Here is a 144,179-nt window from a genome sequence, read left to right on the forward strand (position 1 = left end):
ATGGCCCTCTTCCCAAGTCTCATTCTGGGGGAACTGCCCAGTTTCCCTCTCATTCCCCTTGTGGCTGCAGTGATGGGTGACTAAGCCTAGAAGCCCCTGACTGAAATTAACTTACTGAATCAAAATCCCTAGGGATGCAGTCAAGGACTCTTCATTTTTACAAGTTCTCAGAACACCAATGTTTGAAAACCACTGGCTGAACATCCATATATGAAATGATTCCTGAACTCCATTATTAGCCCAGAGGAGCCTCACACCTTTTAAGGATTATAAAAACTGGAGGAGTGTTCTAGAGCCTAACCATGGGCAGAGAGCTTCTTGAAACCTGAGTAGTTACCGGCTTCCCCCAATTTTATACTCAAATCCCCAGTAAGCATGCTGAGTAGAATGCCATTTGCTGGGGATTTTCCTACTTTTTTTTTTTTTAAATTAGTGACTTTCTTAAGATTTCTCCTTAAGTTTTCACAGCTTACATTTTGCCCCTTTGACTACAGATGACTCTCTTGGTTGTGTCTTGGCACTTTTTGTTCCCTTTGCACCCAGCACATCTTCTGTATTTTGGATTTCTATATATTCATTGATTTGGTGTGGCTCGAACAGTTCAAAGTTGAAAGATCTCTTGAAAGAAACCTCTGTGTTTGAGGCTCCTGCTCCATCCCTCGTGCCTGTACAGTGTTGTCACGTGGCTGGGGCCCAGAAAATGCCTGCTAATTGACTGAGTGACCTTAGGCTTGCTCTCCATTTTGACCAATGCCTTCATATCTTTAGGAAAATCTGCTCCTGCCGGCAGTTCCCTGTGAACATCCAGCGATCATTCCAGAAATGGCCGCTTCTCAGGTGGTTCCTCTAGAAGTTAATGCTAACACGCACTACCTGCCTACTTGACATCTCCTCTTAGCTGTCTGGCGGACATCTCTAACTTCACATACCTCTCTCCATTCTCATTCTTCACCATCTTGTGCAATGGCCACCCCATGCTTCCAGATGTTCAGGTCCAAAACTCTGGAGTCCCCTTTCTTTCCACTCTTCCTCTTGCATCCCATATCCCGTCTTCAGTAATTCCGTTCATGCTATCTTCAAAATAGATCCAGAGTATGACTGCATCTCAGCACCTGCACTGCCCCCTCCCTGCACTTAGCCACCATCCTCTGTCTCCTGCAGTGTTCTCCCCCTGTAATGGTCTCCTTGGTTCCCTCCTCATCCTCCTCTAGTTTACTTTCAATACAGCAGCCAGGGTAACCTCTGGAGAGTTAAGTTAGATTATGTGACTCTGCTGCTAAAACCCCTATAATTCCTTCTCCTTCCATTTCGCCAAGAATAAAAGCCCAAATCCATAACTGGGCCCTCTCATATCTCTGTGACCTCATTTGTGACTCCCATCTTGCTCAGTCAGCTTCAGGGACATTGCGTGTCCCAGTCATGCCAGGCACCCCCCACCCCTCCCCAGGAGGTGGCCATTCTCTCTGAAAGGGCCCCACAGAGAACCACCCCCTGCTTCATCCTCATCTTTGCTCAAGTGCCATCTTCACAGTGATTCCACACCCGCTCCGGCCACTGAATTTAAAACTCTACCATCTCATGCCACACATAATCTTTTTGCCCAGCTCTAATTTTCTTGTAGCGTTTACCACACTTTCTCACAAGGTATATGTTACTTGTTGATAGTGCTTACTGGTCATATATTTTCCCAACCAGAATGGAACCTAGGCAGAGGCTTTGGTCTGTTCACTTCACTGATGTTTTCCCAGTGCCTAGACTGTCTAGTAAACTGTTAAGGAAGGAAGAAGAGAGGGAAGGAAGGAAAGAAAGATAAGAGGGGGGAAGGGAGAAAGAAGGAAGGACTCCCATTTTGTTGGAAGCCCTCAATATTACAACCAAAGTTATTACGGCGAAAGCAACATAAATCCACGCTGAGTGGAGAGAAGAGCACCACGTTTGTGAGAACCAGTGAAGGAGGCATTTCTCACATGTCAATTGTTTCTGACTGAACTCTGTATGAGTGGTCTGCAGCACCTGCTCAGACTGATTAAATGGCTTCCTGTCTAATCAACTCTGCATCAGTTATCATCTCTGGTGCTCACCCGTCAGCCATATCGAATGGTGAATGGCTCCCTCTGGCTCCTGGTCAGGCTTTCACAGGTGGGGGGTTTGTGAGATAAAGTTCTGAGGAGGATGGAAGAAGACCCGCATCTAAGTAGAGGTGGACAGAATCTCCCTGTTGGTAGCCAAAGGTCCCCTCTGTAAGTGTCCCTTGGAAACCAAGGCTTTTGTGGGGATTCCTACTTAGGCGAGCCTGAAGTGAAGCTTTTATCCCTTGCACCTCATCTAGGAGCTACTGCTGCCTGTGGTGAGGAGGCAGATCCAAGAAAGATGTGGATAGGTTGAAAGCTATTTCTGCATCAGTAGTATCCTCCGCATTAGCATTTGACAGCAGCACCGGGTGTTATTGGGGGTGGATCTGAGGTCATATCAATTCCGTGGTTCCCTACACATGTGGTCCTTAGGGCGTTCCCACAGGGTGCATTGGAGGTGAGCTCATCCTCATCTAGCCACTCAGGAACTCACCCTTCTGGGTGTGGACCCAGTATACCTGTGTTGTGCTGGTTGAGGTCCTGGTGGGTTGGGTCATCGAATGGTTTCTCTGTGCTTCCCAAAGGCCAGGACTACATGTGGCTGGTCCTTCGGGGTAAGAGTGATTGTGGTGGTTTTAAAATGTGCTCCCCAGTTCTTTGAAATATCTTGCATGGAGAGGTTGGGGTCTACGTCCCTTCTTCGGTCTGGGTGGGTTCTGTGATTACCGTGTTCCAAGAGAGGAAGGGGAAGCGATGTGAGGTACGTGACTTCCAAGGTTAGGTCATTGATTGACATGTAGCTCCTGTGCTGTTTGTGGAAACCCTCTCCCAGAGTCCTGATCCACCAGGTACAGAGTCTGATGATTGGAGACCATCACACTGGAGAGGCCCCAGGGAGGTGCTCCAAGGGAAAGTCCCATCTGACTAAACTCAACCTTAAGTCCTCCTACCCAGCCACCAGGCCCATGAGTAATGGAGCCCCTTTGAGAGGGGATCCTTCAGGCACTGTGGAGCCACGGTGCCCTTTCCACATTTCTGACCTATAGAAGCTTTGAGCATAGACAGATGGGTATCGTTTTATGCCTCTGAGTTTTGGGATACTTTCACATCAGCACATAACTGGACCAACGGGATATGGGGAAATACCAGTTTTGGAGTCAGTTGTAGGTCAGTTCGAATGTCAGCTCCTACTTGGCTAGCTTGGTGACATGGGACAGGGTCTGATAAATCTTTCAAGTAGGGAAGCTATCATGTGTGTTTCAGGTTGATGTAAAGGGTCAATGAGGTAGTAGATGTACAAGGCTTAATCATGTTTTAGGGATCTGAAAAAATCTTAGTCTCCCTTGTCTTCCCTTTCCTTCTACCACAGAAAAAAAGAAAATAGTAGCCTGGCTGTGGCCATGCTGGAACCGTGAGTATGGCTGGTGTCTCTTGTGATCTCAGGGTGGGCTACTCTGTATTTGAGCTGTATTTGAATTCTTGCAGTGCCTGCCCCCACCCGCTGCCTCCTCTGCTCCTTTAGGCAGGCTGTCTATAAGCTTAGAGCTTAATAACAGGTCTGGCCCACGATAGTTGCTCCATAAATGTTGTCAAATAAATGTGTTAAGATATGTATGCAAGCAGAGATCTGAACCTGCAAGTGTGGCTTCATAATGGGTTAGGGGTATACAGAGAACTCTATTTCTAAGAATTAAACCTGATTTTTAAAAAGTTAGCTGTTAAAGAGATCCAGATTCTGGCATTTAACTGCCAAGGGTAAAATCCTGGCTCTATTCCTTATTGGCTGTGTGACCTTAGGCAAGGTACATAACCTCTCTGTGCCCACATTTCTCCACCTACAAAAGGGGAGAAAAATAATGGCACGTAAGGAAGGCAGAAAATGTGTATCACAGTGCCTAGCTTGTGATAACCTTTAGTGTCGTTTCTCCAAGTATGGTGTATGGGACCAGGAACATTCATGTCACCTATGAATTTGGTATCTCTGCAGGACTCTCAGGCCACACCCCAGGCCAATCAGATCAGAATCTGCATTTTACCAAGATCCATAGGTGATGCATATGCCTGTTAAAACTTGAGAAAGACCACTCTCATAAACTTTGGCGATAATTATGGTGTAGAGGAGAATTGTCTTGTGTTTGGAAAAACTTCTTTTAAAAATTTTGTGCAGCCCCAACATGCAAGGGTTTATAAAATGGGATGGCCTTGGGATTAGGCCCAATGACAGACAGTGCTGGGGGCCGCCATACACCTGTGGACAGCAGCCTCCTCTTCTCCTCCCGCTATGCTCTGTCCCCAGAATTTCCTCTCTTCTTACCTGTAGGCTAATGCACGCCTTGCCAGGGGGCTCCTACTTTTTTCCTGGACTTGAGCATTCTCGGGGGCTCAAGTACAGCTTATTGTCCAGTGCTCACTCTGGGTAAAGCGAAACAGTGTTATCTGCGGTATCCCATGCCATGGAAATCAGCTTGACATTTGTCAAAGGCTTCCTCTTTTGTTATGTGTGTAAGTGCACCTGTAATTTTATCTCAGATGAAGGCAACATTAACAAAATGTATTCCTTTGTGTAAAGCCTTAGACAGCCTTTCAGTTAACACCCTCCACCACTCTTATGCAAAAATAACCATTGTGGCCTATTTGTGGCCTGGTTTTGTTAGTAATAGATACCTCTCTAACTCCGTGCATCACTGTGGAGATGGTTACTCAAAATGGTTTTTGGAATGAAGATAATCATTACTTTTAAAATTACTGCAATCTGACTTCTCATTAAAATTTCATTAATGCCTTTCCCGAGTGTGTCAAATGGGATATTTTAAAAAGCGTATTGCTCTATTATATTTCCATTAATACTGTCCACTATTTTAATAGCCCTGGAAGGTTTTAATACCTTTGTGCACTTAATGCAAGAAAAAAGCCTTGGAGAATGACTGAACTAAAGTAAACATCCTGACGCCGTGTTCGGCACAGCCTTGTCCCATTCCCGCAGCTCTCTAGGACAACCTCTGTAGAACTCAGCAATAAAAGTGACAATTCTCTTGGGGGGAGCCTGGGTGGCTCAGTTGGTTAATCATCTGCCTCCAGCTCAGGTCATGATCCAGCGAGCCCCAAGTCAGGCTCCCTGGGCAGCGGGGGGTCTGCTTCTCCTTCTGTCCTACTCCACATGCTCTAATAAATAAAATATGGGGGAAAAAAAATAAGAGTAGCCATTCTGGGACACTATCAGGAAATCGGTGGGTTCTGCTTTAGGAGTCTTTGCTGTGTTGTCATTTGACTGATAAGAGCCACCCAGGGCTGGGAATGCCTGTGTTTTCGATGGTGCGCTGGCGACAGCTCCGGTCTCCTCCTCCTGCCTAGGCTGTGGCCACCACTCAGCTCTCTGGACCATGTGACCAGGTCGGGGGGCATCTTCTACTCCTGCTTGGAGGAGGGGCTCCAGTGCCTCCCCGCTCCACCTTGCCCCCTCTGCCTTCAATGGCCATAGCCTCCTAAGACACTGCAGATGCCAGAGATGAAATGGTTTGGAACAAAAAAGGAAAGGAAGAAGCCACTGCCTCACCACCTCACCCAGGCGCCTGCCTTCGTGCTGCCTCCTCTTCCTGCTATGGTTTAATGATTCAGTTGTGGGCAAAGAAAGCTGCATGTTTTTATGTCCCCAAAGGGAGTCATTCACATTTGCAAAGCCTCCTTCCCAGCCTGCAGGAGTCCTAAGGTTTTCTGGACCAAATGATCTCTCCCAGTACAGATGTTATTGTTTTAATATAATGAAAAATGCAGTGACATCAAGGGCTCACAATAGCCCCCATCATTCATCCTTCCAAGCCATGCAAGTGTATTTAGTAAACGGATAGAGTAATCAGGGAGCACAAGGCAGGCTGATCTATTATTCAGGTTATTACAGAATCAGCAATGTTTACTTTCTTATTATAGTTTTCCAATTAGTGGGAGAGCAATGACAATAACCCAGCTTGGGGTCTCCAGGGAGATTCCTGAAATTTAACATGCAACTTAAAGGGATAGAAGAAGTTATCAGGGCTGGGACACAGGCTAATCTTCCCTTTTCACCAAGGGATTAGGCAGAGAGTTATAGATTTGCAGTTTTCATCAGAGGAGCTGCTGGAACTTTCATCATGGCATCTGAATGATGCCAGTGGCTCCTTCCATCTCTGATGGAGCAGGTCACTGGATCCTTTGTGTGCAGGATCTAGGATTATTAGGGTTTTTTGGAGTTGGCAGCTGTGTGGTCAGCTCTTTCCGGTTCTGAGCACAATGAAACTTCCCTCCACTCCTGGCTCTGTGCTCCCGTGTCCCTTGGCCACGAGTGTGGTTGAGGATGCCATACTTCGCTGGGCATTTCTCCTGCTCCAGCCAGACTGGCCACTTGCACTGCCTGTGCCCATGGCCTTTCCTGGAATGCTCTCCTCCCTTCTCATGGGCCACCATTCTTGGCTGGCTTTTTCAGCCCTGAGGACAGCATTCCCTGCCCATTTCCTTCCTCTTAGGGCTCGACTGGTCTGTAAATAAGCCCTTGTTTCTTAAAAAATATATATACTACGCTAAGATCTAAGAGCAGTTCATTTTAGAAAATGGTGGTAATAAAGAGTATAATGTAAACTAGCATATAATCCCACTGCCCCTCAAGGTAATCACGTTTAGCTCTTTAGCAATGGTTTTTATACGTACATATTCAGTTACTTTTGTCACTTGACCGTATGCCAGGAGCTTGTTCTCACATCATTAACCATTTTCTAACAGCATCATTTTAAAGGGCAGAATGGTATTTTATTATACAGGGATCTCGTTATTGTTTTAAAATCAATTCCTTATTTTGGGGCCATTTAAGTGACTTCGAAAATTTCTCTCGTGCAAACTGGGCAATGATGAATGTCTTTGTGCACATCTGTTATTATTGCCTCCAGATAAATTCCTAGAAGTGGAATTGCTGATTTAAAGTGCCTGCCTATTTGAAGGGTTTGACCGATGTTGACATTTTATTCTCCATAATTATTGCGCCAACTTCTGTCAGCCCAGCAAGCAGCTGTGTTGTTAACAACTCTTTCCTTGTTTCAGCGGGGCAAATGGGTGAGTTCCTGAAGGGTAGGAGACCTCTTTCCTCATTTTGTCTCTATACCAAATATGGGAGACTGTCTCTTATCCATGTCCAGCTAATCAAGGCTGGATCCAGTGGGTAGCTCGCACTCAGCGTTGTGCAAAGTGCAAAGTCAGAGCTGGTGTCTATTTATAATTCTGATTATTTTTCTTCATGGATTTTTTTTTTTGGCATCAATTTTTAAAAATACTGCATTAAAGTATTTATTCGTTATTGATTTGGGGGCACCTTCTTAAATTTGGCACCTGAAGTAAACATCTCATGGTCCTCACCCTATTCCTTGTCCTGTGCCAGCTAGAGAGGTCTTCTCTAACCCACTGCTACCTGCCTTGCAGGGCCTGGTCCCTGTGGTCCAGCCTGGGCTGACCAGCTGCTGGGCACTCGGGCTCAGCCGTGTCTCTCTGGTTCTCTTCCCACAACAATAAATGCATCCCAGTCCTTGCTGATGCTTGGGAGGACAACGGTGGCTCTGAGGTTGGGGTGAACCTTTGCCCACGTGTTGCTTTTGCTGGGGGTCAGTTGCTGGAGGAGGAGGAATAAGAGATTCAGGGCAAGAGAATGGGGCTGGGGGGCAATGAGTCTCAGAACTTTGCGTCAACAGAGATTTAATTCTGGCCAGATCCTCCCCCCTCTTCCCGCTTTCTAAACCCCATGGGTTTCCTGCCTCGTGGTCTTAACAATTTAATGGTCATAATAATAGACCCGTTATCAGACCCTTAGTGGATGCTCAGGAGAACACAGCCAGGAGGAGATAGAGTCCTACTTAAACTCATGCCACCCAGCCATAGCAAAGTAGTCACAGACTACTTTGGCTCTGCGTTCAGCCCTACTGCATTCAAAATCTAATTTGGCTGTTTTCAAACTGGGTGACTGGGCCCGTTACTTCAGCCTCCTTAAGGAAGCCTGGGTTTCTTCAGCTGTGACATGGGACTGACAGGAATGCCCATTTTATAGCGAGTGCTCTGCTACCTCGTGCTTTGTATGTAGAAAGTGGGAAGCCCAGTGCTCAGCATGTGTCAAGTGAAGCTTCCGTGTTTGTGTGGCAGAGAGAGTAGCTTTTCCTGCAGAAGCTGTTCTGTCCTTCTCATGTGGCACCCAGAGCTCCCGGTTTTTCTGGGCATGTGGCCATACAAGCAAGGACTCTTCTTCCCAGTGTCCACGAGTCAGTGTGGTGACCCTGGGTCCCACCCCTCAGAGAATCACAGGCTCAGTCCCAGCACTGAGGGGGCTCAGAAATCATCTCGTTCATTACATAGTTTGTGAGCCGAGGCCCAGCAGCATGGCTGTTCCTCGGGGGGCTTGTCTGAAATGCTGAAACTGAGACACTCCCCAGCCCTATGGAATCAGAGCCTGGGTGTTTACAAGATTGTCCAGGTGATTCCCAGGGACCCTAATGTTTGAGAAGCGTGCATCTGGTCTGATTCTCAAATCTGGCTCTCTTTCTCCAGGTCACCGTGTTCCACATCTCTGCTCTTACCCCCTTACCCCCTTTGAGTGTTAACGGTGGGTACTTTTCCCCTCTCCTTTCTCGCTGATGCCCCTTTTCCCCATCGGGGAGAGACATAGGACAACATGATGTCATATTCTTGAAAAGCTACTCGCCTTCTAATCTAGGCTCTCAAGATCCTCCTTCTTGGTGTCCCGTTCAGGACTCCCCCTGTCCATCAGGCTCGACTCTGACTTATATAGGAACGGTGAGAGCTCATGTGGCGCCCATACTCAAGCCAGATTCTGCGGTGATTGCAGTATTCCCAGATCTGTGTGAGTAGGGAGCATATCCCTGATCGGCCCCAGAAGGGGTTAATGTCGACATGGGTGGTGGATCTGGGGCTAGGCATGGAGAGGGAGCACAGTGAACCAAAGAGCTAGGATGGTTGAATTGTACCAAGGTCACACATGCCAATCCTCAAATCTGCTGACAGGGACCCAGTGTCAGAAAGGCCAGGAGGGGAGTCATGTGGAATTCTCTTTGCAGCATTTGCTAAAGTCACATTGCTCTTTGCTTTCTGTATTTCTCTGGACTTACCTTTTGGACTTACCTTTTACCTTGAAATTCAGCATTATCAAAAGTAGCAAACGCTAATTGAGCTCCTACTAGATGGTGGGCTACGTGCGAGGGCTAAAGAAGTGGTGGTCCATGCCTTGCTGTTAACGAGGGCTGGAGACAGAGATATCTGTGAATGACCAGAAAGGAAGAGCAGCGGGATGGAGCTGTGATGCGCTGCAGCGGTGACAGGAGAGGAGTCCGGCGTGGGGGAGGAGCACACGCCTGGGCTCTCCACCAAAAGGCCATCAGTCTTACTTCCTCCCAGCTACAGTTGCCCTCATTTTGTGATTCCCCCATATTGGGTGATCATGGGCATCAAGGGAATTAGATCTTATGTAACTTTGACAACCTAAAGAGGTTAATGAAGAAAGGGAGGAGTATAACTTTTTCAGAAACGTCACTGGTGGAAGTAATCATATTCCATTTTCATCTGTTTCTCTGTTAACATCCATCTCCTTCCACTGTAATATAAGGCCCTTGACAACAGGGATTCTGCCGTCTTGTTCACCCTGTTCAGGGCTGTTTTCCAACACTCTGGGAACAGTGTCAGGCACGTGGCAGATACATGTCAGGCATGTGGCATGCGGCAGAAAAATGCAGACTCGCCATGGCAGGCAACTCATTTCAGTGCAGCAAAGAGTTATGTTACTTTTTCTCTTGTGTGCCAGACCCTGTGTCAGGCCCTGGGGTACTACGGTGAACAGACAAATCCAGGAAGAGACACAAGAAGGTACTGGCAGAGTAATGAGTGTTATGTGGCTGGAGGATTTAAAGCAGTGTGAGCCTGGAGGGTGCCTGGGTGGCTCAGTCGATCAAGGGTCTTGGTTTCGGCTCAGGTCATGATCTCAGGGTCGTGAGATCAAACTCCGTGCTGGGTGGGGAGTCTGAGAATCTCCATCTCCCTCTGTCCCTCTCCCCCATATGCTCTCTCTCTAAAATAAATCTTGAAACAAACAAACCTGTGTGAGCTGTATGTTAAAACAGAGACGTCAAGTGTAACCCCCCCCCACCCCCCTGAGGGGACAAGAAGGAGTGAGAATTATTCAGATAAATGTGGCTGGGGTGGGGTGCAGGAGGGAGAGCATTCCAGACAGAGGCAAGAGTATGAGGACCCTGAAGATAGAGTATGTCATACACGTCCAAGGACCCGAAGGTTGTGGGGGAACAGAGCCAGGGAAGGCGGATGAGTGGGGCTGGTGGAGAGAGCTGGATGGGCGCGGGTCAGGCGGACAGAGCGGGCAGACAGAAGGGAGCGTAGACTGGGGACCTGCACTGGGAAGGATTCAGGTGGGGGTGAGGTGACCGTGGGTGGAGGCACACAGGTGAATGGCAGTGTGCATTTTCCCCATGGGCACTGGCCTGAAGCCCACTGCTGAATGACTTCTGTGGACCCCACTTGAAGCCAGAAGAACATTGGCAGTAGAGTGCCCCAGACTCTGACAGCACCCCTGGGAGGGACATCCAGGGCAGAAATGGGGGTGGGGGGGGTTGCTCTGAAGCTGAGCTCTGGAAGTCGAATTGGCATTACAATATGGCCTCTCAGGAGAGTGCTGCATTTTTTCCTCTCTCGTTTTATTGACATGTGCTTTTAATTTCTGTTAAAATAACAGGATAGAAATGTCTGAGGCCTTTCCTGGGGGAACTCTAAGCCCTGAATTTAGCTCCATTAATAGGGCTATCAAGACTTCCCTTCCCTCAGGCTCGCCCAACTGGTCTTTCTCCAGAAATATTTTGAGCATAGCAGGATTGGCTGTCTCCACTCAACTCAGGAAGCATTTCTTGAGCAGGAACTATGTCAAAGTGCTAGGCATGGAGGGAGACCCAGAAATGAATGGGACGGTCTTGGCTCACTCCGAAGACACACCCGTGAGGGGAGAGGTGTGTAAACAACTCAGCTGTGGTGCAAGGAGGGATGAAGTGGGCCCTCGAATGGGGCTTAAGTAAAGCATTCACGGAGAGTAGGGGATCTGGGAGCAGGGAGGCATCACTGAGAGGTGACTGTCATCTGGAAGTTTAGACACTTGATAGGAGAGAAGGGAAGCTCGAGGGGAGGGAGCAGCATAAGCAAAGGCCTGGAGGAGTAAGATCATCCCAGGTATTGATGGGTAGCTCGTGGTGGGACACAGCCTGAAAGGTAGCAGAGACCCATTGTGATGGCTATACATGCCACACTCGAGAGTTAGAGTCGCCTCAGAACAGTGGGATGCCAGGACAGGCACTAAAGGAGCGACGTGGTCTGATAGGCGCTGGGTAAAGATCATCTTTCTGGTAGCGTAAAGGGCAGACTGGAGACACCAGCAGCTGGACACACAGGGAACGGGGTAGGGGGCGGATGATAGTATTAGGATCCAGAGAAGAACCTGGAAAGAAGTGGTGGGCCTGGGAAGGAAACATCAAATGCGAGCTGTAAGCCAGCAGTATTTATCAACCCCATCTGAAATGAAGTTCATGGATAGCATAACCAACCGACCCTTGTAACTTCAGAAAGTATCATGCACTAAGCGTAATATAAAGATGAAACAGCAAGGAAGTTATTTACAGTCAATCAACATGCATTTCCACATAAACTAGTCAGATCCTTTCACCCATACTAAGATCACTGTGAAGGTGCCACCTTGCAAATCTAACATGATATCCCGTGGGGTGTCTTAGGTGGGGATTTGCATACCTTGAGTGATACCGCCATTTGTGATAGAATTTTTTTGAGATGTGGGACCAGACTTGGGGAGCCCAGTGGGGTAAGAGAAGGATCAAGAGGATGATCCTCAATCCTTGATCCTTGGAGAAGCCCGCAGAGGAAAAGGGAAGGGTTTTAAGATGCCTCTAGGGCTTCTAGTCCAGGCAGCGGAGAGGAAGAGTGCTGCCTTTCCCAGGGCAGGGAACTCAAGAAGAACGCAACGTTTGCTGGGGATGCCCCCCACGGCAGGTAGAGGCAGGTCCGTGCTGACCTGGGTAAACTGTGTTTGAAGTGTCTAGAGGAGCTCCGTGTATGGTGTTTAGGAATTTCCTGGAAATCATGAACATCCATGGCGTCAAATGTGGCAGAGAGTTTGGGTACAACAAAGTTGGAAAGAGGCGAATGTATTTGGCAGGAAAGTGGTAGCTTGTGACTTGGAAGCCGAGAACTGTAGTTGTGAGGGATGACATTGGAACGCAGAAAGGAAGACATCGGAAGTTAATGAAGTAGAAGTGACAGATTTTAAGAGTCTGGATCCTTGGAAAGAGTGGGGAGTGGGAAAGGAGCGCGCGAACAGAATGTGCGTTCTCACGCTACTGCGCAGGCGCACATATTGGTGGGGAGCCAAGCTAGGGATAGAAAATGACAATTCATGTGACTTAATTTCTATTTAGAACTTGTTGAATTAATTTAAAAAAAAAAAAAGGAATTTTTTTTTCCTTAAGAAATTTAAAAGGCATCTAGCCCAGTGTTCTTGGCCCACAGCATTGATGCTTTATTATTGTCGGTTAAATCTAGTCATTGGTTGGTCTTGCAGTTAAATGGAGCTAACCTAGTTAAAGGATTCAGTGGCAATTTAATTATTGTTTTCCAGTGACTAGGCCAAAGGGTCTCTTGGTGGCTGAGGAGGCCTCTCTTGGGCTAAAGGCTTCTGAAGGAGGCAGTGGACAGATGATAGAAATCATTTTTCCATTTGAATATGGACAAAGAAAAATATGTATGGTTTTGTTTTTTTGTTTGTTTGTTTAAGAAAATGGTCCATCACAGAGTACAAGCATTGAAATCCATGTGGGGCTGGGCCCTGAAATTAGAATACTTGTAGGCTCAGGTTGAGAACTCATCCCCCACCCCCACAACACAGTCCCCCAGTCCCCCTCTCCAAGCCCACACAGGCAAGGGGGATGTGTGTGGGGATGGGGTGGGGGGTGGGTGGGCGGTGGATTCGTCTGATTCCATTTTACATCTTTGACCTGCTGAGCTTATATTACCTTGCCTTTCTCCCGTTCAGCCAATTGGTTTGTACAACTGAATCAAGCTGACATTTTGATAGTAAGCTCCAAGATGGGGCAAGTTTTCAAATTTGGTGTCTTTTCCCATAATATGGTTTTCATTGATTCGGAGAGTTACTCTCTTACAATTCCCAGGCAGGGGCAGGGACAGAGCCATTCTTCCCCGAGAGCAGGTGTGGAGAACACTCTCTTTGTACAAAGATGGCTTAGATTTCTTCCCAGCTTCCTCTCCTGCAGCAGCTCAGGAAGCATAAAGGGGTTGGGGGGATGGGACTTGTGTCGAAGGTAACTAATTTCAAAGCAACCAAACAAAATAGATCCTTCAGAATGATTTTATTTTCTGTGGAGACATAGTTGTAGGCACAAAATCTCCTCCTTTTCTTTAACCTGCGTCTGTAGCCTTTTGCATTACCTCGTCACTAGCAGAAAATAGGATTTCTCACCTACAGATGGTGAAGAGAGAAGAGGCTAGCCTGAACATTAGGTAGAAATTACTTGTCAAGTTTGATCAATTCAGAGAAAATCCAAATCCCCTTTGAAAAGGCACAGTTGATATTCCGAGATTAGTGGGGATGTCCTTATAGATCCATTGTTTGGCTAAATTGTCTGCATATGCAGCGTGTTTGCTAAATGAATGATACATTTGCATCTAAATGGTCCATAAATAATTTGATTCTGCTCCAGACAGGGTAATAAACAAGCCCCCTCCCACCGTTGGACTTGTGAGTTGTGTGTGAGTGTGGACTCCTCTCTCATTGCTTTGACTGTGCTATTATTTGACAAGGCACTGGGGAAAGGAGTACATGAATCTATTAACGAGAACCAATCTCCATTATGAGCTGAGGTCTGAGTGAGCTGGCAGAGAAATCTTTCATAATGCACCGCTTTTGGCCTCCAGCTCTCTGGGCAGAAATTTTTAAAAGGAAATCAGAGATCCGGGTTGCTGCCACTATAGAAATCCTGCTTTGTGTGTTGGGGACAGGGGGAGGCATTAATTAGCATCTGCATGCTGCTTTTTATGAAAGCATTAAGTATCGATGTCTCCCATCCAGCACGTTGGTATTTATGGTGCACATGTGGGGCCCGAGATCTGCATATGAGTTGGTACTCCCAAGGATTTTAGCTGCTGAGTGGACACGGTATTAGAGTCACGCAGAGCTTTCCTTCTATGTCCAAGCTGATGACTTCCAGCTCTTAATTTGGAAGGCAGGGAGCTGACAATGGCATTGACAGTTGCCAGTTTCCATCTGCAGTTATGTCATGACTGTTATGTCAAAACTGTGACTTTTTATGGTCTCCTTTCATGAGATTTGTGATGTTCTGTTCTTTTAAAGGCTCCAAGGGGATGGTATACCTTGATTTAAGAAAGCTCAATATATTCAATCTCACTTCACGTGAAAGAAATATAGAAGCGTGGTTATTCACTTTGCAAAAAGATTCACAATGGGATTCTTTCAGTAATAAATATTATATGTGGCACTTAGAATGTGATTTCGTTCATTGTTTCAGGAATAGATCTATTGGCAAAATGCAGTCTACTTAAAGGGTTTTGGTGCTTCTTAGGGCAGATTATTAACCCCTTGATCCCCAGGGCTCCACCAGCATGGGAACAGTCCAGAATTCAGAAGACCATTCCAGTGCTGCTGCGTAACACCAGTTTTGTTCCTGAAGCTCTGTCCTTCTTTACTGTGGCATCTTTGGCTGATTTGCTTAGTGCAGACACCAGTCCCCTTTCAGGTTGCCTTCTTGACCAAATCTGAGTCTGAAAGCTAAGACCTCTCCTTTGTAGCTTTCCGGGCATTTAGGGCTCTTTGTATAGTTTAGGGATTTGATCTTTAAGCAGGCATGGAGGAAGGGACATCTGACTCTTGCAGGGGGAGGAGGAATCATTTTCCCTCTACCTGTCTGAGTTCTTAGCCGAGACCCTTGGAATAAAAGATGAACAAGAGAAAAGCAGTTCATTAATTTGTACACCTCATGTTTCTCTGGGAGATACTCAGGAGGTATGAGTAAGCTGAAGAGGTGGCTTTAGAATTTAGGGTTAAATACCATCTTCATAGGGAAAGGAAAGGAGGGACTTAGGCCTCTTAGGAAAAGGGAATGACTTCTCATAAAGATGAACAGGCTTTTAGAAAAGGAATAGGGAGGAGGTACAGTCAGTGGTATAGTCAGTAAAAGTCCAACCCTTGGTTTTGGCTCAGGTCGTGATGTCAGGGTCATCAGATTGAGTGTTGCCTCTGGCTCTGCCCTTAGCTGGAAATCTGCTTACGACTCTAACCCTGAACCCTCTTGCCCTCCCCTGTCCACGTTCTCTCTCTCTCTCTCTAAACTAATACATAAATCTTTAAAAAGTAGTATGGAGTTATTATAGTTTGTGATGAAGTTTGTCTGAGTGCGGTGTTAAATTGAAGTCTCCTCTCCATGGTAAGAGTCAGTCTTCTCCCATTGTTGAAGCTCTCGGGGAGGACATTTACGACAACAGAGTTCATTTTGGAGGACCTGTAAGGGAGTTCAGAGAAAGCCTCTCCCTGCATTTCATGTTTTTTAACCACCCACAGCTCAAAATATCAGTATACCAGGGTGATATTTTAGGGTGGCATGTCCTCAGCTCCTATAGGCTTGTTCTGCTCCTCTTCCCTCTTCTAGGGCAGCTGTGACAGAATTTCTGAGTCTAGTATTTGGTCCCTAGCATCAAGGTGTCAAGCAGCAGAAGGCTACACCAGTGGTATTTCTGCTAGAAGAATTCTGTACTGTAGCCAAGAGTTTTCTCTGGCTCTGTTTCTGACTGTGTGACTCCCTCTGAACCTTCTGTGAATTTCCTGCTTATTCTTCCTGCTTAAACTAGCTAAACTAGATTCTACTGTCTGCAACTTGGCTGATATACCCTCCCCGTTCCTGTGTGTCCTGCATGGTTCACACTCAAGGCTGCTGTGTACAGCTGTTGAGATTGTACACTGCACAACTATGAAGGACACCATTCAAATAGGTTCCTTACAAATTGCTGTCTTCTTGAAAGCCTCTTGGCTATCACTCAGCTCTGCTGCTCCTACTACCTTGTTTGGTTCTCACTCCTCAATCTGTACATGAACCATCCATGTGTGAAGGGAGAATGTTCTACAAAGATTACAACTCTTTCAGCCCACATGACCTTCTCTAAGAGATTACAGCTCTTTTAGGATGTACTTTCTTCTCTACAGACCCTTAGAAGAAAGTTGTCCAGGGGCTGGGCATATTAATCATGTTTTTATTTTTTGCAGTTTAGGATGATTTGATATCTTGAGGTCTTGAGCACCTGGGGAGGTGAATGCCCCTCCCAAAGTCAGCTAATTCCTAGAGATAGCAAACAACTAGCCAATGAGCATTCCCTCAGCATTCAAACCAACCAATCCTGAATCCACATCCCATCCCTATTTCTTTTATCAGGCTTTTCAAGTCTGAGACTATCTCCCTGTCCCAAATCACCCCAGTACGAAATACCAGATAAATTCTAGAGACCGATTTCCTAGAGCTCACTGAAATGATTGAAACTACGCAATCTTAAACCTGCTCAGATGTTTACTTTGCCACATCTATTCCTTCCTATAAAAAACCCACATTCAAAACTCTTGCTCATGCTTTTCCATGACTCCTGTGTTCCAGTCAGCCCTGGGGCTACCTTGTATGGCCCTGCATGGCATGCATGGTGTGTCTCCTTCTCTTGGAAATTATAAGCAGTACATTTTTCTTTCAAAGGCAGTTGTCTCCAAGCCTGTCATTTCACTACACGTGATTAAAACAAATCCTGGTACCTCTTTAAAAATTGGGAAGGGAGGTATTTAAGCAGTATTACATGTTGTCATATTCCAAAGCCTTTATGAGGAACTGGATTTCCCACAAGAGAACCTTTGTATCTTGACTGGTTTCTGCCTCAGGGAAGTTACTTGCAGAATTATCCATCATCGTATTTCCCCTTATTGTTAGGATGAAGCTTAATCTCAGTGTTAGGGACAGGCCACTGACCATCAGATTCAAAGTCCCCTTCATCACTTATTTCAGGGGACTCAGTAGCTCTCATAGGAGCAAGGCTGCCTGAGCCCTTCTAGAATCTTCTGGTTCTTCTAAAATCTTGGAGATGAATACATAAAAATTCTAACAGCACTCTAACTTCATCTTTACATTTGAGAGAAAGCGCTCACTATGCCTATATAGTCTGTAGTTATTCTACCAAATCCTTAAACAGTTATGGAATTTCAGAGCGATAAAGAACTCCCAGAAGTCACCTAGTCTGGGTATTTCCTCTTACTCTTTTCCTTATTCAGTGCTTTATCCAACTCTCCTCCCCTTGAATAAATTCCTTCCACCATTTCTAACTGATCATCCACTGCGTCTGTTTGAGTGTTCATTGTGTATTCTAGTTTAGAAGTTGACAAACTACAGTCCATGGGACAAAATCATTCTGCTGTGCGTGTTTTTGTAAATAAAGCTTTATTGGAACACAGCCACATTTATTTAGGTACTGTCTGCAGCTGCTTTCACATCACAATGACAGAGTTGAATAATTGTAATATAGGGTATACGGTCTGCAAAACCTGGAATATTTATCATCTGGCTCTTTATATAAAGAGTTTGCCAGCCATTTTTCTGATGGATGAAAGAGGTTTGCAGTCTTGGATATTATCTGTAAGTTCTTCAAGGACAATTTCAAGTTCCTCTTTTTCTGTGAAGCATCCCGCCCCCCCCCCAAGGTTTTATTTATTTATTTGAGAGAGAGAGAGAGCAAGCGAGAGAGAAAGAGAGAGAGCGAGCACATACGACTCATGGGAGGGGCAGAGGGAGAAGGAGAGACTCCCAAGCAAGCTCTGTACTGAGTGCAGAGCCTGATGCAGGCCTCGAGATCATGACCTGAGCCGAAACTGAGAATTGGATGCTTAACGAACAGAGCCACCCAAGCACCATTTTTTTTTTTTTTTGGAAGTTTTTTTTGTTTGCTTGTTTGTTTTTTTTTAACTTGACAGAGAAAGACACAGCGAGAGAGAGAACACAAGCAGGGGGAGTAGGAGAGGGAGAAGCAGGCTTCCTGCTGAGCCGGGAGCCCGATGTGGGGCTCAATGCCAGGCCTCTGAGATCATGACCCAAGCCGAAGGTAGCCGCCTAACAACTGAGCCACCCAGCCAGTCCCCAAACACCACTTCCTGAAACATTTTTAATCATATTGGTTGCTGTCAAGCTCCTCCTCAAACCACATTGTAAAGTTTTAATCATCTGATTGACTCTTCATTATATAAGGCTCTGTGTTGCTGTTGGCAGACAACTGTTCATGAATATTTCATGTTTTTACAAGTTGAGGCATGAACAGCCAATTTGCTCCAGAACTCTTTTTAGGAATGTCAATAGAAGCTTGGAGGCACTAACTCCTCCTAGAGCAAATTTATTTACATTCCTGGATAGTGAAGAGGGATGCATTCCCTTCTCAGAGCGATTTGCTTACATTCGAGGCTAATAACAATAATCTCTCTCTCCAGAAGGGAGAACAGGCAGGTTTGCTGGCAACCCCGTATAAGATTAGAGTCTCCTAATCTCAGGGTGTTATATAATGTACCCCCAACTTAGCAGGCAACACCTGACCCTCACCATAGCATCCTGTTAGGATTAGGGCTCAAGGAACCTGGACCAAAATGTTCTTATTGCTGCAAATAATAAACTGTCTAAGCCCATTTGGGCTCATTGCCTCCTTATGGCCGAATCTATGGAGGGCTGCACACCAGCCCCACCGCCGCTCTTCCTGCCCAGCTGCCTGGGAGCTGCAGGGCTGCTGCATCGTTGTTTGATGCAAGCATAAGTGCATTTGTTTTGTTGCTTCAAGTGCACTGAGAAGTTCCTCAAGGGCAAGGCCCACATCTTCTCTTCCCTTGGTATCCTCCAGCAAGCCCTGCATACAGTAGGCATTCAACAGGATTTTGTTGTTCAAGCTAAAGATACCTCTACTTTGCATCCTGAAACACTCTTCTTAGTGGGACCCAAAGACTGGGAACTATTTCTAAATTGCCATGGCTTCTCTCTGCTCGGGGGTGTCTGAGACTTGGGGATCTGAATCCAACTGGTCTTGTTAAGAAGCAGATTCCAGTTTCCCTCCACCAAAGTGCCCCTAGAGAGCAAACCACCATGGATGCGGCAGCAGGGTCTTAGAAGCACAGCCTGCGGCCCTGCGGCCGGAGAGAGTTTTTCACATCCCTGGCTGCTCAGATTAGGGGCAAAGTTGTAAGGCGGGGGGAACCCTCCCTCCCTGAGGGCCTGCTCTGGATAGTAACCTGTACTCTCAGTAAAATGAAGGTCCTTAATGGACTCTTTCCCTCCTAGGTTTGCCAGATTTAGCAAATAAAAATACAGGACACCCAGTTAAATTCACATTTCAGATAAACAATGAATACTTTTTTAGTATAAGTATGTATATTACGTATTGTAGGTATTGCAAAAGATATACTAAATTTTTTTTGTTGCTGCTGTTTATCTGAAATTCAAATTTAACTGGGTGTCCTCTGCTTTGTTACACAGCCCCGTTCACTGCTGTCTCCCCACTGGAGCCCATTCTGCAACTGAGCCTCCTCCTCCAGGCATGACTCCTACTCTAAACCTGTCCCACGATAAGGGTTTTTCCAATTCTCCTTGTCTATAGAAGCAAAGCTGGGTGTTTAGGGAAAGCTCGAGCCTTTGAGGAGAATTTCCTTGAGTTTTGCCTGGCAGTCTAGACCTCTGTCGTTGTATGCCGAAAGCAGGACCATGAGGTGGCAAACTGAGTTTGCCTTTTGAAGGATCTAGAAGCATTTTGATGTTTTGGGGGAGCTTGATTTCCTGTTTGAGTGTTTCATTATTTTTAAAGATTTTACTTATTGGTTTGTTAGAGGAAGATCACAAGCGGTGGGGGAAGTCGCTGGCAGAGGGAGAAGCAGGCTCCACACTGAGCAGGGATCCTGATGTGGGACTAAATCCCAGGAGCTTTGGATCATGATCTGAGACAAAGGCAGATGCTTTACCAACTGAGCCACACAGGCGCCTCTGTTCTATTTTTTTTTTTTTTTTTATCTATAATTCTCAGAATTGTCTGGTAGGTCCAGTGTAAAAACTCAAAAATTGTCTATCTCCTGTGTATTAAAGAAAGTGGTCCCGGAGCCCAGGCGAAGGAGAGAATGGAAGAGGTAGTTGTCTCCCACGTGGTTGGTAATCCATGCCCCTGGTTTAGATCCTTAATAGACGTGTTTCCCATTGGCCCCTCTGCAGAGGGTATCTTGTCTTCCTCCAGGCTAATAAGAAAGCAGTTCAGTGATTTCCTTTTCTCTCACCCTGTAGGCAGGGCTTACATGGAGCTTAGGTCTGAGCTGCCTCAGAAAGTGTGCTGATAATTCTACATTCCCCAAGGAGGGCCTTGAGACGGTGACCCTGCTCAGGCATCCTGTCGAGATTTGCAGGATAAATAAATGCCTCCCTGGGGATTTGCTAGGTAACTCCCTGTCAGCGCTGGGGGCAGAGATTTAAATATGAATTATCATTCCAACTTGGCAGGGACTTAGAGATGAGCCCCTTCTGTGCTCCTGGGAAGATTTACACAGTCCTTTCTCGAGGGCACCAAGCTGCAGGGGTTGTCGCTGGGTGACACATGGTACTGGGAATTGTCCTGGGCTGGCCTCCCTCAGCTAGCCCTGGGTCACGGGTCATGGCTGATGAGCTCTGGCATCCTGCCCACACAAACTTCTCTGCCCACACAGACACTTCTCCTGCTCCTCGGTCCGTCGGCCCTCCATGTCGGTCCCCACAGCCCTCCGTGTCTGTCCCTGAATGATGCAAGAATAGTCCCTTCTACTATTTGCTTATAGGGAACCCCTACTGAATTCCCTTCTTAGATCCTTTCTGATCTCTATTTAAGTGGTTACTGCTTCTCCATCAGAATGAAATGTCAGCCACTTCCCCGTCACCTCTTTTCTTGCCTTCCTCGCTCTTATGGAAGGACCAGCTCTTTTCCTCGGGAATCTTTATCGTCTCCTTGGTTTCCTGTGGTTTTGTCGCCAGTGAGCTCAGCTCTGGATCTGAAAATTTAATGGTCAGCCAGATCCTTAGCAAAATTCCAGAGACGAGAGTGTTAAAAATCAGAATCCTGGGTCTCACTCTGGACCTCTTTAATCAGAGATCTTTGGCTCTGGGGCCCCAAAATTAAGCTCTGATATTTCTTAAGCACGCTTAAGTCTGGGAATGAAAACCCCAGATCCCAGAGTGGGGCCGGGGCAGGGCTTCCCTCTCTGGTCACACTCAGGCAGGTCAGCTTCTCCCTCCTTTCAGTGGAGTCTCCTTCTAGCACTAAACAACCTTCGTGCATGGCTTTGAAGGTCTTTGGAGGGAAGTGGCAGCTACCTGGAACAGCCCGGGATGCAGAATTGTCCCAAGAGAGGCCAGGGCCTGAGAAGTCACCTGGCTCATGAATATTCATGCCAGCCATGTGGTCAGTGTGATCACTCAGATCAATTCAAGGCCATGTCTGTAAAGCTTTGTGAGAGCGTATAACAGGTTCTGGGAATAAGGAGGTAGGAAGAAGATAGAGGTTAACGTGAATTGACAGGCAATAGGATTAGCACTCTTGCTCAATCCCAATCTTGCGAGTAACTAACAGTGGCCTGAAATTAAAGAATTAAACCATGAAGGCTCCCTTGACAACTGATCTGATAGGTCCAGAAGTAAATTTCAGGGACACTGTTGTCAGGCAGAAGGAGGGGAGAGCCGAGATAAGAGGTCCAGGAAGGAAGGAAGGAAAGAAGGAAGGGGAGCAAATGCCTCTCCCTTTCTTTGCAATCCAGTGAGAGCGGCTTTGGTCCCCCTGGGGCTGAACCACGCACTGAGCTAGAGTTGCCAAGGCTTTTATTCACCTCTATAGCACTCTCTTCCTTACATCCAATTACGACTTTAAAATAGAGGCAAAAATGAAAAGGGGAGGAAGATAATGAAACATAAGTCAAATATGGCAGCTGGCGAATTTCTGATAATTGCTTTCCCTTGTAGCATTTTATTTCTGTTCCCGCATGTTGTACCGTAGCCTGTAGGGAGACAATAAAAAAACAAAAAACAAAAAACAAAAAGCAAAAAACACTACCACCACCAAAAAACAACTCCAAAGTGTTCAGGAAAACAATATCAATTGCACTTTAATAACACTCTTCATGGGAGACAGAATAGAGGTAAAGTAGCATTCTACGTTTGCTTTTTGCTGTCTTTAACATCGTAAGAAAGCCTAGAAAAGTATATATACATCAATTCAGGGTAAATAAAATGATTCTCAGTTTCCTTTCTCTTTCTTATGTCAATACCCTAAAAAAAGGTTAAAAAAAAAAGGAGGTGTTTACAGTACTCAAGGTAAAATATTTTCATACAATACTGGAAAAGACAAACTCGAACTCATGTAGGTAACCCACGTGATAGCCTGATCGATGCTTATCTACAATAGATCTCTTGGATCTCTTTTTGGTGAGGTTTTTCTTGGGTGGCCATTCCCCAGGTTAGCCCAACAGAGAACTCACTAGTTCTTGATGGAAATTTTCAGAACAAATCATTTGAAGGTCTAACAATCTACTGGGAGATGCTATTTTCAATGTCATTTGTAGCTAAACTTTCAATCGAAGTGTAGTTTTGTGATGTCCAGTCCACAGTCCCTTCTCCTTCCACCAGAAATTAGATCTAAGTGGAAGCTTCAGCAAGCCTCACTCCTTCCATCCCTCACAATGAAACCACTGGGGTCAGAGTAACTGATTTTGCTGTTGACCTTGAGATTCTGCCTACTTCCAAACACAGCCCAGAGTTTCCTGTGACTTTTACCCTAGTGGGAACCATGCCCTTCATTTAGAAAGAGTATTGGTGAGACTCAGCTATAGATTATGAACAGGATCCTTTGTTGGGTTACAGTGGAGTGAAGGAGCCAGAGTAGCAAAATGAGGTACTGGGCTCTGTTCTTTACATGATGTTCCTTGACTCATTACCTTTTCTGTACCTCAGCTTTGTGCAGTGTAAGGGTCCTACTTCAGTGGTAACACATTTTCTGTGATGCTTGACACCACTGTTCATGGTGCCCTTTCCAGATGTGGGATACTTCCAGTCACTAATTTCCAAGTTAAATATTTTTTTTCTTCTTTCCAAAGTGAAATATTTCTTTAGATGGGGTTTTGGTCTACATGTAGAGATAAGAAAGTTGACCTATGAGAACAAGTAACAGTATCATCCACTCCTGTAGAACTTGATTTTACTTTCTGGACTGGGATGGCCAATAGGTTGGTTTTGTAGAACTGTGACTTTTGCATGAAAGTCATCAGATAGAACTTCTTGCACTAACTGCAATTGAGCTGGGTACGGGGTAGGGCAAGGAATGCCCTTGAAGCTGCCTAGAGTCCCCAGACTCCTTTCTACAGAACAGACTGTGATTTCCCTATAATTTGCTGTTCCACTAGCTTGGCTGTAGTCTGTGTCTCTGTCAGTGTGGCCAACAGAATTTTACTTCTCCTCCCAAAGTCCTCTGTCCTCTACACTCTGTGTGTAAAAGAGATGTCTTGGTAAACATTTAACAGCTAGTTCTCCAAAGAGGAAAAGCCCTGGTTTATCATGTTTGCCTATTTCCAGGAGTGTAAACACTACCACCACAGCCAGTTTTAAGCTTTTGCTATGACATCATCCAATATGGAGTCCACGGGGCATCACTGTGCGGTGTTTGCCATACAGTTATGGTAACTGTAAGTAGTCTCAAGAGCACAGAAAATAAGGGAACAGTGAGACAATTAGGAAGTGAGGAGTTTTGAATAGTTGTTACCCTTGTTTTCATTATAACTAATTGTACATTTATATAACTTAATTTTTAGTGATGGCTGTGCTTAGTCAGCTTGTAGAATTCCTAAAAGGTTTGGCAACTGGTATACAAACCAGCTGTAGCCCAGCAGCCTGGTCTTGGGCTGAGAGAAGAGTGGGGAAACAGGAGAAACAAAAGGGCACAGTTAGCTCCAAAAGGCCTCTATGCCATTCAGGGTCCACAAATTCATAGAAATAGCACAAGGTGGTATCAGTCAGGAGCCTGGGACTGCGGGTTAGACATGTGGGTTCCAGACCCACCTCTACTCTTTGCTGGCGGTGTGACCTTAAACAAGGTCCAAACTCTCTCAGCTCAAATTTCTCACTGGTATAATAAAAGTACCTGTTTCATAAGGTTATGGGGATGAAATGAGAATAATATATTCAAAGCATTCAACCTACTGTGTTTGTTACACATTAAACTTTCAATAAACGGGAGCCACGAGTACTGTTACTATTATTAACCTGGCCCATTTCTAAAATGTCCAAAGTAGCCATGGAGAGTGATGGGATCTATTTCAGATGCAGGTTCATGCCAAGACCATTCAAGACAACCTTCTTTGTGTGGGCCGACCTCCATCTCAGCAACGACTGTTTATGTAGACACAGCCTCCAAGGAGAACTGTCCACACCTCCTGAAAAGAATCATTCTCACAGATGCCTGGAATTTAAGCACTGGTGACTCACCCTCTCTTGCTCTAAGTGGGGCTCTCGTCCTAGGCCTACTTTTAAAATCCAGATACCCCTCAGAGGGTGAGTCATTAAGTCAGCACCTGGGTATGAATGAGGTCATGAGATCCCAGAGCTCTTCACCAATAGACTCCAGACTCTGGGAAATCTAAGAATGAGGATCCTGGAGCCTGAGGGCATGGAAGACTCCACAGCCATTACCCGCTCCCACCACCCCACCCTCTGCTTCTAGGTCGACCAGTTCTTCCAGCAGAGCTGCCTTTAAGAGCAAATGCGCTCCAGTCTCTCTCTCTCTCCCTGATCCCTCAGGTATCCCAGAACAAAGACCAGGTTGACCCTTGGGACCATTAGTCCACTGAGGAGGTGGGAGGGAACACTGCTGAATATTTGGGGTCAGTCTTCCTTTTCCAAGAACACCAAATTTGTAGTCATTTGGTCAGGTTCTAATCGTGGCCCTAACCACTTGGTGTGTGACCTTGGGAAGGTCATTTCGTGTCTCTGAATCTCTGTTTTTTCTAGTAAATTGAGGATGCTGCCAAGGATTTACTTAACCCGAGATTGGAATGTGGGAGCCATTGTTAGCGGTAAAGCTCACCACAACACACTGTTGGTGCTGTTTTTTCTTCTCTCGTCATTGTTTTTGGTTTGCTCTTTTTTCTTTAATTCCTCACGTGTGGCTACGGAGAGGGAGGCCTTCTGGGGAACATCATAGATGGATGAAAAGGAAACATTCCTACCCTTTATTCTAAACATTCCTAAGTACCCAAAATACAAGTTCCTGTCTGGGGTCCCCCATTCATAATCCAGTCTTCTGTGCAATAATAACCTGAAGTTATTCCCAGTTTGGCTCAGGTAACAGCACAAGAAGAAGGCAGAGGTGGTGTCTGCAGGAATTCTAAGGCCCTGTGGACTGTAATTATATTCTCATTGAGGTTTTGTCTGTTGGTTTGTCTGGGGCATCTGTGATGCTACAGAAATGTTTCAGAGTTGCTGAGTATCAGGAACCAGGGGTGGAACTGTGGCTTCTTGAAGTATGACTTACAGGCAAGGAGATCTGAGGTTTTGGGGAAGGGCCTGTGGGTAAAGGAAGGAACCAAGTGAGCCCGTCTCTCCTGTGCTGGCCAGCCAGCCTCAGCTTGTTCCTGGGCGTCTGTGTGGTTCAAGGGCAGAGCTGGTACCCTGGTAGGATGTTCTGACAGAGTGAGCAGATTCCAGCTCCTTCCTTGCGACCGTGACCTGATGTTGGCCTCAGGCAGTGATACGATGTTTATGGGCCCCCTTGGGGCTCTAACCTGACCAAAGTTTGGCCCCACGATTTGGCCTCAGCGATTGCTGTGTGACTAGAAGGGGCTGGTTTAGGGAATCTTCTACTGACTGCCACCACCCTTCTGGTGCTTGGGGTGTGGATTGGCAGCAGAAGTGACTGGAGGATGATCTAATATGGGGGGGGTGTTGTGTTTCGGGATCAATTATTTTTAGTGGGGAAAAGACTGCTGATGGTGAACCAGGGCAAGTTGCCTGAAACTAAGTACTCACTTGGAGGGCTGCCCAGACGCAGCCGAGATAGCTGGGGTGAGGGAACGGGCCAGAGAGCCACATCTGCGTGGCAGAAGGCTCACTCAATTCTGCTGAGTGTTGTGTGGGGTTTGGTGCCATGCTCTTCAACGACCAAAGCGTAGCCAAAGAAAACACAAACATTAGGAGGGAGAAGAGGGTATACCGGGAAGGCTGAACAGTGTTCACCTTTAAACAGAAGAGACAAAGTCCACTTAAACATGCTTACTCTCTTCAAATACACGAGAGAAACTTCTACAAGAAGGTGTTGAATTGTTCTGACAAGCAAACATGAGGAAGCAGTCTATGTAGAGGCAAGATGGATTTTTGTCACCTTTCCATTCGCACTGCAACAGGAAGCTGGCAATAGCTGACCAGGGACAATGTTTGTGTGCTGTAAGAGAAAGAAAGAGGACCTCCTCTCCCCTGCCCCATGTTTATGAGTCACCTCTGACCTCCAGAGGTCAGAGGTCCTGGCACACCCTCCCCATTCCTTGGGTCTGATGCCGAGTTATGATTCTGCTTTACAGGATATCAAGAGTAAAGTGGGTTTCTTCGCGTGTTACGGAAGAGTTCCACCCCAGTGAAAGGATTGATGGATTTTACAATTTGATAATAAAACCTCCGAGGAGAGAATGCCCTCCCAGAGGTGGGAGATTAATTTATCTTTCTTCTCAGCGGCTTCTCATCCCCTGCATCTTGCCTGTTCTTTTCTCCTACTTGCTCAACAGAGGGCAAAGAGGTTTTCAGGAGAGCACCATAAACATGAGGGCTTTGACCCAGTGCAGGGAAGGACAGCCCAAGCTGATGGCAAGCCTCTGGCAGCCTGCCAACAGAGGTCCCCCTGGCAGCCTCATGATGGGATGTCCCCGGCAGTCTGGTGCCCTGGCCTTCAGAGGAGACCCCGTCTCCTCACATCCAGGCAGCTTAGCTCTGACCCTAAGGTTCCTGGGAAGGTGTCAGAGTTGTGTCTGGCTGGTCTGAAACCATAACTCTGAGCTGGCCAGGTCGCCCTCCCCAACCTGCTGTCCTCACACCTCAGAGGTAGCTCGGTTGGAAATAGACGAAGAGAGAAGGAAGAAAGGATTCAGACGCTAAACCTCCTCTCAACCCCAACAGTCCTCTTCGTGGTCTCAGTGCCTTTTGCTTATGTGGGAAGCAGTGGAGAAGGGCACTGGGGGTGCGGGAACTCACCATTCTGATCGCATCGGGTTACAAATGCTCTGTGAAGCTATACGGACAAATCAGGACGGGCCTCACACCAAGATCATGAATCACAGGCTGTTTACCTACTCTAATGCCCACGGAGGACAAATACTAAATACCACAAAGTACCTGAGACAAAAAAAGAAAGGAAGGAAGGAAGGCGGGAAGGAGGGAGAAGAATAAAAAGAAGCCTGGGGTCTCGGCCTCCGGAGATTCCCAGGGACACAGGTAGAGCGTCTGGGGGCAGGTGGCTGTGCCTGAACGTCCAGTGGCCTCCGGCTTCACGTCTCGGCTTCTGACGGGCAGACCTCCGCAGCCGTGATGGCGATCCCGATGGCCAGGCTGCCGTTGTCGGTGAAGAGCTGGGCCAGCGAGGTGTTGAGGACGAGGCAGTCCCCGTCAGTGATCACTGAGTCCACGCACTCGAGAACAGACCGGGGGGTGGCCTCCCATTTCAGACGCCGATGGTTTCTGTTGAGCTCCAGGCGATAGGTGAAGCAGTCGGCCTGGGTGGGGGTCCCGATCAGCATCATGGTGGCAAAGAACTGGGGGTGCCCTGCATGCCTCTCCTGCTTCCTAAGCACCAGCAGAAAGTGGTGGCCCAGGCAGGAGTGCATGATGATCCAGTCGGCTGGTGCGGGCAGGTGCATGTCTGTGGCCAGGAAGACGATCTCCGCTCCCTGGAGGATGTCGACCCTGTGCATCTGCCGTAGATGGGGCACCACCACCTCCAGGTGGCCTTCCCACTGGCAGGAGAACAGGGGGCACATGCAGGGCGTCACCTGGGCAGCGTGCAGCCCTGCCTCCTGGTGGTGGAGGTGGTGCGGGCGAGCGTGGTGGCGGAGGTGATGGTGGGGACGGTGATGGCGGTGGTGGTGGGTGAGGTGGTGGGGGGGGAAGCTGCCTTGCTCTGGCGCGCTCTGAGCGATGGCACGGCAGCTGGACACATACTGTGGGAGAGAGAGCAGAGGGTCAGCGGCTGAGGCCAGTCTCTTGGCATCGCCGAGGCTCCCCAGGTATGCCAAGGGTTAAAAACAGACGTCCCAGGGCAGGTAGAGAAAGCTTGCTTGCTTTCCCTCCCTCTCACCCTGCCTCCCTCCCTCCCTCCCTGCCTCCCCCCTTCCTCCCGCCCCCCTCCCCCCCCACCCTTCCTTCCTCCCCCCTCCCTTCCTTCCTTCTATAGAAAGGGGAAGGCAAAGGGAGAGGGAGAAAGTGAATCTTCAGCACCCTCCGTGCTGAATGTAGAGGCTGACTGGGGCTCAGTCTCACGACCCTGAGATCACGGCCTGAGTAGAGATCAAGAGTCCGATGCGTAGTCAACTGAGCCCCCCAGGTGCCCAGAGAAAGCTTTATTTCTTAAAAAAGGAGGGGACTGCCAGAGTGGTTTCCAAAGCGACGGCACCATTTCATGCTCTTGTCAGCCATGTAAGAGGACTCCAGTTTCTCTACGTCCTTGCCAACACTCGTGATTATCTGATTTGACAAGTGCTTTTATGAGACACAATTAATTGTTTTGAGTGTTTTTCCAGATTTAGATACTGAGACATTGTAAAATCTTCTCCATGATATTTCATTTTGGTATAGAATCTAGATTTTTTTTCCAATTAAAAAAAATAGAAGTTCCTATAGAAGATTCCTCCTGAAAAAAAGAGATTTTCCAAATATAATAGTATATTAAAAAAAAAATTGAGGTAGGTGCCCAGGGAGCGGATTCTGAACATTCAGTCCAAGAAAATACAATATTTATGTCTTGGTGATTCTTTAACAAGATATGGAAACAAATAGGCAATGTCCCCCTCAACATACATTATGATGGTCACTAGTCATAAAGAACAATGACAAAAAAAAAAGCAAAAAAAATATATATTTTTTGTTTTTGATACTGTTAATATTTTTGCACAGGCATTGGGGGTCAGGGGAATTTCTGCCTCCCTTTCTTGTCATTGTTATTATTTTTATTTTTTACATTTTTTACAAGATTTTATTTATTTATTTGACAGACAGAGATCACAAGTAGACAGAGAGACAGGCAGAGAGAGAGGGGAGAAGCAGGCTTCCCGCTGAGCAGAGAGCCCGATGAGGGGCTCGATCCCAGGACCCTGGGATCATGGCCTGAGCTGAAGGCAGAGGCTTTAACCCACTGGGGTGCCACCCAGGCACCCCATCATTGTTATTATTTTTAGAACAAAATTTCGGTAAGTGCCTGTTTGTCCTTCCCTTGCAGCCGGGGGCTGTGCTGTCTTGGGTGCCCTTCTCCCAGGCCCTGAGGTGCAGAGCTGATTAGGTGCAACAGGGCTGCCGTTCCCAGGGAGGGAGCCTCACTCTGATTCCTGGGACTTCACCTCACCACCACATTCTGCCCTGTTTCAAGCTCACAGCCCCAGAGCAGCTTCCTGGGGGCTCAATGCAAGGAGCCCTCCACCCTCAGACTCTCTTGACCTGCTCCTCATGGCGGTGTGTCCACAAATGCCCTCATAAACATGAGGAGCTGAGAGGGCTCCTTCGGATTGGGCATCAGTAGACATTTATGGAATACCTTCTATGGCCAGACCAGAGGGTGCTAGAGGTACAGCTGTGAGCAAAACAAACCATGTTTCTGGCTGGGGGGGGCACAGACATTAGGGTGCATATCATTAACTGTGATTTTCGTGAGGGTCCTCCTTGTGACTCGAGGACTACGATTCATAGATTTCAGCTGAAGAAACAGGTTCCCGTAGTAACAGTCCCAAAGTCCCAAGGCTCATAAGTGAAAGACTGGCATCCATTTGCACACCTCCTGACTCGGCACACAGCAGCTCTGTTCCCACTTCCCCTCCCTGTGGTTATCCCTGCCTCCAGCCCCTGTTCCCTTCTGCTCTAGCGCTCCACGCACTTTTCAGAAGAATGACAGGTACCTTTGGGCCCTTGCCTCCTCCCCTCATTTCCTTCCCTCTCCAGCATGTAGAGGGTGAGGGTGAAGGCCTGCCCGGGTTTATAGCTGCCTGGGCTCCAGGGATGGCTGATGGTGGAGACCTGGCTAGCTTCTCCTTCTTTAGGGCATCAGGGGCTCCCCCCGTCCATGGCAGTCACACACCCACACGGTACACCAGGCTGGTCCCCGTGGGGCCGAGGTGATCTGGAGGTAGGTGGGGGTCAAGCTAGTTCTGCTCCTGGAGTGGTCAGCTCCAGCTCTGCTTCCATGCTCTGCCCCAGGGAATGCAGCAGACCTGGACTGGGAGCTCCTGGGGCCCTTTCGGGAGTTCTCTCCCAGTTTCTGGACAGAAGCTAATGGGCAGCCTGCTGTCACCCATCCTGCATGTCTACCAGGGCCATGGAGGATGAGGCTGTGTTCTAGAATCCTGCTAGTGATGAATCTGACTTACCTTTAGGGTTAAATATAGGAAAGGAACTAACTAGGTTATAGCCACTACTAAGAATTAGGCAACAAAAATTTGGTGTTTTTTAAATTAATTGTTTCATTTAGTTTTTAATTTCTTAAAAAAAAAAATTAAATCTGGCTTAGTTCCTACCTGCCTGCTGGTGGCATGTACCATTTAATCGGTGAGTGAGGAGGAGTTCCTCCCATCCCTTGGGGTTGTACAAAGCCCAGGGCTGACATACTCTGTCAGCCAGGGGCCAGCCCCTGCCCAGATCCTTCTACCAGACTCAGGCTTGGCAGCTAGGCTCAAGGTGGCCTGGTCTCAGCCTCTCATGGAAAGCCCCAAGCTCTGTCCCCTCTTCCAGCCTTTAAAAAGTTCCTCTTTCTCACTTTGTCTTTACAACAATCACTAGAGAAACATACTACATTTGTCTTAGCAATGAAGAAACACAGAGGTTATATCACTTGCCCAAAGTCTAGGGCTCATAAGGCGAGCAGCCAGGAATACAGCCCATATCAGTCAAAGGTGACACAGATCACAGACTGGAAAGATCACAGGCTGGATGTCAGCCGACTTTGGTCTCTTTGGCTGTTTACTTGTCCAGCAGGCCTGATTAAGTCAGTTTCCCTATCAACAAAATATTTCTCTCCAAGGGTGGTTTGGGGATCAAATGAAATAATGCCTGTGACACAGCTTTAATAAGGACATCAAGGATTACATCAAGATGGCATTTCCATTTAGATGTGGTTTGGGGTGATTACTCTGGTGGCCTTCTGCCTTGGTCCGTGCCTGCCTCTGTCTGCCCTGGTCCACTGATCCTTGCACTTGGGGAGCACTCTGGGCTGAGCCCAGGCCAACATAAGGGCTCAGAGACCCCAGCATCAGCTTGCCCTGAGGTCTCCTGTCACAAGCCCGACCCATGACAACAGACCATCCGGAAATTCCTCTCTCACAAATGGGTCTCTGAGCTCATTATTCTCTATAAGCCCTTCTCCTCATCTGTTTTCCATTTCCTGTATCCTGCTCTGTACAGCTAATATCAGATACATGAACTCAGAGTAGGGAGAAGGTAAGGAAGAAAGACCCTGGTGTCCCTTTCTTCCCTCCTTCCAAACTCCTGCCAGCACCTCCTAATGGCCAAAGCCAATCAGAGACCTACCAGAAGGGAGCCCAGAGATGCACTCAACAAGGACCGGCTGCCTTTGGAAAGGGTGCTGGGTGAGATGCACAGGTGAAGAGGGAAGGCCCACCTGTACGAGAATGTCTCTGTTCCCTCCTCTGTGGTATTTGCTGATCTGACCAGGCTGGGCCTCCTGGGCTGAAATTTGATGAGGCTGATAGAGGGGGGAGACGGTTGTGTGCCTACAATTCATTTAAGCATTTGGTAAAAGTGTACACAGCCCCTAATATGCACAAGGGGCTGAGAATTCCTGACAGAGTAAGACCCATGCTCCTGCCCCGGTAGCTCACTCTGAGTTTGTGTAATATGGAATGCAAAGCTGCAGGACACGGGGTTCGGGTGGGGGTGGGGCTCTGAGTACAAAGTAGGGGAGGTAGCTGTTCCAGTCAGGGAGAAATGACATTTACAGTGGTCAAGGTGTAGAGTGGATGCCCTAACAAAATGGGTCAAAAGTTGGCTGATGAGGCAAACAGCAGAGATGACATGTCCCAAGTGGCTGGGTAGATGGGGGCTGGTAGAGATGGAGCAGAGGCGGCCCGAGTGCTGGAGAGCAGTTGAGAAACCAAGATGGCACCAGTGCTCAGGAGAAGGCATTAGGGGGGCCTGGGAGACACAGCTTCATGCCTCAGAGCTCTCCTGTGCACTCAGGATGGGGCCAGTGGCAAAACCCCATAGTTCTCCAACCAGTGAACGGCAATGGCCGTTCCACATGGACTCTCTGTTACTTCCTTTTGGCCTCATCTTCCACTAGCCTATTTTCATTTTTTAATTGCTGCAGGGAGACAAAGCTGGGGGCATCATCCAAAGCGACTGAAGTGAATGACCGTGCAAATAGAGCACGACATTATAAACTCAGCGAGCCCGGGCACTTGCTGTGCCCTAAGAAGGCCCTGAGAATAAACACTGCCTTAATTCTTCACTTTGTCCTGCTCCATTTTCTGATGTAAAATATGTTTCATTGAAACGATCCTTGGGTGACTGAGGTCACAGGGCTCCTGGCAGGGAGAAAAGGATTCTTTTAATTGGCAAAATGCTAATCGTTTTGGAAAATGAATTCTAATCTTCCCATCTAATACAGTGGATGTGTGAGTAATTACTTTTCTTCACTAAACTGTTAATGCAACATTAGTGATTACACTAATTAAAACTAATGAACTCTTACAGACTGATAAACTCCTCAGTCAGTCAGCAGACGCCTTCCTCCCATTGGCTGTATTTAACTTCCCGTTTGGAAGAGAGATCTTGAATTAACCTTTAGAATAATGTACAAAATTGGGTTTAGAAGTGTTAGGCTTTATGGACTGGGTATAATTCTTTCCCCAAGCATTAGTGAGGCCATTTCCACTGAGGGTGTAATTGAATTTAAAAAACGCCTGCCTTAATTTGATCAGCCACACTTCCATGGTTGGTAATGGCTATCCCTCCAAATCCTGGCCTCCAAAGAGGAAAGCTGCCCCTGGAAAATCGCGTGACCCTGTCCCTAGCATCTGCTCTCTCTGAGCAGCAAGGCTTGCTATGGTGTTTCAGCTGAAGGAGGGTTTGTACCCAGTTTCAAATGACAGGCGTTTGCTCTGTGTTTGCTTGTGCCCTCATTTGTGAGAATACCTTAACCAGGGACTCTGGTGCTTAAGCAAAGGGGCAGAGGCAGTGAGGTTATCCCTAGAGGTGCATTTCACACATAGGAAGAGCAGATGGGGGAGGGCGTAACATTTCCAGGCAGGTATCAGAGTTTGGGGATAAGATCAAGACCCAAATCAAGTCCAGAATCAGGTCTGCTAAGATGAGGGAATGATTATAACTACTCCCAGGTCCCACTCTGTAGTGCTTACAAATTTTCATTGTTGCCGGGAAGGACGGTCTAGGTGGAAGGCTGAGTGTTGCCTATTCCATTTTCCTGGGACGCCCTGGCTCTTTACCTCTTTTCCTCAAAACCTAGACTGACTGTACACGTGCCCACAAAACACAGAAGGACTCTGGAATGCCTTCCAAACTGTTAAAAAAAAAAACAAAACACAAGTTCAGCTGAGATAGAAAACAACGGTGGGGCTTTTGTCACCTGGGTGGGGACATCTTCATTAGCAAATGTGTGTCATGATCCGTTTCCCCCTGACTTAGTTACACTTGGTCCACAGATGGATGGGATCTTCCTAGGGACAGCATGATAATGTCTGTAATCTTCTCTGAAGTCCTTCAGAGGAGGGAATGTGATATGAATGTATACCTTTTTTAACCTGCACTCCAGGGGCTGTCAGTTCCCTAATCAGGAATTCACACTTTGAGGGGATCATCCAGCATTTTATCAGGAAGGCTACACTCCAGAGATAATGACTCCAACTGCCTCAATTAGTATCCATATTTCTGATCTACACCAGATGCTGCTAATTAACATTTCGCAGAGGTTTTCATTGGCAAAATTAGTAGTGAGTTAATCAGAATAATAAATGCTAGAAATGGACTCGCCTTGATGAAATTTGTGGCTTTCAAGCCATGAAGATGGGTTTAAATGCTCCAGAGGGATTCTTTACTTTAGGAATGGGCCTGGAAGTTTATTCCCTAAATATTCCTGTATTTGGCTGCCAAACCTCAAAGACTGTCTCTGAGAGATTATAGTTACTTGCCTCTGTTATACCACTGCATACACAGTTTCTTCCTTTCTTCCTTCCTTCCTTCCTTCCTTTCTTTCTTTCTTTCTTTTTAATATTCTACTTATTTATTTGACAGAGAGATCACAAGTAGGCAGAGAGGCAGGCAGAGAGAGGGGAAGCAGGCTTCCTGCCGAGCAGAGAGCCTGATGCAGGGCTCGATCCCAGGACTCTGGGATCATGACCTGAGCCGCAGGCAGAGGTTTTAACCCACTGGGCCACCCAGGCGCCCCGCAGTTTCTTGACTGATGATCAACATTATGTTTAAGTTGAGCAAGGAGATATCAGTTATCAAGTGCACAAAAGCCTCAGGTCTTGGGATATGTATGACATTCACCAGTTAGAAAAGAGGAACGTGACAATTTTGGTGGACAAAACTGTTTAAAACCAAGGTCCAAGGGCAGAGAGCAACGAGAGGGGTCCATATGGATGTCTACACAGATACCATTGCTATGACTTCAAAAACCTCTTGACCAGCCTGGTCATCGTATAAATACAGTACAGTATCACTCTGTGAGGGGCTGGGAAGGGCTATGGGGGTGACATTTTGAACACAAAAGATATGACTCAGTCCTTGAGCTCTCAGGGACCTTTTTTAGTTCCTAGATCCTGGCTTTTGGCTGCCCAGGGTCCGGTGATTTGCAGCTAAATAGTTTCCTGCCTTTTGAGAGCCTTCAGGGTGGGGACTTACTGTTCACATGTCCTCGCTGCTAACACGGCACCTGACATGCAACAGGTCTGGCTACATATTTGTCATGCCCATTGGTGCCTTAGTGATAGCTTCACATTGAGGAGCGTGCTGGTACTTGTCCTTTATGTCCTTTGTATGGGTCAGCCACCGTCCCAACAGGTGCTGTCTGTGGGAGACCCATCAGCCTCTGTGAGATGGATGCCATCATTCTCCCTGCCCAGTGAATTCAAGCAGCAGCGAAGACTTCCTGAAGCTCACACTGAAAATCACTAGCTCGTGGCCTTCTCTCTTCAACTCGGTTGCACGCCATTGAGGGCAAGGCGCTGTGATTAGTTTCCCCCACACCTAGTCCAGCAATGGGCAAATCTGGCACTTTGCCATGTGTGGCATCTAGTAGACTCTCAATAAAATCTTGTTGCTGGAGTGAATGAATGCATGCGTGACTTATAAATGGAACCTTGTTCTGGACCCTATCCATGGGAAAGCTGTTTGTTTTCAATTGGAGGCTTTGTCCTCTACTTTCTATTCTCAGGTCCTACAGAAATGCCTGGGGTGAGTGTGGGTGTTTGTGTCCATGTGCATCCACAGCTGTGGGCATGTCAGAAAGGTCTCCTGGGGGCTCCTTGCCTAGAACCCAACAGCGATGGGACATAGAGTGTGCACTGGGCTCTGGCTAGGAGGAGGGCAATGAGGTGTGCTTAGCTGTCATCATAGGAAGTAAAATGAAAGCGTCGAACATACTTTTCATGTCAGAGAGGTACTTTATTTGCATTTACTCTTTACGAAGATTACTCTGAACTTCAGGCATTCTTTTTATCGACAGCAGATTGCTTTTTACACGTTGTTTGGAGGGGCAGTCTGCTGGATCAGCCCAGGAAATCTGCCTATCTGCTAGACAGATCTAGACCCACTTTTCCCTCCCATGCCTCGGTGGGACTGCTGACTTAACAAAAGGCTGAATGCACCCATACTTCCTTATTAGTTATTTTCTGCTTGCAGTCACCAGGAAGTAACTTCAGTCCAGCCAAAGCTTGTTGGCCCTCCTCCAGCTGTACCCCTCCTCATGAGATGAGATACTAATGGGTTGTGCCTACCCAGAGCCTCTGAACTGGGCCTTGTAACCCACACTCCAGACATCTGGGATCCTGGAATTCTCTACCCAATAGCTCTAGGTCAGCTTCCTATGGCTAAGTTATTCCTGGGATCCAACATCCAGAAGGTGGACCGTTAAACTTGAGATGTGGCCAATGGGTGATTTTTGGGGGGATATTTTGGGAGGATATACACAGACCTTGGATGTGTGGCCAGTGGGCCTCCCATGCCTTTGCCTGAGACCTCTCACAGTGCAGGATTAAGCCTCATTAGGAAGAAAGTGAGACAGGTCATTGGCTGGGCACTGTGGCCATGCAGATAGCTATGAAGGAACAATTATTACAGTGGGAGGGTGGAACATGTTTGAAGAGTCTCTTACCCTGATTTTTACTTGTAAGTATCTGGACTTGTCAGGATGTGGACCTCCGTTTGCACTTTTGCCTTGATCCCTGCAAATGTTAGGGGCGGGACTGCGGTCCAAAAACAGAGTCTTCATTGATTCTTGGACTCTGCCTTTCATCTGCGAGATTTTGGGCCTGCTAATGAGTGTTACGAGTCATGTAGATGAAAGACTTTTTTCTTAAAAGCAACTTTTTGTGTCATCAGATTTTTCTATCTGCAACTGGTGAGTGAAACCTGGTGCTCATGTGAGCAGTTTAAAGGTGAAAAATAAATGAATCGGAGCCCTGGTGCTGTGAGCATGTCCACTGGATGTCTCTAAGACAGAGGGAGGGATGTGAGGGGACTGTGCCTAGCCTACTGGGAGCACCGCTTCTGGTGGTATGGACAAGCGCAGGTTGGGGTGGCGGGGCTGCTCATGCACGCTAGGAGCCCTGCGAGGAGTCCACGCCATCACCCCGGAGAGCGTGCAGGTGGTTACAATTGGCTACATTTACAAATGGAAACTTCAAAGCTGTGAGGGGGCAGAGGCATGTCCTGGGTGAGACATTCTGACCACCAGACTGCTCCAAGGCCATATGCCATCCATGTTTTTTGTTTTTTTAAGACATCATGACCAGGAACTGCAAATTCTGCCCTCTCTGCCAGAGCTCTGTACCTTCCCCATCCCCGACCCCTAGAGTAGCCTTTGGTACCTAGCCTGTGACTGCTGGGACCGTGGAATTTCTAGTATCTTTAGGGATCCCGGGAGGCGATGCCAGGAGGTGTTCCTTCATGGGTGTCTCTGATCCTGGCTGTATCTTTGAACTCTTTATTTGCTGATTCAGAATCGAATGTAGTAGAAGCATTCCTGAGTTCTCTCTGACTAGAATTTCAAAGTGGACCAGGGCTTAGGGTCAGGCCTCACTTACTGTATATAATATTAGGCCCGTCCTCTAGGACTTTACAGTCTGTCCATCCTGGCTCCCAGTCTCCAAGTTTTCCACACTGATGAATTCATGCTCGCACTCTGCCCTCCTCCTTCATGGCCAGGCTCTGAGAGAAACCACTTGGACCCCCTGTTAGGATCCTGGTTTCCTGCCTGAGGACTTGCCTCTTTCCTGGATGATTAAGACTGGGGATGGCTTCACTGTCAGCAAACACTGTGTCTGCACACAGGCACGGATGTGGCCTCTAGTCCATCCAGAATGGTTATCAACTCACATCCCGATACTAACACGAGAAAGGCCCAAATCTACAGCAGAGGACGAGGTCATTTCACACAAAGGACCATCTTTCAACAGCAAGCTAAATTCCCAAATAATTTTCTTCAGCAAATTAAGCCTTCCTATAAGCTTGTCCTTAAAATAGAAACTGTGTCATTCGATGAAGCATAGATGGAAAGAGAGGGCTACAGAGTAGTAGACAGAAAACCTATTTGAAGTCACACAAACTTGGAAATGAATCCTGGCTTTGCTACTAAAAACTGTGAGACTGTGGATTCATTAATTAACCTGTCGAAGTTTTCATTTCTTTATAAAGTGGGAATTATTTTATTAGGGTGGAAGCGAGGACTGAATGAGATATAAAGCACGTCGTGTGGTACCTAGCCCAGAGTAAGAAGATATTATTACCATTATTGTTGTGTTCACTACTACTGTCTTTCTTGTTGACCAGCTAGTTGATTGAGAAGTAGGCTAAGGCAATTCACCCAATATAATTTCTAGGCTCATACTGGAATTAGATGAAATCATAAAAACACCAAAGCCTTTCCAAATCTCCCTTAAAGCTCCCTGACAAGTCTCACTCAAGACCAATGTTTTCGCTAGCAAAGGCTTTTTTATGGACTGGTTCCATCTCATCCCTGGCCAATGGAGAGTGGTTGCAATGTACAGAGTGGTTTAATATAGGTAAAGAGCCTAGCTTAGGGCTCAGAACATAGTTAGTACTCAGTAAGTGATGGCTATCACCTTCATCATCGTTCATTTTCAGCATCCTTCCCCAGCATTTTGGCCAGCGTGGTGCGGCTAGAAAGTTTAGGCAATCCTCTGAGCAGATCAGGTCATTGGCCCACCCACGTTCCCCACCTGCACACCCCTTTTTCCTCTTTGAGGCCCCTCAGCCATGGTGGCGAGCCTGGAGAGCATTGGGTAGGTAGTACCTTCCCTTGAGACCAGCTGCTCTGCTTAGGAACTACCTCGTACTTTCTATACCTTTAATGCATGTTTCCTGAGAGAAGTTTGCTCTGTGTGTCTGTCTGCTTCCCTAGAGCCTCTGATCTATACTGTCCACGGCAGTGGTTTTCATAATGATTTGAACCATCATTGTCAATAACTTTTTAGCAGCCCTGCTTTGTGGAAGCAGAAACAACAAACAAACAAACAAAAACGGGAGGTATGGTCACATCAGGATGACTTCAATGAAACAGATCAGCAACACTAAGTGTGGGCAAGGAGGTGGAGTGACTGAAACTCTCATACACTGCTCTTCGGAGTGCACATTGATACAATCACTTTGGGAAATTTTCTTTTTTGGCAGTATCTGTGGAAGCTACATATTCGCCAGCCCCCTTGACTCAGCAGTTCCACTCCTGGGCATACAGTTGTTGGGAAGCAAATCTCATTGATCTCTTGCAATTTTTTGCACATCTTGCAAGCATGGCCCTCAAATGTCCTTTATTCCAGACCATGTTTTCAAGGATGTTTTTGTAATGAACAGCCTTGAATAGAGAGAGAGTTTCTCTGGAGCAAAGGAAAGGTTTGCTTATAGCCTTGGGACACAGACACCATATCTTCCTTTGGAGTGAAGGGCAGGCACACTTACTGTACATTAGAAGAGGTTTGGGTCTCTAAGCTTTTGTAATGCAACCTACTGTGGGTGCAGACATCATCTGCCCTCTCTACACTACCCTGTGGGAATTGGGTTTCAAGGAACTTGAGCCAAAAGGCAAATACCCTAGTGGTTCTATTGCTGGGGCTAAGAAACTGCCCTGCATCTCTGACCCAAGAGTCTTGTGTCTTCCACCAACATCTGTGAAACTGGGACAGGCTGCTTTGTGAGCCTACAAGTGGAATAAAACCTCAGACCCTTAATGGCAATATTCAACACTTGACAGAAATGAGCATTATGTGGGGAAAAAAAACATACACATGAATATTTATAGAAGGATCAATTTGTAATAGCTCCAAATCTAAAAACCACTCAAATGTCCTTTAAATGGATACATTGTGGTAAATTCCCACAATGCAATGCTACACAGCTGTAACAAGAGAATGAACCCTCCTACACACAGCAATGTGCTCAACTTCAAAAATGTGTTGAATAAAGAAAAGCTAGACACAGAGGAGTATATACTTACTAATTCTATTTCTGTGAAGTTCAAAAACTTGTGAAACTGATCTATGCTGACAGAGACTTTGTGGGGGGAGGCATATTGACTGGGAATGGACCTGAGGGACACTTTGGGGGCTGGACATATTTTAAGTCTTGATCTAGGTAATGGTTTTATGGACACACACACACAGACATGTGTAAGTCCATAGAGATACTGTTACACTCTATGTTCCTGCCAGCTCTATATGAACAAAGGAAAGAAGGGGAGTGGCATATGTGGCCACTGTCTCTAGGTCACTATTAAATGAGCACATTGTGCAAAGATCTGGTTGCCTGTGATGCTAATACCTAGGGGACTGGAGTTTGGGGAGGAGGATCACAGCAGGGACAAACTCTGGTTACATAAGAGTCCTGTGGGCTGACACTCCCAGGAAGATGCGGGGCCTGGAACCAGGTGGAAAGGCAGTAGAGGGAGGGAATTCCCAGTCATGTGTGGAGTGGGGTAGCCAGCCCATTTATTCTAGGGGTGGCAGTCACTCTCTGAGATGAGATTAGCACCTGAGGACTGAAACTAATACCAGTGCATGTCAGCAGGTTAGAGGAGGCTGACTGTAACTTTGGGCTGAGTGCCTGGCTGAATAAAAGCTCCCTCCTTCTCTGCAGGGGGGACCCCCCTCGCCGCAGTCGAGGATGGAGGACCAGTACCACCATGGGAAGTGGCCGGCTCCAAGTAAATCCCTATAAGCGAAGAAGGGGCAGGTGTTTTATTGACTCTAAAGCTCTCCCAGTAGCTGGGCACATATTTAATAAAACATCTTAGGCTTCGGGGGAAAGCCTAGGAAGGCAGAAGGGAAAAGAGCTGCCCTCCTGGGCTTGGGAGGTTAGCGGTCTGGCCAGTCCCTAATAACTCATTCATCCAATATTCATCTTTGAGTTATTACAGTCACCGTGTGTCTCTAAGGAACAGCGTTTATTAGTGTCCGCTAAGATAATTAGCCCAATGTACTTCAAGGCAATTGAAATTGTTCCCATAAGTGCATTTCCTTCCAGAATTCCCCATGGCTACCTTTCAGTGTTGGGCCCATTTTGTTCACATATCCCCCGTGCCCCAGCGGAGGGTGCTCACTTTCTACTGGTGTTCCAGGCCCTCCAGCCGGCCCAAGGGGAAGCAGATTGGGTCCCCATCTGCAGGCCAGGATTGCTGCAGTATGCACCAACCACGCCTGCTGCTTGGCTTCTAGGATCACCCCAAGGGCTCGGCTTGCTTCCTGTCTGTCTGCTTTTCCCCATGCCCTGGGGAATGTTTAGAAGGAAAGGCGTATGTAAAGCTCAGAGTAATCCAAAGCACCTGGTTTTGTGTCTTGCACTCGCATAAATCCCATAATGTCCCCTGTATTATATCACAAGCTGCAAAACTCCTCTTACTGCTGGACAGAAAGCGGGTCAGCCAGGCGCGCCGCAAATCCGGCAGTGTGCCCATGAGTGCCACGGACATCTGGGGCAAGTGCAGACTCTGGGTCAGCTGGCCTGGGCTGGGGCTGAGGCTCTGCATTCCTCACCAACCTCCCCACGGTCTGAGCTGCGGGGTCACGAACTGCACTTGGAGGAGGAGGAGGAGGAGCTTGTCCTCCTCCTGCCGACTCACAGCCTGCCCTACAGCCCTTCTGCCCGCAGACAGAGGATTCTTAGAGATCTCAGACATTCCTCTTCACTCTCTGGTTCTTTAACAACCACCGGTCCTTCAGGTTCAAAAGTACCTCTGTAACACAGGCAGTAGGGCTGCCTGATTCACAAGGCACCCCGGAATTTGTCAGTCCTCAGAGCCCCCATGGCCAGACAGAACTTGGAACATAAACTTGACTTCACAGGAGGGGCAGGAGGGAAGCATGACTCTGAGGGAATTTTTTTAAGCACAGAATGGCAAGTTGCTTTAGCTTCTGAATTCTTTTCAAAGTGTTGAAATTCACTCTTTCAGAAAGCTTAGCTTTAATTAATAAATTCTTCATTGTTTTAAAAGATTTTATTTATTTATTTGACAGACAGAGATCATAGTAGGCAGAGAGGCAGGCAGAGAGAGAGGGGGACACAGGCTCCCCGCTGAGCAGAGAGCCCGATGCGATGCGGAGCTCCATCCCAGAACCCTGGGATCATGACCTGAGCAGAGGCTTTAACCCACTGAGCCACCCAGACGCCCCAATAAATTCTTCATTTTTATGACTGCCTGCAATTTGCTATTTAGTTGAATTGGATTTTCATGTTCAGAAATTAGAAGCAGCTTCCTTCTCTTGGTGGTTTTTCTTTTCTTTTTTTCTTTTTTTTTTTTTTTTAAGATTTATTTATGTGTTTCAAAGAGAGAGAGAGAGCCTCAGCATGCAAGTGAGAGTGTGTGTGTTGGGCGGGGGGCAGGCTCCCTGCCAAGCACAGAGCCCAGCGCAGGGCTCAATCCCAGGACTGTGAGATCATGACCTGAGCCAAACCCACTGACCCCCAGGCGCCCCCTCCTCTCCATTTTCAGTAGTACCGCATAAACAAACAGCACTTTCCTCAACGGCATCCAATGATTTCCACACTGCTCTGCTGCTCTATAATGAATTCATTCATTCATTTGTCCACTCATTCATTCATTTAACAAATGTATGTTGAGCAGTTACTAGGTATGGGGCACAAACTGGTGGACGAAGCAAACATGGTCCCTATTGTCACAAAGCGGGGTTTTCTGATGAGGGTGGCAGAGGCGGTCAGAGGTCAGGGAGGGGTTTCTAGGAGAATGGTCAGGGCGGCATCCTGCCCCGTTTCGTGCAGAGGGTTGAATGCAAGTTGCCCCGTCTTTTTTCATTTTCTCTTCTCTTAATGCTGAACCTAATGGGAGGAGAGGGAAGGTAAGAGAGAAAAGAAGGACGTGTTGGATGGGAGGCAACAAAGGAGCTAATGGACTTTAAGGGTCTGGAAAGTGATTGATTTCTGTATGAACTACCTGTAAAGGAAGGGGAGTTTGGAAGGATATTATTATCTTCCTCCCCATGCTTTCCCCCACTCCACCACTGCCAAAAAATTCTTCCATGAAACCAATATTGGAGAATATTTCAGAAGGAAGATAAATTGCTAATGGCACTGAAGCCTTCCTCCATAAAACGCAGAAATGACAAGTCCTCAGTCCTAGCCCTTCTAACGTACCAGCCTCATGTCCAGGAGCCAGAACGAACGGAAGTCTCTTCAGTTTCTCCCCATTACTAGACTTGGGCATTTGCATTGCATTTGATCTTGGCCAAGCACTTAACAGTAATTGCCTGGCTCATCTTTCCATGTCTTGATGAAACCTACATCTCCGTGTGTTGGCTAAGAAAGGGAGGAGAGACATAGATTCTGGGCAGTGGCAGGGCAGGGCAAAGCCAGCTCGCAGAGAATTGAGATGTGGTCTCTGTCCTTCCACTCCCTACAAAACCAAGAGCAACTCTTTTCACTTTTCCAGGCCTTCGTTTTTATAACTATAAAATGAGAGTGATGAAATCGGCCTCCCTTCCTCGAGGATACGAGGAATATGTTAAAATGTGTTATAAATAGTGAAATTCATTTGGAAGGAGGTTCTGTATGGACACAAATCATGGCAGGGTGTGCCCAACACACAGTTGATCTAGGTGACACCTGCCGAGGGCCCATGCTAAATGCATTACACGCCTCCTCTCATTTAATCCTCCTCTGGGCTCTGGGAGGTGGAGACTGTCATCACTAGCAGTCTGCAAATGAAGAAACAAGAAACAAGAGCACAGAAAGGCTAAGGGGCTTTCCTAAGACCTCGAGGTTCATAGTAGCGGAACTCGGTTTTGAGCGTCAGGAGTCTGGCTTTCGACCGTGGGGGCTGAGCCCCCCAGAGCTGAACCCACAGAGCTGAGCCCTCCAGAGCTGAGCCCCCCAGAGCATCCCACCCCTCTCTGTGTCTGCAGCCAACGCTCACTTAAGTGCCTGTGGATTATCTGCAGCTCATATTTCTTTTCATTCCAAGCTGACTTTTCCAGCCATATAGTTCAGCTCATTAGTTGGCAAGGGAGCTCAGGGACTTAGAACTAATCCTAATATTAAGTAAAGAGCAAAGCATAATTAGGAAGATAAATCTTCTGGGGGAAAAAATGTATGTAACAGATTCAAAGTCAAGCATGGGTGATTTTTCCCATCTTCTAGATGATCTACATCGCTGTTCTCTTTTTGTAGCAGATAACTAAGGGAGGATGGTAGATTTAAAAAAAATAACACACGCACACAACACTTTTTTTTTTCTGATTAGAAGGGCAAGTATTCTCATCACACAGATTTTTAGAAAATTCTGCATAGTATGAAGAAGAGAACAGAAAACTCAGAATGCCACCGTCCTGACAAATGTCACTATTAACATTTTGGTGGGACCTTTTTTCAAGGCCTTTTAAACATCAATAACTTAACACTACATGCAAATTCTTATAAGCTGGTTTTTTTTTTTTTTTTTCCATTTAATGTCTTATGGAACAATACATGTAAAAAATGTTGATAAACACCACCCTTTTAAGTGGCTCCATCTGGCCCTAGAGAACTCACAAACTCATAGGGATGTGACCTAACTGGTTTTGTTTCGATCTGGCTAAGAGAGACCCATTTGCTGCATATATCCCCTCATTTACTAGTTTGTTCATTCAGCAAATCTGCCAGATATTGGGCTAACAAGAAAAATAAGATTCCGTTCAGATCCTTGAAGAGTTCATTGGCTTGTGTCAGAGACTCTGCATCCGTGTTTTTCACTGGCCCAATTTCATTATCTTCGGCTGTCCCCTCCCCCTTGTCTACACAGTCCAAGAAGTAGCTTCATGGCTGCAAGTGGTCAGGCCTTATTTGCTGCCCCTCCCCCACTCCCAATCCCTTCCCCTTTTTTGCCTCTGGGTTTAACAGTAGCATAAAACTAATTTATAGCTCTTGCCAGGAAGAGGACAAATTTTCATCTCAGCCCGTCATGCGAAAAGCACTAGTACAAATGAATAATTGTTGACCCATGCTACCTATTAGAGATTGTGCTGGGGTCACCTCATTTGTTGTTTTAACACAAGAAATTAAGGGCCCTGGTGAGGGTTTCCACGGGGACTGAATTGGTAATGAGATCAAACATCGTCTTTGTGGGTGACCTCGCCTGGCGCCATGTTCATGGCAGACGGAGGGAGAGGGCCCCACTCCCATGACTATTCCCCTATCCCATGATAAGGGCAGATTCTGCTGTGTCCACTTCTGATTGTAGGTTCAGAGCCATTTTCTCTCAAAGTCTCTAACAATTAGCATATGCCTGTGGAGCACTTAGAATATACTGGATGCTGTGTGATGTTTTGAGGAGTCGTGGCCATTGACATTGTTGTTTTGGCCATCAGGGAGCTCACCAGCGCCTGTCATATGTGAAGCCCTATGTTTCTGCAGTGTGAAAGTTCATGGAGTGAAGCAGGCTGTGCTCTCTTCAGTATCGAATGGCTTGAGCTGTAGGAAAAGCCTTGTGCCGGCGGAGACTCCAGAAATGGGCCAGAAACAGTAGATGAGGGCTGGGTGGTGGCAGGATGAGGGGAGAGCACTGCTGGAGGAAGGGGAACCACTTGAGCAGACAGGAGCTGGGCTTACCTGACTGGTGAGGCCTCAGCCCAGGACCAAGAACCGAGGCTGGGTGGGAACAGGACACCCTGATTACTGAGAGCTTTGAAAACAGGACCGGGTGCTGGGGACAGGAGTGGTGGGAGAGGGCTTCCCAACACTTCTGATCTGTTCCATATCCTGGATCTATGACCATGACACAAAGGCTCTGTTCAATGCTTCCTAATATGAGTGACTAAAAATTATGACAAATTGTCATCATTGTTACATGGGTGTGTATAGAGCCTTTCACACAGCAGGGGCTCCACAGGTATTTAATAACATGTTACATTATTCATTCTTCCGCCATCTTTCCAGGCAAGAACTATTGCCTTGAACCATCACTAGCATTTTAAAAAGCATTTTCATATCTAGTGTTTCAGGTAATCCTGAATATAGGTAAGGTCACCCAGCCGCCCAGTTGATAACATTTGCTGTGGGTGTTCCCTACATTCCAGGCATTGGTCTTGGCCAGTAGATGAAAACATTAAGGAGCAGTGAGGCTGAGTGTTGGTAGAGATGGTGCCTATCCGTGCTGACTCTGGGAGATACAGGTAGCAGGAGAGGAAAATGCTTTGTCTAGGGACTGGGATATTATGCAGAAGAATCCACCAGAAAAGTAGTACAAAGAGTAAGAAAATTCAATAAAGTGTCAGGGCAACAGGAGTATAGTTTTTTCTAGCCATTGGGTCCCAAACTGATGATGATAGGGTCCTAGGATTAGGTAGGGTGAGGCAGGGAAAGAGCTATTGAATTAATCCTTCTTTTGGACCTTGGAGTGTAGCCCCTGGGCAAAAAGAACAGGGAGAAAGCTTCTGGATCATTATGATCATTCTCAACAAATGTATTCACACACTAGCCAGGGAAGCCATGTTTGCTGTTACTAGGAGCCACAGTTCATGTTTTGCAATAGGCCGGGGGGAGATGCTGAGGGATAATGCAATATTCTAAATCAGAGATCAGAGGCCTTGATGAAACTCATGAAAGCACCCGGGTACTTTAAGTTCTGCATTCAGCACGGGGTCATCCCAAAGAACAACTTGAGCCATTATTAAAGGCCAATGTGAAAATATGAGATCAGAATCAGCACAGAGAAGAAGTTTGTAGAAATTATAAAACTGAATTTTGCTTTAGTCTATATGAATATATGTATACTTTCTCTAAAAAAAAAAAATGAATGAACAAAAGTACTCCCAGGAAAGATAGAAAATCTAAACACATCAGTTGCTAAGAAGTAAGAGACAGTTGGCGCTCCTCTCCTATAGCTCTTCCAAGATGCAACCACCAGTCCAGATGGTTTCAGAGGGGTTCTTTACCAAATAAATGATATCTACTTAAATAATAAAATTTAATGAGAAGAGAAAGCTATAGGTTAATCTAACTTATGAATATCATTGTAAAATTCTAAACAAAATGGTAGCAAATGGAGTACAGCAGCAACATATGGAAAGATTTATATCCCTTGTCTAGAAAGGGTTCATATCAGAAATCTAAGAATGTTTCAGTATTTAGAAAGCTATTAATAAGATTCACCATTTAAATAGATCAAAAAGATCTTCCTTGGTGTCGAAAAATATTTGATAAAGTGAAAAGTGAGAGAAAATATCCATCTGGTAAGGGACTTATATCCAGAATATATAAAGAGCTCATACAACTCATCAACAAAAAGACAAGTAACCCAATTTAAAAATGGATTAAAGGAGTGATGAATCACTATATTGTACACCTGAAACTACTATTACCCAGAATGTTAACGAAGCAGAATTTAAATGAAAACTTAAAAAAAAAAAAAAAAAAGGGACAGGATTTGAGAATGTATTTCTCAAAAGAAGCTATGTAAATGGCCAATAAGCCCATTAAAAAATGCTCTGTATCACTAGTTCTGAGGGAAATGCAATTCAAAGCCCCAGTAAGAAACCACCCCCTCCCCACAGGATGGCTAAAATTAAAAAAAAAAAAGACAGATAACAAGTGTTGGTGAGAGTCTGGAGAAATTTGAACCCTCATACACTGCTGGCGGAGATATAAAATGGTACAATGGCTCTGGATAACATTCCAGCAGGTCCTCAGAAGGTTCAAACATAGAGTTGTCATATAATCCGCTCCACGTACATACCCTAGAGAAGTAAAAACTGATGTTCACCCAAAAAATGCTTATAGCAGTATTACTTATCATAGCCAAAACCTGAAAAAAAGCAAATGCCTATCAAATGACAAATGAATAAACAAACTATATATATCCACTCAAGGAATATTGCTTGGCAACAAAAGGAATGAAGTATTAATACACATTATAACATAGATAAACCTTGAAAACATTATCCTAAGTGAAAGATTTCGTTCCCAAAAGACACAACTTGTGTGATTCCATATTTATGAAATATCCAGAACAGGCAAAGTCCTATAAAGTAGATTCCGGCTGCCAGCGGCTGGGGGGAGGAGAGAATGGGGTTGGTTTTGGAGGAGTATGGGTTTATTTTGGGGGTGATGAGAACTTTCTAAAATTATTTAGTGGTAAAATTTTTGTGCAACTTTGTGAAGGTACAAAAACCAATGGAATTATATACATTAGAAGGCATTTGAATTATCTTTCAATAAGACTTACTAACAAGAGGACAAGATAGAAACTTTCTGAACAAGTAGGCAGGCATTATTTATAATGGGTAAACTTTGGAAGTATCACCAAAATCAAGAACAAATCAAGAACGCTCATTGTACTGCTATTATTTAAGATTCCACAGGAAGTAGCCAATGCAATTTGATAGGAGAAAGCAATAAGAGGTGAAAGATTTGGAAAAGAAGAGGCATAACTGGAAAATTATTATAAATATTAAAGAACTCAGTAAAACCTAGGTTTAATAAATATAAGTTAATAATTATGTTCAAACACAAACTAGTTATACGCATTAAAAACAATGCCTAGGAATAAATTTTACTGGAAATATTCACAAGCTATAAGAAAAAAAAAAGTTTAAAATTTTACCAAAGAACACAAAGAATTGAATAAGTAAAAAGTACAATCTGTTCACGAAATAAGGCGGTTCAATATTATAAATATGTCGACATGCCAGAAATTTAACAAGATCATCACAAATATGCCCATAGGTCAAAGAACACAACCAAGCAAGTTGATTTAAAAAGTTTATGTTAAAAAAAAAAAACAAACCCATGCAAGTATAGTTAGGATATTGCTGAAAAGTGAGTAGTAGTTAAAGAGACTAGTCGACCAACTTATAAAACACAGAATGGGTTACAGTATTTAAAACAGTACGATTCTGCCTCATGAAAAAGCAAGCAGACCAATGGAACAGCACAGAGTCTAAAAGTAAATTTAAATAGGTATGGGTCTTTTTAGTACTTTTAGTGGATCAGAAAGCATTGCATCTCATTAGAAGATTCTCCAGCCATTCTAATAAGTTTTAAAATCTGCATCTCCGTTTATCCATAGAAGTGAACTGAGAGGGAGCTTATGGACTTGGAGAAGACTGTGTGTAGAGAAATTAGGACATAGCCGTGACCTGCTTAGAGCAATGACCGGAAGCCAGATGGCAGCGAGAATTCTTAGTTAGGTGTCATTATGGAGAGATGACAATAGCTAGAAAGAATGCCCACCAGGTCCAACCACTTGACAGTGCACAGGACCTGCATGTATCAGCTCACAAGAGCTAATTATGAAACTTTCAGGAATTTTGTGAGCTGATTGTTGAATATAGCCATTGTTAAAATTATGTAAATTGACAATTAGATAAATTATATTAAGAACAAAGGTAATAAATACCCCAAACTCATCACGTCCTAATTATTTTACTATTACATATATTCTTGAGGTTATTTACATATCTATAAATCTGTATTTGTATCTGTATGGTGGAAGTACTAAATAATGGTAAGCATCTCCTCCCAACTTCAAGAGCAATGTGATGTTGGTAGCTTGACATTATTAGCTATGGGGAGAGCATTTACACCATGGAAATTGACAAATGCTGGGAATCAGGGCTTAATTTCTTGTTTTGTTTTGTTTTGTTTTTACTATCTAGAGTAGACTGAAAAAGCAATGGAGAAAATGCTAGTAAGGCAATTAAAAGTGTGTTGTGTGTGGGCATCTGAGTAGCTTGATGGTTAAGCATCTGCCCTTGGCTGGGGTCCTGGGATTGGGCCCCAGGAAGGGCTCCCTGCTCAGCAGGGTGCCTGCTTCTCCCTCTCCCTGCCCTCTCCTCAAGCTCTTTCATGCGCACGCGCTCTCTCTCTCTCCTCTCAAATAAAATTAAAAAAAAAAAAAAAAAAAAGTGTGTCGTTTGGGTAGCTGTTACTTTGTGTTAGATAGCACACAGTATTGATGGAATATTCTTTTAGTATTCGACAGTTATTACCCTGTTCAGCCAAGATGTTATTCACATCATCCATGAGTGAGTGATATTCTGACATTTACCTCTGTTGTTTCATTTGTATCTTGTTAACATAAAAGAAAGTATCAACCAACATTCATATGGAAATCACACACATTCATCAGTGATGTGTTGTTGTAATCTGATTCTGTTAAATAATGGCTGAATTACAACTATAGGTTGCCTAGGGGTATAAGAATTCAGCAAAAACCAGTGAAGGCATTCTGCGGGGGCTGTGTGGAATTCAAAATGAAAGACGTTGCATATTTTATTATTATTTGAACAAACTATAGAAATGATCCCTGAAAGTATAGTCTTTATTATTACTCTAAAATCGTGTCACACATCCTTTATGTCAGTAAAATCTAAAATAAACCTATGGATGTCTATGTAAGCATACCTTCTCGCTTCCCACCCCCACCCACCAGAGCTGATTGTCAAACATCTACCAGAATATCACTTCATTGGGCCCTCCAAACTTGGACACAACTCTGGGCAAAAACAGGGAATCTTCAAGTTGGCTAAGATAAACTTCCCACTCTGGATGGAATGGGAACCTAAAATATGTACTAAATTCAGTTACAGTTAATGCATACCTCAAATTATTAATGTTTAAGATTTATACCCATTTCTCGTCTGAAGCCAGAGTGCCTTGTTTCTGGCTTCGGTGGGAAATGAGTGGGCATCCAACCCAGTTGTAACAATATTGATGGTTCCTTCCTGGTCCTGACTCATAAAAGAAGTCGATGAGGGTCAATGAGTCCTGAAGTGGACATAAATCCAGAGGAGGCCCTGTATGACCTTTGACCTTTCAGCAGTTGTTGCCTTAAGGTAATTGACTGAGCTGCTAGGAGTTAAGGCAGGGAATGAGCTTGTTGGAGGCTCCACAGAACCAAGACCTTTAAATGGACTCCATCGTTTTCATTCCACGCTTAAGGCTACATTGGAAATTCATAGACTGTGGTTTGGAAATACTGTAAGTACTGGACATGTTTTTTGCGTGTGTAGATCTGGGAAATGAGTATCTCTGGACGTGGTGACAAATACTCTGGGTAAATGGTATGTGCCCACTGGACGTGGAGAGCTGGGCTTCGCGTACAGAGGTCTGGGCATGGCTCCGGACCACGGGTAGGGTCAGCAGCTTCCTGACTGCAAGGGGACACTCAGCTTGGAGTGTCAGTGATTCGGTCCATGTTCCCCTGGCCTGGCAGAGTCAGGAAATATAGGGCTAAAAAGAGCCCAAAGTGCTTACACCAGAAGGTCCTACCTTTGTTCTGACCTTGTAAAGTGTTTATGATATGTTATTTTTAAAAAACCAGGTAAGACTGTATAGGCATATCACTATTTAATTCTCTTCTTATAGAAAAATACAATCAAATATATTACATTAAAAATGGTGCTGGAAGTACAAATACCAGATTTTTTTTTTTTTAAGATTTTATTTATTTGAGAGAGAGTGCACACCAAGTGCAGGGAAGGGCAGAGAGAGAGAGAAGCAGGCTCCCCACTGAGTGGGGAACCCAGGACCCTGGGCTCATGCCCTGAGCCAAAGGCTGAATGAACTGAGCCACCCGGGTGCCCCAAATTACCGAAATGTTAATTGTGGCTCTCTCTGGGTGGGAGTACAGGCAGGGTTTTTATTAGTGGTTTTCTATATATACTGTTTTTTTTTTTCTTTTAAGATTTATTTGTTTTTTTATTTGAGAGAAAGGGAGAGAATGTGCCCACACATGAGCTTGAGTGGGAGGGGTAGAGAGACAGAATCCCAAGCCGACTCCCTGCTGAGCGTGCATGACCTGAGCTGAAACCAAAAATTCGACGCTCAACCCACTGAGCCACCCAGCCGCCCCTATATGTACTGGTTTTGTAATTAGAAAAATGTTATTTTTAAAAAACATGCTGGGGGACAGGGAGAGAGTAGGAAGGAGAGGAAACAGAGCATAAACAAAACCTCAAACCCTTTTATTTAGAACTTCTGTCCATAGTGTAAGCTCAGAGCTGCCGCTGGTTCCCTCCTTGAGATCGTCCGGACCCAGGGCACCCAAACTCCTAAGCCAGGGAGGGGGCCGTGGCCAGGGGAGCAGAGCAGCCTTCAGCTTAGCCCACAGTGGCCACTATTTTGTTCTGGACTTTCCCAGCAAACGGAGCTCTGCGCCTTCCCCTAGGAGATGCCAGGGTCCTCCACCTGCTCAGCTCAGCCTGCACCTCCCGGTGAAGGTGGGGGACATACAGGCCCAGTCCTGTCTCATGTGCATCAGGGTTGCTCTATAATGGCTAGTCAGCTGAATGGATGGATGAACTGCTTGGCACCAGAGTGAGCCTTTGCACGGCGCCTGGGTGAGGAATGGTTTGCACCAGGAGCTCACATATATCTCGACTCTTGCGTGCATTATCGAGCTGATGTAGTGCTGCCACAAACCACTCTGGATACTTGAAATCTGGGAGGCATTTTTCAAACGCTGCTACCAGCAGCTGGTGTTTAGTGGCTTAGACGTGGGGTATTGATGTGTCCTGGAATCAGAGCAAATCGCCTTCTGGAAATAGAAAAATGCACAGACACCGGCCAACGAAGGACTGGGCCAACCAAGAGCTGGAATTTTAGCCGGGCAGGTGCCTGGAGCTGGTTGAATTCAACAGCTTTAAGTTTGAAGTCAGAGGCAACCCACTTAGAGAAATACTATGTTGCTACACTCTGCCACTGTTGGGAGTCTAAAATTGATACTCTGTGAGAATGATACTTTGGAACAAATTCTCCTGCTAAAATTTGTTTGTGAGTTATTTATTGACTCAGTTGCAGGCAGCTCTGGAGGCAAGAGGCCACAAATTTCCTCAGGGACCACTGGTTCATTGTCTCCATGGAACTTTTAGTTAAAACGAGGGTCCACACATTCGGGACCTAAAAGGGCCTGGGACAGAGTTTCCAGATATCAGGCACAGAGTCAGAAAGAAAGACAATACACAGCTTGCATGCCCGTATCCTTCTGGTTGGCTTCCATGAGAACACGGCCAAGGAACTATTCTCTTCTTCCCAAGAGAAATAAATAGGGAAGAAGCTAATATCATAGGTTTGGGGGACCTAGGTTTGAGTCCCAGGGCAGCCGCTCATATGCTGTGCCATCTGGGGAAAGTTACTCAACCTCTCTGAGCTTCACCTGTAAAATTAGGACAATGATAGACTTTCTGTCATAGGGTAATTTCAAGAATTAAAAGGGAGAGTCATATACCTTGGTACATTTCTGGTACAGAGTAGTGACTGCTCAGTGCTGTGATAGTGATGACGATGATTTTCTGAACCTAGTGAAGCAGGACCAGTGGGAGAGGATGAAGGACGCTAGCAGCTGGTGCTCTGGCCACTGCGGCAGCATTGGATGTTTCTCTCTCTCTCTCTCTTTTTTTTTTTTTTTTTAGTCTTTTTAATTTTTTTTTAGAGATTTTACTTGAGAGAGAGCAAATGAGAGAGAGAGAGAGCATGAGAATGGGGAGCATCAGAGGGAGAAGCAGACTCCTCACTGAGCAGGGAGCCTGATGTAGGACTCGATTCCAGAATTCCAGGATCATTACCTGAGCCAAAGACAGTTACTTAACCAACTGAGCCACCCAGGTGTCCATAGATGGACATTTCTTAAGGGAAATGGATTTTTTCAGCCTAATTAGATTTTAAAAACTGGCAACCAGGCTTTGTTGATAGGAAAAATAGATATTTTGGAAAAGTACCTTTCATGTCCTCTAAGTGAAACCTTAAGGCTGATGTTTTCTTTGCGTGTCAGGAAACCACTTCTGCATCTTAGGGTTGTGAGGTTCTGGTGTGGGACAGGAGATGACTGCTTTTGTTGTCTCCTGATCCAGTTTTTCTTTCCAGGAGTTCCCAAGCCTGTCCTCTCTGGGAGCTGGCTGCTTTGGGGCTTCACGTCTGCTCCCCACGTGTATCAACCTCTATTGACCTAGGGCTCAGAAGTCGCTGTGGAGAAAGTCTTCCAAAGGGAAGGTGGTTCTGCCTCTGGGAAACCAGAGAAGGTGTAGCCTGGTCCTGCTGGGAGAGTCTTCAGGGCCTGAGCACTACACCACACTGGAACCCTGTGGAAAGGTACTCCATGGGTTTTCAGGGTCCTTAGCTATCGACTGGGGAGGGAGGGACATATCACCCAGGCATGGGGGCTGAGGACGTATCAGTGAATAGAGCTAGACTATCCCCATGTGCTCTTTTTTGGCCAAAGCCACTCATCCAAAGGACACCTCCCAGCACCCATGGAGGTGGAAAGAAAGTACGTCACCTTTGAACAAACATAGGGATTTCTGAGAAAGAGCTGTCAGTGGATCCCCAAGCTGGCTGATGCAGAAACTTGGCCCGAGAGTTGATAATGCTACTTTTCATAGGCTGTTCACTCACTTGATGTTTTTGTCCTCCCCAACCCCCAGAGAAAGGACAGACAAGCCCTGTGCGCCCATTTTATGGATGAGGAAACAGAGTCAGAGAGGGTCTAACTGGCCTAAGGCCCCCCCCACTAAGGCATGATGGGGCAGTGGGCAGGACGGAGCTCCGTTCCTAGTTGATATTTTCTTCCCCATCTGAAAGAAGTTCCGAGTGCCTGCTAAAGAGCTCTCCCCAAGGGCTCGTGGCACTTTACTAAGCGTTCCATTAATCCTGACAGGCGCTCTGGAGCAGCGGGTGGCTAACACTATAATGATTATAATGATTGTTATCATGACACAGGATCACTAGGGGCCCATGGCACGCCTTCCTTAATGTCATGCTTCTTTGTGACACACATGGGTGTGTATATACAAACACACACACACACACACATATATACACACACACCTGCACCAAAGAGCAACGTTGTGAGGCAACTGAGTGCTAAGAACATGGTCTGAGGTCCCAGGACTAGAAAGCAGTTATGCCCTAGGATTTTCTGAGGCTCAAGTGACACAAAAGCCTTTGCAGGTGACACACAAACACACAGGGTGTGAACACAATTAGAGCAAGTCTGGGGTGTCTTCACAGGCTGAAGCGCAGGCAGCAAATGAAGGTGCTGAGCCTCTCCTGGGCTGGAAAGGTGAGGCTACTGTCTGTTCTCAGGAGCAGAAGCAAGCTTGTGGGCGGAGGCCCCCTCATGCCTTCTAGGCTCCGGCAGGGGCTGCTGGGGAGGGAGAACAGTCCCTGGCCTTTGTATGAGCACTGTCCATGCTAAAGCCGGTAGGCTGGTCCCAGATGGAGTCTGTGAGCCTGCCCGAGGACCAGGTCCTCGCACACTGCCGGCCTCAGCTCCACATGGTGATACTGTCCTGCAGCTGAGGAGGGGAGAGGTCGAGTGTGGGGTCCCCTGGTATAGGAAGGAAGAAAAAACCCCAGACCTGGGGCCAGGGAATGCAGATGTTTTCGTCTGCATGTTTTCATTCCCTCCAAATTCATATGTTGAAATCGCAATGCCCGACATGATATTAAGAGGTGGCGTGTTTGGGAGGTGTTTAAGTCGTGAGAGCGGAGCCATCAGGTGTGGGATTACTGCCTTATTCAAGAGTCTCTGAAGAGCTCCCCGGCCCCTTCTGCCATGTGCCATGAAGACATTCGATCACACTGGCACCCTGACTTGGCCTCCAGCCTCCAGATCTAGGAGTAATAAATTCCTGCTGCTTATGACATGCCCAGTCTGTGGTACTTTGTCATCAAAGTCTGAATTGACAATGGCATGGAGAACATCGTTCCTGTGGTCTTGCTTCTGAGACCCCCTCCAGCCAGCGCTGTAACAACAAGCCTTTCTACTCAGCCTGACAAGTCATTCCTTCTCCCATTTGCTTTTCTTTCTTGGTTAGTTCAGGCAGCTGTGACAGAATGCAGGAAACTGGCGGCTTAAACAATTTGTTTCTCACAGTTCTGGGATAGTCCAAGGTCCCTTCCCACAGACTGGGGATCAAGATTCAAGATCAAGGTGCAGCTGGACTGGTGTCTGGTGAGAGCCCTCCTCCTGGTTTGCAGATGGCCATCTTCTTGTTGTATCCTCACACGGCAGAGGGGGCGCTAGATTCCCGCTTCTTGTGAGGACAGGAATCCCATCGTGGGGGCTCCGCCCTGACAGCCTCATCGAAATGTAATTACCCGCCAAAGATTACAACTCCGGATTTCACCCCACTGGAGGTTAGGTTTCAGTGTGTAAGTCTCGGGGGTTGGGTACAACCACGCAGTCCGTAACACACATCCATCCATGCAGGAAATGTTTTAGGAGCATAGTCCCCAAGACACTGAGAATTCAGTCGGAGTAGGGCCCCTGGGTGGCTCAGGGGGTTAAGTGTCTGACTTGATTTTGGCCCAGGTTGTGAGAGCTGGCCCGACATTGGGCTCTGTGCTGAGTATGGAGCCTGCTCAAGATTCTTAAGATTCTCTCTCTCCTTTTCCCTCTCCTCTCTCTGCAAATGCCCGGGTGCACGCTTACTGGCTCACTCACTCTCTCTGAAAACAACAGAAAGAATTCAGAGGGAGAAACTGACAAGTTGTTAAGCAATTATGTACACAGCAGAGGTGCCCTGGCCTGGGGGAAGTGCTGGGGGCCAGAGGATTTTAACGGGAAAACCAACATCCTCTCCGGGCATCGGGGAAGGCTTACGGGAGGAAATGGCCTCTGGGAAGAGAAGGAGCAGGAAGTGGGCAAGCAGGAAGAAACAGGGGAGCAGACTTGCTGGTGTGGGGAAAAGCGCTTAAAAGGTAGTGCTCTAGTCTGTGGGCTTCCTTCTCTCTCACCTACCCAGATCTCGGCTCGCCCCACAGCACCAGGCTGCTCAGATTGCTCTAGACAACTGGAGGAAGTTTCACGTTTATTTGTTCATAAAGATCTAGCAGAAGTGGGTGCTTGCTGGGGAGCAGTCACATTGAGGGATTTCATCTTTTTGAATATGATAGTTGATTGTAGGTGTCAACTCAGCTAGTCCCAAGTACTCAGATATTTGGTCAAACACCAGTCCAGATATTGCTGGGAAAGTATTTTTGGGGGTGGGGCAGTTAAGATGAACATTTATTTATTTATTTGAGAGAGAGGGGAGGGGGAGAGAGAGAATCTTAAGCAGGTTCCATGCTCATTGTGCAGCTGGACACCGGGCTCAATCTCAAAATCCTGAGGTCATGACCCGAACTGAAATCGAGTCTGATGCTTAACTAACTGAGCCACCCAGGCGCCTCTGCGTAAGATTAACATTTAAATCTTAAACCTTGAGTAGAGAATTAGACCCAGAATTAAACCTTGAGTAGAGCAGATTACACTTGATAACATGGGTGGGCCTCATCCAGTCAGTTGAAGGCCTTAAATGAGAGCAGACTGACCTCCTTGTGAAGAGGAGGGAATTCTGCCTGCAGACTGTCTTCATATTCCAACTACAGCATCAACTCTTTCCTGGGTCTCAGCCTTCCACCTGCCTTGCAGACTTTGGACTTGACAGGTCTCACGGTCACATGAACAAATTGCTTATAATAAATCTCTCTCTTTCTCTTTTGGTATATAGATACTATTGGTTCTGTTCTCCAGAGAACTCTGACTAACCCACTGGTCAAGCCCTGGCACCTTTGGGTTGCCTGATTCATTTCAAAGCATTCCATTTTATCCACCAGGAAAGACTAGCCTTTCCGGCTTTTCCCACTGATTACAAGTATTGACACTATGATCTCAAAGGATGTAGAAGAAACACCCCTGAATTCCATTCTTGCCCCAGTCTGTAGTGAGACTTAGACAAGTTGATTAACTTCCTAGGCGTCTTTTCTGCATTTGTCACATGGCCCACAGAGACTGCTATGGTGACATGGCCATATGGGGGATGCTTATAATAAAAATGACAACAGATACTATTTACACAACATTTTCCAAAAATCAAAAGTCACATTAAGCATGTTACAAGCATCATCTCACAGCAAAGCCATGTGTTAGGAATTATCATCAATCCTACTCTAGAGATAAAAAAACTGAGGCACGGAGCAGCTCAGCTCACAGAACCTTCCTGCCCAGGTTCTTAGGAAGCTGAGGCAGCCTTTCTGCTTCCCCGCTCTGCTAGGCCTGGGTTGAGATCAGAAGGAGCCCAAGCTGGAGCTCCATCCCATGTGTGTTTCTGTTCTGTGAGGCAACACTGTACCACTGCCGGGGGCCCTCCCCTCCTTTCACAAACCCACAAGGACTGGTGCCCTGCAGTCCGTCAGACTGGAGGCCAGGCTTCTGCAGGCCTCTTGGCGTCAGGATCCTGAGGGCTAGACTGAATAAACACGGCACAGCCGGCTTGAGCCGGTGCCACCCGTTACTGCCCCAGCTGGAGAAGAAGAAACGCATCTTTAGCCTCTTATTCTCACTGACCTGGGGACTGGAAAACTCTGCAGATGCATCTATCTTTACAAGTCTCATTAGGCATTAGAACCTTGAGTTCTAAAAGCCGAGAGGGCTAATGGTCATCTGAGTGTCAATATCAACACAGCCCTCATGGTCATCTGAGTGTCAATATCAACACAGCCCTCACGACATTTGCTCCAGGCGGGGCCTCAAGGGGGCGCTCCGATCACCTTCACCTGCCTGGCCTCCAAGGCCGTGAAGGCCCATGGGACCGCTCTGATGTCACTTGGGTTCAGCAGGGGGCTCAGACAATCCAGCGTGACTGGAAGAGAGCCCTCAGGGAACATCTGTGGTCACCACACGTGCCTCTGGGTCGCAGCCATAAACAATAATGACAGCAACGACTGCAGTAATAATACTATTTTGAGAGCTTATTACCAACCAAGTAGTTATTACCCCAAGTCAGGTAATATTATTTCATTGAAAGCAGGTGATCCTACATCATAATTAGGAATTTGCACTAGACCGACCAAATCCCCTCTCTGCGAATTGCTAGCTGGTGCCTCAGTTTCCTCATAGGCAAATAGGAATAAGAAGACCACAAGCCTATTAGTGTTACTTAGGATTAAATGAGTCATTTGTATAAGATACTTAGGATAGCATCTGGATCACTGTAAGCACTTTAATAAATATCATGTGTATTCATACTTTATACATAGTTTTATATTTATATGTGTTTTTCACTCCTCCCAAGTATCTCACGAGTCGGGCAGCATTGCTACTCCCATTTTACAGATGAGACTGTGAAGTGAGGTCTGCCTGAGCCCTGAGACCTTGCGGTCACATGCTGGGCCCGGTGGCCGCCTCCTGCACGTGTGTGGGGAGGACCGCCTGTTTGTTACCCACCCCCGCATCCCCAGGCCACCCACGTGTCCCTAACGTGCCAGTGCCTCATCCTGCAAGTGTCTGTGACTCGGCCCCAAGGGGCAGCCATTGCCACATGATGACCAGAAATTGGGGGAAAATACCCAGATTCCTCCTTCTTAAGGGGAGAACTCTGAGGTGTGTCCCACATCTCCCACTGGGTTCCCAGGGCAACTGTGTCCCAGGTGCCCACAGTGGTAGCGAGCTCACACACGCATCTCACGTGGCTGTCTTCCATTTGTGTCTTATGGTCTCACTCCCCTACTGGCATTTCCTCAGTTTACCTGCCAGATAAGCCACCTGTGTTCATGTCCTTGTCTCAGAGTTTGCTACTGGAGAGCCCAAACTAAGATGCATATACAGACATCCATGTATTTGTTGTGTTTATATATGTGGTTGTGTTAAGTGATGATGCTTTAAGTGGTAAATAAAGATGGTATTTTCCTAGGGCTGCTGTGACAAATTTAAACCACCATAAACTCGATATTCTTTCATTGTTCTAGAGGTCAGAAATCTGAGATTTGAAGCATTGGGCCGAAATCTGGGTGTCAGGAGGGCGTGTGTCTGTCCAGAGGCTCTGGGGGAGAATCCTTCCTCGCCTGTCCTGGCTTCTGGGGGCCACCCGTGTCTCTCAGGTTCGGTCTTCAAAGCCAGCATGCTCAGTTCTCTCCCCACTCTGCCTTCATATGACTTCTCCTCTGTGCGCCTGTGCCAAATCTCTCCCTGCCTTTGTCTTATGAAGATACGTGCCATTGCAGTTAGGGCCAGGTAATGCAGGAAAACCTCTCCACCTTAAGATCCTTAACTCAATCACATGGGCAGAGACTTTGCCATATAAGGCAGCATTCACAGAATCTGGGGATTAGGACGTGGACATCTCTGGGGTCCACTATTAGTCTACCATAATGAAATAGTAATTCATGCAAAGGAACTTTACTCTTAGCCCCTGTTAGATGCTGGAAGGCTGGGGACACAGGGATGAATAAAGCAGTCTTTGTCCCCTAGGTGCTCATTTGTTGAGGAGAGATGGACAAGAAACCATACCTTTACAAGGTACTAACTAGCTGCTGAACCAGTCATGAAGAGGGCACTGAGAGATCAAAAAAGAAGGGCACATATCTGAGCCTGTGCAAGGCGTGGAGGGCTTTCTGGAGGAAGTGCCCCTTGAGTCAAACCTGAAGACTGGTGCTAGCAGAACAGAAACTGCAGTGACCACTCAGCATCCAGTGTCCCTGTCTTCCCCCAGAAGTGGGCCTGAGTTTTATTGGGGGTCATAATGGGCTTGGCCAGGTGGTACATTTTTCCTGCCTGCCATATAGATGGGGGTGGCCATAGAAATGTATGTGGAGGCTATTGGTTGGACTTTCTGGAAAGCTCCTGAAGGGAAAGCAGGCTCAGTGAGTGTGCCCTTAACCCTTGTCCTTTCTCCTCCTTATGGCCAGGAGGATGATGGTCCAGATGGCCAGGGACAGCTGTTGACCATTTGCAACACGGAGAAAGGAAGCAAGAGAGGCCAGTGTAGACAGGCCAAGAGCCCAGGGCCCTAATGGCCTGTGTGGTCACCAACCCCCATAGGGCTGCCTATCTGCCTCTAGCCTGCTTTCATGTAGCAACACAGAAAATCCCACGTGAGCCACTGTTTTGTTGTTGTTATTTGCTGTGGAACTTGATTTCTAGCAGATACAGGATGGGAAGAGCATGTGAGGAAGAAAGGAAGGGCAGTAGGCCCCAGTTCACAGAGGCAGGAGGATGTGGGTACATCCGAGGGCCACCCAGCATCAGGCATGGCTGGACTGTGGGTGTTTGCAGGGAGCAGGGGTCATTGAGGAAGAATCAGATCACCAAGGGCCTCTATAAGAAATCAGAAATCCTAAATTAAAAAAAAATAGCAAAGAGGAAGTCAGACTTTGGAAGGGAGGACTGAGGAAAATTAGAAAAGAGACGTTCTCAGAAGTTGGTATTCAGAAGAAAGCGATTTCTTAGGGAGCCACACAATTAGCTGTTTTGTGTTCAGGGGTAAAATAGGCCTTTGGTTCAGTCAGCAGAGCCCTTGAACCTGCCCCTCTGACCTGCTTGGCTGTGCCGGTACACGGGGCAAAGAATCCGCAGTGCCTGTGCCAGGCACGGCCTCCTCCCGAGGATGGATAGACCAAGCCAGCATGGGACGTGCCCAAAGCCAAAGGGTGGTCAAGAGGCTCCGTTTGTAGGGGCAGAGGGTCTAGTTTTCCAGGCGACTGACCCCTCCCTCCGGCCTTTCCTCCTTTCCTCCTGGAACTCTCCACCAGCTCTGCTGCCCCACCTCTGTGGTCGCCTCTCTGCTTTGTAAATATGGACGGGTGCCATCATGGATTGAATTGTGTCCCTGAAAAAGATATTGAAATACTAACTCCCAGTACCTGTGAAGGGGATCTTATTTGGAAACAGGCTTCTAGCAGGTGATCAAGCTAAGTGAGGTCATGAAGGGGCGCCCTAGTCCAGTAGGACTGCTGTCCTTATAAAGAGGGGAATTTTGGACCCAGAGACAGACCTATTAAGGGAGAAAGATGGTGTGAAGACACAGGGAGAACTCCATCAACAAGCCAAGGAACTCCCAAGCCCCCAGAAACTAGGAGAGAGGCACGGGACATTTTCCCTCTCGGCCCTGAGGAGAAACCAACCCTGTAGCCATTTTGATCTGGGACGTCTAGCCTCCAGAACTGTGTGACAACAGATTTCTGAGGCTCAAGCTGCCCACTTTGTTGCACTTTGTAATGGCGGCCCCAGGAAGCAAGCACAGGTTAGCCTAAGCACAGTGGGTCACATTGAAGTGGTTTCTTGTCTCTCCATCTAAAAGGTCAGTTTCTCTGGGGGGAGGGGGGGTAGGCACACTATATTGCCCCAGGACCTAGTACATATATAGTAGGCCACCAAAAAAAGGTTGGTACCATAAGAATAATTAGACTGCAGAGTGCAAATTTAACTGTCATCCTCATTTACTGTAACGTAGATGCAAATTATGAGCAATTGTTATTTAAATGACTCTGTGGCCCTCCTGTCTCACCACCTAGTGATGGCCTATTGGTTTGCTAATCCATGAGGGCGGGGCAGAGAGAGCCCCCATTCCCCAGTGAGATACCCCAAGGTTCTTTCTCCTGCACCAAATGGATTTTCCTTGTCTCTCCGCACCACCCTCCAGGAAGTGGGGTTGAGGGCCTGGGGACCAGCCAGGAGTGATTTATGGGGCCCTCAGCAGCGGTTACAGGGAATTCATCATCCCTGCGTGTTCCTGGCTCAGACTATAGGCCTTGGCTCTTGGGGCGCGTGTTCCACGCTGTAAGTGACTAGTGGGACCCAGGGCGTCTCAGAGAAAGAAGTCCGGCTCCCAGAGCTAACAGTCCTATGAGCGGTGGCCCTCTCTGAGGACACTGGGGCCTCGGACCTGTAACTAGCCCACTCTCACGACCTGGGGGCAATGAGCAGGCAAACTGCAGTCTTTCAGGGATGTGATCTGGGGACTTGTTCTTGGGCTCCAAGATAACTTTCTTAGAGGTTAATGTATTTCCCATTAATTCATGATTTTTTAAAAAGTGTAGCAGGCAGCATATTGGATCATGTGAAAACACTGCGCTAAAAGGAATTACCTCATAGTCAAATAAACTGCATTTGAATTGGAATCTTTTTTTGCTGGAAGCTTCTGCTCTGGATTATCTCTCAAGAGGGTTCAGTGCTATCAGAAAGTGGGCTTCAATTTTCATTACCCAAGACCCGTATGAGAACTGGGACAAAAGGCAAAAATAGCATTAATATTAATAATGACTGCCCCTGGACAGTGGATTATGGGTGATTTAAAGTTTTCAGGGTTTTCATTCCCAAATTTTGAAAATGAACATGTATTTTTAATGCACAGAAAAATCATACTTTTAAAAGAGTCAGAATCTGCAGCACAAGTGACAAATATTTTTAGTGTGAGTCGGGTGTGCAGCAGCTCTGGAAGATAGACACTCATCCTCACTCTAGAAGAGATTTTAAAGTGGGAACTGGTTTTAAAGCTGCTGTGTTCCCACCCTCCACCTCCTGCCCCCATCGTCTCCAGCCCCAGCCTTAACTATTACCTGTGTGCGGTTCTATTTATTATTTCTTTTATTAAAGAACAGATGAAGACTAGAGGTCATGGCTCTCCGCGGCAGTCTACACTTGGGTCACCCTGGAGAGAGGCGAGCAGTAGGAATTCTCTTATTACCCCTCTGGATGTCAGCTCCTTAGGCTGGTCCCTTCTGCTATCGATTAAAGCTCTTAGTTTTTATTTATTTATTTATTTATCTATCTATTTATTTATTTATTTGACAGACAGAGATCACAAGCAGGCAGAGCGAGAGAGAAAGGGAAGCAGGCTCCCTGCCGAGCAGAGAGCCCGACGTGGGACTCGATCCCAGGACCCTGAGATCATGACCTGAGCCGAAGGCAGCGGCTTAACCCACTGAGCCACCCAGTCGCCCCAAAGCTCTTAGTTCTTATTTGAACCTCAGCAGAAGGTGGGAACCTTATTCCGTGATAGTCCTGGATCCACTTGCATAATAACAGAGCTGTAACTCATATTTGCATGATGCTTCCAACCACAGGTTCTTAGCTCCAACTGCCTGAATGAATTGGTCCAGGAGATTTTACTGCCGGCCTTCCCCCACAGAGCACCACTTCATTGGTCTGGGGTGGGGTTCCGCTCCCGCTCCGAGGGTCTTGTCCAAGCTCCCTTCGTGATGCTAATATGCCGCCAGAGCTGAGAACCACTGCTTCCGACTTATCTTTTACAGCTCTTGTCCACCGTTTCAGCCCATGCTTAGGGCTGCTGTTGGGTGAGGCGAGTCTGCCCTAGTTTCCCTGGCAAGTCTTTTTATAGGCACTACTTTAGAAACCTTAAATCTCATTCTACCTCTGGAGTTTCTCCAGTTTTCTCTCTCTCTCTCTCTCTCTCTCTCTCTCTCTTTTCTGTGAAAGCTACAATTGATATGCCTTCCAGCTTTAAAATTCTTCAATTATCTGAATGTAAACTCTCAACTCTCGAGAGCCTGGTCTATTCTGTGATTTCCCAAGCCCCGGAAACATTTTGGTCTCGAAACTGCAGTGATCCAGAAACAACAGAAAGCCTTTCCAGCCTCTCTCCACCCAGAAATTGTCCCACCTTCCTTTTTAGGCAGAGGCCAAAAGACGTGAATGCCTCCTGGGCAAGCAAGTAGCTGTGAAATTGTCCATCTGGTGCCTTCATCCTATTACAGACCCTACGGTGCAGTGAGTGGGGTGAATCCCATCCAAAGGAGGGTCTGTCCCACCGAAGGCCTGACCTTGGGCAAATAGCTTGCTGGTTTTGAGCTTCAGTATTCTTCCCCATTGCATCACTGGGATGATGTTTTATGGGTCCACAGAGCAGAGCTTGCAAAGTTCAAAGATAGACTTTCTTCCATTTGATCTTTACACAACCTAACTTATGGCAAATCTTTACATCCTGTTTTACGAACCAGGCAGAAAAGGGGTTTAAGTGACTTGTTCAAAATCATACAAATGGCAACTGACAGAACTTGGTTTTGGAGTCAGTTCTTCTTGGCTCCAAACCCTTTGCTTGTCTCCCTAGGCCGTATTAAGTTCCCTAAAAGTGTCAATAAGTGTCCCCTGGGTCAAAAGGTTATGAGTAGGACTGAAGGCGGTGAGGCCTGGCACTGGTCATTTTGTCAATAATCTGTTGGATGATTAAACACAGAGTCACCCCAGCAAACCCCCCTCCCAGCAGTGTCTTACCATATTCCTCCTCCTTTCTCTGTCATGTAAATTTTGACAGTTTTTGTTTTATTTAGTTTTGTTTTTGTATTTTGTAATGTAAGCACCTGACTTAAGCTTTGAGGGCCTAAGCATCCACTTCAAAGACGCCTGTTTCAGATACCCTCTCCCCTAGATCCCCCCCAAAACAGCTGGGTAAAGAGCCAGGCCACCTCCCCCTCTGAGGTCTCTTCGTTTTAGAAATCTTAGGCTCAGGTTGTGATCTCAGGGTCCTGGGATCGAGCCCCGCATCAGGCTCCCTGCTCTGTGGGGAGCCTGCTTCCCCTCTCTCTCTACTGGTGATCTCTCTCTGTCAAAAAAATAAATAAAATCTTAAAAAAAAAAAGAAATCTTGGTTGATGTTGATGACTGACCCTTTGGGCCACTTGTTGTTTCTCTTCCCTTGCTTTCAATTCTTGCTTTTATGTTTTAAAATCACCAATAAAGAGTGAAGTCCTCAACTTCGATAAAAGCAGAGCCCAGGCCATTGGCCTGGCGGGTGTCTCTCTCTCTCACTCACTGTCCCGGCTCCTCCCTCCCTCCCTCTACATGGGACCTGCTGTGTGGTCACTGTGCCCGCCTGGAGTAATTTCCAGGCCCTCTAAGTGATAACCCTTTAGTTTCTCAGTTTCCTGATGGTTATAGCTGCAGGCATCTTGCAGTCATGGTAAGCCTGCAAAGACCTGCCAGATCCCAGCATTGGTTGTTGTAAGCCTGAGATGGGCCCATAGCACTCTCCCATACTCTGAAAATCAGAGGGTCTGGGCCTGCCCTCATCCAATCAAAGCAGAATCTCTGGGAGAGGGACCCAGGCTCAGCATTTTCGGCTTTTTTTTTTTTTTTTTAAAATCTTCCCAAATGAGCTTCTCATGCAAGCAGAGTTAAGACCCACTCGGCTCTGCCCGACCATGCCACACACAACCTAAAGAAAGAACCTAAAGAAACCTAAAGAAAGAACCTAAAGAAACCTAAAGAAAGAACCTAAAGAAACCTAAAGAACCTAAAGAAAGTTCTGTGATGGGATTGGAAGACCCAGACTTAAGTTCACTGACTAGAGATAGGAATGTATTTTTTCTGAGCCTTGAATTCTTCCTTCATTAAGAAACAAACATAGAGGGGCACCTGGGTGACTGGGTTGGTTAAGCGTCTGCCTTTGGCTCAGATCATGGGATCGAGTCCTGCATCAGGCTCCCTGCTCTGTGGGGAGCCTGCTTCTCCCTTTCCCTCTGCCTGATGCTTGGCATATTTGCGCTCTGTATCCCTCTCTGTCTCTGTCAAATAAATAAAAAAGGAAAAAAAAATTAAAATTTTTTTTAAATAAATAAAAAAGAAAGAAAGAAAAAGAAACAAACGTAGAAAAAACAGGTTGACCTGCACTGGGTCAGGGCTGGGCTGAGAAGCAAGGAAGAGAGCTACCGTGTTCACGCTGGTGAACGCCGGCGCGTCGTACAGACGTAAGGAGCTATGACGCCATGATAGGCGCCTAATAAATACTTATTGATTTTCATGGGCTCTTACTCACCCATCTTTTCTTCACCCTTAAATATGAAGCCGGGGGAAATAAAGAAGAAATATAATTGCACCACACACTTCAGGCCTCCCCCCTCCCCGCATCTCAGGTTAATAGGCCTCTTCAGCTGTCCTCTAAGTGCTAATAATTCCTGGGCGTTTTGATGGTAGCACTTTCTCCCAGAGATGAATTGACCCCAGCTAAGAGCCCAGCTCCTTCCCAGATCTCATTACAATCAGCCTTGATGGCAGACATGCTTCAGAATGTAACAAAATTAGAGCTTTTAAATCATTATCTCGACTCTGGGAGCATCACACTAATAAACGGGAATGAAGAGGCTAGAGGGAAGGCAGGGAAGGGACTACGGCCTCCACACCAGAGTTTCCTTCCCTGTCCACTTCTCACCACAACACGTGGCAAGGGAAACCCCTTGTCACCCAAGCTGGAGTCAGAAAGCCCGGATCTGTCATGAACTGTCTTGGTGAGCGGGAGGTGACACAGAAGGCAGCCCTTTCTGTGGCTGCCTCTGCTCTCCCCGGCTTCCCAGTTGTCTTGTCCATTGTTCCTTCCACAGACATGAGTATGCACCTGTCATGGGTAAGGCCCTGCCAGATGGGGGGCGCTGCAGAGCGGAAGGGGGGTAAGGCCCTTCCTTCCACAGACATGAGTATGCACCTGTCATGGGTAAGGCCCTGCCGGATGGGGGGCGCTGCAGAGCGGAAGCCTGGTCATCTCTGTGTTTCTCACCACCTAGCCCCCTCCACAGTGCAAGCCCTGGTAATTTCTGGATATTGTGACACCTCTCACGGGTCTCCCATCCAACCCTTCCTCAACGCGGTCCCGGCTGCCAGCACACTGAAGGTATCTCTCCTACTCACTCCCCCATGGGGGAGCTCCCGAGAGTTGAGGGCAGGGACCTTCTCCTTCCCCCATATCACACCTGCTGCAGCCACACACAACCTCTGGGCCTTTGTCATTATCTCTTTTTGGCTGCAGGATGGCCTTTCTTCCTCCCTCCTTGCTACCTGGATTCATGCTCTAAGAGTTGTTCTTCTTCCAGAGGCTCATGCACTCATAGATGAAGCCCAGGAACCTCAGCTCTCAGGGGTCCCTGCCTTCCTCCCTCTGGCCCTCAGTACCCTACCCCTGCAGCTTTGTTTCTTGGTTTCTACTATTTCTCATTAACTTCTGCCCAGAAAGTGTTTTCCCTTGAGCCTTGAAGGGTTCATCCTAGGAACATTCTTTTCCTTCAGATTCTAGGTCGCATGTCCCTTTCTTTTAGAGAAGGCTTTCCTAGATGACCCAGTCCACAGAAGCTTGTTTTAAGTCTCTGTAATATTAAATACTTTATTTTGGGTTTTTGTCTTCCTCCCTGGACTAGACTGAGATCAACCCCATGAGATCGGGGACCTGTTTATCTCATTCACAAATGCATCCCCAGTGCTTAGCCTATAGTAGGTGCTAAATAAATAAGTATTTGAGTGAACGAAGAGGAGGATGGATGGATGGACGGATGCGTGGATGGGTGGATGGGTGGATGGATGGATCAGTTGACTTCTGGGAAAGCCCTCCTAGACTGTCCAAGCTATGTTACTACAGGCAGTCTGCCCTTTCTCCTCTCACCCACCTTAGGCCCATGTTGTCGCCTTTACTACACATTCATGAACGGTAGCACCATCACAACTCCTAACACTGTTGGCATCCTTAAGCACATTTCTTCAAACTGGACATGGATTTGCCCCCTTTGTGTCTATAATCCCACAGGAGAGGAAGGCACACTCAGAAGGACCTTTGCCCTCTATGTGAGTTGTAAGTGCCCCGACGGGAAGAGAGGAAGTACTGTGGGACTGTAGACCACGAGCTGCCAGCTTCCCACACTCCTGGGGTCATAGGCACCCTCAGGCCTGCTGTGACCTCAGGGTCCCTAGAACTATTTCTGGGAGACATACAAGTGCACTGGGATGAGCTCAGGGTACAAGGTTGGTCCACAGAGTGTCTTCTCAATCCCAGCTCTTCCCCCCTCCCCACCCATGGCTAATAGTACTTCAGTTTCGTTCATGGCTTGTCTGAGCCAGTCACTCTGTTCTGTTTTCCCAACCCTTTTTGGCAGTTCTGGGTGGCCTTGTGACCCTGTTCTGGTCAGTGAAATGGACGGGGCATCCTTTGGAGGTGGGGGCTCTGAGAAAACTTTTGTTTTCCCTTCCGGGCACAGTGTCATCCTTTCCCCTGGTATTCTTGAATACAGTCAAGATGGCCAGAGCCACAGTGAGCATCTTGTGACTACACCGTTGATGCCCCCAGGGAAAGAGCAAGAAGATCTTCCTCAGAGAGGCTAGTGTTAGTATTTGGAGCACCTGAGCTAATGCTAGAAGCTCTCTGGTCCTAGTCTTTGTTCTGTGTGAAGAATAAACCTCTGTTTGTTCAAGCCACTGGTGCTGGATCCTTCCGTTATTTGCAACGGATCTTATTCCTTACAGATGGGGAACTATACAAACAGGGCCAGTCCAGGCCCGGAGCTCGTCCAGAGGCCACAGAGTTCAGAGAGGGACTGAGAAAGTTCCAGACAGCACAGAATAAAGTGAGGAACTGGATTCCTCCCTACCTTCACACAGGCAGCTTGTTCCTAGGACAGACGCTTCAGCCCCAGAGGTTTCAGGAGACACCTGAGCTCCTGGCCGCATCAGGCTCTGGTTGAAAAGGATCACCAGGGGGCGCCTGGGTGGCTCAGTTGGTTAAGCCAATTGTCTTCTGCTCAGGTCATGATCCCAGAGTGCTGGGGTCAAGTCCCACATCGGGTTACTGGCTATGCGGGGAGTCTCCTTCTCCCTCTGACCTTCCCCCTCTCATGCTCTCTCTCACTCTCAAATAAATAAATAAAATCCTAAAAAAAAAAAAAAAAAAGGGTCATCAGGGCAGCCTCATGTCCATCTCTATGAAACCAAAGTAACATTCTGCGCCTAGTTCACTGCTGCCTCTATCAAGAAGGCTTTCCATTGCATGAGAAGGAACAGGAAGATTAGTCCCTCCCTCCTTCCTCTGTGCTCCCATAAGTCTTTGCAGCTCCCCTACTCACAGTAGGCTTCATGAGCATCCTACGTGCACAGCTGCATTGGGCCCCCAGCTAGAAGGACCCCCAGGCTTGATTTAATGTACCGCTATCACTACCGGGAAATTCTTAATTTTTTAACCAAGGCCTTGTATTTTCACATTGCATCAAAACCCTACAAATTAGGTAACTGTAAGGGTCTATTTAGCCAGAGTGATTTAATCTCAGTTAAACAGTGATTTTGTTGTTTATGCAGTAAAACTTAAACTGACCCTGTACACCCCCCTCCCCCCCCCAGGAACTTACGTAGAAGCAAGTCTGGGAAACTAGTAAAATATGGCCGACCAGCCAGCCCCTGATAACAGAGCCCAGATACAAGGGCGGGTCAGGTCAGGTGGAGATAACAAAGCCTGGATGCAGGGATGAGTCAGGCCAGGTGGAGACATCCAATCTGTGGAGCGTGTCTACTGTCTCCCTAGCTACCAAGGAGTGAGGGCCTTGCCTTGGGTGCCTTTCGGGTGCCAATTCTGACCAAGGTGATAGGCTAGTTCAAATAGCTACTATGGGGTGAATTGTAATTCAACTGGCCACCCGTGTGTGACCTAGCATGACTGTGCAGCTTTCTCTGAGTGTTGCAATCTCATTGGCCCCCTGTGTGTGGCCAGGCTCAACCACATGGCCTTTGCTCTATAAAAGTTAGTCTGTGAGGCTGGGAGTTGCTCGCTCTCTCTCTGTAAGAGGCAGCCCCGAATGGTCGGTTTGATTCTCTACACTTGGCATGAAATAAAGCTTTGCTTGACCTTCGCTTTTTATCAGTCTCGCTCCTTTGACCACGGACCTAACAGTAACCAGTCCTCCACTTAGGAATTTTGTGAAGTTGGGCCATGACGTGGCTCCTCTGAGCCTGTTTCCTCACCTGCAAAATGAGAATAATGAAAACCGCTTTGCAGGGTTGTCAGACTCTGAGGTCTGAATGAGACATCATGAGCAAAGCAGCCCCACGGAGCCCGGCCAGCCAAAGTGCCCTATGCAGCTTCCTTCTCTCGAGTACATATTTCTGCCTGACTCATAATGATGACGTTGACCACACGTTCAGCTGCACGGCTGAAGTTCACAGTCCCAACGCCTCATCTAGAAAAGGACTAGTTAAGCTCTTTGAGGGCCAAGAGCCTCTTTATTTCCTCCCATGTGCCTGGGACAGTCTCTTCCTTCACAGGCACCCAGAAAGGTCTGATGAACATATGAATACTATTCTTGAGGCTCCTAGAACTCTGTCAAAGCCCACTTCTCGTTTTGAGGTTGATTTAGAGAACAGCATAATTTAACAGCGATATAAGGAAAGCATATTCAGTGTTTTGGAGACTTGAAAATGGCCATTCCAGCTTACATAATGAAAAAAAAAGTCAAAATCTCCTCTGCACCCACGCTGAGCTTCCAGTGCGGAATGAGATAAGAGCAGGGCATTACCATAGGAATCAGAGGTAGCCAGGACCAAGGCTCTTTCGGGGCCAAGGTGAGGTCCCCCGTGAGAGCAATAAAGGTCTTTTTCAATAAGCCGGTCTCCGCAGCAGCCGAGTGCTCCAGTTCCCCTCAGGATTGAATTCTGTCACATCGTCATGCCTGATCGTGAAGCAGAAACCTGCTTACCAGGCAGAAACCTCGACACCTAGACTGGTTTAAGAGAAACCAGTCCACGCGAACGAGTGATATTGACAGACTACTTAGAAGGGAGCAGAGTTTTGGCTAGAGCTAACTCATCTTGTTGTTTTTCTAAGAAAAGCTACCTTAAAAAAAATCCATAGGTCTCGAAGTTTCAAGCGTTTTAGTAAGCAGCAGCTCCCATAGCTAATTCGGTAGTCATTCACACAGCTGACCGAATAAAGGACCACCACTGACCGAGCACAGACTCCTTCCACCTCTCCCTCGGAGCCTCGAGGTAGATGTGCTGATCTTACCCACTGTGGATTAAGTCAGTTGAGGTTTAAGAGGATAAGTAACTCACTCAAGGGCATTGAGCTGGCCCGCCCAAGGTGACTGACTCCAGAAACTGCTCGTGTGTAAAGTGCATTAATCTCAGGTGTGCAGCTTCGTGGATTTTCAGTGTGTGTGACCCAGTCTCTGCCACTCAGATCAAGACACAGAACGCTGCCAGCATCCTGGGAGTGTCTCTCGAGCCCCCTTCTCAGTCAGTCCCCCTGCCCCGCCGCCACCTCCAGGTGACCCTTCTTCTGACTCCTGTCTCCAGCAAGTAGTTTGAGGCAAATCAGCCTTGCTTGCAGCTCTTCCTGCATTTTTTCTTCAGAGAAGACCAAGAGGTGCTTCTTTCTCTCAGGTCAGCCAATAGATCATACATATGTGTGTGCGTACACACATGCGCATGTATGTATATATGTATGCACAGACATATGTAAAGGTTTTTTTGTTCAAGAGGTAAATTTTGTTTTTTTAAGATTTTATTTATTTATTAGAGAAAGAGATCACAAGTAGGCAGAGAGGCAGGCAGAGAGAGAGGGGGAGGCAGGCTCCCTGCCCAGCAGAGAGCCCGATGCTGAAGCCTGAGCCAAAGATAGAGGATTAACCCACTCAGCCACCCAGGCACCCCTATGTAAAGGTTTATGAAGTGAAGATTTTCCCTTCACTGTCAGGCATTCTAAGGCAACCAAATTCAATCCCAAGGGAATTTCCTAAGGGAAACTAGAGCATGCCGTTGATTCTAGCTTGTTGAAAAAGACCTATGGGTGTAGCAATTTCCTTGTGTTTTTAGAGGCTTTTTGTTTAGGACATGAGAACCATATCTCATGGTGAGGACACCTTCCTTCTCCTCGTGGTGAGGACATCCTTCCTCCTGTCTCAGGGGCAGCCCCACCCTCAACATTAGCGCGATTGAGGACTAATAATAATAGAGGCTCACAGACCATTCATCTAGATGTTTCAGAGTTATATACCAAGCCACGAGACCATTAAATAAAATACATCCTTTCTTCCTATCTTAATGAATAAACATCTTCACAGCACATCAGATAGCCGTAAATTTAGAGGACTCAAATTCCTCAGAGTTCCGGAACATGGAAATGGAGAGAGAGTCAGCCATGGGCAGCCCACCTCCCTTTTCTTCTGGTCTCTGGCTCTGTCCCACATCTGATGAACATACGTGGCCACCCTGGCCTGTTCACCTAGATTCTGCCATAGTACCCATAGAAAGGAAGCTTTGACCACCTTCCAGGCCTGGGGCATGTATGCCGGTGGCATGGTGTATGCTTGGGGGGCTAGATCTACAGAAGACAAGCTCTGGATACCCAGAGAAAGGCCTGGAAGGGAGGTGTGAGGTCCAGGTAGGAACATACACTTGGGGCTACAGATTCCTCTCCCCACATAGTGGGCCACAGCCTGAGGAGGGCCAGGTAAGGCCCACAGAGCATGGATTTAGGATCCCCTCTTGTCCAGTCCAAGGGCGATTCCACAGAACAGAGATCACTTGTCCCAGCCAAGAGATAATCCTCTTCATTTTCAGAGTCACTCTGAAGAGTGGTTAAAGCCCTCTTCAATGAGTGCTTGTCAGGCAATGAGCCATGTGTGGAGATGGATGGAACTTGCTCTCAGCTCTCCAGGACCTCAAGTCTAGTGGGAGAGCCCATCAGTTAAGAGTTTCATGTCATGATAGAAACATACATTTTCAAGGAAAGACTTCTGGAAGGAGATGACATCTGAGCAGTCTTGAACAATAAGAAGGTACTAACAAGACAAAGAAGCAGGGAGAGAGAACAGCATGAGTTAAAAATGGTCTATACAGAGAGCATGGAAGGGTTTCAGGGGTGACCTGAGTAGTGTGGGGAGAGACCATCGTGCACTCTACTGGGAGTGTGGACCTTACCTCCACGCCCTGGGGGAGCAGTGGAGACTTAGAGCAGAAGTGAGATAAGGACACACTGACATTTGTAGAAATGTGACTTTGTCACACAAATGGAGACAATGAAATTGAGTAGAAGATAATCCAGGTGGAAATTAATGAAGATCTGCTTATTCATTGATTCGACAGATGCCTACTAAGCCCTACATGCCAGGCATTGTTGGATATCAGGGGTATTGCTGGGGGTCAGGGCAGAAAAAGACCCTATTCTCAAGGGATTTGCATCCTGATGAAAAGGCAAGGGCACCGTAGATACGTAAAGAAATAAATACTACACATTATTTCAACAGATGTTAAATGCGATGGATAATGATAATAGGATAGAGATGATGGAGTAGAGTTGATGGAGTAGAGTTTTTTTAAATCCAGAATATATTTATTTAATGAGGGCCTACGTGGGTGGGAGCACTACAGTAGAGAGACTCCACAGACACTGTCCCTGTGATTACAGCATTGATGTCTCATGGGAGCACCAGACGTCGTTCAAATATTCCATCCCTGGAGCTCGTACTTTGAAGACAGAGCATGGGTCTCTGAGAGTATGGAACCGAGGAACCGCCCACCCTGAGTGGTCTGGAAGGGCTTGCTCTGGGTGGGTGGAGGAGCATCCCAAAGGCCCAGGGGTGGCAGGGAGCAAGGTGAGCACTGAGGCTGAACCAGCCTCGAGTGCCTGGAGGGGTAGGGGGAGAGAGGCTTGGAGGGAAGCCACCCAGGCAAGCAAGGAGCCTGCCGTGCCCAGTTCTGTTCAGGAACTTTGACTTTCCTTCCTTCCTTTCTTCCTTTCTTCATCAGTTTTACTCTTTCTAACTGTACAATTCCATGGCATTAATTACACTCATAACATTGTATGACCACCACCACTGTCTCTTTCCAGAACTTTTTTATCACCCCAAACAGAAATTGTGACCATTAGGCAAGAATAATTCCCTACTGCCCCTTCCCCTCAGCCCCTGGTAACTTTGAATCTACCTTTTATCTCTATAAAATTGCCTATTTGAGGTATTTTGTGTAAGTGGAATCATATAGTATTATCAATATAACAATGATATTTATGATTTCACTTAGCATCATATTTTCAAGGTTCATCCATGTTGTGGATGTGTGAAAGAATTTTATTCCTTTTTATAGCTGCTTAATATTCCATGGTATAGTGTAGACCATAGTTTGCTTATCCATTAGTCTACCGATGGACTCTTGAGTGGTTTCTACCTTTCCACTATCGCAAAGAATGCTGCTCTGAACGTTGGTATACCAATATATGTTCAAGCCCATTTCCAATTCTTTGTGGTATATATTCCAAAGTAGAATTGTGGGGTCACAGGGTAATTCTATGTTAAATGTTTTGAGGAACCTTCATCAGGCACCTCTTGTTTTTTAAAGGAGCTGCCCCATTTCATACTCTCACTGAGAGCATATGAGTTTTCCAGTTCCTCGAATCCTTGGCCAGCACTTACGACTTTCCAATGACTTTGCCTTTATCCTAAGAGTGTCACATCTAAATCATCCCTCAGAACCTTCTCTGACCTCAAGTCTGTCAGGCAATCTGGGGAGTCCTCACCTGTGGTGGGACTTTGATGAGGGTGTGTTCCAGTTGAAATACTTCCGGGGAACACTGTTCAGCATCTCTATTACCAACATCAGCTAGAAGGCAGGGATGGGGATGGGAGGAGACCACCCCCCTTGTCTCTCTGCCTGCTTCTCTGCCTACTTGTGATCTCTATCAAATAAATAAATAAAATCTTAAAAAAAAAAAAAAAAGAATTGGGAAACTGGGGAAGAATTTGGGGCCTGTCCCATGAAGTATCCATTAAGTAGGTCTTGTGAGGGTCCTTTTAATCTCTCTATTATAGGGCTGCTTCCCATAACAGCCCCCCAACAAATAAATATATCTTCATAGTCGGAGCCGAATAAATAGACACATGAATGAGGGGACTACTCCATCTTCTCTTCCCCCTCACCTATTACCTGTACCCCTTCTGAAGACCTGACAAGGGTTCTACTCCCTCAGGAGCCCTCAGGCTCTTGTCTAGTGGACCCCACCAACCATCCTGGGTCTACTTTGGTCTTTTCTGGTCTTCTCTGGTACCGAACCAGTGCTTGCTTTGACAGTTGTTCTACATGGTACTCACAGCTCTGCAAGAAATTTGAAAAATGTAGGCAAGTTGCCCTGAGTCCTTTTTAGAACAAGGCAGGGCTAAGTACTCTCATAAAAGGATGAGGAAGGCGGTCATTTATCCAAATACTGCTCTCCAGCCACATTGTGGTTTAAAGATGGCAGAGCATTGTGCTCTCTCTCATTGGAGCCTCATCATAAGCCACTGAGGTTGGCAGGATGAGGACTATTTGCAGGGGGACCGATTCAGAGAGGAGAGGTGACCCACTGAAGGACAGAGCGGAAGTGTCTGACTCCGTGACCAGTGCCTGCTCACCTTTCCGCAGCACAGTCATGACTCACCCCTGCCTTGCTGTCCCCCACACCTGCTCTGGGCCCTGAGGAAGAACTCAGCCAGGTTTTTAATAATCAATCAGGTTTTCCTGAGGCGTTTGCACAGACTTTTGGCTAGTCTTCTCAGAAGCTGTTCTTGCAAAATGCTTTCTTATTTTTCACCCAATCAGAACTGAGGTCAAAAAAAAAAAAAAAAAAGCCCCTCCATTCTCTTTTTTTCTGCACCAGCCAGCCTAGCAGAGCCTATTTCATTCCCGAAATTCACATTGGAAACTGCCTTCTGTTCCCATTAGTTTGGGTTGTAGCAGTCATTACATTCTAAACAATTAATCCCCGAATGCCAATTTCTTACTAGAATTATCCTGGACTCAACAACTGGTTTTCTTAGCAGCAAGGCTGAAGCAATTATTCCTGGCTTTTGTAACTAAACATGCTGTGCTTGGCACTTTACAATGTTTTCATCATCATTGAGTTATCAACATTTATCTCTATCAGGGGAAAGAAAAGGCTGTCCAATTGTGAAGGCCCACAACCACACCGCCCTGTTTACTGACATCAGCAGACTCCCTGGGCTTCCTCCCCTTTGCTTGGAGAAGAGGGAGGAAGTCCCCCAGGCACCAAGCCCTACCTGTTCTCCCACCGGGACTAAGAAGATAGACTTCCAAGAGGAAGAAGCAGCGGAGGGGGTCTCAGGCCCCAGAGTAGGGCTAGCTGGGAGCTCGGGGCCTGTGTTTGCTAGACAGTGTCTTTGTCCTTATAGGGGCTCAGTGTCTTGGGGCACAAAACCTTCCTTCTGAAGCTGGGACCCAGAGTCAGCAGGAATGTGCGAATCTGAAGGAGTCTGTGGGATTTCTCCTTCCAGCAGGGAAGACAGGGCTGCTCTGATTGGGAGATAGGACTAATGGGCCGCTCACCTCACCCAGGACTGGACAAGGCCAGCTTCCCTTTTGTGCATTTCCCCAAACTTAGGACTTCCTGAGAAGTGGCTTGGCAGGAGACACAGGAGCTGTTCCGGGACCAGACTCCTAAGTCCATGACCCTGGCTTCACCCTTAATGGCTGTGTGGCTGTGAGCACATTGCTTACCCTCTCTGTGCCTCATTCCTCACCTATAGAGAGCTCTATTTCACAGGGTTATTTTGAAGGTTGAGTTAATATTTATAATTAGAATAGTGTGCCTAGCATGTAGTAAGTGCTTTATAAGGATATATTTAGAACAAAGAAGAACTTTCCTTTCGATTAACAATTGAACGGATTTTTAATGTTCTTTTGTCCCCTTTAGGTCCAGGAGCCCGCAAGAGAGCCTATAAGGACAGTAAGCTTAATCCCCCATCCCCTAAACCACAAAGCCCCCTGATTCATTTGAATGCATCCACAGACAAATCTCAAACCCCTGTTCTTTTCAAAGTCAACCTGCAGTACCCCTGGGGTCGTGATTAGCCCCAACTCTCCAAAAGTGGAATCTAAAACATTTGCCAACAGCATGTAGAGAACTAATCTTCAGATGGTCAACTCCTAACCAGTTAAAGTTGGAGCAGCAGTAACGTGGTGGTTGGACGCCAGAACCCGCCGGCTTCCTTTCTCCATTTGCGGCGTCACCGGCAGGACCTAGGGATGGGCTATGTGCCCCCCTTGCTTTTGGTAATGATGACACCACCATCAGTGGCAATACTAGGAGATAACACCTGTATGGCGTTCACTCCGTGCCAAGCACTGTGCCAAGCTCTTTACCACATCAGCTCACTTAGTCTTGTAGGTATCTAGGTATCTAGTATCATTCCCATGTTACAGGTAGGAAAACTGAGGTGTAAGATAAGCCAAGTTACAAGTCCAAAGTCACAGGGCCAATGGCTGCTGAACCCAGACAGTGTGGCTCCAGAGTCCATCACTTAGCACCACACTACGTTTTCCTGTATCATTGACCTCGGCCATGAGCGCAGATCCAGTCCAAGCTCAGAAAATCAACCCTATCCTCAGGCAGGAAGGGTCTGGTGGGGGTTGGGACCAAGTCTCACTGTTTGTCTAGCTCTAGCTGTATAACCTGACCACCCTCTTCATACTGAGTTCATAGCTTAGAGCAGGCTTCTGGACAAGGGCTCTGTTTTTTGAGCCTCTATCTCGATAACCCTCTCTGTTCTCTGGCTTCCCAGCCTTGTTCTTACAGTCCCGAGCCTCCTGTTTATTCATTAGACCTACATTTACTAAGCACCTACTATGTTTCATTCATTTACGCTCAGGCTGAGGACATGGCACCTTCACGGGGCTCATGGTCTGATAGGGACCTGGATATGCAGATGACCGCATGGAGTGAACGAGTCCGAGGGCTGCAGTTAAAACCAGCGTGGGATCCGTGAGGTAGATGAGGCAGGTCTGATTATCCCCGGGGAAAGAGATTGGCAGGGAGGGCTTCACCCAGCAGGTTGCACAGGCTCCTTCCTGCCGCCACGCGCCTCTGATGCTGGCCAGCTGCTGGGAATTCTTGCTGGCTGTCTCTTTGCAGACATCTCCGCCTGCCTGTCTGGACGTGCCCAGGTGACCTCAGAGAGTCAGAAAGAATTGCATTTGTCACCTCTATTTTCTAATTGGTTAGTGGAAATGGTGCAGGCATCTGCGGTCCTAACACCTGCTTCAGGCAGGGGGAATGGAGGCCTCTAGTGCCCCCTAGACTCATCCCGTGTGTCTGGAGTTGTGCCCTGGCCTTCGTAACAGCAGCCCAGTCCATCCCTGGTATTCCCAGTATCGTGTGGAACGCACATTGTCCTGGTGTTCCTTCTAGAATCCTCTAGATCTGGATCCTTTAGATCCCTTTGAGAGAGCTGAGGTGTACGAGGGGATCCGTCTTACCAATTAAGACTCACCTGGTAACTTTGGAGAAGTTAATTCCGTCACTCCCCATCTTTAAAATTTTCCCTTCCCTGCATGACAAGGATTTCTTCCTTTCATCATCCCAAAGTCTTTCTCATCCCCAGAGAGGCCCTTTTAACCCACTAATCAAGTATGGCAGAAGCATTTCCTGGAGACTTTCTTATTTAGCGAGGAAAGACAAATGAAAAGAAAAAACAGGGAAGGAGAAAGGCAGAAAGGAAGGGAGGAAAGGAAGAGAGGAAGGAAGGAAAGAAAGCAGGCAGGAAAAAGAAGTCAGTGTTTATGAGGACACTACTATGTGCTTGGCGCTGGTCTAGATGCATTTCCATGTATTTGCCACATTTAGTCCTCTCTTTGCTTCACACTGCATGCCTTCTTATAGACAAGGAAAATGAAGCTCAGAGTGGTTAAGGCACTTGCCAAGGGTCACACAGGAACTTTGAAGCTAAATCTGAAACCACGTCTGAGTCCAGAGGCCATGACCCTTCCAGTATATTGAGAGGTGTTTAAAATACGTCCATGGAGTTTCCCTTTGCTACCAAATCGCTGTCGCTTACTATAAATGGGTTAGGCTCCTACAGCGGACCCACTTGCATTCACCATTCGACTTCCCTTGCCACTGTGCCATTTGGTGTAAATTGCCTCTAACCTCTTCAGAAAAGAGGCAGCCTGGAGTTAGGGTCAACAATAGAGACCCATCTCTGCACACCAAGGTCACCTTGCACGGAGGCACAGAGTAAGTGTCACCTTCTCACCTGACAGATGGAGAAGCCAAGGTTAAATGACTTGCTCAAGACCCAGCGGGAACTGAGCCAGACTGCAGAGAAAAGCTCAGCCTCTTGGTTCTGAGAAAAGCTCCTCAGCCAAGTATTTTCAAGAAGTGGGTGGAAGTGCCTGGGAGCTCGCCTTCTCGCCTCTAATTTCTCTCAGATTCTTGGAGAGCCGCATGTATCTGGCACTTGCTTCAGTAAGCACGCTGAGAAGGGTCCAACTGGCATTTATTTAATTACCATAAACAGATGTATCACTTTGGCTTCAATGAGGCTGGTTCTTATTGTGCTCATCAGCCTGCCTGTTTATGGGGAGGCCGGGCCAGGCATGGCAGGCGGCAAGGGGTCCTAAGGTGCCACTATGTGCCCCACTGTCTTCCATCCCATCCCCATGGGGGGCGTGGGGACGGGCAGGGGTCATAGGGGATGGGGTGCCATGGCACTTCACTCATGGTGGGGGCATTTTCCTTAGAATTCCTGTTATTCCTTCCACATCCAGGTCCCCTGTGAGCCCCATGGCAGCCCTCCAGGCCTCTCCCCAGATGTCAGGCTGCTGGAAGAGGGGTCTGGGGTTCACTCTTGTGATTTCCGCTTGGCAGTGTCTGTTTCAGTGTTTTCCTTCTGCTCTCCAAAGTCAGTATAAACATTCCTCTGCATTTCTCCAGCTTTCACCCTGGAAGCAAAGCTCACGCACATCAAACATTTTTCCATTTCTTCTGATAAGCTCACCTCTCAGACTGATGCCTCCCTCCCTCAGTGTGTCTCACAGGAGTTTTGGAAAGAGACAGTGTTCGCTAGGAATTCGGGGAAAGGTTTACCAGGAATCAAGATGGAGGCTGAGTTTATATTAGATAGAAATTGGTCATCAAAATTTCCTTTCTCTTTGGTTCTGGAAAAAAAAGATAGTAATAAATATGGTGGCCAATGAGACAGGAAATTTCAAAGGCCTGCGGATCTTCTTAAAGAATGGGTGTGACATAGTGAGAGGCTCTCTTAAAGGACGTTTTCGCTTTTGTATAAAAAAAATTTCCTTTGTGGCCTGTTGGTTGTTATCCCCATGTTTAGAGAGCAATTTTCTTTTATGATGTGGTCAACCAGCTCCCATTGTCATTGAGAAGCAAGTGGACAAGATAATCACATGCCCCAGATTTGGGGGTCAGTGCTAGTTTCAGACATCTGTCTGCCTGTTAAAATATGTAACCATTTAGGGGCACCTGGGTGGCTCAGTGGGTTAAGCCGCTGCCTTTGGCTCGGGTCATGATCTCAGGGTCCTGGGATCAAGCCCCACGTCGGGCTCTCTGCTCAGTGGGGAGCCTGCTTCCCCCTCTCTCTCTGCCTGCCTCTGCCTACTTGTGATCTCTCTCTCTCTCTGTCAAATAAATAAATAAAAATCTTAAAAAAAAATATGTAACCATTTATCTATTTTACTTATATTGAGGTAAACCTGTATATAATGTTATATTCAGGTGTGCAACATAGTAATTTGATTTTTGAATACACTGTAGCGTGATTGCCACAACGAGTATAGGTCTGTCTGTCACCGTACAATTGAACCCCTTTCCCCTTTCTAACCACCCCCAAACCCCTTCCCTCTGGTAAGCACCAGTCTCTTCTTTGTATCTGTGAGTTTTGCTTTGTTTCATTTTGGTTTTTTTAGATTCTACTTATAAGTCAGATCATACAATATCTGTGTCCTCTGTCTGATTTATTTCATTTAGCATAATACCCTGAAGGTCCATCCATGTTTTTGTAAATGATTAGATTTCCTTCTTTTTTATGACTGAATAGTAGTTCATTGTGTGATATGTGTCTATAGATATAGATATTTATAGATGTGTGTGTGTGTGTGTGTGTACACACACACAGAGACAGATATAGAGGTACAGATAGATATCATATGTTCTTTATCTGCTTGTCCATTGATGGACACTTAGGTTGTTTCCTTATCTTGGCTACGTAAACAATGCTGCAATGAACAGAGTGGTCCATATAACTTTTTGAATTAGTGTTTTCATTTCCTTTGGATAAATACCCAGGAGTGTAATAGCTAGATCAGGTAGCAGATCTACTTTTAATTTTTTGAGAAACTTCCACACTCTTTTCCATAGTGGCCGTACCAATGTACATTCCCACCAATAGTGCACGAAGATTCATTTGTCTCCATATCCTCGCCAACTCTTGTTACTACTTGTTTGTTGTTGTTGTTGTTGTTGTTTTAAATTAATAACTGCTGTAACAGGTGTGGGGTGATACCTCACTGTGGTTTTGGTTTGCATTTTCCTGATAATGAGTGATGCTGAACACTTATTCGTGAATCTATTGGACATCTCTATGTCTTCTTTGGAAAACTGTGTTTAGATTCTCCACCCATCTTTAAATTTTTGTTTTTTGTTATTTTTGCTATTGAGTTGAGTTCTTTATACATTTTAGATATTCACCCCTCATCAGATATATGATTTGCAAATATTTTCTCCCCTTCAGGAGGCTGCCTTCATGTTGTTGCTGGTTTCTTTTGCTGGGCACCCATTTAAAAAAAAAAATGGTCATAGAGGACAAATTTATTTTATGCAGAATAATTTGGAGCTGGGCATGTAGATAAAGTTGTTGCAAAGTTTTCCCTGAAGTATTTAATGCAAATCATCATTTTTATTGAGCCTGAATTTGGAAGACTGTGCTCTTTGTGGAAATTCCAGGACAAACAATTGTTTCATCAAGAGGGAGAGACAGAGAGGAGTCAAGATGGCGGAGAAGTAGCAAGCTGAGACTGCTTCAGCTAGCCGGAGATCAGCTAGATAGCTTATCTAAAGATTGCAAACACCTGAAAATCCATCGGCAGATCGAAGAGAAGAAGAACAGCAATTCTGGAAACAGAAAAACAACCACTTTCTGAAAGGTAGGACCGGCGGAGAAGTGAATCCAAAGCGACGGGAAGATAGACCCCGGGGGGAGGGGCCGGCTCCCGGCAAGCGGCGGAGCAACCGCGCACAAAATCAGGACTTTTAAAGTCTGTTCCGCGGAGGGACATCGCTCCAGAGGCTAAACCGGAGCGAAGCCCACGCGGGGTCAGCGTGGCCTCAGGTCCCGCAGGGTCACAGAAGGATCGGGGGTGTCTGAGTGTCGCAGAGCTTGCGGGTATTGGAACGGGAAAGCCGGCTACAGAGACAGAGCCGACAGTAAGCTCGCAGCTCCGTGTTACCTTGAACCGGTCGCAGGCTCGGTGAGCTCGGAGCGCAGCCTGAGGTCAGGCAGACGGGAGTAACTGGGCGCTGTTCTCTGAGGGCGCACTGAGGAGTGGGGCCCTGGGCTCTCGGCTCCTCCAGGCCGGAGACCAGGAGGCCGCCATTTGTATTCCCGTCCTCTGGAACTCTACGGAAAGCGCTCAGGGAACAAAAGCTCCTGAAAGCAAACCCGAGCGGATTACTCACCCCGGCCCCGGGTAAGGGCGGTGTAATTCCGCCTGGGGCAAAGACACTTGAAAATCACTACAACAGGCCCCTCCCCCAGAAGATCAACAAGAAATCCAGCCGAGACCAAGCTCACCTACCAAGGAGTGCGGTTTCAATACCAAGGAGAGCAGCAGAACTCCAGAGGAGGAGAAAGCCAAGCACGGAACTCATGGCTTTTTTCCTGTGATTTTTTTTAGTCTTGCAGTTAATTTAATTTTTTCTTTTTCATTTTTTTTTTTTTTTCTCGCCTTCGGGTAAAATTTTTTTTTTTTAACTGTTACCTTTTTCTTTTTTAACGATTTTTTACTAGTTTATCTAATATATATATATATATATTTTTACATTTTTCTTAGGTGTTTTCTTTTTTAAAAAAAAAAAAAATTCTTTTCTTTTTTTTTTTTTTTTTTCTTTTTTCTTTCTTCCTTTTTGAACCTCTTTTTATCCCCTTTCTCCCCACTCACGATTTTGGATCTCTTCTAATTTGGCTAAAGCATATTTTCCTGGGGTTGTTGCCACCCTTTTAGTATTTTACTTGCCCCTTCATTTACTCTTATCTGGACAAAATGACAAGACGTAAAAATTCACCACAAAAAAAAGAACAAGAGGCAGTACCGAAGGCTAGGGACCTAATCAATACAGACATCGGTAATATGTCAGATCTAGAGTTCAGAATGACAATTCTCAAGGTTCTAGCCGGGCTCGAAAAAGGCATGGAAGATATTAGAGAAACCCTCTCGAGAGATATAAAAGCCCTTTCTGGAGAAATAAAAGAACTAAAATCTAACCAAGTTGAAATCAAAAAAGCTATTAATGAGGTGCAATCAAAAATGGAGGCTCTCACTGCTAGGATAAATGAGGCAGAAGAAAGAATTAGTGATATAGAAGACCAAATGACAGAGAATAAAGAAGCTGATCAAAAGAGGGACAAACAGCTACTGGACCACGAGGGGAGAATTCGAGAAATAAGTGACACCATAAGACGAAACAACATTAGAATAATTGGGATTCCAGAAGAAGAAGAAAGTGAGAGGGGAGCAGAAGGTATACTGGAGAGAATTATTGGGGAGAATTTCCCCAATATGGCAAAGGGAACAAGCATCAAAATTCAGGAGGTTCAGAGAATGCCCCTCAAAATAAATAAGAATAGGCCCACACCCCGTCACATAATAGTAAAATTTACAAGTCTCAATGACAAAGAGAAAATCCTGAAAGCAGCCCGGGAAAAGAAGTCTGTAACATACAATGGTAAAAATATTAGATTGGCAGCTGACTTATCCACAGAGACCTGGCAGGCCAGAAAGAGCTGGCATGATATTTTCAGAGCACTAAACGAGAAAAACATGCAGCCAAGAATACTATATCCAGCTAGGCTATCATTGAAAATAGAAGGAGAGATTAAAAGCTTCCAGGACAAACAACAACTGAAAGAATTTGCAAATACCAAACCAGCTCTACAGGAAATCTTGAAAGGGGTCCTCTAAGCAAAGAGAGAGCCTACAAGTGGTAGATCAGAAAGGAACAGAGACCATATACAGTAACAGTCACCTTACAGGCAATACAATGGCACTAAATTCATATCTCTCAATAGTTACCCTGAATGTGAATGGGCTAAATGCCCCTGTCAAAAGACACAGGGTATCAGAATGGATAAAAAAACAAAACCCATCTATATGTTGCCTCCAAGAAACACATTTTAAGCCCGAAGACACCTCCAGATTTAAAGTGAGGGGGTGGAAAAGAATTTACCATGCTAATGGACATCAGAAGAAAGCAGGAGTGGCAATCCTTATATCAGATCAATTAGATTTTAAGCCAAAGACTGTAATAAGAGATGAGGAAGGACACTATATCATACTCAAAGGGTCTGTCCAACAAGAAGATTTAACAATTTTAAATATCTATGCCCCCAACGTGGGAGCAGCCAACTATATAAACCAATTAATAACAAAATCAAAGAAACACATAAACAACAATACAATAATAGTAGGGGACTTTAATATTCCCCTCACTGAAATGGACAGGTCATCCAAGCAAAAGATCAGCAAGGAAATAAAGGCCTTAAATGACACACTGGACCAGATGGACATCACAGATATATTCAGAATATTTCATCCCAAAGCAACAGAATACACATTCTTCTCTAGTGCACATGGTACATTCTCCAGAATAGATCACATCCTCGGTCCTAAATCAGGACTCAACCGGTATCAAAAGATTGGGATCATTCCCTGCATATTTTCAGACCACAATGCTCTAAAGCTAGAACTCAACCACAAAAGGAAGTTTGGAAAGAACCCAAATACATGGAGACTAAACAGTATCCTTCTAAAGAATGAATGGGTCAACCGGGAAATTAAAGAAGAATTGAAAAAAATCATGGAAACAAATGATAATGAAAATACAACGGTTCAAAATCTGTGGGACACAACAAAGGCAGTCCTGAGAGGAAAATATATAGCGGTACAAGCCTTTCTCAAGAAACAAGAAAGGTCTCAGGTACACAACCTAACCCTACACCTAAAGGAGCTGGAGAAGGAACAAGAAAGAAACCCTAAGCCCAGCAGGAGAAGAGAAATCATAAAGATCAGAGCAGAAATCAATGAAATAGAAACCAAAAAAACAATAGAACAAATCAACGAAACTAGGAGCTGGTTCTTTGAAAGAATTAATAAAATTGATAAACCCCTGGCCCGACTTATCAAAAAGAAAAGAGAAAGGACCCAAATAAATAAAATCATGAATGAAAGAGGAGAGATCACAACTAACACCAAGGAAATACAAACTATTATAAGAACATACTATGAGCAACTCTACGGCAATAAATTTGACAATCTGGAAGAAATGGATGCATTCCTAGAAACATATAAACTACCACAACTGAACCATGAAGAAATAGAAAGCCTGAACAGACCCATAACCAGTAAGGAGATTGAAACAGTCATTAAAAATCTCCAAACAAACAAAAGCCCAGGGCCAGACGGCTTCCCGGGGGAATTCTACCAAACATTTAAAGAAGAACTAATTCCTATTCTCCTGAAACTGTTCCAAAAAATAGAAATGGAAGGAAAACTTCCAAACTCATTTTATGAGGCCAGCATCACCTTGATCCCAAAACCAGACAAGGATCCCACCAAAAAAGAGAGCTATAGACCGATATCCTTGATGAACACAGATGCGAAAATACTCAACAAAATACTAGCCAATCGGATTCAACAGTACATTAAAAAGATTATTCACCAAGACCAAGTGGGATTTATTCCAGGGCTGCAAGGTTGGTTCAACATCCGCAAATCAGTCAATGTGATACAACACATCAATAAAAGTAAGAACAAGAACCATATGATACTCTCAATAGATGCTGAAAAAGCATTTGACAAAGTACAACATCCCTTCCTGATCAAAACTCTTCAAAGTGTAGGGATAGAGGGCACATACCTCAATATCATCAAAGCCATCTATGAAAAACCCACCGCAAATATCATTCTCAATGGAGAAAAACTGAAAGCTTTTCCGCTAAGGTCAGGAACACGGCAGGGATGTCCATTATCACCACTGCTATTCAACATCGTACTAGAGGTCCTAGCCTCAGCAATCAGACAACAAAAGGAAATTAAAGGCATCCAAATCGGCAAAGAAGAAGTCAAATTATCACTCTTCGCAGATGATATGATACTATATGTGGAAAACCCAAAAGACTCCACTCCAAAACTGCTAGAACTTATACAGGAATTCAGTAAAGTGTCAGGATATAAAATCAATGCACAGAAATCAGTTGCATTTCTCTACACCAACAGCAAGACAGAAGAAAGAGATATTAAGGAGTCAATCCCATTTACAATTGCATCCAAAACCATAAGATACCTAGGAATAAACCTAACCAAAGAGACACAGAATCTATACTCAGAAAACTATAAAGTACTCATGAAAGAAATTGAGGAAGACACAAAGAAATGGAAAAATGTTCCATGCTCCTGGATTGGAAGAATAAATATTGTGAAAATGTCTATGCTACCTAAAGCAATCTACACATTTAATGCAATTCCTATCAAAGTACCATCCATCTTTTTCAAAGAAATGGAACAAATAATTCTAAAATTTATATGGAACCAGAAAAGACCTCGAATAGCCAAAGGGATATTGAAAAAGAAAGCCAACGTTGGTGGCATCACAATTCCGGACTTCAAGCTCTATTACAAAGCTGTCATCATCAAGACAGCATGGTACTGGCACAAAAACAGACACATAGATCAATGGAACAGAATAGAGAGCCCAGAAATAGACCCTCAACTCTATGGTCAACTAATCTTCGACAAAGCAGGAAAGAATGTCCAATGGAAAAAAGACAGCCTTTTCAATAAATGGTGCTGGGAAAATTGGACAGCCACATGCAGAAAAATGAAATTGGACCATTTCCTTACACCACACACAAAAATAGACTCAAAATGGATGAAGGACCTCAATGTACGAAAGGAATCCATCAAAATCCTTGAGGAGAACACGGGCAGCAACCTCTTCGACCCCTGCCGCAGCAACATCTTCCTAGGAACAACGCAAAAGGCAAGGGAAGCAAGGGAAAAAATGAACTACTGGGATTTCATCAAGATCAAAAGCTTTTGCACAGCAAAGGAAACAGTTAACAAAATCAAAAGACAACTGACAGAATGGGAGAAGATATTTGCAAACGACATATCAGATAAAGGACTAGTGTCCAGAATCTATAAAGAACTTAGCAAACTCAACACCCAAAGAACAAATAATCCAATCAAGAAATGGGCAGAAGACATGAACAGACATTTCTGCAAAGAAGACATCCAGATGGCCAACAGACACATGAAAAAGTGCTCCATATCACTTGGCATCAGGGAAATACAAATCAAAACCACAATGAGATATCACCTCACACCAGTCAGAATGGCTAAAATCAACAAGTCAGGAAATGACAGATGCTGGCGAGGATGCGGAGAAAGGGGAACCCTCCTACACTGTTGGTGGGAATGCAAGCTGGTACAGCCACTCTGGAAAACAGCATGGAGGTTCCTCAAAATGTTGAAAATAGAACTGCCCTATGACCCAGCAATTGCACTATTGGGTATTTACCCTAAAGATACAAATGTAGTGATCCAAAGGGACACATGCACCCGAATGTTTATAGCAGCAATGTCCACAATAGCCAAACTATGGAAAGAACCTAGATGTCCATCAACAGATGAATGGATCAAGAAGATGTGGTATATATACACAATGGAATACTATGCAGCCATCAAAAGAAATGAAATCTTGCCATTTGCAACAACATGGATGGAACTAGAGCGTATCATGCTTAGCGAAATAAGTCAAGCAGAGAAAGACAACTATCATATGATCTCCCTGATATGAGGAAGTGGTGATGCAACATGGAGGCTTAAGTGGGTAGAAGAATAAATGAAACAAGATGGGATTGGGAGGGAGACAAACCATAAGTGACTCTTAATCTCACAAAACAAACTGAGGGTTGCCGGGGGGAGGGGGTTGGGGAGAAGGGGGTGGGATTATGGACATTGGGGAGGGTATGTGATTTGGTGAGTGCTGTGAAGTGTGTAAACCTGGTGATTCACAGACCTGGGGATAAAAATATATGTATATAAAAAATATATGTTTATAAAAAATAAAAAAAAATAAAAAAAAAAAAAAAATAAAATAAAAAAAGAGGGAGAGACAGCTTAAGACAGAGGTTAAAATTGGGGTGACTGGGTGGCTCAGTGAGCTGCCTTCAGCTCAGGTCATGATCTCAGGGTCCTGGGATAAGGCCCTGATGGAGCCATGCATTGGGCTCTCTGCTCAGCAGGGAACCTGCTTCTCCCTTTCCCTCTGCCTGCCTCTCAGCCTACTTGTGATTTCTCTGTCTGTCAAATAAATAAATAAAATCTTAAAAAAAAAAAAAAAAACAGAGGTTAAAAGCACCAGCTAAACTCAACTGCTTGGACAAGTTACTTAATTTGTCTGTGCCTCAGCTTCCTCCTGTGCAAACTTGGGATAGGCTGATGGCATTGTTCTGAGGATGTTAAAAAAGGCAATTCTGGGAAATCACTTAGCACAGCAGCTGGCAGTTTATAAGTGCTCAGTAAACATTAGCTAATAATGATAATAATAATAATAGAAGCGCGCACACACATAACTAGTTTTAACTTGGGTTCTCCAAAATAGAGCCCAAGATAAGGACTTGGGTGCAGTAGTTTATTTGGAGGGCAATTCCAGGAAGCAGGGGAGGGAGTCAAGTCACTGCTGTAGGCTGCAGGGGCTTGGTTCCACCCAGCAGCATAGAGAAGGCTGGAGAATGCCTCCCAGGACCGTCCTCCAGTCCAGGCTCCAGGAGCTGAAGCATCTACGTGTGGACTTGATGAACATACACAAAGGTGAGTAATTCAGGATCCCACTTCAGTGTTTTTAAATTATATATAATGTACTTGATACTAGTCCTCTGGCCAAGCAAGCGGGCTCTGTTGTTCGTTGTGAAAAGAGGATACTAATAGGTGACTTAGCAAGAAGGGCTTAAAAGTACAACGTTTTAATTTAAGAAGGCTCCGCCACCATGAACAAGCTCTTCTACCTTTTTCCGCTTCGGTGTTCTGTATAATGGAGAACAGTAATAACACAGCACTTCCTGGTGCAAATTAAACGCACAGGATTTAACACTGGTCCTGGACATAGCCTGCCTTCAGTGAATGGTGGCCCTTTTGGGGCTCTTAATGTCATTATTGTTGTGACTGTGTGCATACCTGCGATAGCAGAAAATGATTGTCTAAAGGTTTCGGGATGTGTGGCTGGCTTAGCTTACTGTAAGTCTCAATATACCCCTGATTTATAGAAAGGATCCCTGAGGTTCTAGGTTTCCTGGCACATATTTGGTGAGGTTGTAGGAGTTAGATCTCGGGGGCCTTGATGTCTGGCTGCCAAGCGCAACAGGTGGTTAGACTTGCTGGCCAGTCTTACAAAATCTGTTATTGATCTCTATATGGTTCTCTCTATGTGGGCCTTCCTGATGCCAAGTGAAGCCCATCTTCCCTTCAAATGGGGTCCGCAGTGGCCTCTCTCTTCCACTAGAGGACATTTTCCAGTCTCATCCTGGGAAGCCCAGCCTTGCCCCTTCCTCAAGCTACTCTCTCCTTGCTGGAGTTCTCGCTGCCTCGGCTGGAGACAGCCTGTAGCACACAGCTCCCTCCTAATCAGAAATTCCTGATTAAAAATACATTAAAGGACAGAGGGATTATTAAGAGATACAGCATCTTGCAAGTAAAACTGACATTTCCAGTTAGACCACAATTCTAAATGATCCACAAGGACCTTGTTCTAAGGCTAAAAACATTAGGCTGGTTTCAGATCTGTTTTCGTGAAGCGTGTTTTCATCTGGGGCCCATGGGTAAGATGAAAATGTAGCTTTTTTATAGTAGAACTTGATCCATCTGCTATTTGAAAGTCTTGGGCGAGGGCTTCATGGATTTGGTGACTTCATTTGGCGCCTCATCCCTGTGCTCTCGCTGTGTAATTGTGCTAGTATGAGAGACCCAAGGAATATTTACCTTTTGATGCCCCACCCCTGCCTGACTGGTTTCCATCCAGGCATGTGCCTGGGGACAAGGACCCCCTGGGAAGATGTCCAGCATTGCTACCAAGTCATATTAGAGCGGCAGTGTCCTTAACCAGCGTCCTCACCCCCAAGCAGTATGGTGTCACAGAGCAGCTGACTGTGCCCCTCATCAGCTGTGACCTTGGGCAAGTCACTTCATTCCTTTGGTCCTTGTTTTTCAGATCAGGACCTGGAACTTGGGTGTTGCTCTAGCTCTCTTTCCCTGAACAGACTGTGCTTTGAAATCTTAGTCACTCAACACAGGTCATCTCAGTGCTGCCCCTTCCCTCTGTCCAGTTGGAGTAGGAGAAGTTTGGTCATGCATACATGCTGGGCAAAAGAAGCTCGGTCAGCCCTTGGACACCAGATAACATCAGTACCGGAACCAGTTTCATAGTAATGATCCCTCTAAGTGGAGTATTTATTACGTGCTAGGGGCTGCACTCAACACCTGATGCCCGTCACATGACTTTGTCCTCAAAGCAGTCATTTTACAAGTGAGGAAATGCAGGCTAGAGGAGGTCAGAGCGATCGCTCAAGGAAAGCAGCCTCATTGGACACGACCCCAGATCCATCTGACTCCAAAAGTCAGAGTTTAAGGCCTCAGCTAGAATAGCACTCTCTTCTTTCCCTACGCTGTTTTCTCCCTTTGCCTCTCTCCTGAGACTGGAGTGGCCAGTTACAGACTGGATAGGGCAGAAGGGTCTTGTTCACCTCCGTCTTATTCTTTCTTCTGCCATGCTGGGGGTCCCGTTTCCCCGTCCACTGGCCTTTGCGTCCTGTCATCTTGCCCCACTCTTTGGATGCCACGCAGGGTCCAAAGAGGTTGGCACCCTCCGACTCGCCATTGACTGTGTGAGTGTGCGTGCGTGGGTGGAAACTCAGGCTGGAGTGCAGGGGACCCGGGTCAACGGGCGAGCTCAGTACTGTTAAAAACTCCCCTACGACAGTGGGATCCAGGAATTCTTCCTTGGCTCAGAAGGGGAGAGCATGTCTCTTGCCCTCCCTCGATTGTAGAGGCTGCAACCTTGACGGAGGACCGTTCTCCCTTCATCCCTGCCCCGCACAGAGGCAAGCTGCCTCTCAAGGCAGGATGGACTGAAGTGCAAAGAGAAAAGGTCCCATCTCCCTGGGCGCGTGCGGTTGCTGCCCACCTCCATCTCCCCACCCCTCTGAATCTCTCCGTGGTGTCACTCCGCTCAGGTCCCCACCCTCCAGATCAGGTGCCCCTCGCAGAGCCACTTACCCACGGGCCTACTCAGCTGCCACTAATGAAGTCATGCATAAGTCATGAGGGGCAAGTTTCAGGATGGGTGGAGATGGGGACTGTTCTGCACGGCTCCTGGCTCTGTGAATGACAGGGGACCCAGCTCTCCATCCCGTCCCGACACAGGCACCTCTGTCCTCCTGAGACCCAGCCCCTCTCCTGTGGGACGGATGGGCTCAGAACCCAAGCCACGCTCTATTTCAGGGGCTCTATCTGAAGCTACGCAGTAGGGACAAATCTTACTTTTATATAAGGCATGAACAATAATTGTTCTCTTTAAGACCAAGGGCAATTCACAAATATCAAGAAACAGCGAGCAGGAGGCTTGCAGAGAGGGAGGGAAGGCAGAGAAAGACAGCCAGGTCGGGCAGTGGGGAGTTGCCAACAGCTTCCAAGCAGTTGCTTTCCTCATAATGACCATGTTGACAATAACCACTGCTGTTTACAGACTCTCTCCGGCAGACGCTCGCCTCACGTGAGCTCATTTCAGCCTTATGCTGCTATCGCAGGGGGATATTATTTTCCTCCCTTTTAAACATGAGCAAATGGAGCATCTGGGAGCCTAAGTCATTTGTTCAAAGTCACACACATCTACAAGTGGCACAGTCTGGATTTGAATTCAGGTCTGGCTGCCCCAAAGACCACGTTTTGTTGTTGTTGTCGTTTTTCCCTACACCCACTTCTTCTAGCCGTATTGATCTGCCAGATTTAAAGGTCTATGCTTTTGACTATGTGTCTCTTTCTTCTTTGATTTAAAAAAATGCAATGTGCATACATTCCGGTTAATTATATTATTTTTTAAATAATTCAAAAAAGAAAGGAAAAGAGATTTGTGGCGGGGGGTGGGGGTCAGGGAACTGGGGAGGAGGATGCAGAGGTTTCGATTTGCTACTGAAATGTGGGTTTGGTGAAGGGGGGATGGTAGGGTATGTGATACAACCCCAAGGTCAGGCTGCTGGCCCGGGGCTGATGGGTCACAGGAAGGGGGTCGCTGCAATTTTCTCCTCTGACAGCATGCACCCAAGCAAGGGATATTTAGTTTGGATTGATTTGAAGGCAGCCTGGGACAGCGTAGGGGATGTTGGCCTGGCATTAGGAGACCCAACTCATGGTTCCATTTCTGTCATTCAGTGGGTTGACTCTGCAGAAGTCCCATAGTGGGTTGAAGGGTGGCCTATAAGCTGATATGTTCACATCCTGATGCCTGGAACCTGTGACTATTTATAGAGCAAACAAGTGAGTATGGTGTGACCAAAGGTAGGTTTAAATTAAAGATCTTGAGAGGAGACTCTTATCCTGGATTGACCAGGTAGGCCTTGAATGCAGTCCCGTGTCACTTTGTAGGGTAGCCACACAAAGGACAGGATGCCCAGGGACCAGAAGGAGGCCATGGGACCACAGAGGCAGAGATTGGGGTGATGTGACTGCAAGCCAAGGAACACATGGAGCCCCCAGAAGCTGGATGAGGCAAAGAGCAGATTCCTCCTTGGAGAGCCTTCGAGGGAGCACCACCCTGCTGACACCTTGATTTTGGACTACTGGCCTCCTGAGCTGTGAGGGCATTTGCTTCTATTGCTATAAGCCGCCCAGAAGTGCCGGTTCGTTACAGCAGTTCTTGGGAAAAAATATACATCGCTCCCCCTCTCTGGCCTCAGTTTCCTAGACTATACAATAAGAAGGTGTGACCTCCCAGCTCTGACTTGCTCCCTGTCATTCCCCGAGCCCCAGCCCCTGTGGGAGGACAAGTCTCCGTCCTCCAGATCAATCCCTTCCAGGTGACACGTAGCGTCGAAACAGACCTGTTTCGCCTGTGAGAAACAGAGCTATTGGGGTCAGAATGACTTTGTGAAGGGTAAAATTCCTTCACAGGCAGTTATTTTATTTTATTCTTTTTCCCCTATTGTTAATTGCTAGAAAAATACTCTGCCTTACCCCGCGGTAGTGATCCAAATAGCTCTGACCTCTTTGTGGATTTCAAGAAATGCTTTCAGAACCTGTTCCCTCCTTTCTGCCATAGTTTCTGCACCCTGAGGGGCCGTGTGGTTAAGGGAGTTGCACAGAATTTGCTTTGGGGCTGCTGGATAAATGGAGTGCAGAGGTAATCGCCTCCCCTCCCCTCCACGCCAGCTTCAGCCTTCCTGCAACTCCATCACTAGCTCCCAGCTAGCCAAATGACTGCCCGGGGCTTGGGGTTGTTAGTTATGGGACTCGGGAGCCTCATTTGCAATCATCATTAACCAGAAAAGCTACATAACTGCTCCGTGCCCGCAGAGTGGGGCGTCCTACACTAGTCACAGGAACCCGAGGGCTGGAAGAGGCTGCTCGGGGAAGCTTACAGAAGAAAGCCCAGGAAGCGACCACCACCACCACCACCACCACCACCACCACCACCACGTTTCAGCCCCCCTCCATTCTTTCCCGGCCCCTCCAGGGTGCTAATGAACCGCAAAGAGACTCAAGACAGGGCAGCAGAGGGAAGATGGTGACATTTCCAGGCAACGGCAGTGGGATTCTCAGAGGTGGGTTATGTCAACAAGGGCTGAGTAAGCCACACACTAGCTATTAAACGATCTTGTCGGAAACGTTAAACAGCTTTAAAACAGGTATTGAGGCTGAACACTCCAAAGGCCACCCTGTAAATCTCTAAAAACAATGTTCAGGTCTTTAGCTCTCATTCAGCCCGCCTGCCTCGCGCGTGTCGAGCAGAGTTAGTGGGGGCCCCAGGGCGAGAACGGGATTTCCCATGATGATCCCACCAACAGCAGAGGCGATGTTGGGCTTTGCCACACAGCTCTTCTCCTCGGTTCCCTCCTGGGGTGATCCCCCTCCTCCTCCATGCAGAGCCCCCCCCTTCACCCATCACTCAACACACATTCATCCACACTGGTTGGGCTGGTCTTAGAATGAAACACATGTGTATGCATTATACATTATACATTATACATAAGTAATGGTACTAAAATGCCTGGATTTTAGCTTTAGCGTCAGGCAGGCACTGAAATGAAAGCCATTGTTGTCCCACAGGCCCCTCCCATCTCGTGCGTGCCTATGTGTGGGTGTGTGTGTATCTGCGTGTTTCTGTCCATAAGCCCAAGGTTAACAGGCACAATAAAGAAGAGGTCTGGGTTGGGGAGCGGCAAGAGGCTCAGCTGGTTGGGCATCAGACTCTTGGTTTTGGCTAATGACCTCAGGGTGGTGGGATCGAGCCCCAGGATGGGCTCTGCAACCAGTGGAAAGTCTGCTTGAGATTCTTCTCCTTTCCCTCTCCCTCTGGTTCTGCTTCCCCCCTGCCTCCCCGGACACGTGCAATGTACTCTTTATCTCAAATAAGCCTTTAAAAAGAAAAGAAAAAAGAAGAGGTCTAGGATCAGCAAGACGGAGGTGTGAGTAGCCTTCCAGGACAAGTTGGGCAGTTATACCCTTTGTTCTAGCTGCTGGGATGGGTGAGCACCGGGGGATCTTACCAATGACTTTGGTACTGGCAGGGACCTTCAGAAGTTTGCCAGAATGCTTTTTGCTAGGCTTTTAGAAACCTGTTTATCAAGGGCTGTGGTTTAGAGGAGGAAGTTGTCCAGCCAGCCTCAGCACGGGGACAGTCTGCTCGGGAAGCGCTAAGGACTGACCCTTGAGGGCCTCTGGCTACTGCTACAGACCCTTCCCTGGAAAGGCCTGGGTGTGGGGACCGGCCATCCCACCCTTTGAAGGACATCCTAGAGATGGGTTGGGAGAAGGGTGAGCTGCCTGGACAGGGCATTATAGAAGTGGCTAGTGCAGATAGGAGAGGAGCCAGGAGAGAAAGGCTTTCTTGATTTGGAAATAAGCAGAAAACACGAGGGAGAAAGGAATGCTGAATCAGGACCAGCAGCTGGAGCCTTCCCCAGTGCCAGCCTGCAGCCTGCTAGCCACATTTCTGTAACCTCTGTGAATGAAGCAGAGGGCAGCAAGCCAGGGACACTGGCTTCTCGGTGGTCACCTTTCATGAAGTGGGAAGGGGAAATGGGGGGCATCATTTGGAATCCTATCTGTGCAAGGAGCCATCCATACCAGTGGAGACAGAAAGAGACACAGGGCAACACAGAGTGTCATTTGCACTCCATGGAGAGGCTGTGCTGCTCATTCTCCCTCTGCCTGTGCCTTGCTTAAAGCAGAGGTCCCCGGAGTTCCGATCCCTCGTGTTCCAGTCCAGCTGCTCTAAATGGCCCTTTTAATTAGGGGTGGGCTTAAGGGGTGTAATGGCTTGAACCAGAGTGTCTGCCTTCGAAGGAAGGCTTCTGCTTTCCACTTAGAAGGAAAGGCATCAGCTTGCTTGAAGGAATCCCAGGTTACTGAGTAATCGCCATAATAAGATTGAGAATGAAGGTGACCTAGAGAAGCACGGTAAATACACGATTTTCTCTGTTCAGTAAGTGAATTTTGATTATAACTCAGCACTTGCCTCCGGTCCTTGAATATAGTTAGCATTCTTGGGAAAAGCCCGGGAAAGGACAAAGTGCAAATATACTTCCACAAAGAACAACACAGGCTTCCCAGCCCTCACTGCAGCTGCACACAACCTAAAAAATTGAAAGCAAGGTTGCTGTCTCTGTCCTTGGTCACCATTTCGTGTACCAGCCTGTCATACCAAGTGTAGGGAGGCACCACAGATCAATAGCTATTCAGGGCTAACATTGCCACAACAATTTTTTTCTTTGGGAAAAAAAAAAAAAAAGAAATTTTTTTCCCCCATGTAGATCACAGCTTATTATATCCAAGGCATATTTCTGTGATCTGTCTATGGAAATTAATGCTTAGAAGGAGCACTTTTCCTTTGAGTTTTATTTGCTTTTTAACGTAAGTGGTAGGGCCAGCCACGCACCTATAGAATTGTTGCTCTAAAATCTCTGCAAAGCAGGTAGGACTTACCTGATGGGCCTCCTGGACCCTGGAAACACACAATGTGCTTATGGAGACACCATCAAGGTGCTCTGGGTTCCAGAGCTCTCTGTGCCTGGCAGGATGCAGGGGAATCGGACCCCCGCAGCGTCAGCCACTCTCACCTCGCTTTGTTTACCTTGCTGACGCTTGTTGGAGCAAAACCTCTAAGTGGTTTTTTACGGGAAATCAAGAGCCAAATGAGGATGTATTTGAAAAAGTGAGCCACGGAAATAGCCTCCCAAAGCATGTGTCACCTATTTTTATCTGCTGCTTATATGGTTTCTAAGTGGGCTCAAGGCTTTAAGTGGCTACTTCTAAAGTTCCTCATGGAACCCCACAGGTTATGCACAATATTTTTTAAATATTTTATTTATTTATTTGAGAGAGAAAGCACAAGCAGGAGGAGCAGCAGGCAGAGGGAGAAGCAGGCTTCTGGCTGAGCAGGGAGCCTGGTGTGGGACTCGATCCCAGGACTCCAGGATCATGACCTGGGCTGAAGGCAGACACTTAACTGACCTTGCCACCCAGGCGTCCCAACATGATTTTTTTTTTTTTTTTTAATTTTTCTGGAAGAGAGTGCTGGAAAGCACGTTCACCTCTAGTAATCCTTTTTAGCCATGAGCCAGAGCTGTGGAGTTATTCGTTCCTATGTCCATTTTAAAGGTGAGCAGGGAAGGCTCAGAGAGATTGAATCATTCAAGGGCACACAGCTGGTCAGAGCCAACCCTGACCTCCAGCCCTGACTCTGAACTCCTGGGATTCACGCAGCAGGACAAACTTACCAATATCCAGGCAGACATCCCTGCAAGATATTCACAGATGCACCTCACCTCACCCCACCGCACCCCAAGATCTCAGCACCCCTCTCCTCCATCATCAGCCGCAGTCAATGAAACATATAAATTCAAACTTGGAAAAGGCTAAGTTTCATAAACAATTTTTAAGGGTGTTAAAATGCAAAATAGGAGTAAACAAAATTTCTTGCCATAGGGAAGTAACTAATGTAAAGTGACAAAATAATGGGAGTTGGAATGCGGTCTCAAAAGTGGCCATAAAATGGAATTCAGAATCATATTTTAGTATGTACGCCATACACTTGCTTTGCTAAGGGTGACTGGCAGTGAATTCTCATTTATAAAACTAAGCCATGAAGGCAAAAAGAGACAGTGGATTGAGGGGAAGGAGAGAGAGCCAGCAAACGAGCGAGTGCTTAGGAAGGAGAGAGCATGAGCCCCAGAGCAGAGTCACAGAGTGACTGGTGCTGGTCACAGACTGGGTACCTCAGAGGGCCAGTTCCTGGATCTGGGCACTGCCCCAGTCCCAAGGCAGCTCCTCACCCCTCCACCCAGGACTGGCCACCTCTAAGGCCTCTGGGCAGCCGTACCTCCTAGGGACTTCCAGGAACTGGGGTGCGGGGAGGGGAGGGGCACCCATCAGGGCTGACCTGAGGGGCTCCGGTTGAGGAGAGTCTGACGCTTTGTAGGAGTTGATAAAGCGATGAGCAACAAGCAACACTTTTCCTACCCGAGAGCAGGGTCAGAATGACAGATCTGTCCTCACGGAGACCGTTCCGTGGCTCCTGCTGCAGACCCGCGCTCCTCCCTGTCACTCAGCCCTGCGCGCAGCGGGGAGGACAGGAAAGCAACTCCCATCGGGGCCATCGTTTAATTTCAAACAGAGCCACCGTGGGCTCAGAGTTTCCTCTTTGGGGAGTTCATCCGCGCCACCCCCACCCCGGCACCGTCTTCCTCTCTTCCGCACCGCCCCAAGCCAACAGCTCTTCATTCGTCTCCCTGACCTGGCTGTGATGGGGGGGGGGCGTCTCTCCAGATCTCTGATTTGGGCTCTTTGGCGAAAGGGCATTGGCCTGGAGGCACAAATGCAGAGGCGGCGGCGCCAGACCGGCAGCAGCCGGCGGCCTGCGGTGATTCAGACAGCAGCAGCTCCCAGCCGGTTTCAGTATTACACAACTGAAGCAAATCCTGCCCCCTCCTGTCCCCGGAGCGAGGGGCGCAGCCAGCTCCCCGCAAGCAAACTCCTCCCGATCTTCCCAGCTCTCTCTCTCTCTCTTACACACACACACACACACAGACACACACACACACACACACACAGTCACACTGAGGCTGAGCACGATAAACACTTCGCAGGAAGAGTCCTCTCACCCAGTCCCCAGTTCCGTTCTTGGGGGCTCCTGCCCCGCCGCCCCCCCCTCCCCCAGCTACTTCAGAGGTCGCCAGAAGGGGCTTCCAAAATCCATGTGCTCGCCTGCTTTCCCAAACACATGGGACAGTCTGCAATTTGGGTAACTTTTCAAATCCTGTCTTCTGAACACTTGGCCATGAATATCTGGGAGCAAGGAGAGGACGCCCCCTACTCCCTCCACCACCTTCACTTGTGACCCTGACCCCACTCCTGGGCTGACAGCGGCGGGGGTGGGGGTGCTGTAGAGGGAGAAGAGGCCAGACCATCCCTCCAGTTGTTCCTGGCAAATCGGGGAACAACACGCTATCGCCGAGAGCACAAGACGCCTAGAAAGCCAGAATGAGCCGGGCTACCCCACCGGGTACCCGGTGCGTCCGAGACCTAGCCGAGGAGCCTTTGCTGGGAGATCCAGGCTCATGTGGGAGTCCCCGACGACGGAGAAACGACTGGAACCCGAACTGCGCGAATATAAAATGATAGACAGCAACTCACCTTTAGGTTGTGCGTGGGGTTTACAACGCAGACAAGTTGCCCAGCAGCGGAGAAAACCCGTTTAGCCTTGTAGTGCTGAAAGCGGAGGTGAATGAGATCTAACACAGCCCCAAAGCACTGGGTAAAGAAAAGCATCACAACTTTTGGGGGTGGGGGGGTTGTTGGCACAGGGAGGCAGCGGAAGAAGCTGTAAGTCCTTGGGTTCTGGAAGGAGCGCAGCCTCTGAGACACTCCGCTCCAGCCCGGCTTAGCGTGCCTTCATATTCATCATCAAAATAAGACGGTTAGAACCTTGCAGCAGTGAGGCGGCCAATCAAAAGGACAGAAATGTTATCCTTGAGGTGCAGAGACAGCCAATAACAAATGCCTCCCCTACCGAAACTCCCTGATGAATTGAGCCTGGCGGAGAATGTATTATTGAACATTACCATAGATCAGCTCATTGCATTTATCTTGTGATTACAGCCAACCATACATAATGCTGGGGAGATAGGCTGACAAAATTGATTGCTTAATGTGTCTCCATTTATTAATTGACTTAATTTAACATGAGAGCCTTTCTTAATGCGCTGGCAAAAACGTAAAGCATTTAAACCGCCAAATAGTAAAACACCCTGCTCCGAAGTAGGCAGATGGATAACGCAGATCGTGGCTCGGCTCACCAGAGCTGGTTGGGAGAAAATCAAATATTGCAAGACTCCCGATTCCAGATAAGGATTTGGCAGCATAGAAATGTGCATCTTTCAATTTGTGCTCTCTGCAATTTGGATTTCAGCTCCTTGATAAATCTTACTTTCCAATCTTTATCAAAGGAAAGAATCTGTAACAAATAAAAGCATTTGGAGGTGGTGTGGGAGAGGGGATACATACATATATATATATATATATATATATATATATATATACATATATATATATATATACATATATATGCAGTAATTACTGAAGCTGGAAAATATTAAAGCATAGAAATGCACATATATATATGTATATACATATATATATATATATATGCGGTAATTACTGAAGCCGGAAAATATTAAAGCATAGAAACGCACAGAGTATGCTTTTAAAAATAATGAAATCCCTGATGCATGAATGCACACATACAGAAAAACCTACACAGAGAGGAAAGTGGCTTGTAAATCAGCAAAATAATTACAGATGTGGAGGGCCTCTGCTTGTCATTCATTTGCATATTGGTGGGCAGCAAATTGCTAATTAACCACTAGATTGTTGGAGACATTAGAATAGGGATTAGGAGCACACACACCACATCATTTGCTTGTCTCCCTGAATGCCAGTAGCACATTTCTGGGCTCCAGCAGGCAGGGGGCATTCCAGTCTCCAGACTGCCTTCCCTCTCTAGAATGGGGCTGACGGGTGGGGGGGGGGGCACTAAGCCCACTCACTGGTTCTGGAAGAAAGGCTCCTAAGCAGCACACAAGTGTCCTAGAGTATCCAGGGAACTAGTTCTGATGGCTTAGTTAGTCTTCGCCACAAACACAGGAGAGTTGAGTGTGTTGTGTCTCCCCTTGTCTTTAGCTGTTTCTCTATTGAGAGGTCACCCATCATCTGTGTGGGATGGATCAGCCTTTTGTGTGTGTGTGGGTTACACCTATGAGCCCACTGTCCCATCCTGAATGACTCTCAATGCTTGGGTTGTAATGTACGCAAAGTATGCCCACACCTAGGACACCCACTTCTATGACCTGGTCAGGCAATTGAAACAGCAACAGATGAAAATATAGGGCAGAAAAATGCATAGGTTTACTAAAACCAAGACAAAGGCGGGCATTAGTTTTAACTTGAACTTAAAACCAAACCAATGTTTGCATCTAACTGGTACTTTTTTTAATTAATGGAAACTTTGTACTTTCTGAAAATAATTGCAGTGACACAAAACTAGAAGGTAACAACATTTGAACTGATTAGAAACTCATATAATGTGATACAATGTTACAGGAGATAAGTCCCTAGAACCTCTCATTACATGGTTCATAAATAAGGGTTGCTGGACCATGATACCTGAATTTGCTTTTCTGAAGTTTTCATTTTCCAGAGCAAGCTTTCAGCAGTTCAGTGGGAAAGCACTCAGTGTTCTTCCATTGCCTCACTTAAAATAAATAAATAAATAAATAAATAAATAAATAAATAAATACGGGTGCCTGGGTGACTCAGTGGGTTAAGCCTCTACCTTTGGCTCAGGTCATGATCTTATGGTCCTGGGATGGAGCCCCGCATGGGCTGTCTGCTCAGTGGGGAGCCTGTCCACCCTGCCCCCTGCCTGCCTCTTTGCCTACTTGTGATCTTTGTCTGTCAATTAAATAAATAAAGTCTTTATAAATAAATAATAAATAAATAAATGTATGTAAGCCTATGCGCCCATAGACTCCTTAAAGACACAATGTACAATTTGGAAAAGCCCAGATTTCTCTTTTCTAGATCCTCTGTTAGAATGAAACTATTATGTTGCTTGTTTTTCTCATTGTAATACCTCAGAAGGTTTCTTAACCTCACTGAGGCTTGGTTCCCACACAGGTCACCTGGGGGTTATAGATATTTGTCTCTCAAGGTCATTGTGAAGTCTAAGATGATGTATCTGGAAGTGTCTGGCACAGTGCCTGATTTAAAGCAGCCTCTCAATACTTGAGTCTACCTCTTATCTCTGGTGGAAGGGTAATTATTTGGCAGCATGTTTTTTCTTCGTGCTCCATGAAATATTTTTCCCATGGATATTCATGTAACCCTTGAGGGGCACGCAGTCATGAAAACAGTGGACATGGCTCCTGCTGTGTTCTCAAGGGTAGGTATTCCTCATATGGCCTGGAGACTGGGCCTGGGAGAGAGGGCTGAGGGACTGAGGAGTGCGTGTTGACATCAGAAGTGAGGACAATGCCATTGACCTGCTCTTGTGGTTGCTCGTCTGTGGTCCAAGACTTGAGCCCTTGCTTTAACTCTCTACCCAAACACTGGTTTATGTCCCTCTATTTTAGAATATTAAACACATCGTCTGTCTTCAGAATCAGCCCTCAAAACAATTACCCGTTGAGAAATGTTTGGAATTAACCCTAACAGCAGATGCTTATGCTACATATTTCCAAAATAGGGTGACATAATCCAGCCTTCAAATAGAGATATAGAGCTGGGTCCCACTAAGCTGCCCTTCTGCAGTCATCATACCAATGCCCTTGTGCTAACTGTGATGCTCAGGGCTTCCCCTTCACCTCTGGAGGGACGATTTACATTTTATCTGGACTAGAGAGTCGCTGAGGTTGGTTACCAGACAAAATTGTAATTTAAACCCTATATTGCTACTAACTGTTACGGAGTATTTTATTTCACTGATGCTTAGTTTTTTTGTCTACAAAATGAAGCTAATAGTGCTCTTGAAAAGTACCTTAAAGATGACATGAGATAACATAGGCAAAGTGACCAGCCCAGTGCTTGGTTTTTGTATGAACTTTAATGAGAAGTTACTATCATCATCATCATTATCATCTTTTCATCAAAAATATTTCGTTCAAGTCAGCCCAAAGTGTTGGTAAAGTAGTGGAATAACCAAAAATTTTGATCACTTTGGGAAACTGTTTGGGAACATCTGCTGAAGGTAAACATGTCCATACCCTATCTATGACCCAGAAAGTCCACTCAGTGTGCCCAACAGCAATGTGAGCATGTGCTCACCAGGAGATTTTCACTAGGATTTTCATTGCAGCATTGCAGCTATATCCACAGTGGTTACAAACTAGACACAAGTATCAACAATAAAAAAAATGGGTAAACTACCTTATTGTCCTCTGTTTGCTAAATACTACATACAAATGAAAATGTGAATTATTTGCTGCGTGCAACAATGCAGTAACATGGGTGGATCCCACAGATGTAATTCTGAGGTTGAAAAGCCATGTGTGAAAGAATACATGATGTGTGATTCTATTTATATGAAGTTCAAGAACATAGACAAGGTAATCTATGATGTGGGAGACCAGGGGCAGTGGTAATCTTGCCAAAGGGTTATGGCTGAAGTAGACACAAGGTTGGTTTTGGAAAGCTAAGTATATTCTGTTTCTTGGTCTGTGTTCTAATTTTGTGAATGTTATGGGTTAAAATTGTTTCCCTAAAAACAGATATGCTGAAGCTCTAATTGCCAGGAGCTCAGAATGTGACCTTAGTTGGAAATAGGGTCATTCCAGAGGTAGTCGAGTTAAAATTAGGTCATTAGTGCAAGTTCTAATCCAATACAACTAGCGTTCTTATAAAAAGGGCGCATTTGGATCCAGAGACATACACCCAGGGAGAATCTCCCATGAACATGAAGGCAGAGATTGGCAGAATACATCTGTAAGTGAAAGAACACACAGTATGACCAGCAAATCATGAGAAGTTAGGGGAAAGGTGTGGGACAGATTCTCCCTCACAGCCTCCAGAAGGAACCAGTCCTGCTAACATCAGATATCTTATTACAGAACTGGGACACAGTAGATTTCTGTTGTTTAAGCCACCCAGTTTATGGTACTTGTTGTAGTAATCCTAGCAAACTAATACCATGGAAACATCTATTTTGTGAAAATTCTTTAGGCTATGAACTTAACCATCAAGGCAGAGATACATGCCCCAAATAACACTAAAGTAACATGTAGATGAGGACATAATTGTGTTTGGAATAGTGAAGTCCTTCATTAAGATTTAAAAAGTCTGTTGAAGGAAAAAGGGAACTACTTGATTACATAAAATGTTAAATTCTGTCAAATAATGTCTAACAACTGAAATTAAAAACAAACAAACACCTAACATGTCGGGGGATATATTTGTAGGAATTATGACAAGAAAAGAGTTGTGTTCCTGATAAAGAACTGTTGTATATGCATTTTAAAGAACTAAAATTCTATGGGAAAAAAATGAAGGATATAAACAGATTACACAGGAGAAGAAATAAAAATATTTTTCTAATGATTTCATTTATTTATTTTAGATGGAGAGGGTGTGAAGGGGGAGAGGAGCAGATGGGGAGGGAGAGGGAAAGGGAGAAAATCTCAGGTAGATGTCACACTGTGTGTGGAGCCCAACACAGGGCTTGATCCCACAACCCTGAGATCATGACTGAGCCAAAACCAAGACCCAGATGCTTAACTGACTGAGCCCCCCAGGCACCCCAGAAATAAAAATATTAATAAATGAAAAATGTTTACTAGAAGTAGAATTCTAAGAAACATCAATTAAAACAAGATAGCGTCATTTGCTTATCAAATTGGCACTTTTTATTTTTAAACAATACTATGCAGTGTTGATGAATCTTTTGTGAGACGGACATTCTTATCTACTGGCGACAAGACCAATAGTAACAAACATATACATGCTTGGAGTATGTCGAGCACTATGCTAAATACTCAGCTTCTGTATGCAAGTGTATCCATAACCTTATGTCTTATTTTGCTCTTCATGGCAAACCCATGAGATAAGCATTATTTTCTTTATTTCCAGACAAGGAAGCCATGACTCAGGAAAATGAACTTGTCCAGGGTTATTCAACTAGTAAATGGTAAAGGCAGGACTTGAAGCCTGGACTTCTCCAGTGCCAGATACTGGGACTTACCAACTCAGAGAGGGTAAACTTGTGTCCTTTCCTTGAAAACAATTTGACAATATGTATCGATGCCTGAAGAGATTCATCAACTTTGACCTATTAACTACATTTGTGGGAGTCTGTTCTTGTGCTATAAGCAGAAATGTCAACAATGACTTCATTCCAAGGATATTCATTGTTGTACTGCTTATACCAGTGGAATCAATAGAGAAAACCTATGTGTCCACAATGGAAGTATCCTTAAATATTTTAAGACACATCTATTCAAAACATGGAATAAATTATGGCTATAAAAATAAGTTTCTGGAAAAAATTTAGAAAGACATATGCATAAAGCTATTCATTGCAGCACTATTTATAATACTAAAAGTCTAGAAACTTCCACATTATCCCTCTGTAGGGGATTGGTTGCATAAAATCTATTTCTCTATATAATGGTGGCCATTAGCCTTAAAAGGAAATGACAGTTATCTCCAAATACTGTTATGGAGTGAATTCAAGTGGTATTAATAGATTAAAAAAATGTGAAGAGGGGCACCTGGGTGGCTCAGTGGGTTAAGCTTCTGCCTTTGGCTCAGGTCATGGTCTCAGGGTCCTGGGATCAAGCCCCGCATCGGGCTCTCTGCTCAGCAGGGAGTCTGCTCCCCCCCTCCCCGCCTCTCTGCCTACTTGTGATCTCTCTCTGTCAAAATAAATAAATAAAATCTTTTTATAAATTTATTTTTTATTTAATTTTGGCATAAATAAAATCTTTAAAAAAAATGTGAAGACATTTGTGCCTAACATGCAAGTGTTTATCTTGGGGGGGGGGGGGTTGTATTTGTTATTTATGCTTTAAAAGTGAAAGAATAGGGACCCTTGGTGGCTCAGTTGGTTAAGGGGTCTGCCTTTGGCTCAGGTCATGGTCCCAAGGTCCTGGGATTGAGCCCCACATCAGGCTTCCAAGCAGGGAGCCTGCATATCCCTCTCCTCTGCCCCTCCCCTACTCTCTCTCTCTCAAATAAATAAATAAAATCTTAAAAAAAAAAAAAAAAGAGAGGGAAGACTTTAAAAATAAATAAAATGTGTGTGTGTGTGTCTGTGTGTGTGTTGGGAGGGTGGTCCCAAGTAGTTATCCTGTGCTTGTCCCACTATTGTATGTTGTATGTATTGTATGTTAAGTGTTAGTATGTATGATAAGGTAGCAAATAACTTTTCTTTTTAGATCCTAGGTCTTTAGGTTTTGAGGAACCACACTCAAGGAGCTCTACTCTAGGAGTCCTGAGGCATCTCCACACCAAGACCTGATTTAGTTAACAATGTCCTGAACTCAAGCTCATAGGGCATCTTTGCCCCATGATTTCGGGGCATCTTTGGAAAGGTATGTGTATTTTTTATTTACAATGCAAATCAGTAAGCCAGAGAGTAGAGAGAAATATGCCAGCACGTTTTTTGACACTGCCCTTTCAATGCATGGAGATTAATTGCCCTCCCCTTGAATATGAGCAGACATGGTAATTCACTTGTAATAACAGAACGTGATAGACAAGATAGAGTGTGATTTTTGAGACTAGATCATCAAAGGCATTGCCATCTTGAATACTCACTTTGGGGGAAGTTAGAAATCATGTCATGAGGACCCTCTAATAGCCCTCTGAGAGCAACCAGGTCTGCCAATGTCCAGCCATTTACATAGACTCCCTTGGAAACAGATCTCCCAGACCCAGTCATGCCTTCAGATGATGGCAGCCCTGGCTAACATTTTGTCTGCAATCTCATGAGAGACTCTGACTCAGGAACCATGCAGCCAAGCTGCTTCTGATTTGCCACTTCGTAGACACTATGACATCACTCAGTGTGTTTGGTGGCTTTGCACCATTACGTTTGGGGTAATTTGAAGTGTGTGTATTGTTGACAAAGCAAATGAGTAATTATGTTGGGGTTGATGGGGTAAGAGACAGGAGCCATGGGTTTAAGATTGATGAGGTTGGGCGCCTGGGTGGCTCAGTGAGTTAAGCCTCTGCCTTCGGCTCAGGTCATGATCTCAGGGTCCTGGGATTGAGTCCCACATCGGGCTCTCTGCTTGGCAGGGAGCCTGCTTCCTCCTCTCTCTCTGCCTGCCTCTCTGCCTACTTGTGATTTCTTCTGTCAAATAAATAAATAAAACCTTTAAAAAAATTGATGAGGTCAAAAAAATACTATAATCTTGAATTCAAATGCCAGTAATCGCAATGGTACATTTTATGTTAAGGAGCAGGCAGAGGAAAGGAGGAAGAGGAGGAGCAAAAGGAGAGCAAAAGCAAAGTTTCTTAATTCTGTCCACAGAGAGCCTTTGAAAAATGAGTACTTTAAAACCCAGATCACAGATTCCATATAAATTTTCCCACTTAAAAGCAAACTAGATCTTTTTGAAAAAATGTCTAATTCCAGATCTGGAGCAGATAATGTTTAAGATGAGCCTAGAACATCTTATCACACCAGAAAGTAAGGATGTAATGAAAAAAAAATACTAGAAAAAAATGCTAGGGTCTTCCTAAGGATTCAGAAAACAATGCGAAGAGGCCCCTGCTGGCTAAAGATGGACAATTGAGGTATCATTAAGAATAATAACTGCAAAGGATTAAATCACGACAAATATGTTTAAATCCATGCATTCGTAGTGATATTAGAAAAACTATTATATTCCCTTTGGATCATGCTTGGCTCTTAATTCATTTATTTTGATAACCAGTGCATTCAAGGAATAAATTAGACCTTTATCTCGCCTTTCTTCTATGAATGATACCCTAAAAGTACTCTAGTTCACAAATGAAGAAATAATGGTAAAATGAGAATATACTTTTTTGAAATTCCTAATGACGTAATGGATCTGGGCAGTGAGTATCTCTGCTCACATCACAGAAAGACAGCCAGGTCCTGGGCGTCACCTGGGAGGTCTACAGCACTGCCCGCAGAGCATTCTGGCCAAGTAACAAATGTGCATCTGACCGAACTTCTAGACTTAGCTACCAATTATTAGGAAATACGGGGGACAGAGGTACAGGATAAATGACATCATGGGGATCTAATTAGCAATATCCATGTTGTAGGAAAAATGACTGGGTTCTTTAACAAATAGTAAGTATATTGCAAAGTCAGAGAGAGAGAGAGAGGAGGGAGGGAGCGAGAAATCAGGTTTCAATTAATTTTTATAACATGTGAAAATGCCCAACGTATGTTGAATTAGGAAAATCAGGATATAAAATTGTATTTATAAAATAAATTTATTATTATTTTTAAAGGAACATGCGGTACAAAAGAAAAAAATGTAAAAATTAGTAACGGTGTCTGTGGGCAGCAGGATTGTTGGTAATATTTCAGTCTTGTTCTGTATTTGCCCAATCTGGTTTAAGATCCAAATACTATTTTACGATCACTACGTTATCGCTCTTTTGGAAGAGGACAAATAGATGAATTAGTGAAAATATGTCTACAGTCAGGAAAAAGTGCATATCATTGTGAAGCGTTTGTTTTTTCCCATGGTGGTCCTGTGATTCTGTCCATTGAGATTCTGTTTACAAGAACGTGCACTGATCCCACTGCACTGTAATGTATTGGTGGATCCTGGGTCCCTGGTTGCAGGCATATATTTTACCAAGGGTCCTATGGAAAGACCTGAATCCAAAGGAATGAATCAGCCTTTTAAACTTTGAGCTAGTTCTCCTAGAACATCTGAGAAGTTCAGTCAGCTCTCACAGCACTGCTCAGGAAGGTCAGCATCTACACACGAAGCCTGACTTCTGGCGGATGACAAACAGGAAAAGGAAACAAACCGCTTCAGCAGAGCTCAGGTTGGGTACAGATGGTCCAAAAGCAACAAGTTTATTCTGTAATGTTGCCAAGGCAACAGCAGCTGCCTCTGTCGTGGCGGACGGTGGGGGAGGGGGAAAACCGTAGAAATGAAGAAGCAGAATGATTCTGTAAACCCTTCCTAGGAAAAGAGGAAAGAATGCTATAAAATATGAATATTTTCAGGGTGAGCATACTTCCATACCACGTGAAGCGTCACCAGTGAAAGGCAAATGGTGTTTTTCATATTATAATCGGCCTAGACTCAAACAGCAGTCCAGCATCTGTTGTCATATTGTCTTCTTCCCTTCCAACGCTCCGAACGGCGGTAGACAGGGCTTTCTTACAGCTCTATCCCCCCGAGTGTGAAAACACATCGACGTTTTCTTGTGACAGTTACTGTAGCGTCTATTCAGGAAGCTGAAAGATGCTTATTATGTCTTTACTGTGTCTGGACTTGAGAGGGAAGCAGAGAGGAAGGGAGTAGCCTTGGTCCTCCTCTTCTTTTCCTCCCCTGGGCGCCTGACTCTGGTTCATTTCAGCTGCCAAGGAAGAGGATGAAGGAAGGAGAGTGTGGCAGTGACCAGAGAGAGAACAGCAGGTCTGGGGAATGTGCTAGAGATATTTTCAGCCAACGGGATGTGCAGCCAACAGGCTACCTTGCCAGAAGGCGGCCCCCCTAGGGACACTGGGAGCCAGGGGAAGAGCTGAGTCAGGAGCCCAGCTCTGCATATAATGAGCCTTCAAGTGAGATCAGAGCTGGTCACGAAGACAGAGGTTCAGAAACAGTCAGTGGGAGACGTTGAGCATCTCAGTCCTTCTCCAGGTGGAGAAACTGACAGCTCTGACCCACGGCTCTGGCAAACGCTCTCTCTCCTGCCTGAACCACAGTTTGCGTGTTCAGAACCTGGAACAGTCTTTGGGCGGTTTTTCACACGCTCAGAAGTAAAGAGAATTGAATTTAGAGTCCTGCTCATGGCCATTGGGGACTGAACCTTTTTTCAAATACCAAACCACTTACGCAACAAGGCAACGTGGCTTAGATAGGTCAAAGCCTAAACTTGGAAGTCAGGCAAGTCAGGTGAACCTGGATCAGGACCCAGGCCTGCCACCTGGAGCTGCTCAGACTCCTTAGCGGGGTCACATTTACAAGGTTAGCAGCTGGTAGCTCAGCCTGCCCGCCCTAGGCCTCATCTTCCTCTTCTGCCAACGTGGACTCATAGGCCAACCTCCTAGGGTTGGGCTGTGAAATTGGCACAGCAATTAGGACATTACTATTCTTATCCTTGTCATTTCAACTCGTCTTAGAAAAGTGGGAAGGTATGGAGTTCACCTATGCTTGCTTCTTGGATTTGGAAGTGACAGTAGATAAGAGAAAAACCCTGACCAGAGAGCTCTGTCCCAAGTTCATGATGGGCCTCTATTAAGATTATCCAAAGAAATAGAACCAATGGGGGTCTGTAACTATATCTATATCATCAATATGTCGGTCTATCTGTCTAGGAGAGAGAATTGGAGTGAGTTTATTTGAAGCAATTGGCTCACACAGTTTTGGAGACTGGTAAGCTCAGAATCTGCAGGGCACACGAGCAGCCTGTGCGGGTACGGGGAAGATTTGATGCTGCAGTTCAAGTCCAAAGGCAGTCTGAAGGCAGAATTTCCTCATCTTTGGGGGAGGTCAGTTTTTTTCCAATGAAGCCCTTCAAATGATTGGATGACGCCTGCCTCCCTTACGGAGAGTAATTTGCTTCCCTCCAGCTCTGCTGATACTAAATGTTAATTCGTTGGAAACAAAACAAAAAACAAAAAACAAAACTACTTTCAAAATAGCTGAGTATCATGGTCTCGCCAAGTTGACAGAAAAATCAGCCACCACAGGGCCCTTAGAGCACTGTCCAAACTTTGGTATCTCCTCAGAAATGAGTAACCATGACCTAGAGAGTCACTCATACAATGAATAGGGTCCCATTAACGCAGTCAATGTCATGACATCCACTGGAGAGCTGGGACCAGATCTCAGTGTTTATTTGGGCTGTCCCCTTCTTTAGGAGAAGGTCAAAGTGTGACCAAAGTTGATAGCAGAAATCCTGTAAAAAAAGGCAATTTTTACTGCACATCCTGGGGCTCATGTGTATTTATTCCAAGTCTTACATGTTAAGTGAAAGAGAAGAGTATTTAGGGAGCTGGGGGAGCCTGAGGGACCAGAATTTCGACAGTCCTAAACCACAGCGAAGGGGATGATGGTACCTGCCCTAAGTCATGCAGTAGCGGGGAGGATTTGCTCTGATCATCTATGAAAAAGCACACAGATGTTAACTGTCCTCAAATCTAGGAAAAGGGTTGGAAGCTAGAACCTTGCTGGGGTAATCTAACTTTTTCAGAAGAGCCGTGCTAAACAGAAAGCATTGCTTCTTTTAAAATAGAAAGGAAGGAAAGAACTGAACTCCATGACTCTAAGGCTGACATCTTGCTCTTTTCTTTCCTTTCCTTTTCTTCCTTTCTCTCTTTCTTTCTTTCTTTCTTTCTTTCTTTCTTTCTTTCTTTCTTTCTTTCCTTCCTTCCTTCCCTCTCTCTCTCTCTCTTTCTTTCTTTCTTTCTCCAGAGCAAAGTTTCACTATGTCTTGACAGCGCCTCTCCATTATCCTTCTAGTTCATGGCTTCCTGCCCGTCTTTCTTTGTCTGGAGCACACGCCTGGTACAGAGCCCTTTCTGTCAGCTGCTGTCGGGAAAGGAGTGTGTCCGGGGTGGGAGTCCAAGGGCAAAGAGGGCACATAGGATTTTCAGAGGTGCCTTTCATGAGTCTAGGGGAAGAGGTTCTCTTAGACACTGTGGCTAAAAGTGCAAGTCAGTACAGTATCCTGGAGGACCGTTTGAAAATACGTAGTAACGTGTTTTCAGTAAGGGTACCTAGCAATTCTACTCTAATGAGTTTATGCTAAGAAAGTAACAGACAAGTATGCAAAATGTACATACAGAGATACTCATCATGGTCTTTTGAGAGTAAAAAGTTGCCAGTAACCTAAATGTCCAGTAGTATACAGGCCTGAATTACAGTTCATCTTGAGAATAGAGTTACTGAACCGTTAGAGATAATAAAACGATGCATGTGCTCGCACGCACATAACCATAGGAAGATATTCATAACCTATTAAGAGACAAGTAGGTCACTAATATTAAATATAGGATGAATTCTGTTAAAAAATAAACACACACAAAGTTTTGAAATGAACAAGTTTTGGTGGCTGTCTTAATAGTTTGGGTTGCTATATAGAATTCCATAGAAAAAGTGACTTATAAAGAACAAAGTTTTGAAATGAACAAGTTTCGGTGGCTGTCTTAATAGTTTGGGTTGCTATATAGAATTCCATAGAAAAAGTGACTTATAAAGAACGTATATGTATTTTGCCTGGTTCTGAAACCCGGGAAGTCCAAGATCAAGGCAAGAGTACCTTCAGTATCTAGTAAGGATCCACTCTCCGACTTCTGGATGGCAGTCTTTCCCGTCCGTCCTCATAGGGTGGAAGGGAGGAGAGAGTTCTCGGGGGGCTCTCTTGTAAGGGCGCTCATCCCATTCATAAGGGTTCCAGTCTCATAGCCTTATCATTTCCCAAAGGCCCTACCTCCTCATCACTGGAGGTCAGGATTTCAACAGGTGACTTTGGGTGGGGGTCAGAGGGACACAAACATTCAGTCTACAGTGATAAATATACACCAGAATATTTATAGTGATTTTCACTGGGCAGTAGAAATTTGGTTGACTGTTTTTCTTTCTATGTATCTGTGTTTTCTATTTTTTTCTATACTGAACATGGGATTACTTGTATACCTGAAAAATAAGGGGCAAAATGCCTCCTCAGATTATTTACCTCTCTGTGGCCAGCCCATACTTTTGATTGGAAGGGGGAGTTCCGTGTATTCTTGAGAACCATCAGGACATCTGGGAAGGAAAATTGTTCTTGGCATTTTTTCTGTTATTTTTCAACTTCCAACTGGCATTTTGACATCAGTGTTGATGGTAACCCCGCAGATTGATTTCCTTTCTTCCGTAAAAAAGAAACTCTTAGCAGACACTAACACCGGACAGCTCTTTCTTTCTTTCTTTCTTTTTAAGATTTTATTTATTTATTTGATAGACGGAGATCACAAGTAGGCAGAGAGGCAGGCAGAGAGAGGGGGAAGTGGGCTCCCTGGTGCTGAGCAGAGAGCCCGATGAGGGGCTGGATCCCAGGACCCTGAGATCATGACCTGAGCTGAAGGCAGAGGCTCCACCCACTGAGCCACCCAGGCACCCCCGGACAGCTCTTTCTGAAGAGTCCGGATCATGAGCCATTCCAAGGTGAAGAGCCATATATCTGGTGCCCATAAAGAGACACTGGTCCTCATATTATTATAAAGACTGTGATTTTTTTGAGGTTTGCTGACATGAATTCATCAAGATGATTCTGGGGTTTTAATGTAAAAACCTGAAGTGAGGAAGATAAACAAAGGTAACACTGAGAGACCGTGACAAGTGGGTGTGTATTCCTATAAGGAAGGTTGATATTTTTCTTCCTTTTGGCAGATCATGAGATCTGATATTTTTAGTATGTGTAATGACAGGGCTTGAAATGCTGCTATTTCTTGATAACACGGGGACATTTCGCCCTGAGTGCCCATAGTGTAGGTAACCTAGAAAACACTTTGCAAGTTGGACAATGCAGAAATGTCAGCATGGAGTCGGGTTACCCTGTCCTTCCTTTGGGCTTTTGGCCTGTGATCAGAGATTTTTGTCTTCTGACTGCACAAATGTTAAGACCACTTGGAGTAGTCTCACACTTCTAGATCCTGAAACACAAAGCCGAAAGCCCAAAGTCACACTTGTTTCTTTAAGAGGGTACAAATAGTGAGTCCAGATGAGGGGACAAGGGGGTTGTAGGTAGGGAAGGCCAACATACTGCCCTTATACCTGCCATGGCAGACAGGATTCTGCTTACTGATGGGACACTCTCGTCTATGGCCATACCACCCTGAATGTGCCTGATCTCTTCTGATGGGCCCCTCTCCTGTCTCCACTCTCCTGCAAAGATGGAGATGGTAGATTTGTCCTCTTGCCATATCTCTACCACCTACAAGCCCTCACTGCATCTCTCTCAAGACATTCCCTTCACCCAGCCTTGTGCTATAGTAACATATGGATGCTTCTTAGACTCTTCTCGGTTGCAGGCTCCTTGAGGGCCCTGACGGTTTCTCAGTTGGCTTGGCATTGATCATGTACAGTACCTAGCAGATTCAATTAAAAAAAAAAAAAGTCTGTTGAATGAACAAATAAATGAAGGGATGAATAAACCATAGACACTCAAAACTTGCTCATTTCCACTGGCAGAGAGAACAAGTTGTACCTCTTGGGGGTGGGGGGGAGCTGATTTCCAATCTCCTGATGGTTTAAGGGTGTGTGATTCTCCCTTCTCAAGGAAGGAGTGGGCTCTTCTATCCCTGATATCACTATTTTGATGCTTTCTTACTCTTCGCCTCTCAGTAGAAAAGGTGAATTTAGCAATGAAACCGGCGGACTTGTTATTCAAGGACCTGTTCTCCACCAGGGGCTCTGCCTAGTTGGTTTTTCTCTGCCCACCATGCTCCCTCCACTGTTAACAAGCTGTCTAATGGTGAAACAGGCTTTGTGTAATCTAAAACCTATTATATGGGTTCATAAAACCAGCCCAGTTTTACTTGCACAATACTGAGAGGCACAATACTCACGGAATTTTGGGACTGACCAGCAAGGTGTTTTTTTCATAGATGACAAGACACAACGTAGATAATGTAATCCATCCTTTTTGCAGAAGATTGCATCAAGCCATTCCAAGACATCATCATCATTATCTCCTCCTTCCCTTCCCCCTTCTCTCCCTCCCCCTCCAATCATCAGCCACAACCTTTACCAAAAGCCCTGGGTACAGAGTACTATGCTAAGTGTGTAAAATGAATACAGGAAAGTGTTAGGTCAATATATGCCTGTCCAAAGAACCGTTTTCCTGGTTGAGTTTTACATTGTGGACTGAAACAGAGACGGCATCTTCCATTTCTAAAGATTGCCTGGTGCTTTGTCACTACTTTGAAGGACATGCTAACAACATTAATAGAATGTACAACAATTTGCTGACCCTGTGCCTCTTTCCCTCTCATAGGCTCCAAAGGAGCGTGGGCACAGGCAAGCTCCAGGTGTTTCTATTAAAGGGGCCATGGTGTCCCTGATAGAAGCTCCTGGGAGAGGGAGGCTGGCGCTGTAATTAGGTAGTGTCGCCTCCTTGAGCTCCCCTGACACGTGTGAATGACGCATTCCAGCTCACGCACGTACCAGCCATGCCTTCCCAACTCTGGGGCTGCCTGTAGATCTCTCTTTACTGAAGGAGCTCCACTCTCCTCTCCCTTACTTACTTCGGGTTTAAATGGAGCCTCAGACATGCCCCAAATCACTGCCAGGAATCATAAAGGAAAAAACAATTTTCCAGGAATGAGTTATATATAGCAATGAATTCGTGCACTCCGTGTAGCTCCTCATTTCCTTCCATTATGTTAATTCTTCTAACTCAGTATCCTAATTCCACTCCCCTGCCACACACACACACACACACACACACTCACACATGCACTTTTTTTTTTTTAACCCAGGGAAGAGGCTGATTGATGCTGAAGTCAGAATCCATCCAATTTTGTGATGGTCTAAGTACTCCAGGCAACTGGGCCGCACCCGCCAGCAGCTGTCTTCAGCCCCCGCTAAAACCGGCACATGCTCAGCAGGCTCATTTAGAGTGGCAAGGAGGTCAGTGGCGTGTGCTAGGTGCACCTTTAGGAGTTTGTGTGCAGCTGCGTTGTCCTGGACCAGTGCCAAGGTCAGGAAATCTACAGAGGGTTGTGCTAATATTTCCTCTTCGATCGGGATCAGCCTGCCTCCGTGCCACTCTGCGAGGTGCTGCTCAGCCTGTTGGCCTCGCTCCCTCACACACGGTCTGTGCTGACTCGATGCTTATTTATTATTCAATTATTAGAGTTATTGGATGTGCTCATGGCTAATTACCCTCTGGACGCATTTACAAGTAGGATCCGAAAAATCTACTGCAGCTTAATTTCTGGTATCATCAAGAACAGTGAAATTCCTGTGAATCATTGTCTTTGTTTCAGAAAGCTTCTCAAACCTTGATTTTCCTTTAAGGAGCTACCTAAAATGTATATATAAGTCTTTTATATAAAGTAGGTTAGAAGCAGGCATTACTGACCAAGAGGCTGGGCTAAGAACCAAGAGCCCCTGCTGTTAGGGAGAGAGAGCCCCCTGATCTAAAACCGGCGGTGGTACCTGGCTCCTGATTGTGTCAACATTTGCTTAACGGACTGTGTTTCCATTCCTTTCTGGTCTTTCGCAGAAGCTTATTCTGTCTCCAGTTTGTGGACACATGTGCACACAAACGGATGTACACACACACACACACACACACACACACACCTGCAACATTGCAACCTTCTATCCACAACGCAAACCAAGAAGCATTAATAGATTTCCGGGGATGAAAAAAACGTTTTCTGGGGATGAAGGAGACACCTTTCAAGTCATCTCAGCAGACCTCCCTCATGGATTCTTTCAAATGACAGAAGGTTCCTAATTTCCTGCCTTGCAATATACCCTGATGCCCAAGGAAGGCTCTGAGTGCCTATGGGCCAGCTGCACCCAGGGATGGTCTCCTCCGCATAGAAGAGAATATGAGGTTCACAGAGTGCCGATAATGTTGCAGAACATCTCTCCCTCCTACTTAGGAAGAGAAGCACTGGGATGAAAAGGGTCTAGGAACTTAAGATTTATTGTTCTGGCTCTAAATTTTCAGTGATTGTCAAGAAAAGAGAGGAACATCAGAGTTCAGTCATTTCTCCTTTCTCATTTTCTCTCATTCTTGCCCTTGTCTTACTGCAAACTGCCCCTGTGATTAGGCAGGACTCCGACCACCCTGACATCACCATGACAGAGACCTTTTACAGCCCAGATGGTTCCCTTGCCTTTTGGCAGCTGACGTCGAAAGTTCGGAGCCTATCTCCCCAGCCCACCTACTCGGCCTTCTTTGATTCAGGGCAGGGACAGGGCATCAGTTAACTCTGACTTCTCCCATGGTAGCGCCTGGATGTTCCATCCATTTGCCTTTTCAAGGCTGGAACAGAATGTCCCAGAGAACTTACGTGCACCCAGAGTCTACCCAACTCTGGTCACTCCCTGGAGAAGGACCTGAGACTAGCTCATGGTAGAGGTATCGGAAATAGCCATATGAGGTTTTGCTAGACGGACTGGGAGCCTCCGAGACGGCATCCCATTGGCTCCCACTCCAGTCTGGGTTCTAGAGCCTGTGAGAGAGTCACCATCTGCTGAACTTAGGAGACTGCAAGAAAGCCAGAGGCCAGATCCCTTTCAGGGGTCCTGAAGAGCGTGAGGCCATCCAAGCAGGTGTGTGGTCTCTTAGAGCAAATGCATGATTCACATGGACCTGAGTTGTGAGAGTTGGCTCTGCCCAGGGTCATGCTGAATCTTAAAAGCAGCGCTAACACCGTAGCACTGGAGAGGAACATTCTGAGTAATTTGGACACAAAAGGAGTGTTCACTGGTTGTCTATTGATTGTTCCTACTGCTGCTCTGTGATCTGGCCAGCGAGCAGCTCTCTCATCCACAAGCTGCTCCCTCCACATAATTTGCCAACCGCGACAGGACAAAATGGTCTTCCATGGGATGCCCTGTTATGCTCCATTTTCATCTCAGCGTTCCTGTCCTTTAGGTACGCCTGCAGCAATTCTCACTCCTGGCTGCATCAGTAAGTAGCTTCCCTTGTATATTTCCTGATGATACACTTCGGTTTGTCTCCTGGAAACACTGTTATTGCACTCCAGAGACTCAGCCCCCAAACTGTTGCATTCAGCGGTCTTCTTCCTGGGCTGTTTGAATCAGATGACAAGGGTGCCCCATTCCTCCACCATAACCTGCAATCACTTACCAGACAGGCTTCCCAGAGGAAGAGCTCTGCCATTGACATGCAAATGGCTGATCAAAAGCAGTAACTCCCTTCTGAGAACAAGCTCTGTCTTTGCCACATTGGGCTTTGCCAAATATTTCAAATAGCTTTGCTCATCTAGGCTAGGGGGAATGTTGATATTTATCATCGGTCTGAGGCAGTGTTCTTAAATTATGGGTCGTGATCCACTAGGGGCTTCTGAAAACAGTTTAGTAGGTTACAACTGCATTAAAAAATGGAATTGAACCAAATAGACTGGAAGAGACATACAGGGGTACAGCTCATGTAATAAAGGTTGATTTCTTTGTGAAAATTTCATTTTAGTATAAACACACACAGACACACAGAGATATGTAAATGTGTGTACTGGTGTGTGGCGTTAATGTATTTCTGTTTATTTTTTAACCTTTATTTTAATTGTAAATACTGTTAAACTCTAGCAACATGTATACCATTTCTATTTTAAAGACTAAGAAAACCCCTGAATTTCCAACACTATGGTGGGGATCTAGGACAGAGCTGAGACCTTAGAAACCTGCTCTCTGACCCTCCTCACCTCATCCTCTCTTTCCCCTAGATGCATCAGCTATCCTGACTTGTATGATAATCATCCCCTGACTTTGGGTAGAATTTTACCCTCTATGTACCCATCAGGAAAAATAGAGTGTAGCGTAGTCTGCCTCTGAGCTCTTCCTAACAGTTCTCCGGGGATTTTCTTTCCCTCAAGGCTGTGTTCTTGAGATTTTGTCCTGCTGGTGTGTGCATTTCTTCCTGTGATTGCGTCACAATGTGTGCACCAGCCTGGGGCTGGTGGACCTGGGGATGGTTCCAGATTGGGTGTTTACAAACAGTGCCACTATGAACCTTCTCCTTCATTTCGTTGGCACATCTGTGGAGGAGTCTCGCTGGCACATGGGAGAGGGCTGTTGGGTTTGTGATTCCTGCGTGTTCTATGTGATGGGGTGGAGGTCTGTGTTTCTGCCCGTCCTCCCCTCCCCCACCAGCCCACATGTGGTTCTGTTCAGATCTATCTCTGACTGTGGTCCGTGACCCTCAAAGTTGGAAAACATGTCTGAAGACCCTAAGGTAAGAATGGTCCTTTTATAAGACTAAGAATTTTCTATTGTGCTCCCTCTGTGTGTGTGTGTGTGTGTGTGTGTGTGTGTGTGTAGGTGAGCTTGGAGGAAATCGGGGCAGGAAAAGGGATAAAAGGATGCTCACGTCACTGAGCACTTGTCACCTGCCATGCCTAGAGCACAGCACTTTACCACGTTAGAAGTGCTTTCTCCTAAATCCTTTTTTAAAAGATTTATTTATTTATTTGACAGAGAGAGAGAGAAAGCAAGAGAGCACAGGCAGGGGGAGGAGCCCAGGCAGAGGGAGAAGCAGGCTCCCCACTGAGCTGGGAGCCCAATGTGGGACTCGATCCCAGGACCCTGAGACCATGACCTGAGTCGAAGGCAGATGCTTGACCGGCAGAGCCACCCAGCTGCCCCTCTTTCTCTTGTCATCACATCAGCCTTATGAGATGTGGTAAATCCCACTTAGAGAAGGACTGAGGTTCAAAGACAACAGAGAACACGTGCGTAGCAAGGGCTATGCTGGAGCTGGAATTTGAACCTTAGGCCGGTCGTTCTCCAAAGCCTGACCACTTTTCCCACCTTAGGCGCTCTTCCCAAGTCCTCTGCCTCTCCAGGCTGCGCTTCCTTGCCTCACTGGCTCATGGGCTTGGCCCAGGGCTGCACTGGCTTCATGGGGGAGATGCACCATTAATCAGGAAACCTCATGTCTTCCGGAGAGTGCCCATTATCTCTCACTCAGGCACAAGCTCACACCTGTTCTCCGGACGCTAGGACCCTCACACCCCGCCCCTCCTGCCCTGTGCTTAGACCTCTCCTCCCATTCCCCAGCTCCTCAAGTTACTCACCATCTCTGCTCTTTATGCAGTGCCCTCTCCCTGTGAGGACTGGATCAGCCATTCCCCTCTGAACGTTTTCACGTGTCCGCTCCCATGCACGGAGAGGTGAGTGTCAGCCCCCCACCCCATACTGCTCCTAATGGTGAAATTTCAGCCACTTGAACTGCTGCCAGAGAGAGATGTTTGCACAGAAGAAATCTTTTCCCACCTTGGCCACAGATTGCCAGAGTAGAGCAGGGCTGGCTCTTCCATTGGCAAAGACAGTGCCTGAGTGGTCATCCCAGTGGGAGTTCTTTTGGGCGCTATCCTAAACAGGTCACCACACTTTTCTCACAAGACCTAAGGGGGCTCCCTGTAGGCAAGGAATGGTTCCCCTTTATTCAAAACTAAATCCAGCATGGATGGGAGCAGGGAGAGAGGACAATCTTCGTTCATTCACCAGACATTTACTGGGCACCCTGAGGAAATGCAGGAGATTGCTGCTACGGGACAACCCAGCCCGTCCCCACAGATGCAAATATGGAAGCACATTTGTGCATTCTGGTTTTGAGGGCTTGTTTTGATGTGCCTAACACAGACGGAAGCTTTCCTTTGGTATGAGACATTCTCCTGACCATGAAAAGGCCCATCATGGGGGAGATGTTTCATTATCAAGGTATTCTTAGGATGTTTTTAGAATGCTCACAAAGCTTTAACATTTCACGCAATAATAAATATATTCAGACAGATTAGTCACCAGCAAAAGCGTCGATTTCTATAGCACTGCTGGAAGCAGGAAATTCACTGTGTTCCACGGACTTAATTAGTAGCTCAGAGTCACAACTGAGATCATTTGTAAGTCCAGGGGGCAAGAGAGGGTGGTGGGAAGGACTGATCATTGAAGACTGAGAAAATGTGTTATCGAGGGAAATAACATGACGGAGTTTCCATGGACTCAAATGGGACTCACTTTCAAAGGACCCGTCCCTACTGATTAAGGACTTATATTCAGTGAACTTCTCTGGAGAACCAACATTCCCCCACATTCTTTCTGGTCCCAGAGCATTCCACCCTGAGTCCTTAGGTGCTCGGCCTTCAGCTGCTCGACAGCAGTCTGGAGAGCCTGAGGGGGACCAGAAGGCAGGTATGTGCACAGCCCTGCCCCTTAGTATATATTTTATGTTCTATACCACATATGTATGAGATAGATAGATAGGGATATGATTTAAGGAATTGGTTTATGTGATTGTGGGGGGCTGGTGAGTCCAAAATTTGCAACAGGAGGCTGGAAACTCAGAATTTCTATGTTATAGTTTTGAGGCATCAATTCCATCTTCTTCAAGAACCCTCAATATTTGTTCTTAAGACTTTTGGTGGATTGGGTGGGGCTGATCTGGACTGAATTGTGTCCTCCCCAAAAGCATATGTTTAAGGCCTAACTGTATTTGGAAATAGGGTCTCTAAAGACATAATTCAGGTTAAACGAGATCACAAATTTGGGGCCCTAATCCAACAGGACTGGTGTCCTTATAGGAAAAGGAAGTAACATGGTGCGTTGGGGGGTGGGAATACACGTGGTGTCACGTGGCCACAGGAAGCGGGAGGCATCTACGAATCAAGGAGAGGGGCTTCAGGAGGGAACAAAGCTATGGGCACCTTGGTCTTGGGTTTCCAGCCTCCAGAACCGTGAGAAATAAATTTCTGTTGTTTAGGCCCCCCAGGCTGAGATCTTTTTTTATGGCAGCCCACCCACATTATTGAGAGTAATCTTCATTTCAAGTCAGCTAAGGAGCACTTGGCTGGCTCAGTCGGTAGAGCACGTGACTCTTGATCTCTGGTTGTGAGTTCGAGCCCCACGTGTGGTGTGGAGTTTACTTAAAAGGAAAAATTCAAATAAATAAAAATAAAGGGCAGCTGATTACAGGGATTAATTTCATCCTTAAAATATGTTCACAGCCACTTTTAGACCAGTGACTGACCGAACACCTGAGCACCATAGCCGAGGCCCCGTCATCAAACACACGAAGTCCCAGCAGCAGAATGAATGCATTTCACAGTAACATGAAGTCTGTTGCTATGCTCCCTTGACTTCAGGTCACATTTTGCAGCCAAATGAGTTTTTGGAGCTTGGGGGTATAGATGGGAGCGATAGAGGGAGACCAGAGGTTAATTTCATTTACTTTGCAGTTTCGATTCTGGTCAGACCTGCTCACCACGGTGTACTGAAAGAGCAAAGACTACTGTCCATTCCTAACAGTGATAATAGCTCCCGTCACTTAGAAATATGCAACACTCTGCCAAGTGTTACATGGATTTTTCCTCCCGTATCTTTCACAATAACCCTAGGAGATGCATATTATTTTCCCCATTTTATAGAAGAGGAAAATAAACTCAGAGAGGGTAAGTAATTTACCCCAAATCACACAGCTACAGGGAGGCAGATCTTGGCAGAGCTAGTGACCAGCTGTCCATTCTGCCTCCTCCTACGAAGGGATATGTGCAGAAAAGAGAAATTCTAACTGCTCAGAAAACAGAGAAAGTCTAAACCCGGCAGCCAACTCACTGCCACACCATTGGCATTCTTCCAAAATCCTTCCATTTGAGTCTGCCCCTCCAGACTCAAGATCTGGCATGGGCACACCCTTCCTCATACACCCTCAATGGCTCCCCATTAATTACTCAACACAAGCAGTAAGCACTTGGCCTTGAGGGCGTTCTTGCTGTTTTGTTTTATTTCGTTTTAGCAGCATTGCACTGCATTGCTGCTTTCTACCTCATACAGTCCCCCTGAACTGAAAACCACCTCCTCCGCGGGTTACAGAATGGGGCTGGTAGTTGGACAGAAGGAGGGAGAGCTCTCGAGTCCTCCAGTCCCAAATGTTACCATCTGGATTCACTTCGGTAAGTTGTGTCCTCACTCTGAGCCATTCTCCACCTGCATCAGAGGCTGAGTTGTAGCTCCTGTGCAAAGTGAGTGTGAAGTCTCAGAGAAAGGTGCAGAGCGCTCGTCAAGTTCAGCATCTCCAGAAATGCTCCTCCCTTCCCCCTTCCAGAAAGCCTGTGAGCCGGTGGGCAGGAACAGGTTCTTCCTGGGCAGTTCTTACTGTCCCTTTCGGTGCCAATGAGTGGCCTCAAATGTCTGGCCTCATTCACTCCCAGAACCAGCAAAAACCTTTTCGTGACTGCCGGAGCCTGTCCCCGTGCTTGAGCCAGAACTCCTCTGGAAAGCTCGTCCCCTTTCCGCTCCTGGATCTGTGAGTGACGTGCTTTTTTTCTGGGGATAGAGGTGGTAATGAAACTCCACAGGCTTGAAAAGCGTTGAGCAGAGTCACTGAAATTGCTTTTTTTTTTTTTTTTCCTTCTTCATTTTTAATTTGAAGAAAACAACGGCCCACATGCTATAGCAGAAGATTCACTAAATAATTTACTGCACCTGCCATTTTAAGCGGTAATTTAATACAACCAGCCTTCGAGCCACCTTTACTACAGAAATTTTATCAGTGCCTCACCAGAGCCCCTCAGGCAGGTGAGAAGCTGCCTTCTTTGGGAAGGAGGCTGTGTTCCCTGGGACTGGATGCCTGGGTAGCAAGAGAACCCAGAAGCCCTCTGATGTTTTCCAGCCCCGACATCAGAGAAGCAGTTGCTGAATAACTTTGCAATTTCATGCAGGTTAATTTACCTTCGGGGGTGAACTAAGGACACATTCAGAAAGAAAACCAAAAACCACGTTTTAAAGATGAACCGGGATTGTGTGTGCCTAAGATCCTAGTTCAAAGGAATCTGAGCAGAGGTTCGTGATTTGGGGGATTTAACAAGTTTTCAGTCTCTTACCAGCTTTTCCAAGTTTACGGTGCCTTTTTTCCTTTGTGAGTTCACCTGTATTATGGATGCCACTGTTGTCATTAATGAAGAAATCTAAATGGATTTTTCCCCTTAATGAGTTAACTGCATGACTCTAAGAAAAATCTGGAATGAAATCCCCAGGCAATCACTTGTGACACATCTTTTTAAAATTGTGGTAAGACATGCATGACATGAAATTCCCCATCTTCCTCATTTTTTAATTTTTTAAAATTTATTTGACAGATCACAAGAAGGCAGAGAGGCAGGCAGAGAGAGGAGTGGGGAACCAGGTTCTCTGCCGAGGAGAGAGCCCGATACAGGGCTCGATCCCAGGACCCTGGGATCATGACCTGAGCCAAAGGCAGAGGCTTTCACCCACTGAGCCACCTAGGCACCCCCGTCTTCTGCATTTTTAAGTGAGCTATACAGTGGCATCTGGGACATTTCACTTTGTCGTGATACTGGGGACACTTGCGATTCCTCCTACCTGCACCCTTTGTGGTCCCAACTCACTAGAAGTGGTCAGAGCAAGATTTTGTTCAGTGGTATCTCTGCTTGTCCCTTTCCAACTCTCTTGGGAGGTCGTGCCTTTCTCCTGTGAGAGTTTGCCCTCCAACTGGAGAGTCATTTCCAGCAAGCTCATTTACTTCAGCAGAGCGCCCACAGAAGTAGAGGGACAAATTTCTTCTCTAATTTATAGTCACTCTTCTTTACACAAAGACTACAAGGGAAAAGAAAAGTTGTAAGAGGAGAAGGGACCAACGTTTGCTGGGTAGCTCTGTGCGCCTTTTGCGTGCCACTTACAGATGGCCTTTCCTTTACTATTTACAAGCCTCCTCCACTGGGCTAGTTTCATGTCACGGTGAGGAAATTGTGGCCCCAAAGAGGTGAAGGAACAGGGTCACACGGCTAGGACTGAACCCCGCCGTCAAATGAATCCAAAATCCGATATGGCATATCACTGCAGAGAGAGAGAACCTGCAAAGGCAGGAAGATTCTGGAAGGGAGATGGCGAGGGTGAGTGAGTCAGAGAGTAAAAGACAGGTGGTGCCCATCTCCGGGTCCAGGTGGAAGCAACATCTGCTCTTCCCAGCACTTACAGATTGTGTAGCCCACTGAGCTGCTTTCTTAGGGAGAGGCCCCCCAAAAGGGATCGGGGACCGTGCTCTTCCCGCTTTGGGAGTCTCGTTATCGACGTTACGGATGACTTTGATCATGCGTTCTCCTGCTCCAAGGGTCACTCAAAGCTGCAGGCAGAGTTTCTGACTTGGCCTCAAATTAAAACGCCAACTCTATGTCATGATAGATTGTCTTTTTAACCACCCGTCTCTGCCTGGTGGAATGTCTCTGTCTAGTTGAAAATGCCCCCGGAGAGTTACCATGGCAACCCTCGCCTCCAGGACGACAGGATCAGATCTTTAAAAAGAGACTTCCAAATTGGTGTGGCCACTTTCAACCACAGGCCCACGCAGCGTTTTGCTTTGGGTCCCTAGCTGATGACTCTGGTCTAGGGTCTGGGGAGTCTGGGAGGAAAAGTCAATGCTACCAAAACATAGGACGCACACTTCCCCTACTTCTCCCCCGTCCCGCCCCTGCAATGTCTCTGTCAGGCTATGCTTCTTTTCCTCTGTCCTTCCTTCATCTTCCAGACTCAAGGTCAAACACTTAAAAGTAGATGTATTTCTTATAGAAAAACACTGCCGTGCAAGTTAGGGAAGAGGTAGCCGGCTCAATCAAGGGAGAAAAAAGAAGATAGAAACATCTGAAGGTTTGAAAACTGGAATTGGGTTTTGATAAAAGATTAAGATAAGTTTCAACAGAGCTCAATGACTGTCTTTCTTCCTTTCTTTCTTTGTCTCTCTTCCCTCCCCTCCTCCCTCCCTTCTTGAGATGAAATAGAAATATGCACAGCCAAAATATTTGAAATATGTAATTCATGCATTGATTTTGTATCCTGCCGCATTATTGAATTGCTATATGAGCTCTAGTAATTTAGGCTTGGAGACTTTTGGGTTTTCCACATAGAGTATCATGTCATCTGTGAAGAGAGAGAGTTTGACTTCTTTTTTGCCAATTTGAATACCTTTTATTTCTTTTTGTTGTCTGAGTGCAGTTGGTAGGACTTGTATTACTATGTTGAATAAGAGTGGCGAGAGTGGGCATCCTTGTCGTGTTCTTGATCTCAAGGGAAAGGCTCTCAGCTTTTCCCCATTGAGAATGATATCTGCTGTGGGCTTCTCATAGATGGATTTTATAAAGTGGAGGCATGTGAGTGCATAGAAGAGATCTACAAATATAGAAACATCAGCCACGTCCAGTCCTTTTTGTTTGTAAGGTATGGTCACATTGTTATTTTCACGGCTGTAATCACCCAGGAAGACCCCCAGAAGTGTCCATTCACCACTTTCTCCCATCTCTATCTGCCTGATCCCTCCTGATATCACAGTCTGACCCCCCATGCAGGAACAAGGGGGGACTCCCGCTATAAGGGGACTGTGAAGCAAATAACCGAAGAGCCCCAGATTCAGAAAATCCAGAAGAATGAAGCATTCACTTTTATTGTAGATCTGGTGTATTAGTTTCCTAGGGAAATGCTAACACAAGACCCCAAACTGGATGTATTAAAGGAATAGGAATTGATTTTCTCATAGTCGTTGAGGCCAGAAGTCCAAACTCTAGGTATTGGCAGAGTTGGTTCCTTGGGGGAAATTCTCAGAATCCTTTGCATGTGTTCTTGTAGCTTTGGATGGCTGCTGGCGATCTTTGGCCTTCCTGGGCACACAGATGCCTCACTCCCATCTCTTTTTTCCATCTTCGCATGACCTTCTCCCTGTGTGTGTCTGTGTCCCTTCTCCTCTTCATATGCCAGTCATTAGGGCCTCCCCTCATCCAGGGTGACTTCATCCTAATTTGGTTTTGTTTGCAAAGATCCTATTTCCAAATAAGATCTCGTGCACAGATCGGGGGCAGAGATCAGAACTTCAACCTATCTTTTTGGGAGACACTGTTCAATCCACAACAGCTGAGTTCCTCCTGAAAGAGACCCTGAGACAAAGATTTGGATGCAAATGGTAGGTTTTTGAGGGGATCCCAGGAAGTACTGGTGAGTCAGTAGAGAAGTGAGAAAGAGAAGGGAAGAAAGCCAATATGGAGTGCAATAATGAACAAGATGCTTTTGTGGGCAGTTGGGGCTCAGTCCTCTTTGGGGTTCTCCAGGAGACAGTGTCAAATGCATCTCAGAGTTGTCCCACCTGGGGAAGTTGGAGGATTTCTCCTCTGTCTTCTTTCACGGGCTGAGAGCCCTCTGGCAGAGCCGTAGAGTGGCAGTCAGAAACAGCTGAGTGCCGGGATGGTGAGGGCCATGCGTTGACTGTCAGCAGCCTCTGCTGTAACATCAGGTCATGGAGCCTTCTCTTGCACTGAGAACAGAGAATTCTTACTATAAATCAGTTCGGTTATTTTTTGAACATTGGCAGATAACTAGTATATAATAAATTACAAGTACGAAAGATATTTTACTCCAAAATCACTTTCTTCAAATATTGTCCAGTTACAGATTATCTCAAAGGTCTTAAAATCAATCACTGTATTATCTGAACAAAAAACCCCGTGCCTGTGTCCTATCTTCCCACCTCTCCAAAGTTTGGCTTTCAGTCCTGTGCCTGCCTCTCCTCAACTCACGTCCATCTGGTAAATTCTGATTCAGTCTTTGAGAATAAACCGCCTGCCTCCCTAGGCTTGGAGATCCTCTTAGTCATCCCGTACTATGGAGCACAGTGCCTCACACATCATTGTTGGCCCGTAAATGTTTGATGAGTGAATAGAATACATGAACATGGTATCATTGGTTGTTTCAAGCTCTCCCCACTGGAAAAGGGCAGGCTAACAACAGAACTGCGCAATCCGTTGCACTTCGAAACGGGACATAAACCAGGACACACTTTATATTCCCACAGATACATTGAGAGTAGTTACTGAGCATTTGTTCAGGTTCCACCGAAAAGACCAAGGCATGCTACACTTTTCTCCCCGCGGTGACTGTTCTTTGGTTCACAGCTACACTGCTCTTGGCCCAGGGCCTGTTGGGGTTCCATCCACAGCTTCTTTTCTTTGAAGGTCAGCTTGTTGTCAGCCCCCAGCTAGCCCAGTGCCCACCACCTGTCACTTCCAGAGGCCTGACTCCACCAGGCTTATATCCCACCATGTTCCAGCTCCTCTCTCTGGGCTCTTGGTGCAGCTGTGGGGCAAACATGAAGGTCCTTTCCTATCTCAGACCTTTTGTTTTCTTTTTATGGACTTCTGCAGGAGCTGAGGAACATCTACAACACAGGCAGCCTATCTTTAAATGACCCAATCTTGGGTAACACAGTCGGTTCAGCAGCTGACTCTTGGTTTCAGCTCACGTCATGATCTCAGGGTCGTGAGATGGAGCCTTCCTCAGGCTCCCCACTCAGTGTGGAGTCTGCTTGGGATTCTCTCCGTCTGCCCCTCCCCCTCCATAAATAAATCTTTTTTAAAAACGACAGTAAATAAAAGAAGTGACCCAATCTTGCCATCATCTATGATTGTGTGACGCCCAGTGCTACATCATTCTTCTTCGTTATTATTGCGATGATTGTCCCCATGGTCAGTATCTATAACATCTGCCAAACCCTGAACACTGGGAGCAGTTTTCTTTGGAGCTGGAGATGAGGTAGCAGGACCCTTTAAGCTTATAAGGAAACATACATATATGACACTGGCATATTTTTTTTTTCACAACCAGTTTTTGAACATTACAACCAATTTTTGAACAGCCACAAGTATTTATGGCAAGCTCACTGCACTGAGAGTACGGTGGTGGAAAAGACCCAGTTCCTCGAAAATGGTTAGAACAACGTTATTCATCATCCCCAAAGGTGGAAACTATTAAAATGCCCTTCAACAGGAAATGGATAAATAAGAGATGACATAGAGGATAGAATATTACTCGGCCATAAAAAGGAATGAAGTAGTGATACATACAACGACGTGGTTGAACCTTAAAAATATTTATGCTAAATGAGAGAAGCCGGATGCAAAGGGCCATATATAATAGGATACCATTTACATGAAATATCCAGGTAAGTCTAAGAAGACCAAACCCAAATGGGTGGTTGCCTGGGGCTGGGGGAGGGCTGCAGGAAGTGACCACTGAATGGGTACAGGATTTACTCTGGGATGATGAAAATGCTTTGGAACTAGAGGCAGGTCAGGTTGCATAACAATGTGAATGTACTAATGGCCCTGAAATGTGTACTTTAAAATGGTTAATTTTACGTTATGTGAATTTTGCCTCAGTAAAGAAGTTTTTTTTAAAAAGAACCAGTTCCTATTCCTCACAGTCCATTATTTCCAGAGTTTCATGTTTCAACCTTTATGGGCACCCATGGGATGCCTGGGTGGCTCCTTCAGTTAAGTGGCTGATTCTTTGTTTTGACAATCTCAGGGTCCTGCGATGGAGTCCTGCATTGGGCTCCACGTTCAGTAGGGAGTCTACTTGAGATTCTCTCTCTCTCCCTCTTCCAATGCCTCTCCCTGCCATTCTCTCTCTCTCTCAAATAAATAACTGAAATCTTTAGAAAAAGTTTTATGGGCATCCAAAGAATGTATCATATAATGAGGGAGACAGGCAATAATCTTATGATAGAAGCAATAATTTATATCAACAAGAGCTTTAAAGTGGAGAAGGATGAGGAAACCATCAATGGACAGGAACTAGAGTGGACTGACAGAGAATTTAGTTCCTTTGGTGTTAATGCTCCATGGCCCCATCCTTAACAGAATTGTTTGGGTTTTTGTTTTGTTTTGTTTTGTTTTGTTTTTAGCACAACCACTTGGCAGCCAGGCAAGCTGACTGAGGAGGAAGGAGTTACAAGGATGAATGGGATGAAGACTGTCCGCTGTCTAGCCAGCTTACATTCTAATGCCCGCAGACAACTGTGGAATGAGGTAGAGCAGTGCATGCCCTGGGAGACGGTCCCATCAAACTCTCTGGTGCAAGCCCAGGAGGTGCAAAGGAAAGAATCTCCATCCAGGAGAAGGACTCACTTTATACCCACGCAGGGACCCATGGTTATGAGGATGCCATGCCTCAGGCTTTGTCTTCACATTTTATTCCATCGGTAGAAGAGGCCAGTTAGGCACCTGGCACGTAGTGTCCGGGTTCGATCAGCAACCTGCTGAGAATGAGGGATGTGCTCCAACTGCAGGCTGATTCTGGTCTCTTACTTTTCTCTCTCCAGAAGTTGCCTGCCTGGCTTTCCACAGGCTCTGGGGTGGTCTGTTAGGGGCATGAGGTGTTGAGGGGAAGGAGATCCTCTAGGGATTTCACTCTGCCCAAGAAGGGGCTCGGTACTTTCACTGTAGGTATTCCTCAGAGTTGTCCTTTGAAACAGGCATTGTAACCATCCCTCTTTTGCTGACGAGGCCCAGAAAGATGAAGAGATCTGTCTAAATCACGAAGTCAAGAAGTGATGGAGTCAGGATTCGACCCAAGACCTGGGGCCCTGCACAGGCTCTTTGTGTGGGCTTCACCCCACAGCCTTCCTGTCTGGCTAAGAACCAGTGCTACAGAGCCTAAACCTGAATTAGGACAAGCCCTCCAACTGAAAACATTAAAGGGAACATTAGCAGAAAGCTGAAAATATTAAGAACTAGTCATTTAAAATATGCATGGCCCAGACCTTGCCCTCCCTGGTGACCAAGGCTCACTGCCTCGAGACCTTCCAGCCACGGGGTCCAACGACTGAACTGCGTATTAGGACAAGGTTGCATACATCAGAAGCCAGCTGGCAGCGAGGATGGGAGGTATGGGACGGGGTGTGGGGGGGTGTGGGGGTAAGGGATTGAGGGAGGGAGGAAACCCGGCCCTCAGATGTGTTGTGTTAGGGCCTCACAGTGTTCTTTTTTAATTTTTGAGTTTGAGGTCACTAACATTCAGGAAATGTTACATAAAATATAGAGTTTTCTGTTTTTCCTTAAAAAAGGAAAACAAATACTCCCAGGTATTCCCAGGAGTTGGGTGGCTGGACGGGCTCCATCATTCACAAGATGTCCCTGATTTCCCTGGGCGTCGTAGCTGGACCGGTACACAAAGTCATGCCCTCAGCCTGGAGCGGAGACCTGTGAGGTTTCTTCAAAGAAGGAGCAAAGTGTATGCAGACTTGAGTTACACTCTGTCATGGTGAAAAGGCCAGAACTAGCATTTTAAAAATTCATCATCTTCTAATAATAAAACTCTGTATTTACAGAGAACCGTGCTTCCGAGAGCATCAGGCTTATGCAAACATAACTTCTGGAAGGATCATTGCAGAGGCTCAGGGAAGTGAGAAGGTGACTTGGAGTGGGGTCTCTGCAGTTTGAGCAAGAGGCATAAAGGCAGCTTGGTCTATTCCAGGCGTGCAGAGGGATAAGACATAAGTCTGAAGAACAAATATTTGCTGTGCGCCCACGTATGACAGGCCCCAGTCTTTGCCCCCTGGAGCATCTGCCTCCAGGCTCCTGTGCTCACTTCCTTATTCCTTGACTGCAAACGAGATGGAGTGGAGGAAGCTGGTCCTCAGAGGGCCAGAGGGACAAAGTCCACCTGGATGGCTTCCTGCATGTCCCCTGGCCTTGCGCTCACCCTCTTCATGTCGGGCCCCAAGCCCTGGCCCATCCTCATCCTTGTGCAACTTTGTCCAGCTGGCAAGGGCCGCACTCATCCTGGCCTGAGCCCAGAGACCACCTGCTCCGTAAAGCAATTATCTGATTGTTCTAGAGTTCCTTTCTGGTCTCCCTGTCGCAGGGGTGTCCTCTCCATGAGGGGATGCAATGTGTGTGTTAAGGGACCTCTCTAGTCCCCTGTCCCATGCTTCCAGGCAGACAGTGTACCTTCCTGACCCACTGTCTTTGCAGTGTGGGGAACCCAGGGTGTTTCGCAAAGTGCCTGGTCTGCTGGGCTGTCCCCTTTCTTTCTCTTCTGTGTTTCGGCCCTGGGGAGGAGCCTGCTTGGGGCCCAGCAGCGAGCTCCTGGGGCATGCTCCACCCCTTTTGGAAGCCTGCAAGAGTCTGGCTCTGCAGCAGGGGGTTCGACAGGTGTGGAAGACAATAGAAGGCTGCAGATCCACACCGCATCCTCCATCTGCTTTTACCAATAATAAAGCGAATATTTTCATCTCCATTTGTCTCACGTGCGAATGTGTCTCTCCATGGGTTCTGGACTTTGAAAATGGAAAAGGAAGTAGAATTTCTTTCTTTCCTAGAGCCATAGGAGTGTCTGTTTTCCCTCCTTGTGCCTAGCACACTGCCTGGGACAGAAGAGGTGCTCTCCATGTTAAACAATGAATTCTCCAAAGATTCTGCGCTAGGAGACCCCTGCTTTTCCTCCCTCAAGACAGGAAAAGTGCAAAGGACACCCACGGTCTCGGGCCATGGGTGAAGCCCCCAAATTTGATTGGCTGAGGGTCTCCTATCTTTGAGAGAGTTATTTATGAAATGGAATTCGCCTCAGTTTGAAATACCCGGAACAATACCCCTAGGGATCTTTCTCCTGGAAGAACAAAAACTGTGAATTTAACAGAGTTTAATTCTTTTTCAGGAGATGGAAATAACTGGTCAAATTTTTGCTCGAAAATCACCTCAGCTGTCTTGACAAAAAGGCAGCAAATGTTGGAACTCATCTCAGCTGAGCCGCTGCTCTGCGCTCAGCTTATGGACCTCAAAAGGAAGCAGAGTTCAGTCAGCAGATACGGGAAAAGAAAAGGACGGGGAGGTGTTCCCAGCCGGGGCTGTGAGGAGATGAGAAATGTCTGGCAGGTGGCAGGTGAGACTTGCAACGCAGATGTCAATTTTAATGCTGCTGCGGTTCTAACTGGGGCTATGGGTTTCGTGCGAGCCCCAAGAAATGACTGAGTGGAAAAGATGTTTTTTTCAAGGAGGATGAAAGTAAAAATAATAAGAGGGACAGGAGAGAGATCTCAAGATACCCACCCACGGGACAGAAGAGGAGATTGTAAAAGTCTTCCCGAGATCGTAAATGACAAGTAAGGTGAAATTAAAATCCATTGACAAAAATATCCTGTAATCATCCCGTATTTCTGTTGTCTTGGTGCCAAAGTGGGATTAATGCCTGAATCTAATCTTCCGGGCCGCACAAAGGGTATTTTTCTTTCCCTGTCATTTTGTGGCCTGTATGTGGTGTGGGGGTGATGATGGGGGAGGAGAAAGGTGAAAAGGAACCACCCCCCCCCCCCAGCAGGAGGTGTGTCCACAGAGCAGCTGGGCTGGGCTCCACCGTGGAGGACCAAGGACCCTGAGGATGGGCCAGTTTCAGGAGCAGGAGGCAGCAGATTTGTTTGTTGGAAAACCAAACCAAACCAAACCAAACCCAAAAAGACAGAGGGCCATTTTGATGAGGGAGTAGGAGGCTGTCTGAGAACGGAGCAGGGGCTGGTGCCTTGCACCCCCTCTCCACCCACTCCCCTTGGTAATATGTGTGACATTTCACAGGCACCCCTGACTGCCCTAAAAGAAGAACAAATGGTTATCTTGCAAAGATCACAGTCCTGCAAGGCAGGAGTCTCTCTTGGTTTACAAATGTCCTTGAGATTTACAACAAAGAAGTTACCTTATCAATAGCCCAATTTCCAAAGACACATAATTCAGTTCCTCAAGCCCTAACGTCACCCTCCCCTCCATAAAAAACCCGAAGGAGACGGAGGTAGAAGGAAAAGTAAATAAAGTTAAATTTCTTTTAAGACCTAAATCTCACTAACAAGGACGTTTGATAGCAGGAATGTAACATTCCACCAGGAGACTCCCAATTGTCTTTATGTTAGTGCCTCATTAGAGGGAAAGTGGCCTTGGCTTGATAGTAACGAGGACTTCAATACACTTGAAGCCCTTTACCCCAATAGCCCTTCTGCACACCTCTTTGTCCTCACCTACCCAACTCCTGTGTATATAACCAGACACTCCTCACAGGCCCTGGGCAGCCGCATCTCTGCCTGCCCACGGGTCCTGTCCCCGTGCTCTAATAAACCACCTTTTTGCACCAGAGACGTCTTAAGAATTCTTTCTTTAGCCATCGGCTCTGAACCTCACCCCACCGAACCTCACCTAGGTTCAAGAACTTCATCACTTTGATTAAATGCAGATCCCTTAGGATATATTCCCATGCTCTCCATTCTGTCCCTACCATCCAGGGAGCTGAGATGGGGTCGGGGGGGTGGGGGGGTGGGGGCGACCGGTTCAGCGCCTGGGTTGGAATGCCGGCTCTTCCACTTACCCAGTTTGGATGAGTTTATTAGTTTCACCGTGTCTCACTTTCCCCACCTGTTATAGGCAGGTAAGAGCATGGATTATCTCTGCAGCTGTGGCGCAAATTAAATGAACTAATATTCCCTGCCACAACCTGTCCCATCACCTGGTTGTAGATCCAGAAGTTCCGCCCAGAGAAAGCTTCCCTTCCGGGCATCCCTTTGGAACTCAACGGTGTCGATTGCTTCCTGCTGCTGTCACTGCCCCAGGACACACGGCCGTCCTGGGGTGGGCCACATATGACACCTGCGTGAGGAATGAGAACACGATAACGTCAGGGCAATGTTTGAAACTTCCGTGAATGGCAACCTCCGTTCCAGGTGTGAGTTAATCCTGCCAACAGCCTTAGGAAGTAAGTAGGTCTTGTTTCTCTTCTCCTTATGCACACAAGGAAAATGAGGCACCGAGAGGGTAAGTAACTCGCTTCATGTCACCAGTCTTGTCAGTTTTGCCAAGTCTGCTGCGTGTGGTGCCTGCCCTGCCTTTACTTTTCTGTAACCCCTCACCCCCCCTCTCCCGACTCCATTCCCAGCGCCCAGACAGAGAGGGGCACAGACCGTAAGTGGAGGAGCTTCTGGGGACCTGGAGTTGCGCTTGGGGTCGGCCTGCGTGGGTGGCATCCTCCTGCCAGGGCTGGGACTTTGAACAGGCTGCTTACCTGCTTTCTGCTTCAGAAGCCCCCTCTGAAAATAGAACAGACCTCTAAATTAGAGATGCGCTCTGTGCCCTCCTTGAAGCGCTGTCCTGAGGATTCAAGGGGGTAATTATGGGAGTGCTTATAAGGGTGCCTGGGACATATTAAGCATTCAGTGGACGTGGGCTCTTATGATCATGATTGGATTTGTCCTCTCAGCCGGAGTATTCCTGAAGGGAGAAAGAGAAAGAAGCTCCTGGAGCACAGGGGAGGGGCCGTGCCCGCCCCACCCCCCAAGATCGTTAGTGCCCGACAATCAGATCTTAGCAGACTCTTTTTTTTTTTCCCTCAGAGATACAGGAGGGCGATTGCCTGAACCTGCCAAGGGAAAAAACTCGTGCTTGTGGTCACCAGATTGAGCAGCTAATCACGGCTCTCCATCTGTGATTATAAAGTCGCGAAGTCGCGAGAGACGTGAGCACAGGGAGCTTGTTAAGAACGGCCAGCATTAGCCCCTTCTAGAAGCAGAACTTGCAATGAACATCAGGAACTGCTGTGTCTTAGGCATTAATCAGGCAACAGCTTATGATTTTTTTTTTCTTTCTTTTAAAATAGCCAAAGTCAAATCTCAACAGATCTCTAATGTCTTAAAAAATGAGGACCCAGGGCAGACTATGAGTCAAAAATACCCAGGACCAAATGAACTCAAAGGTTTTAATAAGCTGTTGAGTGTATCACTCAGTTCAGAGGACTCTTCTTGGACTTCAGCTGCTAATTAGAGGGCTTAACGTACTTTGTTTTCTCCCTTCTTTCTCCTTTGTGTGTGTTTTCAGTATTGAGCGTCAAGCAAATCTGGGGTCACCTACAGTCAGTTCATTTCTGCCCTCAGCCCTCATGCAGGGCATCAGAGCCTGGACACCTGGGTGAACTAGCCACCCCATCTTCTGATGACCTTGTTTCTCTTGCTGCTGCCGTGGGGAGCAGAGCCCACCTCCCCGTCTCCCTGGCTGAAGGGTCCTCATGCAAAGCAGACAGCAATACTCCAAAGGGGTGTAGTGGTTGCTGCCCATCAGTGTCTAGTGCACACACCTGTGCGTGCAACTGAACCCCCCCCCAAGGGAGGTGCCTGACCTAAGGACTATAGTCCCCTGGCTTTCAGGCTGGCTGAACCAATCAAATTCCTTCGTTCAGAAATTCAAACTAAAGAAAAATGGAGACAGCACATTCATTTACCCACTTTTTTTTTTTTTAAGATTTTATTTATTTATTTGATAGACACAGAGCACACAATCAGGGGGAGCAGGAGGCAGAGGGAGAGGGAGAAGCAGGCTCCCTGTTTAGCAAGGAGACCAATGACACAGGCTCCATCCCAGGACCCTGGTAGCATAACCCAGGACGAAGGCAGAGGCTTAACCGTCTGAGCCACCCACTGGTTTTAAGAAATTAAAAGCCCACTGGTTTTAAGAACTACCTCTGGATGGTCATGGAGTGGAGGCAGACACAGGGAGACCTCGCCTGCATGGAGGGGCTGCTGGTGGTCCTGCCAGAAGAAGCAGATGTGAGGGGTGTGGCCAGGCCTGACCAGAGTGGAGGCCCAAGGGAAGTTTCCCCAGATCCAGACTCCAGGAGTGTCTTCCAAAGCTTGGCCTAATTACAGTCTACGTGAATCCTCAAGGGGAGCCCTGTTTCAATAATGCTGGCCAAGCAAGATTCTCTTTATTGCAACCAAATGATCCCAATCCCGCTCATCCGTCCTCTTGTATAAGATGCCCTCCGAGGGCGGCCCTCTGGTGTTTAACCGAGTCAGCCTGACTGTGGCTCTGGGCTGGTCAGTGGAACGCCGGGCTCAATCTCTGTCATTGCCAGGCTTGCTCTTGAGGTGGTAGGTGGGTAGCTGTGGCTTGGTAGTAGCCTCTAAAACGAGCACTTGCGGCCCATTTATAGGTAAGTGGCAAATGCCTCCGAATTCTGAAATTGCTTTTTGGAGTCAGCATCTGCATAACTATTGAACAGATATTTACTGGGTCCCTTCTGATGCTCAAGTCATATTAGGGGCTGAGCATGCTTCAAAGAGAAAACGTTCAGGCAACTCTTGCTCTAGATTTACAATTTTGGAAAATAAAATGCAGCACTGTAGGAACTCGGGTAAAAAGTGATCATTGTCCTGCAGAAGTACAATAAAATGCCATAGACATTCCAAGCAGGAAGCAACTACTTCCTTCCAGAAGGATTAGATGAAATGTGGAGGCTGAGATGACATTTTGTCTGGGCCCTGATCATAGGGTAGGATTTGAAGACTGAGTAGGAGGCATCAACAGGAAGTAGCTCATGTTAACTGGAGAGCAAGAGGGAGGAGAGGGAAAAATCCTGAATCAGATTGTGGAGGCAGATTATAATGTTCGTCATGGAAGGTCTGTCCTCCCTGTGGAATCTGGGCTTTATTCTGATGACAATCTTGGACGTCTTTGGATGTTTTTGAACAGAACAATCATGGGCGGAACTTTAGAAAAATGACCACAGATCGTAGGAGGGAGGGAAGGCCTGGTGACCCATCAGGAACTCCCCAAATCTCACCCGGAGGCCCCTTCCCTCTGTTCACTCCACTGAGGTCCAAGGGAGCTCTCCCCTCAATAACACACTTCTTTTCCTCTCCAGAAGGACCCCACCTCCCTCCATGGGAAAACGTTGCCAAATGGATTTAATTCAAATTCTATGTAATAAAAACATAAAGTGAAGCAAAATAAATGGGACTGCTTTAAGTAACGTGCTCTGGCATCTCATAAAAGCCTCTTAAATTGATCACATAAGAGCGCGTGGTGTAGACTCAAGAAGAAGGAGGGTTTTATGGGAACGCTGGCAGAGTCCCAAAGTGGAGTTGCACTGCGCTTGCTGCAGTCATAACTCTTCCTCCTATCACGTCCTGTGCTTGGAATGCTACACCCCGCACAGTGAGTTTTCCTTCCCTAACCAGGGCAAGTATTTAAAAACAAAAAAACCTGCAGTCCTTAGCAATTCCGGTCAGCTCCGACCAGACTTGCTATGCTGGGCCTCTTGGCCGATGAAGTCCTCAGGTCTGTTTTCCAGTGATCGTGAAAACCAGGAGGCAGAGTGGTCCTGGAAGTTGAGAAAGCTCTGCTTTTGCCCGAGTCTGGCAGCCCCGGGAGGGCTGGTTTTGCCTGGCCCTTAGGTCCAGTCCTGGTGTGAGGCAATAATGGTAGCATTCCTTGCAGCTGGAATACTCCTCAAGAGGGGGGAAGCTTTCTCTCCCATTCCACTCCACAGTCTCCTCTTGCCTGTCTAATCCTACATAATTCCCTCCAAGTACAGATCTCTGACAGCAGAGCAAATCACCCTGGCTGGGGGGCTGGGGCTGGGGACTAGGACGGGGGCAGAGCAGGGAGAAGGTCCGTGGAGCCCAGAGGCTGGTCCCTGCGTCCTGCAGAATGGTGTGGGGGCGACCCAGTCGCCAAAGATATTGGCTCAAGTGTAGGAACATCGGGCAAGGCCTGGAAATAATTTGTGTGTCACAGAGGTAGAAGACGCTTAAGCTAGATGCTAGACTACGAGAGAAGTGAGGGATTGCCCCCCGAGTTCTGGAGGCTGGTTGATGTGTGTTCTGTGGTTGGTTTAGATCGGTGCTTAGAAGACCAGGAATAGCTTCCATGGTTTGGCTGTGCCCACGCACCAGACCCCAGCATGCCTTTCTCAGTGGCTCCATCTTCTGGCTCCTAAATTCTTGAGGAGTAGATCTGCTCCTTACAACTAAACCGGGAAGTTTTCTTTTCACAAAGCTCCTGTATTAACTTGCAATACTTCCCCCCCCTCCCCCAGAGTAGCATTCTTCTGATAATCCTAGAACACTCCCTGCTTTACCCCTCCTCCCCCTTCTTTTTTCTTTTTGTCACTGCATAGTGACTGGAAGTCGAAGTGCCATTTTGCCACAGGTCAAAAATGAACAAGACGTGGGGGGTGGTGAGCTGGCTGACTGTCTAACTCTTGGTTCCAGTTCAGGTCATGATCTCCGGGTCCTGGGATAGAGCCCTGCGTGGGGCTCCATGCTCAGTGGGGCATCTGCTTGAGATTCTCTCCCTCTCTCTCTCCCGCTGCTGGCACGCATGCTCTCACTGTCTCAAATTAAAAAAAAAAAAAAAAAAAAAAAAAAAAAAAGAGTAAGACCCAGTCCCCAGTCCTGACCTGCTCAGAACTCCTAGCTCAGTATGGTGATTCTCAAACCAGAGTACACATCAGAATCACTCGGAACCCTTAAAAAAATTTCCTGGGCCTTCCCTAGCTACTAAGTTAGATTCTTCAAGGATGCAGCCTAACAATAGGTGGTGTGGGGTGGGGGGAAATCTTTCCAGTTGATGTTTACATAATCGAGAGAACTACTGGCTTGTTGGAAAAAAAAAAAAAAAATAGTTGCCACACTACATGGTAAGGGTTGGAATAGAGTCCTGAACACGGAGCTGTGTCAGCAGGGAAGGGTCTCAGAATTCAGTTGCTGGGAGGGGGTTGGTGGTTGGGGAAAACCTGACCCAGGTAATGCTGGAACTGGGCCTCAAAATGGGGCGCCAGGATGGTTCAGTCGGTTAAGAGGCTGCCTTCGGCTCAGGTCATGATCCTGGGGTCCTGAGATCAAGCCCCACATGGGGCTCCCTTCTCAGTGGGGAGCTGGCTTCTCCTTCTGCCTCTGCCCTTCCCCCTGCTTTCTCTCTCTGTCTCTGTCTCTCTCTCTCTCTGTCTCAAATAAATAAATTTTGTTTGGACTGGGTCTCAAAGGGTAGAAAAGGAGTCTGCTAGGAGGCTATTGGGACCGGTCAAGGCTGGAGGGGGTAGGATGGATATGTACCCTAGAAGGGAAAAACAGCTCATTGCAGGAGCTCCACATGGTTTCCTGCAGCTGGAATGGAGTGGACCAATGGGAAGTGCTGTGACATGTGGCCAAAGGGGTGGCCGGAGGCCAAATGCTGCTAGCTTGAGAGGTCTTGCCAACTCCTTTGCAGGTTTTCCCTGCAAGCCATAGGGAAACTCTTCAGAGTTTCAGAGGGGATGTAATAAAATTTCATTTCCATTTGAGAACCATAAACTAGGGGCATGGCTGGGAGGCTGTAGCCAGCGAGATGAGCTAGGGTTTTCTCCCCTTCTTCTTCCATTAACTTAAAAAAAGACTGACTCAGCATCTCTGAAGGCGCAGTACTGTAAGGACAAGATGGCTTTGTCCGACGCACAGGCAAGACTCTTCAGACCTTTTACAAATGTGTCCAGATTCTTCAGTCCCCATTTATTCCCATAGGAGTCTATGTCGTGCTCTTCCTTGCCCCGTTGTTCCATCATCCACACCCACCTGTGTGAAAAGGGACTTATGAGCCTCAGTTAACACACTGCTAGCTTTTCAAGCCCCGCCTCCTCAAGATCGCGTGAGGGCTGAAGATCTGGCTCCTGAGCCAGACCGTTTAGAACTTACCAACCCTGGCAGGCGATAACGACACAAAGAATTGACTTCATGCAAAAGATGTTTTTTCAAGGAAGCACAAGCTTTCCTTTCATGGTTAAATAGAAAACCGCTTATTAAATTTATTGTCTTGTGAATATATTCTCCGTGTTCCCCAAACACACAGAACTGATGAAGAAAACCCAAAAGAATGAAAAACTCAGAAGAATTCCCATTGAATAGCCTGTAATGCACACAAATAGTTATTAAGCAGCTCAAAAATAATCTTTAAATCCAGTGCTTATCGAGAGTTAAATTTGAGTCTGTTCCAAAAAGCTTTGTGACCTGAAAAAGTAGGCAAATGTAGATAGAACAGTTTGAAAATCACAAATGAGTGCAGTTAAAGCAGTCTCTAGGAAAGAGGTTCTAAGTGGAAAAGCAGATTTACTTAAGAGCCAAATACTGAACGAGAAGACCAAAAATGGATTACCGGCTGTGAATGCATGTTACAAACAAATGCTTTAAAGTGTGGCATTAGGTGATAGTGTTCATAATATATGCTGGGGTTAAAAACTGGTGTCTCCATTATTTTGTACTCTGATTGCTTATAACAAAACTTGGTATGAGAAAGGGATTTCTAAATCTCAACCAATACGCTCCCTGCCCTTCAAACCTCCGTTCTCTGTCTTGAAGAATATAAAAAAGCAGCAAAAATGGACTGAAAAAATGCCTGGCGATTTATATTAGGCTCATGAGCCTAAATTGTGATTTTTTTATATGCATAAACAATGATGAAACCATCAAAGAGGTCAGAACAAGTCACAAAGCCCTAGAGAAGCTATTAACAATTTAGCATTTTCAGATCATGTGGAAATTTTAATTCCATCTACCACAGATACGTGCAGAAATGGTATTTGTGATGATTAAGACCTGTAACTGTAAAATTGGGAAATTTATAGCATCATAAAATGGCTTGTATAAAATGCAAATATCCCAGCTGGGTGGGTTGGCCGAGGAGGTCTCAGTTGGGTTCCTGCCTGAGCTCATTAGCATTCTGAGTTCAGCATGGGCATTGGTTTTTTAGAAAGGCAGCCTGTTATTCTTAAGTAGCTTCTTTGATTATCTTTTGAGCACTATGATGGCCTCTTCAAATGCTGAACAGCTGTGCAAGGCAAACGCATAAGCAAAAACTATGTTAATTTGGGGACTAAATTAGGGCATTATCCTATGTTCTTAGGACAACAGAATAGTTCATTCAAGTCTCAGTAAATAAATGCTATGTTATCTGTTATGCAAGGGGAGCCAGGACCACTAGGATCCCATGTTTATGGACCTAAAGGTTGCGGGGTGACCTAGGCTATTATAAGATGAGAGTTAGTGGAAATAGAATAGAAAGTTGGAGTAAAGTTGGCATTCAAAGGAGAAGGAAAGGGAATTAGATGACCTTTCATTGGGCATCGATTCCAAAAGTATGGCAAGATACTGAACATTGTGGTGGGACTCGCTGAGCAAATGAAATGATCCCCAAGCATTCCTCCCACTAGTTCTGTGCTTTAGTCTGTTCAGATTCTTAGTCCCTTAGGCATCGTCCCCTGTCTGGGACCATCCCCACCCTTAGCTCCCATGGAAGAGGCAGGTCTTGGCAGGTTTGGGTGTATCCTGTGACTGTGCTTGACTCAAATCCACACTTGCAGTCATGGCTAGAGCAGACTCAGGTCCGATTTAATGGCTCCAAATTATCAATCAATTTCTCTTCTGGCATCAGGAGCTAAGACCCTGTGTTGGAAGCTTACCTCCATTACAGATTTCGGGGTGCTGGGAAAGGCATGAAGGTATTTTTGGTTGTTACAATGAATTTGTAAGGAGACATTACTAGCTTTCACTGGGCAGGGGCAGGGCATGCTAAAACTCTAGCTATGCATTGGACCAATAGCTCAGTGAAGAATTGCCCCAACTGAGCTGCCAGTGGTGTTCCCCCTGGAAAAACATGATCTCTAAGAAAGAATTGGTTAGGGTATTGGGGGCACAGGCATGGACAGCAAGCCAGTGTTGTGAAAGGAGACAGAAACCCAGTAAGGAAGGGGACCACTGGCCCTGAGGGATGGCAAGATGGCTTCATGCCTTCTATCTTTCCCATCATACTCAGGACTGACTAGAATTCCTGTATCTGATTCTGTGAGGTGGTCCCATAAACTCTTAATAAAACACTTTTTAACTTGGCCTCATTTCAATTAGTTTTTTTTTTTTTTTTTTTTTTTGGAAAAATGATTCCACACTGATGCAGAAATCTATGACCTGATTCCCTCCCTCAAGAGCTTAGAACTCTGTTAAGAGCCAGGACCGGGTACCTTAACAACACAAAACATTATGTAATACCTTTATTGAGGCAGATGGTGTGTTCCAGTGACGGGATTCTTGGTGCGCCTTTTGTTTTACAGAAGGGAACGTAACATAATACAGGTATCTCCTTCACAGCAGTTTGTTAAATATTCATGACAAAAATCAAATGTGCTTCCCTCAAAAGAAAAGCTATGTTTATATATTTGGGAGTTGTGAGGAAAGGAAGGTGAGGGGGGAGAATTGTTTGTTTTGATTTTGTTTTGAGACTGAGGCCCAAGCTGTGTTTGGGCAAGAAGCAAAAGGGAAAATTGGGGTCCCACCTCCCACCACAAACCCCTTTGCATTTTTGTGCTTGCTGTATTCTCTTAGCATTGGTAAATATTTGTTTAGTACATACAGCACTGGGGTGTGGGATGGTGAACAGAAGTTCAACAGAAGACCACAGAGGAAATTGACCTAGGTGTATTATTCACAGGTCCTGGAAGACGTACACGGCATGCTTTGAGGGGACACCTGGGGAGGTCAAGGTGGAGTGCAGGCAGAGAGAGTCGCAGAAGCTTGGGCACATGACTTTAGGATTGGTGGTGGAGTGTTTTGGGCTTCCTAGGGTAAGAGAAGATGAGTCCATTCAAATGAAAAGAGTGGAATTTTGATAAGCTTCTTGGGAATTTTGTCTTCATGGTAGCCAAGAGGAAGACCTGGGAGGCAGGGGAGAACGTTTATCACAAGGGCTGTTGGAGAAGTCCTATCAGGATCTTAAATTTACCTGTGACTCTCTGGGCTGTTATCCTGGGCATGCGCCCACCTGAGGAGCTAGTGGCAGTTCATGGTACCAGCAGACTGCTTGGCCACACCAGATGGATGCTGAGGCTAGTAAATCCTAGAGTATCTGGGCTGAACTCTTCACATGCTGGTTCTCAGACCACCCTTGGCACAGCCAAGACCTACAGCACAGGGACCACAATTTTAGTTTGTGTTGCATTCTCCACGTCCCCTGTGTTGTTTGAACAAGTGTTCCATAAATGAAACGTTGGAAAACTCAACAGAGAAAAATGATGCAACATAGAAGTCATCAAGTAGTAGTAAAGAATAGCTAAGAGCTGTGATTTAGTCTCTTAATGGATTCCTTTTCAGAAGCAGGGCCTTGTCACAATTATGTTTGTTTGCACTTCATTTTAATAACATTTAAACCATACAGAATTAATGTAGTCTTGAATGTGGATGTCATTAGCGCTCCTGAACGATACCTTGCCCTGGGAATTTTAATGAATTCATCATGAATTTAAATTTGTTTTAGCTGCATCCCCAGGGCTGGCCCCATGTTTCAAAAATGACCCATCTAGTATAATTTGATGGGTGCTGGAATGGGCCATCTGCTCAAAACCACTTCCTGCCCTGACTCCAGAAAATTCAGCATCATAGTTTCACTTAATAAATCAACAAATAATTTGATTGATAGTCAAGTCCGTAAATATTTACAAAATACCTACAAGTTGCCAAGAACCGTAGATTGTACAGAGATGAATAAGACATAGTTCCTGCCTGTGGGGACCTCTCAGCTTGATGTAAAGTTAAGAAATAGATACTTAAAGATGCACAAATGATTTAAGTTATTTGTTAGAAGCCCTAAGCAATGCGAAGGAG

General features: G+C 46.2%; 1 protein-coding gene and 1 long non-coding RNA gene across 2 annotated transcripts; one reads left to right on the forward strand and one right to left on the reverse strand.

The window, feature by feature from the left end:
• Positions 1-22,327: 22,327 nt before the first annotated feature.
• On the reverse strand, positions 22,328-99,949 carry SIAH3 (siah E3 ubiquitin protein ligase family member 3). The gene is made up of 2 exons (XM_059144376.1): positions 99,654-99,949; positions 22,328-28,437 (listed from the first exon to the last, which is right to left on the reverse strand). The coding sequence occupies exons 1-2, from the start codon at positions 99,786-99,788 to the stop codon at positions 27,769-27,771; spliced, it is 804 nt and encodes a 267-aa protein (XP_059000359.1). The 5' UTR covers positions 99,789-99,949; the 3' UTR covers positions 22,328-27,768.
• Positions 89,365-93,686, forward strand: LOC131813868 (uncharacterized). Its single transcript, XR_009347018.1, has 2 exons — positions 89,365-89,564; positions 93,387-93,686. It is a non-coding gene; the product is annotated as an uncharacterized LOC131813868 (long non-coding RNA).
• Positions 99,950-144,179: the final 44,230 nt, after the last annotated feature.

Source organism: Mustela lutreola, chromosome 13 (genome assembly GCF_030435805.1).
Source record: "Mustela lutreola isolate mMusLut2 chromosome 13, mMusLut2.pri, whole genome shotgun sequence".
In the NCBI taxonomy this organism is placed as follows: domain Eukaryota; kingdom Metazoa; phylum Chordata; class Mammalia; order Carnivora; family Mustelidae; genus Mustela; species Mustela lutreola.

Excerpts from the sequence above, each read along its gene's own strand:
- SIAH3 (XM_059144376.1), bottom strand. The coding sequence starts at position 99,788 with ATGCTTTTCTTTACCCAGTGCTTTGGGGCTGTGTTAGATCTCATTCAC. Across the intron at positions 28,438-99,653 it reads ACCCCACGCACAACCTAAAG|TATGTGTCCAGCTGCCGTGC; the intron begins GTGAGTTGCTGT and ends TCTCTCCCACAG.